At 34.0% G+C, this 121,896-nt stretch overlaps 1 protein-coding gene across 3 annotated transcripts; it reads right to left on the reverse strand.

Moving 5' to 3' along the window:
• Positions 1-18,707: 18,707 nt before the first annotated feature.
• On the reverse strand, positions 18,708-121,170 carry LOC118200299 (zinc transporter ZIP3-like). 3 transcript variants are annotated; one of them, XM_035372247.2, is made up of 4 exons: positions 121,039-121,170; positions 84,900-85,018; positions 57,785-59,188; positions 18,708-19,160 (listed from the first exon to the last, which is right to left on the reverse strand). In XM_035372247.2, the coding sequence occupies exons 3-4, from the start codon at positions 58,637-58,639 to the stop codon at positions 18,927-18,929; spliced, it is 1,089 nt and encodes a 362-aa protein (XP_035228138.1). In that variant the 5' UTR covers positions 58,640-59,188; positions 84,900-85,018; positions 121,039-121,170; the 3' UTR covers positions 18,708-18,926. The 3 variants fall into 3 exon arrangements, with proteins under 3 accessions (XP_035228138.1, XP_035228139.1, XP_035228140.1); XM_035372248.2 differs by having other exon boundaries at positions 84,900-85,014; positions 121,039-121,149; XM_035372249.2 differs by lacking the exon at positions 84,900-85,018 and having other exon boundaries at positions 121,039-121,141.
• Between the last annotated feature and the right edge of the window lie 726 nt (positions 121,171-121,896).

Here is a 121,896-nt window from a genome sequence, read left to right on the forward strand (position 1 = left end):
AAGCCGGATATTAAATTTTCAGAATTTCTTAAAAAAATAAGAATGGATACCAAATTAAAGGAAATTATTATTCATTGAAGGTAATAATTAAAGGATATTATTAATTAACCATCATGGGAGAATTTCTTAAAAGCTTCCCCAAAACGGAAGATGATCAGAGAGGGATTACGAATTATTTAGATGCATGAAAAATAGATCATTAATCTGATATTGAAAAAATATGAAAAACCAGTGAAAGTTGTGCTTAGAGGCTTGCCTATAGACTGCCCAGTTGCTGACATAAAAGGTGAATTAAGTAATCTTGGTTTCAGTATTCGTAAAGTTGCACAAATGCATAGACTTAAATCAAAAGCTCCCAATGCCACTATTTAAAATCCAATTGGAGAATACTCCAGAGATAGGGAAAATATATGAAGTAAACTATTTTCTGTTATTTTATGTTGAGAGTGTTGAGTATAAAGTGAGTGGGGTTGTTGTGCAGTGTCACAACTGCCAACACTTCCACCACATTTCAGATATGTGCAACCTAAAATCACGATGTGTGTAATGGGCGGATCCGCACAAAACTGATTGCGTATCCAAGAAAAATTGATATAGACAAGTGCTGCAACTGTCTAGAAATCGGACATACCGCCAATTTTAGGAGGTGTCCGAAATTTCCTTAAATTAACTAAAAATAGGATGAATGCTGATGAAAACGTTAATTACAAAATGATGCCAAAAATGTTACTAAAACTTCACAGGTCACTCCAGGTATCTCCTGTGCTAGTGCTACCCAAAATAGAATCGTAACTACTAAAAATGAGCCAAATAGCAATTCTGAAGCAAAAAAACGAAGTACTAGTAATGGAAAATCTAATGACTTGGGAATAAGTGCCTTTGCATAAATTTTTAAATTGCTTAAGAAATTGAATAGCATGCTTAAAGGTCACTTTTTATCCAATAGCATCCAGAAAACTGCGGTTAAAATGTCGGAAATTCAAGCTACAGAGGAACTCTATCGATAAGCTATGTATACTATTTAACCTCTTCGAAGAAATATTTACGTGCCAAAATGTCAGCAGTCTATAATTCCTATAATTGTTCTGTAGTGTTTTTGCCATTAAGGCATAGTACTTACTAATATCTGCAAAAACGTAAATATATATATATAAATAACTAATTAAATACTATCTTACCTAAGTAATTAATTATTATGCACCTCATTGTATGTATCCAACTCACAGCAACATTAGAATAATCGACCTGCTGATCCTTGTTATTATGATTTACCCACTACCTTGTAATCTAGCCTCATTCAGTCTTGTTCGAAGACATTATCAGTGCCACCACACCTGTTCTTTACTTTTTATTTTTTTCCCTATGATATGCAATTCTGAATATGTATACCTTGTAAACATGCATTATTATTCACTTAAATTCTTCTCACCGAAAGACTTGCACTTTTTCTTATAACCTTCATGTTTATGTACTCTATTTCCAACATTTACTGCCATCAACGCGAACGTCCCCCACACCAAATGCTTATCTCCGTCAAATTTGCTTCTGTTTCACATTAACTATTCAAAAATTTTTTAACTCATAATTAATTTAATAATCTCAATTGACAATTTAATTTGAATTTTCTTAAATCTGTTTCTAAATTTTTATGGAACATTTTTTCCTGCTAGTGAGCACATGATTATGAAAATCACAACTGTTCGATAAAGGGTAGGGCCTTGGCCCAAGTACACTGGTGTGTACACCATTCTCTCTTGAAACATTATGAGCTTCGATGTTTTGATGCGCGTTTTGTCTAACGTTCTTAGTATTTTCAAATGTAACCAAAGAATATGAATGGAAGAAGAAGGAAAGCTTTCAGCAAGTCTAATGTAAACCAGCTTGGCTTCCCTCAGGCGACTTTCGAATAGAAGCCAGTATGCGGTGAAGCAAACGCGCAGGGTGCTGGCGAAATTCATTCTACTTGAAGTGAAGTACAAAGCATAAATCTGTTATCTGAGAAACAGTTTTTCCTGTTATTTATACTTGAAATTTTTACTGTGCAGTATGCTTTTCATACGATTTTTTTTTATTTTACCGAAAAAATTTTCGTTTTACAATTAATCATTTTCGTACTTAAATATTTAATAAATAGTTACTATTCTATTAATATTTCTAATGTAATACTGTATTAAATTCTACTTTCATTTTAAATGTGTATGGTAAATCATTTCCATAAATAAATTCCTAGATGTAAAATTTATGTCATTAAAAAAAAAAAAATCACCTCGGAGGTAATGAGAAGAGAAGCGCTTAGTTAGCCTTTGTTATTTTTTACATTAAAGAAATAAGAATTAAAAGTTTTATGTGAAGGATTCATGTTTTTAAATCACTCAGCGCTCTGACTGGTTCTCAGATGTTGTTGGCGGTTTTGAATCGCATTCATAGATGAATTTCAAGGCCTGTCATTACGCCTGTAAAGTTTGTCGACAACTTACACATTTTCGACTCAATATTTCTCCGTAGCGTTGTCTGTATTTGAAACTTTACTTTTCTCCCAATTCAAACTCTTTGATGCAACTAGTGACTATGCTCTGTGATACTGTGAACAGTTGTACGAGTATTTGAACTCGTACAACTGTTCACAGTATTGTGGAAGATTCTAGAACAGTGAAGTTCCAGATTACAGAACAGTGAAGTTCTGGAATCTTTATTTTTATCAACATACAGCAAAACTTCTGAGAATTCAGCTAATATTTCTTCAATACACATCAAAATAGTACCGAAATTTGTTCATAAAAGATTATAGTTTAAGCATTTTTTTACAATGCCTAGGAATAGTGAAATAAATATGAATCTATCTGAGCTATGTACTCTTTATTCACTTTTATTTTGCCCACTCAGTTCTTTTTAACTTTAAAATAAATTCATGTAATTAAAAAAAATAATTTTAACTTTAAATTATATTCGATTAATTTTTTTTCTTAATTTCTTTCTTTCTTTCTTTTTAATTTTTTTCTTTTTTCTTTTTTAAATAAAAATGGGGGAGAGCCCCCCATTTTTATTTATTTATTACTTTTATTTTCAGAATTTTGATCAATAAACAGAACTTTTATCCAGTTTTGTGTCAGAAATTATCTTTTGGAATCAAATCGAAACATTTTAAAACTAATTTAAATTACCCAACTGGATAAGGTGATTATTCAGCATTTTGTATTGTACTGCAATTAATTACTTTGCTTTGCATTTTAGTTTTTATTAAACGGAAGGATGTGTTCCTACAGCACGGCAAATGCTGAATTCGCTTTCGCCTTTTGAAGTACAGCTTTTACTTCAAAATTACTAATTAGGCATTAATTTGTTCGACTTTAGTTTAATTAAAGCACTTAAGCACTTGAAGCAGCCCTTTTAAAAGAGAAAGAAGCCACAGATCGAAAACTCTTACAAGAAGTCAGCAAGATAATTAACTTTTGAATGCATTAAGAGACTAATTCTTTTGTTTTAATTCTATGTGAAAAAAAGACTTTAATAGACTGCAACTTTTTTTTGACTTTTTCACTAAAATATATGTTTGAAAAATTGCCTTAGTTCAAAATTTGCTCTTTACAATACTTATCCATTTCTGAGGCATATTTCCAGAGGAAAAAAACTTTTATTTCTTTAATTTGCTAAAGAAGTACTCATTGTTTGCTTCCTCTCGAAGTAGCATATTTCTTTTCTAAACAGCATTAATATGCAGCCGTATGGTCGATATCATTGGCTGTTTCAAACGGTTATAACCCGTCGATGTTATAATTTGCAGATATAAGAGCACTGTTTAGCATGTGAAAAGCATAATTTTCACTTCAAAGTCTAATAACAAATACTTGGTTGATTAAAATTCTGTAAAAATAAATATGTATTTGTTAGGCGGAGAAATTTAGTGTTACTGCTTGTTTTACTTCTAGATTCAAATTAGTTATACTATATCACATTGTGAATAGGAAATAAAATTGTATTTCAAACATTAACATGGCTCTGAAATCGAGATCTGGAATCTTTGTGAAAAATTTGCAAACATTCTACAGTGAACTTTTCTTTGCAACAGAAATAAAGCCAGAGAAGTTTCTCTTCTAAGGCCGATCAACTGACAAGTAGATAATGCCCCTGCCGATTTTGAATGAAGAAACTGTATTCAATTTATACTTGCGCTCTATACTTACAAACACAGGTTTTTGCTGTCTGTACCGATACGTAGAGTATCTATACTGAGAGGTAGAGTATTTGTACTGCAGATGGACAAATCTATATTTATAGACAGAACAATGTATTAATAGATTACTATGTCTGCGAATTGTTAAATGACTAATATGTTCGCTGCTAGTTTTAGGCTGTTCTTAGTTGCATCAACAAACACTCCTAAACAGGGCTTAATTCCTAAAATCAGAAGTGCCGAAGCCCTATGGAAGGCCGTCAAGAAAGAGGAAATAAATAAATAAATAAATTAAAACTAAAAAAAATTAAATAGATAAATAAGAGTTAATTAATTATTTTATAAATGATAACAATTTAATAGCTATATTAAATGGTGATCTCGTTTTATTTGTGGTTCTGGCTGGAATTATAGTTTCACTAAAAATTTGTAAAATAGCTCAGCCGGGCTCTGACTAAATTTAAACTCTCTCTATATACGCTTAAACTACTATTTCAAGGAATTGCGGAAACAAAGACTATTCTTTTTTCAGCACACCGATCAAAAGCGGTAAAATGGTTAAAAAGTCATTAATGAGGATAGAGAGAATACTAGAAACAGTAAGACAGTATGAAAGATGGCCGCCTCTCCATCCATTCTCTCATCTGTAGTACGAGATTTTAATGGAGATACGTGAATATGAAAACAAAGTAGGAAGAGTTCACACTTTCTGATCCTCTGCCAATATAATTCTAGCTCTCAAACAGAATGTGGAAGAGAAATACACTTCCCCAGATTCCAGTAATGATCTGTAAAATGATAATTTTTCTGCTCCCGTATTTGATTACATCGTTTCAAAAAGTCTGCATGTGCTCTTTTTCCGTGAGAAGTCACTCGCACTAGTCGTGTACGACTAGGGTGATCGCTTCGATTACTTTCGGAAACGAAAAACTTTATTGCTTTAACAATAGCTCACACATTTCCAGCAGAATAAGCCTTTAGCATATGGTTAGGGCTTTTCATATCTTAAAAGTCTAAGCCACTTCCAGGGAAATCGTTTTGACTCTAAGATAGGCATACATTCAGAAGTTAAAATGTATTTTTAAACCTTACTTAAAATTGAAATAAAATATTGTAAAATATTGAACACCCGAAGAATTTTCTTCTGAAATTGCGATTTACTTACGTAAAAGAAAGGCCGGCTTCTTTAGGGCTCTGTGCTCTCCGGCAAAAATTGCAATTAATGACAAAAACTGCGAAGCACACGAGCCGGGCTCCGTTGGGCTCCGGCCCAACTTAAGCTATGCTTCTAGAATAATTTAAGAAAAAAAGTGATGCTTCAGTGTTCCATGGTTTATTCGAAATATTAATCCATGGTATATTCGAAATAGTATAAATCCTGCGATATTAAATGCTGATAATATTATTCTGATCTCTGTTTCGAGATTTTAATAGAGATTATGAGAGCTAGAACGCTGTGCTCATTAATAATTTAAATAATTACGAACAATTTATTAGCCAGCTATTTAGAAGATCTTGTATCAAGTTCTATAATGAATGATGGTAATCGAATTTACAGCCAGCGCCCAGTAATTGCGTACGAACAAGATCTTTAGCAAAATAGACAGTAGAATTTAAGAACAGGCTATGACAATTGATTTTTGCTTCGAAGTACACTACTTCCGTAGGTAATATTTTCGAAATCCATCCGCGGATACGAGAAACTGCACATAACATTGTTGCGCGTTACGGGTTCGGGGATGCCTTCTCAAATAATCGCTTCATATGAACAAAACGATAGTGGCAGTAGTTCATTGGAAAAATAATGCTTAATAATAAAAAATATAATGACTTTAAATAACTCAAGTAGAACGCATGCAGATATTAGACAAACCATCCTTAAACGCGAGAAATGTCGTAAATTATCAACAAGTAAACAAACACAACTCGTCTAACTCTTTTTGAATTGCCGTTTTTCGAAAGTGACTAACAAATGACTGACTGGTGACTGTCGAAGCAGGTTTTATATGGTATGGCATAAAGTTCTGAAAACTTTGGAAAAAATCGCTCACAGAGCTTCCAAAATGTCTTTTCCCAAAACTTTAAAAAGTCACCAAGTCGGTGGGAAATCGCCAAATGTAGTCATCTTGTCGAGAAAAATTGCCATCAAACCCTTTTAGGACAGTTTCTGCTCGTATCCTATGTTCTAGTAAAGCTGTTATCACAATTTAAACGCTATTTGATTCAACATTTCTACACAACAATGAAGCGCTGATATACAAAATTATGTGGCCAGAAATTCAGCTACAGAAATGTACACCTTAAAATTACTATCGAAAATGCATAAATTAAATAAATAAAAAAATACATAATATTGCAACCATCAACAAAACAATCAAATACATGGTATAACAAAAAAGTTTAATGAGTGTATTCATAAACAAAAGATTTTCACCTATATCAGAGAAAAACATCTTACATGCCTTCGAAGTAATCTCCGTTGTTTGCAATATACTTTTGACAATTAACTGTGCATTTCCTGAAAACTATGAAAGTCTGCTGGAGCAAAATAAGATGAGTGCGGTGTATGATGAAAGGCTACAACTCCTCTACAGGTTATAAACTGTTTCATGAAAAACACCGAATGTGGTCGGATATTATTATAGACATGGAACAAAGAGTTACCCTCTGCGTATTCTGGACTTACACGACGGATTCTTCACAATATATTTGCCAAAGCATTTTTCTACATGCTAGCATTCATTGTTGCTGTGACTAAATCAGCTTCACGTTTCCAATATTTTTGTCACTATAAGAAATCGTAGGCCTACCAGCTCGAGCAGCGTCTTGGGTGGAATTCTTTCCATACCGAAAATATTTAAACCATTTACAAACATACTTTAGAGATATGATTTCATCTCCATAAACTTGTTTCAATACGTCACGACTTTCTTTAGCAGATTTACCAAGCTTCGGACAGAACTTTAAATTCTTTCGCTACTCACCTTTTATAGCACTGCAGGTTAAAGGTTTATTATCAGAAATCTGTAATACCTCTTCCTATGCCACTCTCAACTATAATCAAATACGTCACGGAATATCTTTTCTGCACTTCATCGTTTTCCCAGTACCGCAAGTGAATATCCCATAATGTCATTCACTGAACTTTATTGCCGTAACTTGTAGATTTGAATATTCAAAAAATCTGTAACATCGACCCTTCTTATGGACTGAGCATCACTAGTAGAGCGATTCTCAAGGCCAAAGAAAGCAACTATTTGGTAAGCGAATAATTTCTTTCATTTAGGAATTTTAGTTTTGTTCTACAGTATCATCGGCCATATGGCGTTGGAAATAAAGGCAGTAATAGGATTAAAAACCTAGTAACAACACTTCCGTCAGCAGCCAGCCATCACCTTCAATAGTTTAGTCACCAGTACAAGAACATTAGTCATTTTTAAAGGTGCGCAGAGAGAATGCTCCCTCTGTGCCAAATCGGTAATGATGTTTACATCTTGCTGGATGTAACAAAATAATTATGATTCTTCGTTCTTTGGGATGATGAAGTTCATCAGAAATTAAAGTTAAATCTCATGAAATTAAACTAAGATACCTTTACATACTTCTAAAGTTCTAAATAATAAAGTTTAGTTGTGCCGATCTGCTTAACCGGTCCAGTTGAAGTCTTCAGAGTGCTACTACTCGTCTTACCCTCTAGTCCTGTGTTAGTTCTTTGACCTTTTTAAGTTTCAACATATAGCCAGAAAACTTGTCTTCTTCCATTAACACATCACCAGTATTAAAGTCATATGCCGATAGGCATTACATAATTAGCACGTTTCGTTGCAGTAGATATGCTTTACGCAACTTCCGCAAAAATTTAAACAAACTTTGGCAGTTTACGCTGGCTACTTCAGTAAAGATTGAATTATCTCCAAACTATAAGAGAGAGAAACTGAGAGTGCAGTTTATACGAAAAATATCTTCTACTACTTAAATCACTTAAAACCAAAGATGCTGATCCAGTTAAAATAGAAGGTATTTTTATAATTGGTAATGCCGACAAAAGGCAATTAGATTAAACAATAGAAAAAATTGTTGAAATATTTCCAGGGCATGATGGTATTAATCGACTTGGAAGAGTGAAAATTGTTATCAATTAAGAACAAGATTTGATTCAGTTGTCTCGTTATTTGCGTCATTCGGTTATAGTGAAGCCTTTGAAGGCCATTTGCCTAAAAGGAGGGATGAATCGTGGAAGACCTTTTAAGGGAAGCTGGCTTGTATACACGTTACACATAACCACAAAAACGTTCATGCAGCCAGTCCGTTCGCGATATTTGAACGTAGGACCGTATTGCCAGTGTTCAGAGACTTTACTGTTCGGCCACAGGTGGACGACCAGTTGTCTCAACATTTTAAAAGAGGAAAAATTTCTGAAGCTGAATTGAGAAACAAGGGAATAAACATATATTTCAATAAGGGAATAAACAGGTTGGAGAACTGGCATCATCTGAACATGAAATTCTTAATTGCTGCTGAAACATGTATTAATGTGGTCGGCTACCTCATGCCAGCAATGTTTATTTCGCCTTGAAAGAGAGAAAATTACCACTCGTACCGCTATAGCAAGACAGCCCACATGCTCGAGCGCCTCACATTGCACAAACATTCGCCTGTTGCTAGTGTTTTTGAAAACAACGACATACGAGAGAATACGACAGTAGCGTCATTCGCGGTCATTTAACTCAACTACTGACAGCTGCATATAGCACGTAATTTGATTTATTTTTCGTGTACAAAATATGATGCCGCGGGACAGATTTAAAGCAAGCTGCTGGCCGTAGTTTGCTGACACCTGATTTAGCCCATGCAGTTCCCCAACGTGGGTATTATCGGTTACTGGTAGGCGCCCCCTGAAGAAATCTAGACAGCCTTTTTGGTCCGAGCATTTTGGAAAAATTTGTTACAGCAGACAGTTTTGTACAAATATTCAAACATTTACTTCAATATACAAATATATCTTTACAAGCATCATGGCAAATTAAGTCGGACGACCCTGAAGACAGGTTAAGTTGCATGTAGATTGATGTTTTTACCTGAACAGAACTTAGTAACGCTCATTTTAATATTCTAAAAACATGTCCATAAATCTATACTTATCCAGAACGCGTAAGTAGCATGTTCTTTCATTCTATATTACTACGAGCGTTCTGGCAAGAATCTGTGCAGGTTTTGTCAAATTTATTTCTACAAATGACTTTGTTTCCATTCTGTATCCGTGTTACGTGATGTGTTCTGGCAATCTAATGCGATGTAAGCACAATAATTGCCTAAACCTGCTTGTGCGTTTTCAACGAATGTAACTGCTCAATTCAAAAGACATCTAAGCCCACCAGCGGCCGAGCGGTAAAATCCCTGAACACTGGTAGTTCGGTTCGAAGTTCGAATCCCGTGAACGGGCTGGCTGCATGGGCGTTTTCGTGGTTTTCCCCCATGTGTAACGTGTATATCAGCCAGTTTCCCTTAGAAAGTTCTCCATGAAGGCATCCCCCTTTGGCAGGTAGTCCTCGAGGCTTTGCGGTAATTACAGAAACCAAAAGACATCTAACATATCACGGCTATAGAAATAGATAAATTTATAGATAAATTCTTGAAAATGAAACGTGAGCGTGTTATTTCACGAAATTTATACACTAGCATTATTTTTTTTATTTAAAAAGTCTATTCTTACAATAAATAAGTTAGCCACTGCTGATTAAGACTTTCAAGTTAGAAAATTTTAGAACCAAAATGAACACTGACGATGGAAATGGTACAAGTATAAAAAATTGTTGCAAATAACAACAAACTATTTATTACTGCTAATGAAGTAGATCTAATAGAAACCTCAAGCATAGATTTGAGCTTGAGGAATCCAAACATATCTACAGTCGTTTTCGATAAATTAATTTTCCCGACGTTTTGCAAAATTCGTTTTATTTTAATATGATTTTATTCCTTTTCCGAGTGGACATTATTAGTTAAACAGAAACTACTGATTTATCATATATAAAAAATGCTTCCTTTAAAAAGTGCGTCTATGAAGACTTTGACATAACAGATTATGCGACAGATATCATATATCATATTAGATCATACAAAAAAAATGTGCTATATTGATTCTTAGAATTTCCACTAGGCAAAAGGTAGCAACGCTGCTACGTATAAAAGAATAAAGTAGAAAGTTTCCGACGTCTTTCATTATTTTAATTAATTTAGATGTTTTTCTTGTATTAATCTAAAAGCTCGCTTCAGTTCTGTTATCCATAAAAGAAGAAAGTTTCCGGCTGTCTTTTGTATTTGAATTAATGTAAATCTCTTCTTGGATTAAAAGAAATTCGCCTCAGTATTTCTTCTCGAGTAAAGGAGCACTGTCCAATAAGCAAAACAAAAAATTAACGTGTCTTGAAATAACATCCCTCTTTTATATCAAGAAAAATTTCATTTTAGAGGGGAAAGGCTTGAGGAAGTAAAGTAAAAATTCCGGCGCCGACGTGGGGGAACCTAAAGGCCGTGGTCTGAAATGAAAATAGGCATCCTTACTGAGGGGTTGGGAAAAAAATAAAATAAAATAGAAGGGCATACAAAACTTTCTTTATTCTACCGTTCTTTTCCTTCATAAGAAGTAATAAAATCGAGTCTAGCCAACAAGAATGTAGTGAATTTTGTGCTTAACGGACTGTTAGAATCATGCTACATGACAACATCCGTGAACTATCGGCTAGTAACCAAATTAAATACAATGAATCTTAGATAATAATTTAAGAGAACTTCTTTATCACAATTTATAATTTACAGCAACTAATAGGAACAGCTCCTGAAAATCAAATTTGCATCTTAAACGTTCCAATTCAACAAAAATTTCTTTAATGTAAGTGAATTTAATGCTTATAATTTTCAGTCTTAATTCGAATCTTCAATTAAGGCATAATCAATTTAACCGGTATACAGGTACAACATAAAAGTTCTCCAGTAGCAAATCACTTATACACGCAATCAAGTGAACGAGTTACCAGTTACAATTAATGTACCGTACCTATATGAATTTCTAACGCATTTTTAGCATTATCTAATTTACCTTTTCCTCTGGAATAAGCTGTTGTGCATACGAAGTCATAAGAGACTGTAGTAAAAGTTAAAAATGACTGGTTAGGAGTCTAGGGTGAAGATTATAATGTAGATTTGAGGAATTTTTAATATAATAAATGTTTATTTAAACCGAATTGATAAGTACTGAAATTAATTTTTATGCTTTACGTGCTATTTACAGAAAATCATTCCTAAAGCAAAGCAAAATGTCTAATTTGCCCTGAGTAGCTAAATATAATTTATAGCGAGAAAAAGCGAATTTTTTGCTATTTATTTAGACTTAAAACAATTTCCCTAATAATATTACATACGCAGTGGCTCACATTTGTTTTCCAAAACTTGCGGCTTTTACCACTGGGCCACCAGTGGCCGAGCGGTAAAAGCGGCTAAATACTGGTAGTTCGGTCCGTGGTTCGAGCTCCGACGAATTGCTTAGCTGTATGCGCGTTTTCATGGTTTTCCGCATGTGTAACGTAGATAGCAGGCAATTTCTCTTAAAAAGACCTCCACAGGGCATCCCTTTCTTTCCGTGTAGTGCCTAAAGGTGGAGCACTTAATAAATAAATAAAAAAAAAACTTGTGTTTTTCAACTTTATTTGCATATATCAGTTATTAAATATTAGCAAAATGACTCTTTCTTTCACATTTACAATTTATCATCTTTTGTAAAACATACTTGTTTTGATAAAAGTTATTCAAGATGTTTCTGGTTAAAAAAAGAAAAAAAAAAAAAAAAAAAGTTTATTCAGAAAGTTCTGAAACTGAATTCACATATGTATTTGGACACTTTGAGCAAACAGTTTATATTCAGTAAAAAAATTAAAATAGCGCGACAATGAATATTGCATTGGATATTATTTAGCTGAATACTACATTTTTCTTTAGCTCATGCATAGCCTTAACTAATTTTTTTTTTTTTTTGTGAAAAAAATGTTCCGTTTTGTTCCATTTCTCCGTGATTATTGCTTTTAGGAGAGTTTTCTAAGAAATGTCACTCTTCTTTGTTCTTTTCAGTAGGCAATAGGATTCAGTTCTTAACAGTAGGCAATAGGATTTTCGGATTCAATTATTCATTCGGCTTTCCTCACATAGCGATTTGTGATATCGAAACAACATATTAAATACTGACTCGTCTGCAGATATATTGTTTCAGTATGATAAATTTTTGCTTACCACGCGCTTTCACGAACACTCGGCATATTTTCCTTGTTGACAAAGAATTTCCTTCTGCTGATCTTCCATTTTTAGCCATGTTCTCTAATGACTCTTTCAAAAGTTTCGCATTCAATATTTTTACAAACCTTTCTTCTAGATTTGCAAGTTTTACAGTGCAAATGGTTGATTTTTCATAAGAAAAGTCTTCGATTCTTTCGTCTTAGCTTCAATTATAGTCCAGACTTAAATGTTCCAGACAGTTCCGAGCAGTTTCAATACATTCTGAATACTTCCGAGCAGTTTCAATGCATCAACAATAGTTATGCTTTACATCAAGGTATTTTTAGATATTTCGAATCCACTTTTAAAATGATGAATAGTTAAATTTCTAACAATACTCCTAGTTAATTAGTAGCTCTTGCCCTGTTCACTTCAGATATGGAACTGTTAATATATTTTGCTAAACAAATGTAATTTCTAAACGCAGATGACGATTTTTGTGACGTAGTTTCCTTAAACAAAACAAAAAAGACCAGAAACTTCGCCTGCCAAAATAACTCAACAAAATTTTCAAGTGTCTGAATTTTATGTGAATTATTGATTAACACATTTTGAATAAATATTTTATTACAAGAATTATTTTGATATTTATTTTGTAATAAGCAAGGCCTAAAACAGGAAAAAATATATTACGAAATACACAAAATTTGGTGTCAGTGTTTCAGTATTTAATACAAGTCCTCTGAAAATAAATATCAAGCATACAAGTGTCCGAAAAGAAATGTAAGCCTCCCTCTCTCTCTCTCTCTCTCTCTCTCTCTCTCTCTCTCTCTCTCTCTCTCTCTCTGTGTGTGTGTGTGTGTGTGTGTGTGTGTGTGTGTGTGTGTGTGTGTGTGTGTGTGTGTGTGTGTGTGTGTGTGTGTGTGTGTGTGTGTGTGTGTGTGTGTGTGTGTGTGTGTGTGTGTGTGTGTGTGTGTGTGTGTGTGTGTGTGTGTGTGTGTGTGTGTGTGTGTGTGTGTGTGTGTGTGTGTGTGTGTGTGTGTGTGTGTGTGTGTGTGTGTGTGTGTGTGTGTGTGTGTGTGTGTGTGTGTGTGTGTGTGTGTGTGTGTGTGTGTGTGTGTGTGTGTGTGTGTGTGTGTGTGTGTGTGTGTGTGTGTGTGTGTGTGTGTGTGTGTGTGTGTGTGTGTGTGTGTGTGTGTGTGTGTGTGTGTGTGTGTGTGTGTGTGTGTGTGTGTGTGTGTGTGTGTGTGTGTGTGTGTGTGTGTGTGTGTGTGTGTGTGTGTGTGTGTGTGTGTGTGTGTGTGTGTGTGTGTGTGTGTGTGTGTGTGTGTGTGTGTGTGTGTGTGTGTGTGTGTGTGTGTGTGTGTGTGTGTGTGTGTGTGTGTGTGTGTGTGTGTGTGTGTGTGTGTGTGTGTGTGTGTGTGTGTGTGTGTGTGTGTGTGTGTGTGTGTGTGTGTGTGTGTGTGTGTGTGTGTGTGTGTGTGTGTGTGTGTGTGTGTGTGTGTGTGTGTGTGTGTGTGTGTGTGTGTGTGTGTGTGTGTGTGTGTGTGTGTGTGTGTGTGTGTGTGTGTGTGTGTGTGTGTGTGTGTGTGTGTGTGTGTGTGTGTGTGTGTGTGTGTGTGTGTGTGTGTGTGTGTGTGTGTGTGTGTGTGTGTGTGTGTGTGTGTGTGTGTGTGTGTGTGTGTGTGTGTGTGTGTGTGTGTGTGTGTGTGTGTGTGTGTGTGTGTGTGTGTGTGTGTGTGTGTGTGTGTGTGTGTGTGTGTGTGTGTGTGTGTGTGTGTGTGTGTGTGTGTGTGTGTGTGTGTGTGTGTGTGTGTGTGTGTGTGTGTGTGTGTGTGTGTGTGTGTGTGTGTGTGTGTGTGTGTGTGTGTGTGTGTGTGTGTGTGTGTGTGTGTGTGTGTGTGTGTGTGTGTGTGTGTGTGTGTGTGTGTGTGTGTGTGTGTGTGTGTGTGTGTGTGTGTGTGTGTGTGTGTGTGTGTGTGTGTGTGTGTGTGTGTGTGTGTGTGTGTGTGTGTGTGTGTGTGTGTGTGTGTGTGTGTGTGTGTGTGTGTGTGTGTGTGTGTGTGTGTGTGTGTGTGTGTGTGTGTGTGTGTGTGTGTGTGTGTGTGTGTGTGTGTGTGTGTGTGTGTGTGTGTGTGTGTGTGTGTGTGTGTGTGTGTGTGTGTGTGTGTGTGTGTGTGTGTGTGTGTGTGTGTGTGTGTGTGTGTGTGTGTGTGTGTGTGTGTGTGTGTGTGTGTGTGTGTGTGTGTGTGTGTGTGTGTGTGTGTGTGTGTGTGTGTGTGTGTGTGTGTGTGTGTGTGTGTGTGTGTGTGTGTGTGTGTGTGTGTGTGTGTGTGTGTGTGTGTGTGTGTGTGTGTGTGTGTGTGTGTGTGTGTGTGTGTGTGTGTGTGTGTGTGTGTGTGTGTGTAACAGAGATTACTATACTTAAAATATTCTTCTTTAGAAACGGTCCCTTTTATGACATTTCATGACCGTTTCCGCATCGCTCCAAATCGAGTTGCATTCTGATAGGTGCAGGATGAAAATCTAATGGAAAACCTTGAAGGAAGGGCCATGAACGAGAACCCTCAATAATGTTAAATCGAAAAATTTAAAAAGCGCTTCCTTCCAGCAATTGTTTTAAGATACATTTTCTTTGCATAAGAGCGTTTCTTTCTTCTTTCCCCTTTCAAAGCTGCTCTAAAATTCGTTCTCAGTACAAATCAATTAAATTACAATGAAAACTGCTTTCTTCCGATTAACAGGAATTAAGAAAACATTAAAAGGAAAAACACAAAAGCTAATTACAGAATTAAAAATTTTTGAGTTTGACATTATGGAAATTTATTTCTTGCCTGATTACTTCAACTCGATCTTTTTCTTTTTCTTACGACACTCCTTGAATCCTGCATAATAACAGTATTATTTACCATTACTTTTTAAGTAAGGCCAATGCTTGCTCTCGTAAACGTTTATTAGAAAATATACAACACTGCACATTTAAAGAAAAATGGCAAAAGTTTCGTACATCAAGGACTAGTTTAAGCATTTTTTAAAAAGATTTCTAGGTTTAATTGATAGTTAGTGTTAATCTCTTGCAGGAGGATTTGGACTTATAATATAAAGTAGTTTTATTTATTTTCACTAAGCACATATATCCTTAAATATTTCATATATTAATTAATGCTTACATGACATTGGAGTGTAAAGTTTTATGTTAAGTACTTCAAGGAAAATGTGATTTGCAAAACTGTATAAAAATTCAAGCAAGAAAGATGTATAAATTAATCAATTAATTTACAGCTCACGATATTTGATCAAAATTTTGAATGCGCTTCCACTTAGCCAAACCTATCACAATGAATACAAAGCATGAACGAGATAGCTCCTCAAAGACGCGCACATATCGTTCGTCTACATTGGTTATCATTAATTAAAGAAAAATCTCAAAAATGATGATTACCCAAAAAGTTACATTTGGAATTTAATAAAACTGATCCACAGTATACAATACATAGTAAGGTATAAAATAGCATGAAAAGAAATTACCAGACAATTATGGTGTTAGAGAAATTAGCATATATATAAAATAGGCAAATCGGATGTGTCTGATTTTTATAGGAAAATTACCTTCAATATGAAATATGAAATATGATCTTCCCTAGAAGCAATAGAGCACATACAACGATGAGTAATGCTGCCAATTATGCGGTCTATCAGTTTTGTAGGAAACAAGAGCTACTGATTTTGAAAAGCAGTTACAAGTGTGGCAAGGGTCTAAAGAGGAGGACTGAGAGCAGTTTATAAGTCTTCTTAAAGCATTCCAATTATGCTCGACAGGATTAAGGCCGATGATTGACATGGCCACGCCATGCGCTAAACTGCTTGCTTATCAAGATAATCCTCCACGATGCGAGCCCTGAGAGGTCTAGAGTTGTCGTGTAGTGGCTGGAAATTATCACCTATTGACCCAGCAAAAGGGCGCACATAAGCATCAAGGATGTCGTTTCTATAGCCCTAAGCATTAATGGTTCCATGTGGAAAGACATGGAGGTCTGTGCTTCCACTCCAAAACATACCACCCCAAACACAGACACTGCCTCTCTATATGCATCTCTTTCACGGATGTTTAGTGGATAATAACAGGTTCCAGGTTCTCTCCAAATCAAATAACACCTACTATTGCTTTAGAGGCTAAGCCTAGACTCATCTGTAAAGAGAGCAGCCCTCCAGTGGGCATGTTGACGTGTCCAACTAAAACGTTCCCTTCTATGACATGACGTGTACGGCACGCAAATGGCTGATCACCTCTCGTACAGACCTCCTTCGTGAAGCCTTCTACGCACAGTTGACGTTGACACCGGTGGCTACAGCAAAGGAGTCGGAGTTGCAGTTCTATTCCTTCGTACGCATAACAAAATATCGGTCATCGGTGCTCGTCGTAGCGGTTGGCCGTCCTTGGTTGAACCTCCTTGGATGCAGAATCTGTGGTTAGAAATTATTGCCAAAGTCCATAGAACCACAGAAGGATTCACATTTAACCATCTGGACAATTCTGTCTGATTTTGCACAACGAAATTTGCAGGATTGCTTTCAAACATGCAATTTTATGCACCTCGTAGATGACGTATTCCAATTGCAGCGTTACTAATTTGTATGCGCAGTTTAACTAAGCAACTCTTATTTGACAACATATTCAAATTGTACACTGTTTGACTTATTTTTGAACGAGTTATCGCTATTTTTGTGATTTTTTCTTAATTTTTGGAAACCAGTGTATCACAGACGTTTGCATACCTTATCAGAAATCCCGCTGAATGCCAAATAAACAAGTTTCATGCCACTACGGAGCTACAAAAACTTGCATAGTCTTCTACTGAGACACAATACTCTTCCTACAGGCTTTCAGGAAAATCCAATGAAATCCACGTAGAATCCATTGAACTCAAGCTATTAGTGCCCAGTATCCAATTTGCCGAGCCCAGGCGAGTCACGTACCTCTGTGTCGTACATTTTTCAGGGTTACTTTGCTTGGCTGCGTCAGTTTTAAAGACTACATAACGAATGGAGCTCTTTACAGGCTTCATGTCGATGTTGACTAAGACCCCAATATCGAATTTCGTTGTCACTTGAGGTAAAATTCTACCCTTATCGGGTGAAATGGATCTTGTTAGTTTGTGCTGGTCATGTTCAGACTTCTCCTCACGTCTTTCCTGTTCTTGCAAGTTAAGTCTTGCCGTAATACTTGCAATTCCAGTACTCTCTTGAAAGAGTCTTATGTGAAAATCCATATTTATTTCTACCTCCAAAATGTCGCGATTCATTTCAAGATATCCAACTATTGAACGGCATTAAAAGTAGCTTAAATTGATTAAATTTGCCAATCTCAGCCAGCGCAGACAGTAGATGATTCCATAGAATTGCATCACTTTAGATACGCACTGGAGGTTGTAACCAGTGTAATATAACTATGCATTTTGCTTAGGTTCATATGTACCTTTATTGGGAAGGGTCATTTCAGTAGATATAAGGATACGTGATTTACCATGGAGGATATGCGATTCATCTAAATATCAATAAAAAGGTTATAAGGTATTTCTCCCATCTTCTTGGCATGCCTTCGTGGATTCTGCACACTGAGTCGGTATTCCAGACGTCCGTGGTTCGATTCCCGGCGAAGGCGGTTGCTAATTTTTCATCTTGCTTGCTTCCAAAAAAAATCCTAATGTCTCTACAAGGTAAAGTCACAAGTTTTATGTAATAACCACTTCAAGGAGAAGTTCTTGCGAATCATTTGCATAGCGTACTTAGTAGCTGGTCCGATCTGATGAAGATCCAAGACTAGAATGAAACTGCAAGATTTCGGTGGTTTTTCATCCATTCGCAGCTGCGCAAAGAGTTTTCTATTTGACAGGAGAACTGCGTGCCTTTTTGCATTACTTAAACTGATTTAAAAAAAAAAATTGAGTTTGCTTTTTGTTAAATGATAGTAAGGTTTCTACAGTGGCAGGAGATAAATTTATTCGAAGATTAGTGCATTTTGTTACTTTTAACACAACAAAATATTACAAAATTGTTTTTATCTTTAGCGACAAAATGCAAGTATTTTACAGTGTTATATACTGTGCTTCTTAATTCTTGCTGAGATATTTTTAAAGGGATTTAATTCAGAAGCAGAATTTTTAAATTTTTTCATTACCTCTAATCACATCTGAAATTGATTTTAAATGATACATAATACGATGTGCATGTTTGTGTACAAAATCATCGCCGATTAAAGATCATGAAACAGTTTAAGAATACAACATACCAAGTTTTATTCTGTAATAATATATTTTTAAATATCAACGATGGCAAATCACAAATATATATATACAAATATGAACTGAACTGAAATTTTCATTTATTTCCATAATCTTAATTGAATAATTCCTTTAAAAACACTAATACAGTTGATGAGCTAATATGAAAGATACAAGAAAATTTGGTCTCAGTAAACGAACAAATGGTCTCAGTGATGGTGATGTCCTACACCGTGTATCAAAACACTACAGAATAACAGTAACATGAAGCCAAATCCTAGGAAGAGTACTTTCAATAACCGTGGTCCAGTTTCATTAAATTCGGCAGGAATTACTTCCAGGAAAGTTACATGAATGAATGTTCCAGCTGCTAAACCTTGAAGAGTTGCACTGACTGCCAGAGCAGTAGTTGATTGGTAATGCCCGATTAGTAATCCCAGCAACTACAAAGAAAAAAAGAAATCCGTTATTCTTTTATCTATAATAAAAGATTATTTTTATATTTTCAAAACTGTCGCATAAGATAAAAATGCTGCATTTAAACTTCTAAACAGGCAAAATGGGACAGAAATTATGTTTACCAGATGCCCCGCTTTGACCGGGATTATCCCGGTTTGATGATGTGGTCCCTGCATCTCGGCCAATTGGTCATTTTGTCCTGGTTATTTGATAGGATTTTTAAAGAGCCGGAGATGCACAATCATATCAATACACTCATAAAAGAGGTTACAACCTTTTATAACAAGTCTTTCTCACATTGAGCTATGGGAAAACAGTTTTGGTGAAGAATCTTTTGTTTTGATAAACAACCTTGAATTAACATAGCCTGAAATAGAAGTTTCAGGTAAAATAATAAATGGAACTGTCGCAAATAATACAATAACCTTGAATCGCGTTTTCGGGATGAAATACTGATTGTAGAAGCGTTTTAGTTAGCTAATTATGAAATATAGAAAAATGAAAGTTGGGAAGGAAAATGGATACAATTTTTCAGCCATTTCGAAAAAAGGAGAATTTCATCGCGCAAGCTTGTTCAAATAATAGAATACCTTTTCAGCATGTCTGAAACATCGGCACTAGTTGAAAGCGTATTCTCAATTATGAATACCATATGTTCTAAAGAAAAAGGAAAAATGGCTGAATCAACCGTAAAAGCTTTACTAAGCTTAAAATTTATCAGTGAACTAAATTGCAGTAAATATTTCAATGCCATTAAAAATTTTAAAAAAAAAAGATTCGCACCAGTGATAAATACTAATATTTTTCTTAATAATGACGTATGCCCAGTTGAATTATTAAAAATTTCTTTTAAATCATTTTTTTTTTTTTTTTTTTTTTTGTAACAACTTATTTATTTAGCCGTTTCAACCCTAGGTTTTCTCAAAATTGTCCCAGTTTGAGCAAAAAGTATTATGGTAAGCCTAAATCATATACTTATCTTTGCTCAAAGGAAAGCAATTTTATTATAACGGATAACAATTTGTTTAATTTGCTTCTCTCACTGAAAGGAACTTCCTGAACGACTGCTGATTATAGAGTAGCGAGCGTTCTGTTACAATAACTAGTGCAGAAAGTATCAAAATCCTGAGATTGTATTACAGTCCAGTGCAGAGTTAAGAGAATTTACAAATTATGCCTATTTTTACGAAACCTATTGAACCAAAGGCACTAATTATGCGGCGGAAGAATTATGCAAACACTCAAAGTCGAATGCGTAAGCGTGTGTGTCTGCGGAGCTGTGATTATGGAGGAGATACTATATGCGCACGAGGGGTTTTCAGCTATTTGTATGCTTATACTCATTCACGACATTCGCCATACTTTTTGCAAGAGTTGGATAAATGTTATAAGGTATCAGGTAAAATGAGGTAGCCACGAATGTACAGATGACGGAATGATACGGAGAACTGCCAGAAGATTGAAGGCAGCCAATCACAAGCGTAGGTGGCTACACAGCTCAGTGTAACTTCCACTGTCGTCTTCAATTTGTGAAAACAATTTTATAACAGTGGATCCATACCAAGAAGACCTGGACAAGGACGGCTAGGATCCAAAATGACGTATAAGGATCATTATTTAGCACTTTCAGCGCGGCACACAAGACTGCTACAGCTTCAATGCTCCTTGAAATGTATACTGCCACTGGAACCCAAGTTTCACGGTCTACAGTTGTCCGACGACTTCTTAAGCTAGGGCTGTATTCTAGAAGGCTCGCTGTTTGAGTCTCGCTCGCTGTAGCATACAAGAGAGCGCATTTAGCATGGTGCAGACAACTCGCGCCTTTGCCTAGACTTCAATGGAGTACCTTGCTTTTCACAGATGATTTAACATTCAGCCAGAATTCTTGGTATACATATACCTGGATAAAGCCTAGAACACGATACCATCCCTCACTCGTCAGGAAAAAGGATCATTACGATGGTGGAGGTTTGGGCAGACATTATGTTGGACAGCCGCACACCCCTGTTTGTCAAGGGCTTTCTGACTGCTATGAGATATAGAGGAGATCTTAAAGCTGTATGTTTGACTTTTCAGCGACGCAGTTGGTTCCGAGTTCCTGTTAATGGACGACAAAGCCTGTCCACATAGAAGGGCAGTTGGTCAACGATTACTTATCGGAAGCGAGAATGTTCGCCGTATAAATCTCCTGGCTCTTACAGAGCATGTCTAGGACACTCTTAACGGGAACTTCATCTCACCATCCACCTCCGAGAATCATGCTGGAATTGAAACTGTCTTGCTGCAGGGGTGGGATTGACTGCCACAGGGACTCCTCAGCTGCTTCCTGTTTAGCATGCCGTCACACTGCGGGATCTCTCTGGCTGCGAAAGGGGGCCATATCCCATATTACTCATTTTCTGTTCGATATCACAACGTGGATTTTGGGCATCCCTGACCTATGAGCTTTACCGAAAATCATAAAATGACTTCTGAATGGAATATCTCTTTCTCTGTTTTAAATGTATAGTCATGCAAAATTTCAATAAAATCTAACTATCCATTAGTTTTTCAGCAATCCAACACAATGTGCGAATTCCCTTAATTTTCCACGCAAATGCAGATTTTCATTATAAGGACAATTCCTGATACAGTCCTTTTTCTTAGGATACATTGGGTTGTATGACGAGCGCCGGTTGCATTAAATTTCAGACTAAAATTTGGTCCTGTGAGTAGGCAATGCACTGAAAGGTGAAAATTTCAACAAAATACAAAGACCCCAAAAATCTCAAACGAAAAGAGAGAAATAAAATTTATTATAATTACTGTATTTTTAATTTATTAACTTTAAAATTCCTAATAATTTCTCTCATTTCTTTTGTTTTCCAGTATCATATAATTATAAAAATCATTTCCCTCCTTCTCAGCTATTTTTATGAGCTTCTCTTGTCCTCATTTTTCTTAGCCCAAAGGGGAAATTTGCTCAGAAGGGCTATTAATTTCGTTTTGGCATTTTGCATTGCTATAAATGTCAAATCACTTTTTAAAATGTTGCTACCAAATATTAGAGCTCTGTATTATATTTAAAGAAATTAGATAATGAAGAATCTACATAAATGTATGCATGTTTCTCGCACTGTGATAAAACAACGATACAAAAAGCCATCAAATTTTGAATAACGTACATCTCCACCCGAATATGAGCATCCGGAAGTCCGAATTTGGAATTTGTTTTATTATCTATTTCATATTTTGTAAAGGATTTAGCAGTTTTTTATTAAGAAACTCAATGATTTCAAAGCGAGCAATAGTAACACTGTACGGAAAACAAACACATTTTTATCTCCAGCACGCAAGACTCTATATCAGAAATTCAAAAGATATTTTAAACATTTTGCAATACTGCTGTTGAATTGAATTTTATGGTTTAAATCTGAAGAACATGATATTTAAAAAGTAAAGGTAACACACAAAACGTGAAAAACGCCCCTTTGGGCGTAATATAAAATCTCAGAGCTTTTAGATTTTTTGTATTGGCTCAAGGGCGTTAGCCAAGAAGGTCTCTTGATTTCGTTTTGGCATTTTGCAGGGGAAAACTTTAAATGTCCGTTTCATTTTCAAATTGTTGCCTCCAAATATTATCGCCCTGTGTTAAAGAATTTTCATAAATGTGTGTATGTTTCTCACGTTGTGATAAAAAAACGGTACCTAAAACCATCAAGTTTTGAATAACGTAATTCTGCACCGAATATGGGCATCTGGAAGCCCTCATTTGGAATTTGGAATTTATTACATGATATTTAATAAATAAAGGTAACACACAAAACGTTGCAGAAACGCCCCTTTGGGCGTAATATAAAATCTGAAGGCTTTCAGATTTTTATTTGATTTTTTTTTTTTTTTTTTTTTTTTTTTGAAATTTATCTACTTTTTTTAAGTCATGCATTACACAAAGATGTCTTAGACCACTTTTCCGGGATTTGGAACACTGCTCTAGAGTAGTTTATTTCTGGAACATATATACTAGAAATAAACGAAATGAACTTATAAGGTATTTCTCCCGCCTTCTTAGCATGTCTTCGTAGTGTAGTGGTCAGCACGTTCGACGCGTATTCGAGAGGTCCGTAGTTCGAGTTCCGGCGAGAGTTTGCTCATTTTTCATCTCTCCTGCTTCGGAATAACCTAATGTCTCTACAAACTGAGCAAAACTTTTAACAATAACCGTTTTGTTTTAATTTGTTCTATAAAAAAACTATCGAAATGTGGAAGTAAATGTGAGTTACTTTATGATAGAAAGATACATTTTTGCTAGAGCCTGCAAATAATTCCTAGATTTGCTGCACTTAAACTTCTGCTAGACTCCTAAAACTTTATGAGAAACGTATGAGAAAATCATATTTTTCGAAACGAAATATCTCAGATTTTTATGAAATATAAATTTTAAGATAAAATATTTGTAATAAAGGAAAATTACAGTCATAATCACTTTAAAAATTGCACAATTTTCACCTGGGGTTAGAATCTAAGTTCTTTTGCATAAAAATCGCAGTGTGTAATATTATAATTATTACAACATAAGATTCATTCGATAGGTAGGCAGTTTATTACAGCAAAGTTTTCGACGACCACTAGTCTTGAAATATACACTTTCATATGGAACATTTTAAAGGAAATTGTATGTAAACTAGTAACACAAGAAGAACATGTCAATCAAACTCTGCAAGCCTCAAAGTAAGCTACCACTCTTTAGTGGCGTTACCCACTGGCTTCAATAGACGTACCCTGTTCATACGTGTTTCCATAAAAATTCAAGAAGTACACATACTGAACTACATTTAATAAAGGTTACTAATAAGATAAATTTTTAATGAAAGAAAAGTTTTCGACAGTTACAGCTAAAAAAAAGTACTTTAATGCAAATAAGTTTGAAAATTATTACATATTTAAGCATTTTTATGAATAGAGTCTTCTAATAAGTAAGGTAATTTAATCATACAGATAAAGTTAGTTAAAATTTATATGCCATAACGCAAACTTTAAAAAAGTAGGAAATTACAAACAAAGAATAAAGCTAAATACAGATCGCACGGTATAAATCTCTAAAAACTAAGAGAGAGAGAGTATAAAGTTGAGTTCTCTGAGGAAGCATACATTATAGACTTTAAAAAGACTATTGAAAAATTATGTTTTAGCCAAACAAAGCAAAAGTCAGAAGAAGGGTGTATAAAACCCTTTCGTGCGAACACAAACTTAACAATTACCAAACCTGAGTTTACACAAGCTAAGCACTTCTGGCTTAACAGAAATCCGTAACGTTGAACTAATTCATAATGTGGTGCATTAGCTTAACGGCTCACAGGATAATTTAACGCGCATGCAAGGCTCTGGTTTGCGGAAAACCGACGAGACAAAGCCAGCTAGAGATGGCTAGAAGCACTCAACGCCACTAAATTAAGTAATAATCACGGCACAACGTGAACTGGAATAGGCAGACACGCTCTAAAAACTAACTTTCGAAACTCTTACTTAAATAGCACTTCTTTCTACCTTAATCTGAATAAACGCTATCTCATTTACATTCTGGTATGAAAAGCTCGGATGAAAAGAGAATAGTAGGAAAGTAGTAAAACTTAAAATGAACTATTAGTTAAAAATAGATAAACCTCAGAGATTAAATATTTACGTATTTTATATTTCACTTCTCTTGTCTCACCCAATTTCATGAATAATTTTATAGCACGAAAATTGAAAATGGGATGTTTTATTACTTATAGAATGGATTTATTCTGAAAAGTAAAAATAAGGAATTTCAAAATTTGCTGTTTGTTATTATTACGCAGTTAATATATTATTTACTTAAAATACACCACGATAAAAGATTTTTAAAGTACTTTTGATTAATCAGTTCCTGTTACATATTCAATTTTTACTTATACATTTTTGCAACTGAAACAATGAAGATATAACAATTCAAAAACTGTAAGCGAATTTGAACGTTAAATATTCGGTGAGTTAAACCTTTGTTTGAGGATAATAAAAACTGAAAATGCGGACTGTCCTCATTATTAAGAAACAATTCTGCTGGTATAAAAGTGAGAAGAGCCTGACACAAAAAATATTCTTCTTTCTTCAAATGAAAATAACTCTTCCCAGAACTACTTGCTTCTAATCAATAGCACTTTTCGCTTGCATTGATCTTCATTGAAAATAAAGTAGCCTAATTTAAATCAACTTAATATAAATACGGCAAGATAAAATACAGTCGTGCAAAGAAAAATATGTCTTGACGGGTGAAACGGCCCGACAGCGAAATGGCCACTGCGAATAGTCCCATTCCCGCCAGCATTGCAGTTCTTAACATTTTTTAGAAGGATAGCAGCAATTCATTAAAAATAAATTTAACTGAATTTTACCCATCCTTATCACTTCAGCTGGCTTAATTCTTACATCTACTTGCTGCTATCCAACTAAAGGTTGTTAAGAGCTGCATTGCTGACGGCTGATTACTTGAACATTTAAGGGTGCAAACGTATTTGTTTACGAAGAGATAGGTTGTTATTTTTTTCTCTCTCGGGGGGATTCTACGGAATCATTTTGACACTGACGCCAAAGTCGAAATATTATTAATACAACTGACATAAAGTATGATTAGTATTACTGTCACTTCATGCAGCGCGATGTTCATGACGTAGCTTAATTTAGTAAAAAAGCTAATTAAGCCATACCTTTTAAACTAAAAATTTTCGCATGAATTGAATGCTGTAAGAACGAAAGCTACACTTTAATAATAATTTTAAGAAGGAAGAAAAAATAATGTAAGTGTAAAATATGTAAGCTATTCCTTACAAATGTTTAAATTTCTCAGAGTGAGAAATTAAGCTTCAGTTGTTTAAAATCAGAAACATTCCATTCACTTACTCAGCATATCTGAAAACTGAAGAGGTGTCTCAATATTCTCGACTGTTTCATGGTAAGCATTTACTAGCTCGAAATAATTGAGCCAGTTTCATATCTGACAGTGAAGTTTAGTCTGCTCTTTAACATAATTTGCGAAACAAAATTTCTCTGATACATTTAGTCAGTAACGAAAAAAAATTCTTTGCTTACCTTTCGCAATAACTACGTTAACGGCCGGATCTCAGCAGCCGAGAATGGAATGCGGGGTGGGGGAGTTCCATCGAATTCTAGAAATGCAAAATACGGCTCTATTGGGAAGGACATATGTGACGTTCTCTTCAGATCCGAGATACTTTTGCACACTCGGTGTAGCTGTAAGAATGCTACAAACGAAAGATTCTGATCAAGCCCTACTGCCAGCAGTTTTTTCCCGCTACTGTTATTATTTTCAAATTATTTTCTTCTGAAAGAAAATTTATTCACAAAAAATAGTTTAAGGAAATAATGAGAAAATGCGAATAACATTTCATTAATATTCGTGTTCGTGTCATTCTTAGTTCTTTCACCATTTTCACAAAAATACAGAACTGCAGTTTGTTTCACAATTGAAAATCATGAAATCTTCTCGCGAGAAGATGCACTAAAAATTCATTCCTTGATACATCACTAAATGAGTACTCCATTTTTCGAACCAAAGTTGAAATTTGCATTGTTCTTACCATGATCAGTGAAGGATAAAGAAAGTGAAAAATATGCTTTGTCTTAAAATTAAAAAGGAAAAGTGTTCTCCCTTCCCCCCAAAAAAATATTTAACACGTTGAGCGCCAAGCGTATTTCTTAGGCAATCCCGTTCAGGCCACGCGCGCTGCTTAAAAGCGCTGGCATTGTAGGGCCAGCGATTCTTATCGCAGTAGATGATAGTTTACGTTTGGAACGTGATTCCTATAGGCTTTCATTAAACACGTTACGCTCCAAGTCTGTTTTGTAAATAGTTACATTCTATGCAAAGATATTACGAGGCAGAAAATTAGCATTACTGAAGTCCGGAAAGAATTAGCGCTATCCCTTACAAGTTGTGAAAAAGAAGATATTCTATCGAACAGAAATGCAAGAATATCTAAAAAACCGACAGCATAAACTTCAAAGAAAACCGGAAAAAGCCTCTGAAGTACGGAAATATTGTAAATTATGTTATGATAAAAATACAACTGAAGCTGGTAGAGTAATAGCCAGAAAAAAGACTAAGACAGTTGTCACAATTTGTAATAGCTGTAATGGAGAACCGTCTTTATGCTTACCGTGTTTCAATGAAATCCATTTGTCCTATAATGAATCAAAATTAAGTAAATTTTAAATAATTTTTCTGTAATTCCATAAAACTGTGTAAATTGTATAGTTATATATCATGTTACACGCTGTCAGCCAGCGGCGGTCGACGCGGCCTAAACGGAAAGTCTAGTGTCGGCCACAGATGGCTGACATGGCGCTCAACGTGTTAATTGTGGTAAAGCGCCCCATGCCAATATATTTTACGTTCCAAAGTATTTTATAAACTGTATACGTGTTAGAGAAAATATTCAATAAGTGAATAAAATGAAAGAAAAGTATATTTTGTAGAATTTTATATTACATCGTTGTCTACGTTATTCAGTTAAGAATATTCTCTACAAATTAATTTTCTTTCAAAACAGAATATTATTAAAATAATTAATAATAGCGGTGAATTTAGCACTGTTGTAAGCGTAAATCCCGCACTGCAGTAAATGGGATAAGCGAGTGTCTTTGAAAACTGGAAGTTTAAATCGGGTTCAAATAGTCCGCAACGTGTCGGCTGCATAAAAGTTTCGCAATTTTTCCGAAGTATACCGTAGAAACGAGCCAGTTTCCTTTAGATTGTCCTCTAGGAAGGCACTCTTCCCATTGGTCAAGTAATCTTTAGCCGATGAGAAATCTCTTCTCCAGGTTTGCCTTCATATCATGAAAGGTCTCAAGAGGAATAACTTCAACTCATACTGGTAGACTCAAACTGTAACAAAAAGCTCACGGCAAAAATAGCATTAACAAAAAGCTCACGGCAAAAATAGCATGTATACCTTTATAGAGCGATAAAATAAAAATTTAAAGTTTACAGTTTTATCTACTATTTGGAATGCACCACGTAAATAAGTAAGCAAATTGAAAAACTTGGTAGGGGATGACATTCTGACAAGTAATGAGAAGGGCGATGAAGCAATAAAGCAGGCGTCGGCAACATTTTTTTTGGCTGCGGGTCAAAATCAACCAAAATGTGTGCACTAACACGACGTTTCGAAGCGGACCAATGGCAATGGTATTTACGTTTTAAACCAGGCTTTTTTGGAGAATAATAAGATAAATTTTATTTAGAAAATAATTACAACAAGCCTTCAACTTTCAACATAAAAATTAAAATTACAGTTCTAATTATTATAGAAACAAATATAACTGAATGAACTTTATTTTTTCTCTTCGACATCAATAGTTCCCCAGATGCTGAGCTTTTGACACAAATTTAATCAAATCCGGCTTGCAGTTAAGTTGTCTTAAAACATCTGACAAGCATCTGAATTTTTGATAGTTAAGATGCTCCTTTATTTACTTAAAAATAAATTTCATGAGTGAAAATATTTTCTCGCATAAGTTGAACCGAATGCGGACAAAATGGCAAAGCTAATTTTTTCGCAACTGAATTTCTCTACTTTCAGTGCTCTTATAAAATGCTAGAACTGAGAGAATTTAAAGAACATCAGTTTTTCCAGATGTCTATCAAGGAATTATGGATCGGCATTGCCAAATTTACCTATTTCTCCTCGAAATTATGTTACAAAATAAAATAAAAATACATGTTCATTACTGCAGCTTCATAATCAAACCAAAGTGTTATTACTGTTTCTTATTTTCAGTTCATTTTTTTTACGCACGCTTCAAGTTTTCGTTTCATATTTAGCGTTTTAATTTATTTTTGTATATTATACTTTATTTTCGGAATTCAAGGGGGTCACTTGAAATTTTGAAATGGGTCATTCGGTGACCCGCGAGTCATAGGTTCCAGAGGCCTGCAATATATATTGAAAACCAGTATCTCAGGCAGATAATTCTCGTGCGCTTTGCTTTTAATCAACTTACGCGCTTGCTTTTAATCAATGTAATATCTATGCGGAATCGGCGCAAAATTGGTGAGTGTAGGACCTTCGTGCTAGCTACAAACTCGTTTATACCAATAATCGATGATCTTCAGAGTTAAAGACATGAAATAAAATATTTCCAATAGGCAAGAAAAATACTAGCTTACGTATAAAATATTAAAAAATATATATAAGGAAAATGGAACATCTTTATCAGATACGAGAAAATTGATCAAATATTATTCATCTTTATTTATCAAATATGAGACAATTAATCAAATATTATTCATTGACATTTAGTAAGAGTTAGTACGTAGTCAATGAATAATATCGAAACTAAGATAAATACAAGCCATTAAATATTTAAAAAAACATTAAACTCGGAGCATACAAACCACTAAAAAAACTCTTGATTGTGTTGCGACATAAAATAAAAAAATCAATAAATAAAACATTGCATATCAGTTCAACATTTCTGCAGATAATTAAATATATTATATTTAAAGGTACTCGGTAAGTTGAGAGTAAACGTTGCGCAGTATAGAACACACAAAACACAAGCCTTTTTACTAAAACAAACCTCTTGATTAATGACATCACAGAGACAGAATGAGCTCAATTATAAAAGTTTCTTAAAACATCGATTTTCAAGCATGAAAAAATTAAACTTTGAAAATTAACATGAAACACGCGGTTTATTAAGGAAAAAAGCGAAGGAAGTAAACGAAATGGAGGGCTGTATGTTTTTTAAAATAATAAGAAAAAAAAATACATAACTAAAAATAACAAACTGATGGAAAATTAAGCTTTCTGAAATTTATAATCATAATATTCATATTTTTTTATTTTAAAATTAAACATAAGATTACTATTATTTAAATTTTAAATTTCTTTACTGTAAGATCTGTTCATTTGTCAGTTCATCACATTTATAAATGAGTTTGTTGTTCTGATTAATTCCTTTTTTTTTTTTTTTTTTTTGTTAAAAATTTGAGTATATTTCGTTTTTTCTCCTCCGCTATTGCATTGCAGCGCTATCGAAAAATATACGACAACACACATTTTAGTAATACGAAACGCTCAGTTATCCATTTATTCGGAAAAACACACAAATTTTTTATCACTGATATACTTACACACAATGTGACTGCATCCAAAAATTTCAGTTTTTCACAACAAAACACTTTAGAGTTACCTCCTCAGAAGCAATAGGGACGTAACCACAACTATTTACTAGTTTATGGTCTTGATGGGCTAAAATACAATTTAGGAGTTTTGACATGCTCAAAAATAAAGATGCGGGATTTCAATTTTATTCATTTGATAAATGACGCCGAGTTATATAAACATACAACACTTAAAATTTAAATAAGTAGCAAATTTCTCTTTATTCACAATAAAACGATGTTTCTGTTTTAGAAAGCATTAATTTAGAAATGTTAAAATTAAATATTTTTCATTCAAGAAAATTTATTACACCACTCTTAAATCAGCTTTTCTTCAGAGGACTTTGGTTTTTAACATGTAGTTCATTTCAAGGCTAATTTTGCATATTATGGAATGAATTAATTCTAAAAGCTCTTCTTCAGTCTGCTAAAAATGTTTCAAATCATAACTTCCTTCATTAAAGACCATCATAAACATTTTACTTCCCTATATAATTAAAAAATTCTACGTACCCAAAATTATAGTCTTATAAAAGCAAACGTTATTTGATTCGTTATCTTAAAATGGAATTAAGGATCTATAAACAACATTTCAAGTGAGATTTAGCTACCCAACCTTCTAATTTCTGATATATCCCTATAACTACATTGTTGGTCATTATAAGTGTAATATAATGAAAGCAGACAACTATTAAAGCCGTAGTTATTAGACAGATAACTTACGGTTCATAAATGAAATGATTAAAATTGCTTAGATTGACATGCAAAGCGTAAAAAATTCAGGAAATAATTTAGCCACTATAGGCAATAATAACTGCGTAGCCTGGCACAGATAGAAAGCATATTATTTATATGACAGAGATAGTATGTGTAAGTTCATTTGCTCTAGTCGCTGTGCGGTCCCAGATAAGAAGTGTTCAATAAGTGAGAGATGCAATAAATATGTAGGCTAAGGAAGAAGTGGAACATAGTGGCCTTCAGAAATTGTTAGACATTTCGTGCTACATGCAACTGAGCATTATTCTGTTGATAATTGGCCTGAGGTAGGACCTTCAGTTAAAAAACAGCTACAGTCTCTAACACGCTAAGCATAAAACAGTGTTTATACCTTAAATGTATAACAGGCCTGAGAGCAACTGAAATCCAGTTACAACCTCTACCATAATGCCAGGTACCGGGCCATTACGGTGATGCCTAAACATGATACTTAGTGTGGCAATGCAGTATTATCAGACATAGACGCAGCCATCTTAGCTCTGTAGACAGAAATGGAATTTCGCTCAAAAGATGTCATGCCACTCCTCCCTCCATATGTGACACTATACGTGCCCCGTATCAGTACAGCCACAGATGTTGGTGGTGTGCCGTCAAAGACAGCCGAACATCCTTATGCTGCATACGACGTTGAACTGAACATGGGAAAACTAATTTCGAATAAAACGCTCCAGTTCTTGTACTAAGGTTTGTGACATGGGGGTAAGATCTGTAAAAAAACATGCACACCCCGGAGGTAAGAAGTATTTCTACCACCAACGATGCAAACAATATATCTGTCCTCTCATTTGGTGGTATAAGGTCGGTAGGATTTTTCACGTCAGTAAGACCATCAGTTCTATAGGCCACATTCTGTCGAATAAAAGCAGCATTTTCTTCAAATGGTTATACGCAATTTTGTTGGATGTGTTACAGTTCTCCCGCTATCGAGTTTAGAAACCTGACACAGTTTGAATGCTGTATTCGTCTACGAGCTATGACGCAAGTCATTTGTAAAGGGTGAACAAACATAATCCTAGTACTTAATAGCGACTTTATTCTGACTTCTAGCGGCGTTAGCAGCGCACGTGATTTGCATAGCTGCATTTCTAGATAACACATTCACATATCTCCCCTGATTTAAGCATCATGAAAATTTCGCATCAATTGGCTGCATGATTTCCATGTGATAAAATGTTTTTAGTCAGTATCATATTATGAAAAATAGTAAATATATTAAAATTCAGAATACACTTTTATAATTTTTCGCAATTATATCTGGCTTTTAGGTAATTCAAAGTTCGCATGCGTGAAACTGATTCTCATAAATGCAGAAAATGCTTCAAAACCTAGATTGAAAATTTCAATTATACAGACGTTGAAATCTGGGGAATTTCAAACTTAGATTGATGTTAATTTCCGAAAAATATTTTATCGTTTCGAAAAAATTCGAAGCAAGCTTTTCTTCTTCAAGGACTTCGCAGTACTTCATGCAGCACATGAAATCATTCATTCTTCAAAGGATTTAAATAGGCAGCTAGTCCTTACCGCAAAAAGTAATCGAAACCAAAACGAAAATACCATAATTCGATTTTGTCTCATTTTTCTTCGTGAATGATTTCATCTGGGTTTCCCTCTCCCTTTACAACAAGGAAAGGTTCAAAGAAGTTCTTTATATAATTACATTAATTGTTGATTTTAATTACCAGTAGGAATGCAAGGTAAACTTTTTCTGCTATTTTATGTACCAAAATATTAAGCTACTGCAGCAGTCACGTTAACAGTAAACTTCGCATACAGCTTCTATATGATAATTTATATTTTTGCAATTATACATTCGAACATTAAATTTGATCATCTAAATTAATGACCTAAGATGATAAGAAAATAATGTCGATAGCTTGCTTTATCTTTTAGGGAAGAGCAAAACCAGATTCCTGCATGGGATTAATTTTATCATTATAGTATCAGCTGTTGATTTTGCAGTTCCAGAGAGATTTTTAAAATATATTCAAATCAGAAGAATGCCCTTATGGTCGTTTGAATAGTACAGCACTTCGGATGATAAGAAAGCCTTACGTGGTATCCTTTTGTGTTTCTGATTTCCCAAATACAGAAGAAGCTGCATATCTGGAGATGGTTCCGCCTTTCTCTTGCTTTTCGTTTTCAAACTACCTACCAGCGGCTGCAAATGAAAGTACGATGATGCCTGTGGCGCGAGTGATTGAAGAGCCATGTTGATGGTTTTCCTTAAACGTTTGTTTACTGCAATCTTCTCTAAAGCAAAAGCGATCCGAATACACATTCTTTTAAGAATTTTCTGCACTTTGGTGATAAGTTACTTTACCAAGAAAAAGTACTTGAATGAGAAAATGGCTATAACATGGAGTTTGGAAGAACATATGACCCCTTTTTATTATAACTACTACTTTTGCCTGAGTAAGAAAAACAATTATTAGATTTATTTTTTAAAGTTATACGAAGAACGTCTACCCTTTTCTCAAGACCCCCCTTGAAAAAAAAAAACTATTGTGTCATTAAAATCGTCTCAGCAGTCAGATTTTATTAGACATTAGTAGATAGATATATGAAATTCTGGCTCTATTGCTATTGTTTTTCTATCATTCACAATTATTTAAGACAATTAGTTTTCTACAAATTCTTTTATTCGAGTCACTCGTTCGTGCCAGAAGTATGCGAACTAGCAACTTTTTAAAAGGAAAAAAAAAAAAAAAAAAAAGATTAGACTAACGGTTCATTTGCTTTTATTATCTTTGATTCAGCGATTACCTTGTAACGCTTCCGCTGTCGTCTGCGTCTTAATGGAAATGATTGCTGCTAATGATTTTTTTTTTTTTAAATCTTGAAGCAGATACCTTCTGTGTAAAAGGGACTTTATTTACTGCAGAGAAAATTTTAGATGAAAGTTTTCAATGATTCTCATTTCTGCCTAACGTTTAGACAGTAGAAGTTCTTTGTATTATGAATAACTATACAGGGTATTTCGAAAAGATTGCATGAAAAACGGCTCTTGAGAAATTGGTAGGAGGCCCATAGCTTAAGAATAGATTCAAATAAGGTAGATTGGAATTTTTGTTCAGTTTCAGTAATTTAGTAGTGAAACATGTCTTTTACCGATTAATTTTTCCAGGTAGTAGGTATAAACATTTAAATTACGCATATTTTCAAGGCGTCATGTGACAAAAATTATAAAGAAATTCGCCTCTTTACCTGGCTTTATCACGCTTTTCTGACTCGCGCCCCCTTCATTTAAACAAAGGTGCAATTAATCAGAAGTTATATATTCACGATAGATTTATAAGCTTTATTAAAAAATATTTTAAAAAATAAATTACGAAACAGATTTCCAGTAAAAACATTTTTTTAAAGATCCTTTTAAATATATATTCTAAGAAAAATACGACATTACCCGTACAGGTAAGAGCTGTTCTATAATAAAAATATTCTAAGACTATTTCTTGAATTCCCAATAATTCTGAACTCATATTACGTCCTCTAGAGACCCCTAATTTTAGAATACTTGTTCTATGCAAATATAATGATGTTCCAGATAATAGGTTTTTTCTTTTATCCCGGAGTCTAAACGTTCAGCAGAAACCTTAGTCCGACTCACGAAATCTTAAGAGATTCGATAAACATGCATGACACAGAAACTCACGATAAGCCTCTGAACCAGAAGTACAAAACAATCTTCCTATGTTTTGTTAGAAGCAGAGAGAAGAATCTATGCTGAGAAAATAAATTTTCGAAATAAAACTCCAAAACAAATTTAACCAGCTAAAGTACTGAAAAATTTTCTTGCATCTAACGGCTGTGTAATTAATGATAATAATTTTTACCATTGTAATAAAATCATGGGAGGAGAGCTCAGCCAGTTCTAGAGAACAAGGAACCTTTTCAATGAGCAACCTTAGTTACTGTAACTCGACTGTTTTTAAAATATTTTCTTATGTGTATATGCAATTTTTTCCTACTTTTGTTTTATATATTGTCAATCCTATTACTAAATGATCATTCCAAATGCTGCCTACTTTTCTAGCCATCTGTTTTTGTTACTGTCAAAGTTTACTTCATAGAACAAGCAGGTTGTCCGCTTTTAAGTATATCTCGCTCAATGAGGTGTCTTAATTGAAGTATATTTGCAAAATTTTGAAGTATTTTGCAGTGTTGTAAAAATGGAAAGTAATAATCAAGAAAAGAATACGTAGGACACACATACGGTTTACTTGATAGATCAGTTACTATATCGCTTAGACTTCTATTAGAATTCCGTTAGGAAAACCAAGAAAAGACTGCAACAGACAATATTCATAAAATTTACTCGAAATTATCAAATCTAAAGGTATGTGAAATGATTTCTGAAATTTTAAAACTGAGATTTCTCTTTATAGGAAGCTCACAGCTCCGATCTGTACATGAAATATAACTTCGACCTATAAATATGTGGAGATTTATTTAAATTTACTGACTTACTGAAATTATTGTAATTAAAGCAACTTTCCTTTCGGTCTCGATTTCACCCACGCTTTCCTGCCAGAATGCCAATAAGCTAGGGCGCATTTATTTAAACTGGGGAGTGCTTCTAGCCATTAGACTTGTTTTCCGCCGATTTATACGAGCCTGGGCGTTAAATTATCCTATGATCCGTTGAGCTAAATTTATAATATTCTATTTTAAGTTCATTGTTATCTGTTTTGAGTTAAGCCAGATGTGCTGGCTTTGTGAAAGCCCAAGTAGGGCCATCCGAGCAATTATATTGAACAAATAAAGTGTTCTTTACAACCTTCTGATTTTCTGTTATCATTAAGACCTGGGGATAATTTCTCGTATTCTTTTAGAGCTTGTTAGTTTATGCTACCAAAAAGAACGAAACTCTATAGCTGAAGGAAACCCACAGCAGATGATGGATGAAATTGAGGCAAAATAAGACTCAAAGGTAAATTTTTCGTCACGAGGATGTAAAAGAAACCAACAAGAAATTCTCATTCTCAGGTGCCAGCGGTTATCGGCATGCGTTACTTCTCACAAATGAGAAAAATTCTGATACGCATAGGTAAAATGTTTATTGCTCTTTTTTTGGGAACGAAAGTTGTAATTCATTATGAGTTCCACGAATTTGGAGAAAAAGTACAATCTGCAGCCTACTATGATCAATTAGCTCGTACGTATGCAAAGTTGCAATAAAGTGACCAGTTACACCCAAAAGAATTTCTACGATTTTCATTGTAACGCCTCATTCTTCACGAAACAAGCACTGAATAGTTGGACAATTCTGTTGGAAACACCTCTCTCTTACTACCTCATCTCTTTTAGCCTCTCATGTCCTGTGGTAAAGCGGGCAATTTCAGACATAGCTCACATGGATGCACCCTAACACAGGGCATGCATCTCTGAGAATTCTTTGGAAATAATCTTCAGATCTGGAAAACATGACTAGTGGTAAATGAAAACGGTGTACCCTAAGCTTGTAAGGTATTTTCTCCCTCCTTCTAGCATGCCTTCGTGGTGTAAAGGTAGCACACTTAGTGCGTATTCGAGAGGTCCAGGTTCGAGTCCCGGAAAGGGCCGGTGAGGAGGGCATTGCACGTTTTTCACGTCTACTATATAAAAAAATGTCTTAAAGCTTCCAGATTTCATATTACATCCAAGAGGACGTTTTTTAACGTTTTGTGTGCTACCTTTATTGATTAAATATCATGTTCTCACTTAAAACACATAAAATTCAGTTCAGCAGCAATATCACACAATATTAAAAAACATCAAAACAGCATATCTTTAGAATTTCCGATACACAGTCTCGCGCGCTGAAGATAAAAATGATTTTTTCCATACATCGTTACCGTTGCTCGCTTTGAAATCGTTGAGTTTGTTAATCAAAAATTCGTGAAAGTTTTACAAAATTTTAAATAGATAATAAAACAAATTCGAAACTCAAAATTCACAAGTACCCATGTTATTCAAAATTTGATGGCTGTAGGTACTGTTGTTTCTTCACAATGCGAGAAACATTCACGCACTCGTGTATATTCTTCGTTATTTAGTTTCTTTAAATACAATACATGGGGATAATATTTGGTGGCAACTGTTTGAAAAGTGAATCGATGCAAACTGCCGTTTTGAAATTAATAGCCTCTCTGGACTAACGCCCTTTGGGCTAAAAAAAATCCTAATGTAAATCCACTGTAAAGACAGTGGTGCTCGAACTAAAAGTCGGTGGAAAATAATTCATCACCACTAGGATTTGGCATTTGGGCCACCTAATCCCCAGTCGCCCTTTCTCCCTCCTTCAGCATGCATTCGTGGTGTAACGGTAGCACAGTCGGCGCGTATTTGAGATGTCCAGGTTTGAATCCCGGCGAGGGCATTGCACATTTTTCAAATTTCCTGCTTCAAAATAACCAAATGACTCTACAAGCTCTCAAGGTAACTGCATATATTAACGCTAATGGCGATAATATTTAGGCCTTTCGCACAGCACATTACTCATAACACATAGCTGTTTACTGCGAAGTGCATTACTCAGTCTCGTATAACATTTCAATAGTAACGCGAATATTTTCTTCACTTTGTCGAACCATTATTTCGTAAATAGTAAATGAATATTTCTGGGAATTAATATAATTTGATGCTTATATATATTCTGTAAAAAGTCCCTAAAATATCTAGCACAGCATGTGATTCAACGAAATTAATGTCAATAACCCTATAATTTACGCAGTGCACCTTTTAAGATTATGATATACTGTGCATAGGATTCCAATGTATTTCCTTCTCAAGGGCTTTCTATGACCATGTAGGTTAGGTTATTTAATTACGGCAAAGCCTCGAGGGCTGTCTGCCTAAGGGGAGGGATGCCTTCGTGGAGGATTTTCTAATGGAAACTGGCTCGTATACACGTTAAACTTTGGGAAAACCACGATAACACCCATGCAGCCAGCTCGTTCGCGGGATTCGAACCTCGGACCGAACTACCAGTGTTCAGCGACTTTATCGCTCGGCCGCTGGTGGGCGTATGACCATGTATCTGAACAACATTTGTTTAAATTATATCACTGTGCACAGATAGTAGAGTTCCTCCGCACTGGACATGCAATAACAGCTTAAGAACAATAGCAGGCCTGTTGTCCTCTTTTGAGTGCAGAGTGCCTCAGCAGGTTCGAATTTGTTTCAATCACTGAGACATTTCTTCATTGATAAAAAAAATTAGACATATTTGATAACATACAACATGGTATCTACAAGTATTTAGACTAATAAGAAATTCGACGTTTTCAAAAGTGGTGTCAATAATGTGGTTTCCAGATAAAAAGAGGTGACGAGCAATGATTTTTTGAGTAGAAAAGTAACAGATTTTGGAACGAACTTTTAATTTCATTTTCAATTTCGGGGTTATTCCATAAGATTTATATATAACACATTTGTATAACATAAGTGTCCCAAAACACTTTTTCGGTTTTATTCATAGTTACTTGTGACTTCAGAGCATTTAGCACAGTGATCGTTGAATTCCAAGACTTCAAATCATTCTTGTATGGCTTCTTTCAAATCATTACCGTCGTTGCGACGCAACTGCGTAAATGCTGCTTCAATTTTTGAAATAAAAAGACGTCACTTGGGGTCCAGGTATGGTACAGAAAGAAGAAGCTGAAATCCGCAATGCTGGAAAGCATTCTAGGAAGTACATTTTTTATGTGCTATAAAGTTGACATGCAAAACCAACATTTTACTGCTGAGTTTGCATGGTGTTTTACACTTTATGGCATTTCGAAGCTGAATCAACAAGTTAAGATAATAAATATACGTTATCATAATAATATGTGACATGCAATTAATGAACTATGGTTCTTTATCCCCCAAAATGGTGACCAAATTTTCCCAGCATATGTTTGGATACTGAATTTGTGAGACGCCGGAGATCAACTGTATGTCGGTACCATGCTCTCTTATTTCGCTTCTGAATCGCAGTAGTAAGGCCACGTTTCATCTTTTGCAGATTTTACTAGCGTTTATTATAGATTGCAGTTTTCGAGAACATTCGACTCAATATTTTTTTTATTCCTCGCGTGAATATTTTTGGGGTCCCATATAGAGCAAACAGTGGACTTCCACATATTTTGTTTCCATGCACGATTTTGTACACTGATTCAACAATGACGCTCGTTTTCGTTAACAATCTGAGAATCTATCACCGTCTAATTTCCAATTAAATAAAAATGGCTGCTATGTGCGCTTTCTTTTTATACTTAAAAACATACAAACATTTTACCACGTTTCGTTATCCTATAAGTATTACATCACACTTGAGTTTACAACTTATTGATGCCCCTGATATAAACTGATACTAATGTTTAGAAAGTTCTAATGTTCTAAATATTCACAAGCAATGCTAAAGGAATATATCAAATTAAAAAATGCATTAATGCATTCTTTCTTTCAACTGCTTTGAAATACCGCATCCTTAACTTTTCTACTCATTACACTAGGTGGTATGCCTCCTGGTACGATATGCAAATTAATAGATGCTAACTAATTCAAATACTCTCAGGCTCGACTTCGATTTTTGCTCTATATAGTCATATGATTTCGAACAAGTCATGGATATTTGTGACTGTAGAGCATTTTTGTAGCATGAAGAACTTAAAAATCTGTGGAAACAAAAGTCCTCTAAAGACATTCATGGTAGAAGTGAAATGGGCAAGAGAACCTCAGCTTTCAACCCCCGAATCGCTTTCGATCACAACTGGGATGAAGTTTAAATAACCGTCTTTCGGCCTGCTGAAATTAAATAACCAATCTGGCTTATGAATTATTTCTAAATTCGGAAATAAACTATGCAAATACTGTCAATGAAAACTTACTGAAACCTCAAGAAAATGGATCTTTTCACACATACTTGTTTCTTAAAATCGCATTCATATTTCATTTGTCATTTTCATAGCATTCAGCCCATCAATTAGGAAGCTTAATGGAGTGATATTTTTTGTTTCCTGATAGTAATTATGTCTGTGAGAGTATGCGCGTAAAAACTGTGTAGACCAACATTGTCATTAAAGGAAAGTCAAAAGATCCTTTATCCGAAGTTACTGTTGTTACAATGGAGCTATTGTTCAAGCATTTTTTAAATCCCGGTGATCAGTTTTTTTGAAGATAATATAGAAGGGGAAAGCCCTAATGACCATTTCGCAAAGAATGCTCTGCAGCGTGAGCAAAGCGAAAAGAATATTGCTTTTTGAGTAAAGGGTATCCAAACCTGTTTTCTAATTTATCTGCAAATGCAATTATACAGAATCAATGGAAAAGGGCAAAAAGAAACGATCTATTTGGTGACTCACTAGTTATGAAGCATGTGTAAAACCAGTTAATTCAATTTACAGTGATACATATACAAATGTTAAAGAAAAGGAGACTACAATAGCTACGAGATAAAATTCATATTTAATATCTAGCAGAGTAAATCTATTTTTTAATCAACTTAATCTTATTTATAGAGGCTAACGTATCATTTGACGAATAACAGATGACAGTGAAGTTAACACGACTACCTCATGGGTTCGAACGATTGGTCATCTGTGGAGGTGGTCGTCATAAAAAAGTCTGGCAGCTGATTTAATATGGCTAATAATAATGGCTGAATAATATAAATATGTGGATGATACTGAATTTAACCTATTCAAAATAAACAATCACACTATACTGATTTTTTCCCTCTTTCGTTGTTGTTCCATAAAATTAATTTTGCTGCTGCAATAATAATCGGAAGTGCAACTATGATTGTAATATATAAACCAAAGGAAATTTCGAATAAAAGGTAATGAAAAAGAACTGATAGATAAATTAGACATTTTCGTTCTCACCGTACTGTAAATCTGATTGTCTCTATTCTGTTAGAAAGCGGTCGTCTTAAGGTTAGGTTATTTGGAATATAGCAAAGTACACAATAGGCTACTTGTCTAAAGGTAGGGATGCCTTTATGGAGGTCTTTTCAAGGGAAACTGGCTCGTATTTAAAACCCACGAAACTCAAGGGCATCCAACTCGTCTCCGGGACTCGAATTTAACTTGAACCATCTCTATTCCGTACGCATTCGTGTTGGAGAGTGCATTAATAATTATCAAAACCGATGTTCTTAAGATACCAGCAATAATTATCAATATAATAATTATCAATATAATAATTATCAATATAATAATTATTAATACCGTTGTTCTGATAGTCATTTTCAGAGGAGGTTCGTTTGCTGATTATTCAGTGCATTATTACTTTGAAAATTGTTTGATGAAACGTGATTTTAAGAAGAAGAAGCATATTTCCATTCGCAGTTTCTTAAGGTGTGACCGAGAATTTTATGAAAGCAGTTTCGAACTGCTGGAAGGGTTCAGCAAACCCAAAATTTAAATTTGTAAGGCTACGATACAGTGGGACGTCCATTACAAGAGTGAAACAAGAATGAAAACAAGAGTGTGTCTTTTAGTGTGTTGAGATGAGAATTTTTTAACTGCTTGATTAATAATGTTGGGTGAACCAAACTATCCCTTGATGAAGACCTAAATTATTTAAAACCAATAGCTATTGACAGGGGCTTTTTACCCAACATTATTAATCAAGCAGTTAAAATTTTCTCATCTCAATACACTAAAAGGCTCACTGTTGTTTTAGGAGATTATAAAAATTCTGTTGTCATTCCCTTCTTTCCTTCAATTAGCTATAAAGTTGCACATATTTTGAAGAAATTTAACTTTCGGGTCGTTTATTCTCCCATCAATAAAATTCAGATTTCCATACTCAAGGACCCCCTTCCCGATATGAATTCCTGGGGTATTTATAGGATTCCTTGCCAGTGTGGTTTAATTTACATTGGCCAAAGTAAGAGAGCCTTAAAATTCCGCGTCAAGGAACATGAGGCATATGTTAGGAAAAAGGAAACACAGAAGTCTCCTGTTGGCCAACATTGTTGGTCCGAAAATCACACTTTCCAATATTTCTGCTGCCAAAATTATTCAAAAAAACATCTTCCATTGGAGAACTGGATTTTCTAGAGGCATTTCACATTCAAAAAAATCTTTCTGTTCTAGTTAACGATCATAATTCCAATCCATCTTTGCCATCGGCCTTTAGAGAAATTATATTTTAGTTCTGGTTTCATCAACAGATGGCGCCAGTAGCTTATTTTCTGTCCAAGCTTTCTTATCTTATCTGATCATTATATCCTATCTCGTTCATTTGCGCTTTTGCAACTGAGGATGGTGGTTCGGTAAAACCATCGAAAGTAATCCTGTGAAAATTTGAAAATATAACGCTGATTTTTGTTGTTTGACTTCTGAACTAGCATTTGTTCGGCGTGTTATTGTGTCTTAATCATTATGTTTCAATTTCTTAAATGTAAACAAACAGCATTTATCTTGAAGCTCAAAATTTCCGGAGATGTCACAGAATAAATGATTTAAATCATTTTTAACGCTTATTATATCTGGTTATCTGAAACATCATGGTGCATTTTTTCGATGTTCTTCAAAGTTCCTTTATTTATATAAAGAAAATATTCAGTGAACAGTACATACCCAGTTTTATTCCGTAACTTTTTGCTTTCTTTTGACAAACTTCATAATTCCTTATTCACAAAAGAACCTAGCTTTATCGGTGAAAAGCTGAACCAGGGGCTGATTTACGGCCTCGTCTGAATTGAATGTTATACAACGAAAGAAATTTTGAAGAGAGAAAAAGACGTGAAAATATGAGGGCACAGGATCAGGTTGTGGAGACATCAAGGTAATTTTTTGGAAGGAGTGATGAAAAATGAGCAACGTCTTCGCCGGGAATCGAACCACGGATCTCTGGAATACGTGGCCAGCGTGCAGATCACTACACCACGAAGGCAGGCTAAGAAGGCGGGTGAAATACCTTATAAGGTGAGTATGATATGCGAGGTATCATTTTTCATCCAAACACAAATAGTTGTCATTGATCAAACTTGTGTGTGGTCTTGTTTCCAATGAGGCCAACTAATCAGATTGAATGTGTTCTGTTGCCAACTGAATAGTTTCAATGAATCCATCTTCCAGAAACTTCCAGAGCTCATTAATCATATAGGAGCTGCATTCCATCCCGATAACGAGAGACTACACACGAGTTTCATGACCTGACAAAAATTATTGGAGTTTTCTTGAAAAGTGTTGGCACGCATATCATACTTGCTGATCTTGAGCCCCCAGACCTTCACTTGTTTAGCTTTCTTTAAAATTTCTTTTGTAATATGACAAGTAAGTTAAAATGAGGCCGTAAATCAACACCTTGTTCAGCTGTCTCTGATAAAGTTAGGTTCTTTTGTGAGTAATGAATTACGAAGCTCATTAAAAGAAAGCAAAAGTTATCGAACAAAACGAGCAATGTATTATAAACTGATAATTGTCCTATATGTAAATAAAGGACCTTTGAAGAACATGAAAAAAATGTGTAATGATTTTCGAAACAACCTAATATTAAGATTTCGATCAAATTTGGGGAAAACTAAAAAGCTTGCTGGTTTTGATGATTAATGGCCCTTATTGAGTAAATTTTACTTTCTATACAGTCTTCGTATAGCAGAGTATAGTTAGAAACATGAAAGTTATTCTTGAACAAATTAAATACAAAAAAAAAAAAATATTTCAAACATTTATGTTCAGAATTAGTAAACATAGTAATTTGTAGCCTTACTAGTAAGCCTCCGATTCTCTAATGAATCGAATAAGGGAACGCGTGAAACTCGTTACATAATGAATTGCATGGGAATGAGAATGGTAGAATTAATAATGCGGAGAAGAATCCATTTAAAGTTTTATTTTGAAACTTGGCGAGAAGATTATACGAAATTAAATAATTAATAAATTAAATGAATAATTGAAACTTTGCGTAACAAGGAGAAATAAAGTTAACAAAAAAATTAACTCATGAAACTGAACTTCACTATACACAGCATTTCGGGTAAAAACATTGTTAAACATTAATAATAATGCTTAAAACGTAATAACTAATTGCGCCAAATTGAATACTAAAGAAATGCACTTCCACCCGATGCGATAAGCGTACCGCAGGCAGCTAGGGAAATAGTTGGCCGTTATTTCACCTTGCGAGAGGACGGAAAGAGTTGAATTTATTTACAAGGAATAATTTGAGAAAATTTGTAACTAGTAATACATGTTTAAGATCGACATTTAGGAAACTATAACCCTTTTTGTAGCCATTTTTCGAACGCCTTACAAATTAAAAGAAAACGAAACAACTCCTGCGAACAATTAAGAAGAGAAAAAAAGGGAACAGAAAAACCGAATCAAAACCTGATCTCAAGACTGAGGGAAGGAAAGCATCAGAATTAAAATTCTTAACCAAACAGGGAAGATCTTTCAAGGATATAAAAAGTTAAAGGAAATCCAGTTCGCCAAGTAAAGAAGCTTTTTTCAATAATTTCGACAGAAGAAAATTTGATTACGCGTTCAAGAAAGCAATAATGCGCATCACTGATTGATTTATGAAGATACCCCCCTTCCCCAAGAACACGATATTTAATGTTCGGCAATATGAAAATTGGCATATCGCCTAAGTTCAATTATTATACAATGTTGTCCTTATCACCCTTATCATAAACATACACTATGATTCCTGTTGAAAACTACCTTGAAAAGTATTTCCTGTTTTCCAACTGAAGTCGAATTCCAGAGACAGAAGCACTGAAAGTTTCATTACGCAATTTCCGGCAATGCATTTTCTCAATGAAGGGGATGTGGATAGCTAGTTATACGGATGATACCTAATAAGTCATCAGGAATGAAAGATACGGCACGAGATGAAGATGTGAATCTGAAGGACATGATCTTAAAAAAAAAAAAAAAAAAAAAAAAAACTAGCTGCACGCCTGCGAGATATTGCAGATCTGTAGAAATATATTTAGTATCAAAAGCAGCTAAATTTATGATGCATTAATGCATTTGACTATGGTATCAGTAAAGACTGCATTGAATACTTAGCAGAATATTATGATATGCATCTTTTGCTGGTATTCAGGACAACTCAGAATAACCTAAAGTAAAGTCTGCGCAAATGCAGTGTCTTTACTCATAAAGTAGTAATTAATTTATTTTCAATTGCTAATGATTACCGTTTTCTGTTCTTCCACTGCTTATAGTTAAACATTTATCCAATTTTCCACTACTAAAATAATTCAAAAAATTCCAACCGCTGAATTAATTTTTTTGATCCTCCATTTTAATCAATGATTTTACTTCATGCCTCACTATCCAACGCTGGTTGCAAATTTTACACAGCAAATTTTTATTCTATATTTATTTATTATTTTTATTTTACTAAACTGATGACACTACATGGTAGTTGCGTTAAATTTATTTGCAAGGAATAATAAGGTAGAAAATTTTGTTTATAAATAATGGATGCCATATCTCTTGCTTTTTTAAAATATCAGTAATTTAATTTGAATTGTTAATTAAAACCAAGTTTCAGATGCACCAGTTTTTAACACTTAAGTAGGTATCTGTTACATTTATTGATTTAACGTACTTTTACACTATAGTTACTTCTTTACAATTTTCTAAACGTACTTCTTTACATTTTGTAAACGTTCTATTGCTATCCAGGTTGCTTTTATAAAAAGCATATATAGTTTTTAAGTGTTCACTAAACTTTGCTAAAAGTAACAAAAACAAACAAACAAAAAAAAATCTGTTTTAAACTTATCGAAATTTTTTTAAATCGTTTCCATACTTACGGAAAAAAGGGATTCATTGAAATTTCTAATAAGAACAGATTAAAAATCCTTAAGTAGTCATTAATACTCCTCCTCTTTTAAATGTTCAGATTTCTTTTCCTTTTTGACTTCCAAGTAAAAACTCATTGTTCGCTTTCGCATAAGAACGCAGGTGCAGCAACGAAAAAGTTATTGCACGACATTCTTTTAATTTTCAATAACGTGAAAAACCTCGTAAGTCCTGGAATATTGAAAACGTTTTGCATTTTTATAGCATTAATCCTACTGAAAGCCCTTGCCTTTACCAAACAACATCAGAGTTTGAGGCTCAAAACAAGTGAAAAGAATAAAGAAGCTCTTAATTTTTTTTAACTTCACTTTTTACTTTTTTTTAACTTCACTTTTTACTTTTTTTTAACTTCACTTTTTACTTTTTTTTTAAATCTAAAAATCGATCGTAAAGTTAAGGAAAAGTGCTTTCGGATTCACAGAATGTTTCTTTAAAGAAAAATGCTCTTTTGGAAAGCAATTTAATCACTGATCATTTCAATAGCAAAGTATTTAACTAAAAGAATTTACCGTTTAACGCATTGAAGAACCCGATCCAATAAATAGATTTTACTTAATATGAATATCGTTTCCGTAGTGATTATATTATTTTTAAAGTACTTCTGTCAAAGAATTAAGAACCATAATGAAATTAAATCACACAAATGAGCAATGCTCTCCTGTTAATAGCAATGTAAAAGTTTATCCCTCCCCAGTGAATTAATAAATTGATTAAAAGTTTTGGGCATTAAAATTTGGCTTAAGTTTGCTTCCTAAGACACAAGACATTGTCGGACTGCTTCAGTAAATACCTTTGCATCTCATTAATATTTCGACACGCTGCACATATTATTTATTATAAATTTGATAGTACGTATAAAAAATATTACATACCTCACATTTACATGAAGAGTTATGATAAAACTGTCAAACGGTAAAAGGACAAACCGTTCACATTTCATGGCTACCAGCGTAAATCCTCAATTAAATTTTCATGTCCCAAATTACTTTATTTCTTAAAAATGAGTTTTGTAACTTTTTTATTATATTTCTTTATGCATAAGAAACATCTCACATTAAACTTACAAAAATGTTACAAGTTTTCCCCTCGTTTTTAAAAAAAATTTTAAGTCCTGTTGGGACATAATTCAGAGATTTTACTGATGGGACATTAAAGTCCCGTAAGGAAAGAAATAATTTCCGTGGATTTACAAAAGCTTCAGCTAATAAATACTTATAACCAGCATTCGCCAGTTTAAATTAGGAACATCCTTCGTTTTGTATATTATATACATTAACTAATAAAACATTTAATTAAGTGTTTAGTGTATAAAATTTTAGAGAATAAACATTTACCATGTTATCCATGTAAGACACAAAGGAGCACCAAGTTCCTTCTGTCCCCTAGATTTTTTGCTTTAGAATAAGAAGGGATCAAATTCGAAAACAAGATATTCCCAATAAAATGGCATAGAAGTATGGGAAAAATTGTGAAGAATCCTAAATTCAAATTCCTGCTTTCCTATTTGCAACCTTTATACTTCACCCTTGCTACTTCTATACAGATTATCAACTGAATTCTAGAATACATTACACTAACTTACCGATATTCCAACATTAATATGCAGATACATTAGATTCACATTAGATTCATTCTAGACATTAGATTCAGATGGTCATCAGCAACGATCTATATTCATAACTAGACGAATCTCAAACTTTCGGTATCTTGTTAACCAATAAACCTAGTCACGTTGAAGGACAGCAGATCTCACCAAGTAACATCCAATACTATAAGAAAATATTACATTTGGCTTGGTGGAATGCAGAATAATTTTAATAAAAATACAAAATATTTTATTTATTTATTTCCTTTTAGAATTTAACAAAAAAAGAGACTCCTGTTAGAATTATTCATATTCTTTTCTAATATGTGTGTGTGTGTGTGAATTCATTTAAATCCTAGCATTTCATTTCCACTGTAAATCAGATTTGTCTCAATTAGTTCGCGTTAATTTTGTCGTTAGATGACAAATATATCGTTGCTTTATAAACTGAACTTTAAATAGTTATCTTAAGTAAATAAAATTTATTCTTGTACCAAAGGCAAGACAAAATATTGAAAAAGTATGAAATACTTAAAAAAAAAACTTTATTCATTCAAACTTTTAAATGCATAAAAAGATCCAAAATAAAGAAAGTATGAAACACAAAAGCATTAAAAACCAAAAGCGGTTATAAAATTTGAGTTTCTTACATAGTTATTAACAAATAAAAGTGACTCTAGAACTCAGGTGACTGACTGACTACCTTTAAAAAATGCCGAAGACTGCTTGAAATTTCCAAATGTAAAATCATAGTCAATAATTTTGAAAGTTTGTTTGCCAATAAAATTTATAACTGTTTTTATTTAAACTAGAAGTGTGCGCGTATTGGGGAAGGCAGAAAACCAACATTTCAATATTTCTAATACAGCCTTAGCCTTAATTCCTCTAGATTCTTTGCACTCTTTTCAACACAGTAAAAATTGCAGAAAAATGCAAAACCTTCAATAACATCAGAATAAAATAATCGAGTAAAAAAAATGAGTAATATGAAGCATGAAAAGGGAAAAATGAGTTTTGATGGAAAGATAAGGATTTCCGTTTTAGCGCTAGAGTCATAGAAGAAAGGTAAGCAAACTGGTTATACTCGCATAACGTGAACTTTCATAACAAGCAGGCGCTGAATGAGGTCTTTAAAACCAGCTGAGAGTTTTTACTTTTTTCGTCTTCCCTAAATTGAACTTTTTAAAAATACAGGTTCTGAGTACATGGCTTATTTGAAGAATACATAAATTCCATCCTCCCCTCTTAAAAAGGAGCCCCGAAAGATTATTTACAATAAGATTTTAAAATATCTAAGTGAGGGAAGCTTCAGACTTGGAATATACGCATGCCCGTAAGAGTATTACAAACTGTGTAAACAAAGGTCTACCGTCTTTATCTTATTTAAAGCAACAGAAGCCAATCAGTGCCTGAATGGATGAAACCGTTGAAAAATGATATCTAGGCAAACGGAATGGCTAAAAGGGGTTTTTGTATTTTTCGCCATATGTAACATAAATACGAGCTAGTTTCTCCTAAAAACATCCTCCACGAAGTTATTTCTGCCGTTCAGCAAATAACCTTAGCGTGCTTAGCCATAATCAAATAACAGAAATTACAGAAGCATGACGGATATTTTCACATGCTATACGATTGCAGTTTCACTCTCGTACGAATTTTGAATTCTCTCTCTTTATAGAAATAAGTCCATTTTGCATGTATGTAAGAAAAAGTAAAAGATTAAATTAGCAGCGTAAGTTAATTTCATTTCTCTATTCTAAAAATAGTAACTCCTCTCTGCACTGCGTCATTTCGAGAAAAATCTATGTCATATGACTCTTACGTAATTATGATGATGTAAACGGAACTGAAACTCTTATCAGAATGCTTTGAGAACTAAAACTAACTCATTCTGACTTAAGATTTCATCCTGAATATTACGCACTTGCTTTTCACGCTTTGGCCTAGCTACACTGCTGTCTGTCTGCTCTGCTTTCTTGCTACAAAATTATCGAAAATGTAAGCTTTTGGGAACAGGCACACTTTGATGATTTAAAACATTTTTTTCCCCCTAAACATTTAAGAGATGGCTGTACACTTTGTGCTTACTGGCATTAGCACTTTTGGACTTGCAGGTACTCGATATCCATTATGAATTTCCGTTACACTTGGAAGTTTGAAGAGATGGTTGGTTATTGCAGACATTGCGATGACATTTCCACTGGAATTTCAACGCACAGGACATGTGTCCTGTCGACTCAGTTGTAATAAATTCAGGAGCAGGAATTTGGATGGCGAAGGCGGATTGAATCTTCAGTTTTATTTTCAGCAACATGTTGCGACTACACACAAGTCGGCACATTAAATGTGCCTGTTCAAAAAAGCTTACATTTTCGATAATTTTGTAGTAAGAAAGCAGAGCAAAAAGATAGCAGTGTAGCTAGGCCAAAACGTGGAAAGCAAATGCGTAATGTTCAGGATGAAATCTTAAGTCAGACTGAGTTAGTTTTGGTTCTCAAAGCATTCTGATTGGATGGTTAATATTGCTGTAAAATTATTATTGGCTGTTAAGAGTTTTAGTTCCGTTTACATCATCATAATTACGTAAGAGTCCTATGACATAGATGTTTCTCGAAATGACGCAGTGCAGAGAGGGGTTACTATTTTTAGAATAGAGAAGAGAAATTAACTTACGCTGCTAATTTAATCTTTTACTTTTTCTTACATGTACTGACATCGAGTTCATTTTACATTATATACATACAAAATGGACACTTGATGTCAGTGATTATCAAGGGATATGCCCTCTAAAAATACACTAAGTTCACAAGGCAATCAAAATAAAAATAATGCTTATTTTCGTCAAAGTGCAAATTGATGAATATATGTTTAAAATAATGAAAACAAAAAAATAATGAAATTCCAAAATTTGCTCACTTTACTTTAATGTTTAGAAAAACGCGGAGATAATTTAAGTAAAAGCAGATTCACAAAAAATCAAACAAACGTGAAGTAAAAATTCCGATTATCTGATTGATAATTTAGAATTGCATGCTGTAGATAGCATAAAAAAGCGGAAAAGAACAAAACACAAGAATCAATAAGTGAAGAAGAAAAGTAATATAATTCTTTTCCATTTATAACTACATATTGAAATGAAGAAACTTTTATAGGCAGATAAAATTGTAGCATAGTTGCTTAGAAGAGTTATATGATTAAAAAATTAAGTGTTATCGATTTACATTTTTGTTATCACACTAAAAGTATTAAAAACTAACAACACAATGCACTATTAATGAATAATTTGACAAATGTATATTTTTTAAAGTACATCTGGTATGAAATGCAAGCTACAACTTAAACGGTGATCAAACTAAATATCCAACACTTTTTTTAAATATCCAGTTTCTTTGATTTTATTTCTTATTATATCGTTAGCTTACTCTAATAACTAAAATTTAGCGAGTTTACCATGATAAAAAAAAGCATCTTATTTTGAATTCTTTAAAAGCGACTCATTCATAAAATGACCAGTTAAGGTCATTTTATGAACCTTAACTGGCTATTTTATGAATGACCAGGCAGTCACTTTATGCAGGGTTTTAGAAAACTGTCATTAAAATTTGTTTTTCTTTAAATAATGATCGCAAACAAGTACTTTCGGCACAACATTTCCCAAAATAAAATACAGAATGTTGAACATTTCTGTGGGTAACTTTGGGGATTAGAAAGAGTTCTGTAAAAAAGAATAAAATTTTGCACAGGGTAATTTAAAAATAAGTAGCAAAAATATATAGGTAGAATGGAACGAAATAAGTAGAGGTTTGTTATGGTATATGCGTACGGAAATGGCATGTTAGGGCGGTACAGGGTATTGCCAAGCGCGAGGTTAAAGCGTTCTGCTGGCGAAAATCGGCATTTCCCATGAAAGTTCAGAGCAGTATGCATTACTATATGAATGCAGAACACGCCAGTATGCATTTTACCTATGAAGCTGCGGCTGAAGCGATAGCAGTTATTCTAAAGAAGTACAGAGAATAATTCCCGAATACCTACACTGAGCAGGTATTCCATTTTTGTCCGAAGCCTCATAGATAACCACTGCCGTTTAGAAATGAGAGTTTAATACAACATTCTCTCATAATCATCCTGTCGAAGAAAAGATCGTTTTGGTTTTTAAACAGAACTCAAGACCAAACAGCACTGGGTTTCCGTTCATAATCATTAATAAGATCATGGAAGATTCATATTCGAGTCTTGTCTGCCATTTTCATTATACTGCAAGCGATAAAAAAAATTGCTAATCTATGACTTATTTTCCTGCCATTTCACCAGCCCTGTTGCGGAATTTCTTTAACTGCAACTCGAAGACTCATTTTAGGGGTACCTTGTAGAGATAAGTAAGCCTTTCGCAGGACAAACGTGCTTCAGATGGTCCACAGTATTTCTTTCGGAAGCCACAGTAAATACTGTCAGGCTTTCGGAAACAAGAAGCATTGAAAATCAACTGTGCTCTCTTTAGACTTCGAACCACAGATCTTCCATCCACTAAATGGACGTACCAACCACTTACACCTAGAAAGAATGAAAGGAGAAATGTTATAATTCCATACAGCGTGACGGGTTTTCGAAATTTAGAATCTATGAATTCATTACTTCGAAATTTTAGAAAACCACTTCACGTCTCTATTTTTAGACACATTTTGTTAAAGATGCCTGCTGCAGTTTCGCGTTTTTTCTTTATAAATTCAAACAGCCTACGTATAATGACCATTATTCCCTTGATAGATCATTTACCATTTTTAAGACACTAATTATTACACTTCGAATTTGATTTAAATAATTAAAAGCCTTTTCTAAATTAGATGAATATATTGACAGTTGATTGATGACTTTAATTTACTTATTCTATGGTGAAATTTCTCAACGGCAAAAAATTACCAGAAAACAAAAAATCTTTTCGAATGTTCCTTTAATAGTAAATTATTAATTATGCTTTACATATTAAAACTTTTTAAACTGCATATTATTTACGAATTAAAACTGCATACCTTTTACCAGTAAAATTTAAAGGAGATACTCCAGAAAGAACTTACTGTCATTTTTAGGCCAATCTTGTTTTACAGCTAAGATTTCTGAGAATTGGTTTACACAGTATCAATAAAGTAAAAAGTTGCTGTTTGGGAGATTAATGACTTCGCCTTGAATATAGCAGCATTTATCAAATTTGTAGCTTTTCGCAGAGATATGCTTATCAAATACCCCCTTGAAAGTATTTCAGGTTATCTGTACCAATTTTATTCGTCATACTGAACATTTTGTTTTAACTCTTTACAGGATAATGAATATTTAACCTATTTTTTATCCCACGAGGATTTTAAGGCCCACGAGAGCTATTTTTGTAAGGTAAGGTAGATAAAAATCAAGGGTAAGAATGCGCTCATGAAGGCTTTTTTTAGAAGGGCTCTCATGGTCCTTCTAAAGAAACTAGCTTATATACACTCTTAAACAAAACAAAAAAAAAAAAAAAAAAAAAAAAAAAAAAAAGACGCACCGAGAAGATATGAAGCAAATTGGACACAAATTTATATGCATACAAGTTTCGAAGGAAAATGCAAAATTTTACATTTTGGCTGCCAATGAATGAACGGGCGCATCTGATCTGCGCAACTGGCAGGATATTTAAGAGGAGAAATTACGATTCAAGGTCATAAATTCTTCACGAATTTCATTCCGTGTACTCTGGTAGACTGCAACTATGTCTTGCATACAGGTGCGCGAACGATATGCGCAGATGTCAGAATTTGAGAGAGGTCGTGTAGTGGGCTTAAAGAAGTCGGTTGGTCTTATCGGCGAATAGCTCGACATTTGAGCAGGAGCGATGCCACTATTAGACGATGTTGGCAGGAATGGGTGAACCATGGCCGCACACAGCGTCAAGATGGAAGCGGTAAGCCTAGAGAAACGACAGAACGTGAAGAACGAGCAATCGTCAGAGCGGCACTCGCAGCCCTAGATGCACCATCATCGTCGATCGTACGTGCGACTAGTGCTTCAGTGACCGCAAGGACCATTCACAGACGGCTCACAGAAAGGGGGAAGAGGTCACGGCGCCCCTTGCGCCGACTACCATTGACCTCTGTACAACGTCAAGCCCGTTTGCAGTGGTGTCGGGCTCATTCGCACTGGAATGTCACTGACTGGAGTAGAATAGTCTTCAGTGGTGAGTCCCGCTTTGAACTGAGCCCCGATGACCAGCGAAGGCGAGTCTGGAGACGCCCCGGATAGCGGTGTGATACCAACCTGTCTTCCGGCAGACAGGCCGACAACCAGAAGTGATGGTCTGGGGGTGCCATTTTATTTCATAGTAGGACCCCTTTGGTTTTCATCTGTCGCAACCTTACAGCACAGCGGTACGTCGACGAAGTTCTAAGGCTCGTTGTGTTGCCCTTCATGTCACACCACCCTCGGCTTACATTTCAGCAAGATAATGCCCGCCACCCACACTTCACATGTTTCTACTGCTTGCCTTAGTGCTTGCTGAACATTACCTTGGCCAATAAGGTAATCTCTTTCCTATTGAGCACGTTTGGAGCATTATGGGCAGGGCCCTCCAACCAGCTCGGGATGTTGACGATCTAACGCGCCAATTGGACAGAATATCCCTCAGGAGGACATCCGCAACCTTCATCAATCGATGCCAAGCCGAATAACTGCTTGCATAAGGATCAGAGGTGGACAAACACGTTAATACTTTTTCGCTTTGTGAAGCTCTATCACTTCAATAAATCATCAAATTTTTCTCAAACTGTAATCATTTGTTTTTCTGTACATGTACATCACTTCTACCGATTTTCGTCCCATTCGGATAACTCCTTCTTGATGCGTCTTTTTTTTTTTTTTTTTTTTTTTTTTTGTCTAAGAGTGTATTTATGTCACACTCGGAGAAAACTATGAAAACCACGCCTCCAGCTAGTTCGTAAAAGGTAAACCCTCGGTATTTTACTGTTTTTTTTTTTTTTTTTACATTAATAGAATATTGAGATTTTTATTTATAGAACCTTTCCACTTGCCGTGTTTGAACCTCTTTTCAGAATATTTTTCATCTTATTTGAAGGAATTCTATAGTTAGAACTCTATATCAAGTATGAATATTGAAAGCAAAATAAAACTAGTAGCTTTTTGGGGAGTCTGGAAAAGCACATGCACAGGGAAATCAAATGCGTCTCATACAACACACCGAGAGAAATACAGAAAGCTCATAATTTGTTGACCCGGTTTTAAATGGAAAGAAATGAGCCATATGAGATATCATAATAAGGTTTACTGCATTTGAAAGAGCCATTCAAGCGTTAACAGTCTGTCGCGCGAATAGCTTTTTGTTTTTGTTTCTCCATTTCTACGAGCAATGTGCCGAGGAATAATCTAACGCTTTCACAACCATAAAATTATTTCACATTATTTCAACTAATCAATTAATTTGTTTTGCCCCTTTAGTATGCTTCAGTCAGGCATGCAGAAAATTGAAGTTTCAAAAATCTTCGCGGCATGTGCATAATGCTTGTCAAATGAATAAAGTGCAACATAACAAATACTGTTTTGTTTAATGAGTGAAGGATCACAAAGGGCTTGCCACAGCTTGTCCGTTGTATATATAAATATATGCTTGGCGTCATAGCAAGTAACAGGTTTCTGGGACAATATATGTACGAACATTTCAGAAAATTGCGGTTTATTAATTAATATTCGTTACGTGTCAATAAAGTGCATTTATCTTACATTTTGAAACCAGAGGAGTAAGCTTGCTGCCGCCTTAGTATTAGAAAACAATCTTTTCATTATTTACAGCAGTAAATTATCTATTGCATTTATTCATATACATGAAGTATAAAAAAATTAGGTTAGAATAAAGTAAAAAAAAAGCAATAAAACGGCAGTAAAACAAAGAATATTTATGATTTTTGGAGCAATTCTTGATGAAAATATCGAACCAACTGGGAACGAAACGAAATAAAAAGAAATCTCCTAAATTCGGAAATTTAAGCTTTCTCCCATATATGTATTTTAAAGCTATTTAATTTGTGAAATTTAGCTTGAACTTGACGCAAAAATCAAACGGACAGGAGACAGAGGATTCAACCACACAACTCAGCATTAGCGCTTAGCATTGTTCTCCAAAGAATGAAGTGTAGCAACAGCAAAACAACACTTTCCCGCTGAGATCTATGTCAAGATTGCGCTCATAGCGTTTTACTTGAATGTGAATTTCCAAATTGGAATTTTTTTCGCTTATGCACCTGTATTAAGTTAGTAATCAAACTTTCTTGGGGTATATGTAGGGGGGAGGAATGTTTAATTACTAATCGGGGAGGAAAAAGAAGACTAAGAAAGAAGAGAATCTTTTTTTGTTTAATATATCATGTCAATTTCGGTAATTTAAGTCAATAACCCCAACTATTGAAAACGTGATTCTCAGTGCAAAGATTTTCATGGTACTTAAGCATAACAAATTTTTTTCAGTGATCATAATAAAGACAAAATATTTTTTATAGGGCAAAAAAAGCCGTTGTTTTAAAACAGAATGCCAAATGTTATTCTGCGAAATACGATCACTTCACAGACCAGGAAAGAATTAAGAAAAGTCTAATAAGCAATATTACCGGGTAAGAGTTCTGAGGGAACTATTAAGATTATTATTATTCGGTTATTTGAGAAGAGCATACAAGTGAGGTAAACTCTAATCGAACTGGACAACTGACCGGGCACATTTAACGTCTCTTGCATTGTTAGCATAAAATGTATTAACATGCCTTTCCAAGTAAACAATTTCTAAGACAGTAAAGATTCCTTCCAGTTTTGCCCCTTATCGTTCAATGAAAGCATGTGCACAAGTGATATAATACAATTGGAAATCCATGCGCAAGAAATTATACCCATGTGCAATATTGGTAATAGTTGAGAAATATGTCTGATTATAAAAAACGAAAATTTAATTATGAAACCTTAATAAATAAAATGAATTTACAAATCTAATTATATCATCACCATTCACTAAATTTCATCTACACACACAATATTCAGAGTGCCCACAAAAACCCTCACCTAGCCTTTATTTTCGCAACCGGCCGGTAATAGACCCACTTCCAACTATCAAAGTTTCTTAAACGACGCAAATATGAATATTTTTAAGTTAAAAAATAATTTTGTGTAAAATACGAAATCTAACGTTATACTCATTCCTTCGGTTCCTATGCTTATATTTAGGAGAATACTGTACTCGTTATAAAAAAATAAAACAAAACGTTTGACTACCCGTACAACAAAAACTAACCGAGATATTTGATAGTAAAAACGAGAATCGTATTTAGATCCCGTACACAAACTGAAAAGCGGAATGTTTGTATTGTATCTAACTAAAAATAAAATATCGTTCAGAAAAAGTTTTCTGATGTTAAGAAAATAATGTGACAAGCAGTTGTATTCAGATTATTCTGAATAATAATGAACATTCTATTTTTTCCTTCAAAATTGAGACCTTATTCACATAATCGTATAGAATTCATGTTCTAGAATATACTAGCGGGCTTTGGTATTGGCACATAGAAGGAAAAAAAACTATTTTAATACCAAAAAAAAGTAGAGATTTAGTATAAAATTAGTCTTACTATTGTTTTCACTTGAAATCATTGTTAATGTAGAGTGTAGAGACATTATGTATTTTTTTTTTTTTTTTTGGAAGCAGGAGAAGTGAAAAATGAGCAACGCTTCGCTGGGAATCGAACCACGGACCTCTAGAATACGCGCTCAGCGTTCTGACCACTACACTACGAAGGCATGCTAAGAAGACGGGAGAAATACCTTATAAGACTAATTTAAAACACCTCTTTCAATAGATCTTGCAACCCGATGTTTAAAAGCTAATATTGAAAAGGCAAAGCTCACGTAGAAAATTAATATATATAATACAAAGTGTACAATTCCTTAAAATAAAGCATATTCTTTAAACCACTATACAGAATTCAAATCTTTGCATTTTTTAAACCATTATTATTTTAAGATAAATGACATTTATTATAAAATGAAGATTACAGTTTACTAAATTATAGTAATAAAACGAATATAACTAATTTTTCAGCTAATTAATTATCAATATATAAGCTGCATAACATACCAGTTTTAGATAACTATAACAAATATTAACCATAAAAATTTTACATTAAAGTCTCTAGAGAAATGGAAGAGTACTTCCATTTTCATAAATAAGAAGTTTGGACAACGTACCTGACCAACAGGAATAGAGGCTGAGAACAAGACGGCTAGCTTCAAGGCCGTAGAAGCAGGTAAATGTAATCGGGATACATTCACTCCCATAGCGAACGCAACAAGAAGCTCATGAACAGCTACTCCAACTACTAAATTCACTAGAGTTGGAACTGACGTCTGCAAGCCAACGGCTAGTCCCTCGAACAAAGAATGTACTCCTAAAGACACCAAAAGCATACCCAAACGGATTCCCGTTTCACCTTGCATAATTTCTCCTATGTCGTGGCTGTGACCATGATTACTGTGACTATGATTACTGTGACTATGAAATTTTTCTGGTGAACTCACTAAAGATTCACTGTCAGATCTGCTGCTTGACACTTTAACAGAAGCTGCTTTTTGAGCATTGTCACTATCGCAGTCCACAGCAGACACGTCGCACACGTCCTTCAAGGCACATGATGTCTGAGATGAATTTAGATCAATTTTGTTACTTCCATCGCTACTTCCTGATGGAAGAGAGGTATAAGTTGCATTTTTTTCTTTATATTCCAAGACGCATTGTTCAATACCCAGAGCTAAAAGAAAACCTATAAATATCACAAATTCAGAGATTGGGAAGTCTGATGTAATTTTATATGCTTCAAATACATCTACAAACATGCTTCTAACTTCAGGCATCAAACCGACAAAAAATGTTGCCATAAAAACTCCTCCAGATAAGCAGTTCGCCAAGCTGATTGCCATTTGGTAACGAGAACCTACAAAGGTCTCTGGTTTACGACCTAACCACCAATACGGCAACAGAAAGACGGTGACCATACTTAAAAATATACAAGTTAGACTCATTAATTGAGCACTGATGATATGCATTTTGAATTTTTTTATCACAGATAAAATAAATCTAGTTTTCTTTTCAACTATGTAGCTGTATTCTAAATGCAATTTCAAATGCAGGTCCTTAAGTTAGCCTACCGCAGATTATATTCGTTTATAAATATTTATTTAGGGAAGAAAATTAGAATCTCTTCATATTTTCAGAACACAGTATTCATAAAATTTTCGCTAAATCCAGTAAGCATAAAGTTCTTACTCTATTCTCACCAAAATCATCATTTGCCGCTCAAGCATAATATAAAAAAGCAGCTGCTGCCAGAAGTTTTATCTAGCGGCATACATTTACCAATCTCAGAATACAAGATATGAAAACACTCCTCGTTATGTGATAACAACTGTACGGGTAGTTGAAAGTAGCAGGTGTTCTTCTTGATGTATTGAGCATGGGTTAATTATTTTGCTAGATGAAAATGCATATGCTATGCAGATGAAAATTTCACTTCCAGTCTCTGGTGCATTTGTCATTACTGTTATATGCAATTTTCTATACGCCGAAATAATCAAACAGGACAATGCAGACGGTATCTGCAAAATAAATAAATATTTATTACATTAACGAATTTAATAATTAATAAATAATAAAATACAACATTAAAGTACAAGTTTGAAGTTATGAATCCAAATAGTCATTTAATTCAGTAAATAACAGTAATTTAACTGCTGCTTTGAAATGCCGATCGACGCAGTTTCATAAATGAATTCATTGTGCAAAGTTTGATTAGTGCAATGTTAGTATCATGATAAAAAGTTTACTTTTCTGACGTTCAGAATCTAAGAAATAAAAAATGAGTTAACTTCTAAACTATATTGTAACAAATAGGATATTAAAAAAAAAAAAAAGACTGTTAGTTCCTTACAGAATAATTGTTTTAGTAAAAATTACACGAAAAAAAACTATTTGTGAAACGAAAACTTCAGAAGAAGAAGGCATGGATGTTTGTAAGTGTATAGTATCTGTGCAGTATGGAGGCACGCAAAATACACAGCGAGATGAAAGTTCTCTTATGTAGTTTGGTGATAGGGAAAAGAAGTGGGAGACCGTCCACTAGATTGTTCATCTAAATTGGGTCGAAACTTAAGAGCTCCCGCAGAAGTACTACATTTGTATAACCAATGGTGAATTTGGTGTAAACAGCCACTTGCGTATTTGGGTAGAAAATATACAGCTTGCCTACGTAATAGTTTTCAATTCAATTTAATTTAAAAGTACAACCGTTGCCAAGAAAAAGCATATAACCTCATGAGAAAAATCTAACTTTCTCTTCAGTTTGTATGCTTAAGAACAAACCAGGCATGGCCGTCTTAACGTATGGGCCCACTGGTCACTTGCTCGAAGGTCCCTCAAGCAAAGGATTTCATGCTATCATCACTAATGCCTAAATAACGGTGGAAGTGGCCAAAATTATCGTAAAGTTGTTATGCAACATATGAAAGAAAATGCTATTTTTAATGAGAATAATATTTCGCTGTAATAAAAAATATGGTATGCATTTTATTTGAAAGAAGAATAAAACTAATTAGGCTTTCAGTAATGTTTCTTGCTTTGTATTCTGAACTAAAACATTGCACAGAATTATCCTCTGGATCCGAATTTAAATCATGTTAGTAAAAGTTGTTTCAGAATTTTAGTGATAATACTTCATACACTTTCTCTGCATTGCCTAAGATGAAATTTTGCTTTCTCTGCATTGCTTTTTCAACTGTTTCTGGCAAAATCAGACTATTTTCGGAAAAACATACTGCGCATTAATAGTAAATAAATAACTTTCTTTGTGATGAAACTCAATAAAAAAGTCTCAAAATATATTAGTTTGCCCTTAAAAAGTATATTACTTGTCATTTTGCTCACTTATATTTTTCCAAATGTTCCGGGCATTTGAATTAGCTATATTATAGTCATATTTTATATATAGACTTAAAGGGGCGTACTTTTTATATTAGTATTCTTTTACTTTTTATGCATAAACGGGAATTCGTTCTCAGTTTTCAAAACACAGTTAATTAAGAGAAATGTTTGTTTTCCAGTAACTTAGCTCGATCAAAAATTAATGGTTAGAAATTAGAATATGAATAATGCACTATCCCCCATCTTTCCTTTTTTAACTTTTTGAGATAAAAAAATTAAGAAAAGGAACGTATCTCTTTTATAATTTACAGAATTGTTACTTCCTCTAGATTTTTGAATCTGAAAAATATGTTACTTAGAAGAATGGCCACTCAATTACTTTAAAGTTCACAAATTACAAACTTTTTAATCTTTAGTTATGAGCTGAAATCTTTTGATATTCAATTTCGAAATTTCATAAATTATGCATCCTCCATTTTTTCATATCTTAAATTTTAATCCCAAATTGCTAAACAGGCTAATCTGATAGAAGATATGCACTTAGCCTAGTAAACAAAGTTTCTGGATCATATTCAAATAAACATTTAGATCAATATACCAATATTTGGATTTTAAAATAAAAGGTACCTAGATATAAAAAATACAAATTTTAATGCATTATATATAAACTGTGACCTCGTAATAAATAAAAATGCCTGGAACATTTGAAAAACTGTATAGGTGACAGAAATATTTTTCTTTATATGAAGTAAAAATTATGTTTACGATTATTGATTACACAGCACATTTCTCCGTAGTCTTCGAAACAAATGAATGGTGGAGAATTCGCAAGGTTTTAGATGAATTAATAAATAACAATTTTAAGTGAAGGACTCTAAAATGCAGCACAGAGAGAGAGACGGCGGCCCTGGTGCCCCGAACGACAAAGCTGGATACAGGGGTTGCACAAGACGAAACCCAGCTCTGTGTGCAGTATTCTGATGGCCGTATACGTGTCTGGAGGCTCCAAGGAGACCGTACGTCGCCCGCTTGCATTTCATATCGGCATAGGGACCCTACACCTGATGTGATAGTTTGGACAACCATTGGGTACGCAACACGCACATCTCTAGTTCGGATCGACGGTAATTTGAACGCAGGTCGGTACATTTCAGACATCTTATGTCCAGTGGTTGTGCCCTAACTTCGAGGCCTGCCAAACACCATTTTTTAGCAAGATAATGCAAGACCAGATGTTGAACGTCGTGTTCTGATCTTCCTCGATACACAGGGTATTCGACTGCTGCCCTGGCCTGCACGGTCTCCAGATCTGTCACCCATTGAAACCATCTAGCCATGGGTTGCTGAGAGACTGGCCCGCCACACCTTTTCAGCTAATAGGGTCAATCAAGTGTGCATGGTACTTAAAGCAGCATGGAATGAGTTGCCCGTTTCTGTCATCCACGCCCAGTTCGACTCCTTGCCTAACCAGGTAAGGGCGATTGAGCTGCTACAGTTGGCAGATATTTCTACTAATTTCTCACCCTTATAAACCCCCAGACTGCTTAATAATTTGATCATTTTGTTTTCATGCCATACTGTATACGCACAATAAATATCCTTTTTGTATTTGCTTTCCTTTATGGTGTTGCAATTTTAATGGCCAAAGTGTACTTTTATTAAAGGCCTATCTAAAAATCATAAAGTTAACACAAGTTAGACCTGTTTAACGGGGATTAAGCCTTAGCCACTCAATGAAGAGAAAGTTGCGCGTGTGTAAATGTGTAGGCTGACTCAGCGAAACCGTCGACCAATGTTTGCTTGGCTGTTATTGGACAGCTCTTATTTTTTTTTATTTTCAATGGCAAATTATGAACAGTTACAGCAAAAAACAAGAACAAGGAACACAGAATACAGCAACAAAATGTAAAAAAAGTTGTAATAGAGTCCATTAATCTAACATATCGCTTGCCTCCAAGTAACGCTCGGCGAGAAAAGTCTTGCTCAGAGCAGGATAGTAGAGAAGATGTGCGGCGTCCATCACCTCTCCAGAGCTGCACAGAGTATATATCGGAAAAGGAACAATTTTGAATCTATGAAGATGATATCTTAGGCAGTCATGTCCGGTGGCAAGGCGGAATTCAGCGACCGCTCTATGCCTTGGGCCATTACACAAATTCGGGACAGCATTCTTCCAAACTTATGAGAAACAAGATGATAGAAATCTTCCTGAGCACGTACTTTGAAAGATCTAATAAGATCACTAACAGTATGGAAAGGCATAGGACGAGAAATATTCTGCATGCTTAAAGCACCCTTTTTTGCCAGGAAATAGGCTTTCTCATTACTTGGAACCCCACAGTGGGAAGGAACGCACAGGAGGACTATAGTTTTCTCAAGTGATGACAGGTTTTTCTTAAATAATGTCGACAATCCAAAATGTCCTGCGATATGGGATTTTTTTATCTGAAACGGCAGTCAACAGAGCAGCTCGAAAGTCACTGAGGTCAGCTCTTGTGAATTTTTTCAGGTGGCATGTCAGCTGGTACAGAGCTCTGCGAATCGCAGCAATTTCGCCGTTAAACGCAGTACCTCGGCCCAAGGGGATGTAGAAAGAAAAAACTTCAGAGAAAATTCCGGCACCTGCATTAGGGCTATCAGACAGGAGGGATCCATCAGTAAAGATCCGAAGCCATTCTGGTTCGGGGTAAAAAAATTTTAATACTTCGAGAGCCAGGGCTCTCAAAATAGAGGGATCCGTATTACTTTTGGTTACTTTTTGAGCCAGTCCTTTCTGTATGATTTCCGGAAATGAAAACATGTTGATGATCATTTCCATGTTTTCTTCTAAACTACGGTGGCATTTTGAGAAAACCATTCTGAGATGGAAAAAAAATAAACTGTCTTTTTTTTTTTTTTAATCAGAAAATGCAATGAAAATTTGGCTTCACAGGAATCTATGACAGGACTTGTTTAAATCAATAATAAAAAAATACTGGAAGCTTCTAATCTAATAAATTACTTCGAACTAGTGAAGCTCACACCAGTGCAGAGACTCATTTCTTTGTCAAATAGCACCGTTGCCAGAAAAAACAACGATTCGGCTTCCAACATCTTTTCTCTATCGCTCTCTCGGAAACCACGATTCAAGACTGCAGTACGTGATGCACCTAAGTGGCACCAATCATGTTAATCAACCAGAAACGTGGAACTTTGTGTGATATTCTCAATTAAATTTCATCGGTTGGTCACGTTGCCTGATTGGCGTTTTTAATGGTCCATGTTTATTATGTTTACTCACATAGCTATTACGAATCTTCACATCAGCAAATGCCAAAATGTCTTCTTTATTAAAATTTATATATTGGTTGAAATTAAAGGAAAAGGAAGATCTTGATTGCTTAAGAAAATTTTCTTGACTGGAATAACATTAAGATGCAATAAAGACAAAAAATATTCATGCGCTTCTCGAAGTTTTGGCAGAAGAATTGTTTGAACATCATTTTCCGATAGTTCAAAAGAAGGTGTTTGGTGACTTTAAATGTGCACTGAAAGTTTTCAGCATGAACAAAACACCATCAGGCTTAAACTAAATGGAATCGGAAGCCCTCATAGATTTGGCATCTTACAGCAAAATAAAAAGCCGCGTTTCAAAATCAAAGTCTACAGAAGTCATAGCTGCATTTAAAATATGAATTCAAAAACTTGTGTGAGGAAGCTTTTTCTCAAATGCATATCTGTGGAAAGCGTGACTCCCCGCCTATACTGGTATCAAAACGAATTACCAAAAGTCGCTTAAATGAAGACCAGACATTTGTCCATCCTTTTCGTCAGTTGAACCTAAAATAAGAAAACTGCAAAAATATACAACCACAAGTGTTTTTATTTAACATCAGTTTACGCTGCGCCTTAACTCTCTCACTGCGTACTTTTTTTTATTAAAATAGGTTCAAAAATTGTGTATTTAGCATACTCGGCGGGTATTTGAGAGATCAAGGTTGGAGTCCCGGCAAGGGCACTGATCATTTTTCATGTACTCCTGCTTCAAAATAATCTAACGACTCTACATATCAAAAGAAATAAAATTCAGGTATTAAGGAGAAAACTTGTTATAGGTATTCAGTTACGGCAACGGTTATTCTTTTCACATACATGTACTGTGTAAATTATAGTGAAAAGGGTTTATTGATTATCGTTAATAATGTGAAGGTAATAGTTTTCTTTCATTAAAAAATTTTACACGAGTACACATCATTAAACTGACATAACCTTCGCCACATACTTCCTTTTATTCAGGAAATGACATTAAAGTCTTTTTTGAATTTGAGAGAAATGCTATTAAATTCCTTCAGCGCAAATTACCCGAAGTAATATTTAAACTAATTTAACCTGGCAACGGGAAGAAATGTTTCCTCAGAGCAGCAGATCTATGAATAATTTGACACGCAAGATGAAGATTAAATGTAAATCACTTTTTCCTGTCCCAGTCTAATTTAAGTGATGCTTCCTAATATCGATACTACCACGAGTCAGTTTTTACACTATGCTTAATGAAGTTTTGTATTCGATTAGGAAACAAACTCAAAACAAGACATAACTTTTTTTCAAATAAACTTATATACATTAACTTTTTCCCACCGTCTGAAAGTAAAATTCGTTACAATTAAAAACAATTTAAACAAACTTTTCATTTCCTTGCATGTTTAGATTGGAAAAGCCTGTTTGAATAATAAATAAGTTAAAACGCAATGTTTGTTTTCTTAACCAGTGTTATTGAGGATGACCTTTCCTACCATTCCTTTTAATTCGTACATTGAGTGTTCTCCAAAATAAGGCGCGCATATGTAAATTAATTAGTAATTAAAATTGCCTTGAGAGAAAGCATTGCATATAATTAAGATTTGATCATAAGTGGCTGTGCTTAACTTCAGAGAGTTCTCCCTTTCTGGTCATTGGGATAATATTTTGCTATACTGCAAGAGATTATATTTCGCGAAGGAATATTTCACGATTATAAATGTAAACATTTGGAAATTAAGCATGACTCGTCATAGTAGCATCTGCCCGATTAAAGCTTGGTTGTTAATGAGGTAATGAAATATTGTTGGATGACATCTACTAGTAACCGTTCGTCTCTCTAAGAATGACTTTTTCCCTTGTTTATGTGTGTGCTACTTTATAAATAATGAAGTAAAATTTGCAACAGTTTTATTATTCTTAGAAGCTACAGAGATTATTTTAGTCAAGTTTACAAGCGAAAAAAAGGGCTTAAAAAGAATTATTTATTTTGGCATACTTGTATTATCAATGAATTTAGTTTAAGTGCAATAACTTGCTCAAAGATACCGGTAAAACACTAAGAAAACGTTAGGAAGACACAGCACCGTTACCAAAATACGCACAGCTTAAGTTTAGCAAAATGTAACTAATTATTAAGTAATTTTATACCTCCTTAAGTATTTAATGATTTACATATAAAAATTATAAAAGCAAAGCAATAATTAGAAATCATGGTTTTATTTAACACTGAATTTCTTCTATATTTATGCAGCATGTTTGAAGAAATGTGCAGTTTAATTTTACATATTTATTAAAAATGTCGCTACTATATACGCGAACCTGAACAGACTACAATACAGCGCCTAAAAGCAAAATTTCCTTGATATCCTCACACCAGCGGCAAAGCGGATAAGTCGCTGAACACTGGCAGTTCAGTCCGGGGTTCGAATCACGACGAACGGCTGAAACAACTGGCTGCACACGAGCTAGTTTTTCTTAGAAAATCATCCATCTCCTTAGGCGGATAGTCCTTAGGTACTTTGCCAAAAGTAAACAAACCAAACCTTTGATACCGATAAACAAAGAAATAATATATGCATTACATTATTTTTTATCGCAGTAAATTATTCGTCTCCTTTCATTTATGTGGCAGCCAGCACTTTTCTTAAATTTTAAAAGAAGCCATGTAGTATGTACATTAATGAAACAGAAAAGAAACATATGCCTCGAAAACTATATACTTTTACAAAAGAAAAGGATATGCCAAAAATTCCTTTCTAGTGTAAAAGCGATAGTTAATAAGGAATATTTAAACTTGTACTTGAAAGTTATGAAATGCCTCCCACACTACTTAAAATTAGGACGAAATAACGAAGAACTAAGTCATTTCTTGTGATTTTAAATGACAACAATTAAAATAAAGCTATGCCATGCGTCTTTTAAACATACAACACGGCAGTATTTGTTTTAAAAAAAAAAGATTCTCAAGAATTCTGCATTACATAATACGTTATTTTATGGAAATGCCAGGTTTTCGCAACATGGACGATACATTTCAGCCATCAAGTAAACAGTGTTTATGTAAGATTAGTTAGCATTTTGTACTTTGCTGCAATGTGAAAAGTATCTTGCGAATATACGAATATTTTAATGCGAATATTTTAATCCACCTCTCCCGAACAATGAATATTCAGCATCATCAATTACGGATTTTATTTTATTTCCAGTGAATAAGCGTATGGTATATTAGTAGCAACATTTCTTAGATAGAACAGAAGATACCATACCGTGCCTCATTATGCATCAAAATTCAAAATCGATTGATAGGTGGTATATACTTTTTATTTCAATAAGCCCTTCATATTAATTTTAATTAAACCGAGGATAATGTCTAATAAAGAAGTAAAAAGTTATTTCCCGAAAAGAATAATTACAGAAGAAAATAAACGTAGGAACAAGCTGATACCAATGCGAACGAAATAGATATTAATGCAGAAGGTTCTACGATATGTAGTGTATTTTTTCACTTAATTTGAAAGGAAATTATTATAAAAATCATTCGAGTTGAATCGAAGATTTATATTTAGTATGCAGTGTTAAAATAACGACTATAAAGGCGTTCAAGATTTTCCAACGAAAGGTATTAAATCATAACAGATATATATAAACATATATATATATATATACTTCTTCAATTTTAAGCTAAAAAATAGCAATTTTTTTCACAAAAAACTGTTTTGTACGGTACAATTCAAACACCCTTCTTACGATCAACTAAAAATACCTAACATTTTCAAAAAATATCAACACTTGCTTCCCGAACAACAACTCCAAATTAAGCCCTGCTTTAAATTTGAAAAGAACTTAGGTCAACTAGTTATCAACCACCACGAGATTCAAGAAAATTGCATGTGTCATTGCCAACAGGCTCTTTAGCAAAAATACGTCGATCCTTTCCACCAACATGTGATAACAGGAGATCTTAACATCATTGAAGACTTAGAATTACGAGACCTTTTACAACTTGGCACCAAATTTCGTCCTACGTTTAGAATCAATAAACATCTTTGCCTCAGACAATTCAATCAAGATCTTGATAAATTTATCATGTTAGCTAGTAATAAATCCAATTTACCTACTACCACATTTCTTGAATGGAAAGCTGCACTGATTACAGAATTTCAAAATTCACTCTTCAAGGCACCTTCTTTCAACTCTCTACACAATAAGAAACGACTCTTTGATCTAATCAACAAACTACAAGATAATTTTATCATTACCAAAATTGACAAAGCTAGCAACAATTTTAGTGTTCTCTGAAAAAAGTTTTATTTCGACCTTCTGCACAAAGAACTAAATAGTAATGGCACTTACCAAAAAATTACCACCAACACCAAAATTCTTATCAATAAATTTAACGCACTACATAAAAGACTCAAGATACATCCACGGAAATATTATAACAGATTCGCAAATCTCTATGCCCTTCCAAAATTTCATAATTCAGGTTCATTGCCAATAGTACCGAAAGTTATCTTAAAGAAATAGATTATCTTTTTGCAAAAAAACTTCGTTTAATACGTGACTTGATTAATAACTATGATTTTCAAGATCTGCATTGCAACTGGATGATTTCAAGTAACGAACTCGTAATTAAGACAATTAATTCAATTAAAATCGACCATATACAATACTACGATTTCGAAAACCTTTATACTACCTTACCGCTTGAAGAAATTCATACCAACCTACTTGCTCTACCAGATATAATTCCTCAGATTTCTACAACAATTGATAACGAAAAATGGCAACTTTTTCTTACAAGCATGCTTTTCAATAATTATATTCTCTTTAACAATTGTATCTTTAAACAAATACAAGGGATCCCAATGGGTGGAAATTTTTCGAGCTCCGGCTGCGAATTATTCCTTTTCACAAGAGAATTGACATTTGTCCGATCTCTGGACGTAGCAGAACAAAAATTTTTTCAACACGTTTATCGTTACATTGATGATATCATAGCCATTAACAACCATAACAAAATAGAAGCAGCTAATATCTACCCAACCAGCTTAAAGCTAAATAAAACAAATACGGTGCAAGATAATGTAGTATACCTTGACCTTAATATCACTGATTACAATTTTATTAAAGTCTACGACAAGAGGAGAGAATTCACTTTTTCTACACTAAAGTTAACAACCTGGAATTCTAATATTTCCAAAAGAATCATCATTAACACAATTTTCTCACAGCTTCTTAGAATAAAAAGGATCTGTGATACAACAGAACACTTACAAGAAGTACTCTACTTCGTCACAATTTTGAAAAATAACCAAATTCCTAAGAAAATAATTAAAAATACTTTAAAAAAAGCTGGCATTAGCCTTACCAATTTTTAGATAATTAGTTTTGGATAATGAAATTTTCTGCTTAAAGCATATTGGAGGGCAGATGATGGATGGCTAATTCAGATTATCTAATGTAAAAATTGTATAAATGTAAATGTACAGTTAATTCTTCTTCAAACATTTACTTTCCTCCAAATTTTTTGGCACTCTACTTTAATACTATTATGTAATAATTTTAAATTACTTAGAAGGCCAGACTCTGCTTTTATTAACAAAATCGGGCCTTTTCATTTTTCATAGTAGCTTGACAGCCCTCTAGCTTGAAGAATGACGACTTTATTAACAGATGATTATTTTCCAATTTACACTTTCTTTCTGTGGCCAAAAATAAGTAATTTTAGCTGAATTAGCCATTTTCACTTATTTTTAACAGTTTTGTTCTTCCTACAACTTGACTGACGCCATTTTGGGTTTTTCCGTGTTTTTTCTCGTTTGTGACCCCCTTCTGTAAAAAAGATGGGGACCGGCCAACTTTCTCTCTCAGCCCATTGGCCTCTTCAGTTTTTATAGCTTCGCACGATGACGTCATTATACGATAAGGAAGGTTAGTTTGAACAAGAAAGGATTTTTGCGCCCTTTTCCAAAATTTTTTCGGAAGCTGAGAACGGAACCTCTCAGGTCAGTTTTTTCGTTTTTTGTATAAGTTTTTTGGTCCTAATAAGACCCTGCTACGTTTTTACTTACTAAATTGAATACATTTTTTTACTTACAATGTCGATTACACTTTTTTTACTTACAATGTCGATTAAATTTTTATCTGTTTACAGCACCTTTCTTCTAATAAAAGTTACGAAGTCTTTAAGGTAAAGGACCAGCCCGTACGTTGATGTGTATTTTGACTAATAGCAAACCGCTATTTATTTCAATTTATTATTTTTATTTTATTATTTTTCTACTTTGATTTTGATTTTTATTTTACATCGCTCGGAATCATAATAGCCTTTGACACGTTAATGTGTTTTTCAGCGGACGCGTCGGGAAAAAGAGACAGAGCAGTGGAGCTACTAAAAAGGATTTATTCCAAAAGAATTTTTTCGGAAATACTAATATACTTTTGTATAAAGTTTTTTTTCGCATTAAACAAGAGCTTCAATGGTCTGTTTCGGCGAAACGCGTAATGGTATTTAGCCTATTTCGTAGATCAGTTTTTTTTCCCTTGAAAAGCCAACTGAGAGTGCGAGTGGGCTAATATACCATTTTTCCGCTATTTAATTATTGTTTTTGTAGCTTGTTTTTGATGCTTTTTGTGTCTTTTTATTATTTTTTTAATTTTGATTTTAATTTTTATGTATTGGCATATTATATATTGGCAATTTTAATTTTAATTTTTTATGTATAGGCAATTTATATATTGACATATATAATCCATGTTTTTGTAACTTCCTGATATATATATATATATATATATATATTCTGTCCATCTTTTTTTCATGTGAGTTAACTTTTCACATTACACAACTGTCAGATTAATTAATTTTTTTTCGTGCAATAGCAAGTCTTCCAGCACTAAAATTTGGCAATTTTATCGCGCTTATACAGTTTTTCCAGTTTACCAGGCAAATTTCTTATTGTCTATGTAGTACTATGTTACAACATTTCGTGGAGCTACAGCTCCTGGTAACTTTTTAGCAAGGTTGCTGCAATGTTCCTACCTACTACTATTCTTTCAAATCTTTTTGCAGCATTATGCGCAAAAGTTTTTGAGACCAGATAGGTCTTTCGTTTAATTACCAGTTCGCTTTACATTTTCTTTTTCAATTAATTAATTATATATATATATATAAAACACTAAAGAATGCAAATAAAAAATACAAGCTTAAAATTATAAGTTATTACAATGATTAACAGACAAGCTTCCTTAGTTCTTTAATTAAAACATCGCTTAATTTTCCCAGATCGTCAGAAGCATTCTTTTCACCCATTTCATTATTTTACCGAGTTTTGCAATAAAGCTTCTTACCACTAACACACTCTGATTTCTGGCAGAGGATTGCAGAAGTGGTTAAAAAAATCGATAACTGTACATCAGGAAATATTGAAAATCTATACTAATATATAAAATTCTTATGGGAGATGTGTGTAAGCATGTATGCATGCATGTGCGGATTTAATGCAAAAACTACTAGCGTATCGATTCAAAATTTTGCATGTATTTAAGAAATGGGTTGGATTAGGGGTCATGGCTTTCAAACATCACAAAATTGTGGTCTATTCCAGGGAGATCCGTTCATTCTACAAGATGCGCCCACGAATTTTCAATAAGTGTAAATGCCGCACGTGTTTTGTGTTTCTCATTTATAGCATCTGTTAAACATTTACATAGCCACAAAATTTACGGACTGCAACATGGTGAAATCACATGTTCTTCCCTCATTGACAAAGAATATTCAAAGATGAAGTTAACTACAGATGGCAATCGCAACGCCTTCTAAAAAATATTTTGATTTTGTTTGCAACTATCTAAGTGGATAAATGTAGTAATTCAGAAAGTTTTTTTTTTTTTTTTTTTTCATTTTTATTTTATATCATTTTGATACTATTTTGATCTACACTCACTTTAACATACGTGCTTTAGAGAATAAAGATAATGATTTCAACAAGTAATTCGATCAAGTGATTGTGATTTCAACTATTAATTGATTAAATTTAGCCATGGGAAAGCAGGCGATGATATGCCTCAGGCTTATTTGAATTACGGCAAAGCAGGCGAATGCTATCCCGTCTAAGCGTTTGGTTTTGGTTTGGTTTATTTAATTACGGCAAAGCAAGCGAGGGCTATCTGCCTGGGTTGCCTTCGTGGAGGACTTTAAGAGAAACTAGCTCGTATACACATTACACATGGGGAAAACCATGAAAATGCCAAGACAGCGAGCCCGTTAGCTTGGAATCGGACCCAAGTCAGAACTATCAGTGTTCAGCCACTTTACCGCTATCTAAGCGACATAAGATGGTGGCAAAAATGAGGAATCCCACACTGTTAGTGGAGTACTTATCAGAGATCCCAATGGAATTGTCAAAATAAATACAAGAGTTCTGACTTTAGCTCAGTTTTAAAAGTGAACTCGTTGCTATCGATGAAGGATTGAGCTACATAATGTCATTTTTAGACCCTAAAGCCATCTGGATTGTGACTGATAGTCGTAGTGTCATCCAACATTTGTCAAACTGGATTAACGTTGGTGACAAAATTTGAACTTAAATTCTCACTAAATTAAAACAAGTCTCGTCTTCTTGCGATGTGCAGGTTCAGTGTATCCTCTCACATGTGGACATTTGGGGAAACGAAGAGGCTGATGACCTGGCGAAGAAGGGTGCCGAGGAGGTTCTATCCACTTCCTAATTGTCTGACTACCTTGAGCTGGATTCTGCCAGAAAACATACTGATAAAATGACTTGGCTTGTCCCTCTGGCACATTCTTGGTACCGTGTTGAAACCCCAGGCGGATCCCTCGCTATGAACTGAGACAGATGCACCCAAACATCACTCTCCCGTTTTCTTATTGGCCATCTAAGAAGCCTTGCCTTCCAGGATGATCAAAAAACCCACCCGATTTGTTCGAAATGTAACAATGTGCAGACTTCTCTAGCACATATTCTTAGGTGTCTGGGTTTATCCTACGACGACCTATTAAAGTTTCCTATACTAGTCTATGACTTTTTGAAGGTGAATAAACTCATGGATCTCGTCTAGCAGTAGCTGGATTTGAGGATTAGCAACAACAACACCGCTATCTAAGCGAGGGGATGCCACCGTAGAGGTCATTTTGAACGAAATTGGTTCACATTCACGTTACACATGGGAAAAACTCTTAAAGCTAGGCTATTCGCAGGGACTCGAACTACCACAAATTTTACTGCTCCAATTCAGGTGGCATTCTTACTTTGAATTCAGTCTTTTTGACTTTTACTGAACGATTTACAAGCTAAAGTTTAATTGAATTAATTTATCGTTATTAAATGTCCCCCCCTACAGTTCTCTAGATTTCTGTATTAAATCCATTTTTATTGGGTTAGGATTATTTTAAATGTAGCTATTATCATTTTATCTTTAATCCGAATCTCTCTTTTTTTTTAATTATCTTTCGTGGATAGGTACACAGTCGCACCCCGTCATAACGAACTTCGAGAGACCAGAAGTTTGATTCCCTGTATTCGATTCAATAAGAAAAATAGATTATCTTACAGAATAAATTAATCAAAAAAAATAAATAAAAATTAAAGTAAAATTTAATTGCAATTATTATTACGCATATTCATTAAATTTACGGTTCATTCTTTATCCAGTTTCTACAAAATGTCTGGCAAAGCCACTGGGCTTTGAAGGATTTGCCCAGATATTTTCAGATAACGGCGTTTTTTGAATGGTGAACCATTTTATCAGTTTTTCAACATCTCTGTACTCCACCTTTCTCGACTTTTACCTTCTATTCAAATTTTTTCAATCAGTAGAAATTATACAAGTTCCACTTTTTTTATATGGTACCAGTTTTAGATTTGAATAAATTACATTTCTGAGAGATTTCGATTTGGCCGTATCCATTTTGTATTTTTCGAATAACGTTCACCTTAATTTCAGACAGAAGATTTACGTTTAAAACTCTCCATGCGGATGAATTTTTGAAACAGGAACAGAGTGCAGAGAATTTGGTCAAATGAATATATAAGAGTATATGTATGCTCTTTTGAAAAATATGGAAAAGAAAATCATTTTATCGTTTACAGGTCATATACAATGTCCAGTGTGAATCCAGTCATTTCTCTCAAGATATGTATGGCTGCAACTTAAAGAATCAATAACCTTTATAAACAATATTATGTCTTGCAGAAAACTTCATGCAAAACCCCTAATTGGAAGACAGAACTTGGAAATCATTTATGCTCAAATAAAACAAACCTGTAACGATTAAAAATTTTCGTTCCCTGAAATAAAAATCAACTGCAGACTCATAAGATTCACTGCTTCCTTTTTCCCTGAATGGCGAAAATTTCCATCATATCATCAGCTTTGAATATATTTCTGTCTCACAGTTCAATCAGAAAATGAAATCGGTGAACCCATTTATGATTTTTGGTCAAGTACACCAAACGGGCACCTAATCCAGTGGGCCAGCTGTTCTGTCGATGGCGAAAAGAAAGTACGCTCTGTGGTGTCCTAAGATATGCATACCGAGATCCTCCTTTTCCTAGAGTTGAGGCTCACATCTGTCTCGCACAACCTTTGTTTAGAAAACCGAAAACGCATGGATAAAGAAAGATACAATGAAAAATAGCGTTAAGTTCCTTTAAACATGAAATACGGATACTAATACATTAAGTGAATTAAACGGTGGATGAATTTAACGGCTAGTAATTTTTTTGTTAAATCTTGCAGAAATTCTGGAAAAACATGAAAAGTAAAAAATAAATTTCAATCGAAGATATCCATACAGCTTGTTACATCCGGGTTTCTTACTCTTGAAGGTTGCCTGCAGCAGTAAAAATGTTGAATTCATAAGAAAATGGACGGGGCCAAATGATTCGTATATTATATCTGGAGGCTTGGTATCAGCCGAATTTCTTATAGCTGGGTTCGACTGTATTATTATAAGGTATTTCTCCCGCCTTCTTAGCATGCTTTCGCGGTGTAATGGTCAGCACACCCGGCGCGTATTCGACAGGTTCCGGCATGGTTCGAGTCTCGGCGAGGGCATTGCTCAGTTTTCATGTCTCTTGCTTCGAATAACCTATGTCTCTCTACATTACAATCTATAAAAAAGTTAAGACTTTTTAAAGAAGCAAAATAATTTTTTTGAATCTTTATAAGTTCAATGCCCAAAATAATATGTTAATATTAACAAATTAAAAAATATGCCAAAGAATTTGTTAAACGTTATTATGTAAGAAATGTTCTGATTGTCAATATTATTATTATAACCGGATATGTTATGACGGAAAAATGCTGATATTTAGTAATTCGAATTTAAAATCAAACTCACAGTATATGTTAATCTACTTAGTGACGACTCACCCAGCTGTCTGAGTTTGAAGTGTAGTATACTTTAATCAAGATCATTCAGAACAGATTTTTGTTTTATTTACTTTTTTTTATTTATTTATTTTGTGTGTGTGTGTGTATTTTGTTTATAGATTTCAAAATATTTAGTCTCAATTTGAAAATTAAAAAAAAAATATTTTTTCAAAATTAAATTGTTTCTACTTTCTGAAACTTATTTTAATTTGCGATATATTTAATTTCAATGAAAAGAAAAATAATGCGTGCATTATAATTTTTAATAGTGGCTATTGCTCCTTTCACTACACTTTTTGTTTTTATTTCACATAATGCTCTCGGCTAAGAAAATGACGCTGTATTTAATCTGTCGACATAGTAAATAAAAATTTTTAGAAATGTCCCAGAGAAAAAAATTACTCTTTTCATGGAATTTTAGACTTAAACAAGTATTTTTGTCCTGCCTGAAAATCTGGTTTAAAGTCCACGTTAACTTTTCGGTATGAAAGGAAAATCAATACAGCTTATATTGAGAAACGCTGCTTAGCTATTATCTGATCGCATCTATTGCGACCATCAATGAAAGAACGCATATATGATAGGGACTGACGTATTTGAGAAATAAAGTAGCTGAAAGTAATTCATGTGAGAATGGCATTTTTTATGTTCGTTTTTCTGACTACATTGGCTCAAAATAGAAGTGGGACACATGCATTTTTACATTTTATAAAGCAGTTTTAACATAAGAAATAATTTAAATAAAATATAAAACAGCCTTTATAAATCATTCTTTTTCCAATGGCAGATTGTAAACAATAACAAATGTAACCCAGTCTATTAATCTATACAAGGCCGGATGTGGTGGTCTCTTTATTATGGAGGCAACTAATAGCTGGACCACCATCGCCTTTTCTATGGAGGGACGGAAAGTTACAAACATGCCTTCTCCGGGATTCGAACCCAGGCCCTCAGCATTGCAGTCAGCTTGCCTTTATAAATCAACGTTCAAATATAAAATAAATTATCATAAACAAGCAAAAACGTTGGTCACGACTAATTTAAAAAAATTAATTAAAAAAAAGGAAAACTAGTTTGAATGACAGTCGGATAGCTTTATAATTTTGTGATTTCTCTTATTTAACACTAGGTTTATGGATATTTTTGAATACCTACATTTATGGACACCCGCTGGAAACCACATATTTTCTTAAAAAACGATTAATTTAATTTAAAAACACACTCTTAACACTAGAACAACCAATAACCGTCATTTCGATGGATTTGTAATTGTTTTTATTGGTATTCTAATTCTATAATGATACTGCTAATACTTATAATAACCTAATACTTTCTTCTCGATCGTCTCCGCTCGCACTAACTGAAGATTTTCCTAAAACATCTTGACATGACTGGGACACAATGACTGCAGATTGTTTCTTAGCCTTAAGCCTAACGCTTTATGTTTATGCTTTAGGCACGTACGATTGGCAGTTAATCACGATCAGTACGATTCAGTTACGATCAATCAGTACGATTGAATCAGTGTCAATCAGTACGAGTGACAGTTAATGATATATCCCTTGCTCTGGCCAACCGCGGTGCGTTGATGTTGGGTTCGAAGTTAACGAAAGATAGTATTTCAGTTGAATTATGATTTTTATTTAGCATCTACGTCCTAACTACTTTCATAAAATAGCAGGTTTATTACGATTAACTATGAAACTAGCGCTGGGTATGCATTATACAGAACTCTGAAATTAAAGGACTGAAGGGGAAATAAATATCGATAATTGTCAGCATAAATTAGAAAACTATGAAGTTTTTATAATTTTGCTCATGAAGCCAGAGATCCATCAAAATGACGGTTGCCATAAATCTAGAGTTAAAGCTTTCAAAAATTTTCAGTAGTTTCCTGTTTTCAATGTACAGAGAGATAGTAGTTTGTTTTTTGCTTGCCAAGTTTCGTTTTGATGATTAATAATAGGAAAGTAATCTGGACAAATGTCTTTGGAAATTCGTGAGCTTATAATAAAGTACCTTAAAAATGTGTTTTCAGTAAAAAAAAAAAAAAAAAAAAAAAAAAAAAAAAAAAAAACACGTTAGAAAAATAAGCTGGAGTTGTTACAAATTACATGAAGCAATCAAGTGATTTAAAACAAGAACACCATCGAAAGTAAATCAAAACCAAGCAAATGAAATTTTTTTGCAGATTTTGAGTAATGTTGGATGGTATAGGAAATAAAGAAAACCCAAAATTAAGTGCTCCCAAATTGGCTGCCGGACAGCAAGAATTATTCCGAGAGAAAATAATTTCGATAAAAGAATTGCTAACGAAAAAATTCTTTCAGGTACAAGGAATCGTTTGAAGAGATTGACATTTGTTAAATTTCATTAAAAAAAAAAAAAGAAGACTTTTCGTTTTGATGGACAGTTTTATTTATGGATGAATGCAAATATACCTTTTGCTCGGATGAGAAAACGTATGTTTGGAGAAGGCAAAGTGAAGACTATTAAAAAAATTTTAACCTATTCTTAAACATGGTGATGGATCGATAATGATAGGGATATCATGTCAGATTCATCTCATTTATGGAATAATGAATCAAATGTTTACGAATACTCAAAGATAATGCTAAAAGAATGCTAAAACATTGGGTACAGACCATTATTTTCATTTTTATTAGAACTACTATTCGAGGTATAAAGCCTTAAATGTTACACTGTGGCTGCTTTATAATATCCAAACGTAAATACAATTGAAAATTTATGGGCCCATTTGAAAGAAATATTAGTAAATCATGTCATGTGCAGTTCAAAAGGCTTTAAAAGAATGGTCAAAAATTACTTTTAATTACTGCAAAAAAGTAGTCCATTCAATACAGAAGAAATTAAAAATTATTAAAATAAAGGCTTGCAAACCGAATACTAAATTTCATTTCAATAATTCCAATTAATTACAACACAAATTATGTCAGAGTTTGATTTTCAGATTACTCATCGTTTGTTGAACTTTTACGGTTTTCAGATTTAATGGAAAAAGATTTTGCTTCATTATTTTTGAATTTATATACTATCAAAGGGTGCGTAAAAATAATTTATAATCATGTTTAAATTCTTCTCCTTTTACTATAAATCAGTTCCTAAAAATATTAAAAAGGTAGGTGTCCGAGTTTTACTTTGAGCCACTTTACATTCAAGAAATCAGTTATCAGACTGCAGTCATGGCGTGAGTTTAACATGAAAAACAAAGGCGAAAACTGCGAGAATGTCGTTCTAATAATGCTTTCTGCTTTTCTGTTTTCTGCTAATTTTGTTTCTGAAAACTTGTTTATACATGCAAATTTAAACATCCAAAAATCCAAAATCCAAAAATAATAATGCCTAACATAAATAATTTTTTTCAAAACTTTTGTTCATATTCGTACCCTAATAAATAGCTTTAAGATATTTATGTGCAATTATTTATTTTATGTTATGTTGCATACTGTATATTATACAGAAAAATGTAAAGGGTCAGTGAAGAAAACCATTCTTTTAAAAGAAGTCCATGGCAAGAAAAGGATATGGAATCCCTAATGTTGATTTAATAAATTATACCGCCAGTTCTCGATTATTCATTAAATTAGGATCAACTGTATTTTGATAACCGTATTCGTTTATTCAGTTACATTCTTTAATGAGTTACATCTTATTGTGCATAATTTTATAGTTAGGATTTTAGTCTTAAATTTTAATATACGCATTCTGAAACAATCGTGAGTGACCATACGAGTTCAGATGCCGATAACTCAATTCTAATGCATGACTACAAAGACCAAAAAGGCCTAATAAAGGGTTAATCGAAACTCTAAATTAAACTCTGAGAAAGATAACATCTGCAATTAAAATAATACTAGCACTGGCCATTAATACCATCAAAATGAAATGTTCGACATTTTAATAATAATTACTCATTTCTAAATAAAGCTCACAAGTGTCTGATTAGCTAAAACCTCTAAACACCAGTTATTCGTCCCGAGTTCGGATACTGAAAAGGAATATGCTAGACGTATTAAGGGTTTTGCGGTTTTCCCTGTGAATGCAGATAGATCCAAAAGTTTTCGCCTTGATTATACTTTTGAAAAAAAGAGAGAAAATTTTAGTACTTTATTTTTCAATATTATCTCTTTGTAACTCGATACACTTTTAACATCGTTTAATGAGCAACTCTGTGCTCCCGAAAAAGTAATCTGAGTGCTTGTCCTTAAAATATTCTATAACTGTTGGTTTCATGCCATCATCATCATCATTAAATCACTATCCACGAAGATCAGATTTTAGTTTGAAGAAAAGATAATCACTTCGAGCTAAATCTAGGTTTAACGGGGGCGCAAGTTCATTAAAGCTACACTGCTGCTTTTTAATTAGATTGACAAGCATTTTTAACTGCTTTCGAGCTGCTGAAAGAAATGGGGATACTCATCTTGCAGAGACTTAGTTCTTGTGAAGTTCATATTATATTATTCATGTTTTCATGAAGAAATGCAAAACAGTTGTTTCAGATATATCCAATGTTGTTGCTATATCATTAACTTAAATCTTCTGTTACTTAGTATTTTCTCTTAGACACGCGTGAGCGATATTTTCTGATCTCATTACCTTAATAATCGACCTTCACGACGTTTCAGAGAATCATCATCAACGGAATCTAGGCTCATAAGAAAATGTTTTACCCTAACGATGTCCCCAGCTAAACTATAAAATTTATTCATTTTGTACTTCCACTATTTTATTACCTAACAATGTTTTACATACGAGGTTGAAAAGGTTTGGATCTACCTATGCGTATAGGGAATAATTCCCAGTTTCCCTTACAGAATCCTTCATGGAGGCATTCCCCTTCCCCCAGGCAGACAGCCTACATGTGGTTTGCCTTAATTAGTTAACTTATATGTCCTACTATGGAAGACACTCCTCGCACATTTCGTCGTCATCAATTAACTGACCATTTGTAAGCAATCTGCAACAACCTATGCCCTGGCCAAGGAGCAAACTCAAGACCTGGTAGACAAAGCTCTACCAACTGAATTATTCTAAGTGCTGATTTCATAACTCATTTAACTTTATGAGTGGCTTAATTAGGCCTCGATTGAGGGATTTGACTGTGATGTAACAGATTCACACTTCTCACATGTTTGGGGCGTAACATATTTAGATTCTAACTACATCCTTTGGAGGTGTAGATTGCCTTTTCTAATCGTCTCCACTTTCAGGACTTTCAGGCGCAGAGCCCGTTTGGAATTATGACCTCCCTACCTAGAAAAGATAGTCTACCAAATTAGTTTATAGAGTCTCTAAGCCTAACTCAGATGATATACATTAACCATGACTTAATTTGACTTTGAGAAATTGAACTCGGATGATTTACGTAGAGAATGACATAATTTGACTTTGACCAATTGAACTCGAATGAGTTACGTTAACCCACGACGTAATTTGACTTTGATCAATTGAGCTGATCACGATATGACCAAATACATTCATCAACAACAATTTTTCATCATTAGATTTTACTTTTACTGACATCCACAGAGATAAAATGTTTCATACAATTTTCATTAATTTTCCTTTCCTCAACATTTTATGTAGTATAGTTCAGTATATTTCAACCATTCTCAAATTTCGGATAAATTTTTTGCTGCATAAGAAGTTCTTTAGCAATTTCATTAGCATTCGGAAAACTTAAATGTACTTTCAGAGAATTTGTGAACGTCAAATACGGCGTCAAAAGATGTGAGCGTAGTTACCTAGTCGTTATGTATGCACAGACTCATTCAATACCACTAATCACTCCACCTGTCTTACATCATTTCTTTAGTCTCCTTCCTGCCATCTTTCATGTGCATCCGCAAAACATTCTAGAACTCCTTTTATCTACTCCTTCTATCTCCTTTTATCCTCCTTCTATCTCATTTTAGAGTCGTATACTCAACTTCTAAGCATATTAACACGTGCAAGCTTTTATTATACACCACCAGTATTTCAAAATGCCCTTTACGGAAAAAAAATTCTTATTATACGTGGTTTTGTTTAATAACATTTTTTGAAATCATCTGATTTTTCAAATAGAAAGGAACGTTTCAAACAAGCATATCAAAATACATACTACAAATTATTTTATTCACAAAAATTCTTAATAATAGAATTTTGTTGAATGAAATAATATTATGTGTGTAAATATTCACAGTTTCTTGAATTTTATGCTTACTTTTTTCCAGTGAGGTAATCATCAGCGCCGGTTTTAGGGTATGTTGCAGATGCAGTGTTATAGGAAGAGTTAAATTAGGCTACATATAGGTCAAAGAATTTAAGTAAGCTGTTTTCCCAATGACTAGTACCTTCTCCATAGTAGTAAATTTACTCTCAATCCATGACTGTTGTAAGCATTAGGAGAAAAGCCTCGTTTGAGCTTAAAAGAAAACCAATTTAATAAATAAAATCTCCACTTAAAATATGAGTTACTAGGAAAACGGAGCACAAACATTGTAACAATCATCTAATTACATGACAGGAAACATTACTTCTCTCAAAGTAGGAGGCAATACATTAAAACGCCCAAGGTTTCGCACATAGTAATTGCTTCTTAGGTTTTCCTTTCGCAGCATCTAAATCGGCATTTCACCAGGCCACTCATTCACATAGATATGATAGTTTTCTCCAAAATGTTTGAAGTTTTTTGGTTAAGAGACTCCAAAGGATTTTTCCTCAAGCTTATAATTCCACATCTTTCTTGAGGACTCCATGGATATTTGATAGGACTGGGATTAGGAAAGTGACGGAACTGGTCCAAAACTTGACTTGGTTAACTAACTAGTCAAACTTGCCAATGTCCTTCTGAAAGATTTAATCTGCCAATGAACGAAGTAGAATAAATTGAAGAGGTAAACGCTGTTTCAAGATTCTTTGTTATTGTTATGTACTGATAGCCCCATCAAATGAAAGTATATTGCCTATTAAGAAATCGCAACTATGTAGTGGCTGAAATTCCCCCCCCCTCCAAAAAAAATGGGATGAATCCTTTATTTGGCCTGAATTTGTTTCTGTAAAGAACCGAGAAAAGCAAGATGTTAGAAAAAAATTGCTCTTTTCTGACGAGTTTCCTTGACCGTATAATATGATGCTGCGACTGAAGTGCAGTTACACAGACTTTTGCTTATTCATAGTATGTAGCCTATTATTAATGTTCGTCGAGTTACAGACTGCTGCGTGTATTCGCTCCAGATTCTGCAACTTCCACGAAAATACAAGCCGATATATCATAACTAAGAGATTATACTATCTGCCCTGGAAGTAGCCCTTTAAGAACTACCACTGCTATATCAAGACACAAGAGTATTATGTATGGTGTATTGAAAATACGGCAAAGCACACTAGGGCCATCTGCCTAAAGGGAGGGATGCCTTCGTGGAGGACTTTCTAAGGAAACCCGGCTCGTATACACGTTACACATGGGGAAAACCACGAAAACGCCCATGCTGCCAGCCTGTTCGCGGGATTCGAACCTCGGACCGAACTACCAGTGTTCAGCGATTTTACCGCCTGGCCGCTGGTGGGCCAAGACACAAGGGAAATGGTTGGTTTCTCTTTTAGTTTCTGAAAAACATTTTGATTTGTTTAAATCCAGTTTCTGAACAATATGTTGCATGATGATCCATTTAGTCGTTTCTATTGTATCTTCTCGCGTATCTATGGCCCTAGTCTATCTTCCCCCCTTTTCGAACTGTTAACAATGCAGATTAGACGATGCTACCTCCATTTGTGTATTCAAAGACTAAGCAATAAATATTTTTGTACGGAAACTGTCGAATGCTCGGTGTGCGGATATTTATTGTCTACGAGTTTTAGGATGAATAATGCATCCAGCCGTATTATGAGGCGCCTATTTTAATATTTTAATCGATTTTCGGAGCTAATCATAACTCAAGCATGACACTTCCTTCATCAATCAGATTTTTTTTTTTTTTTTTTTACAAACGCAAACAAACACGATTTTCCTAAGCATTTATAAGAATCACGCATGAAATTAACTTAAGTTTACTGTCACGAGTAAAGAATACTATATATTAAAAGGTGTTAGACGCAATTCCTGTCCGGGGAATGAAATTATTTTCGTTCGACATCAGAAATCAACCAATGCTTTATTAAAGAAACGAACAGATTTTCCTTTGTCAGAAATAAAACACTTACTTAGATAATTTAATTAACACGTGCAGAAAATCCAGAATTTACGAATAGCAAGTAAATTTTTAGAATATATTATTAACCTCTAACAATGCATAAAGCTTTGGGAAAAATTCCTTAATTGCCATAAACATAATTTTATAAAAATGATCCAGTTTCTTCCCAGTATTTAAAAATCAACAATTAATTTCTTTAAAAAGAATATAAAGTAGCGCCATTATATAAACGATACTAAAATTTAATAATAATAATGAAAACACTAAATATTTTCCCAAGTTCAACCACTTAATCTATTAGCTAAAATGAGTAATAAATCATCATTAGATTAAACAAGTCTTTAAACTTATGTTTCAGTCAAAAGATAATTTATTCAGAGTATAACGTATAACAGCAGCATGCATACGCTTGACACAATGATAAACAGACTCGGAACACTACAAAAATATCGCCAAAATTACGCAGAATAAAATAGCACACTTATTTCGAAACGAACATTATAAGCATTATCCGTAATGGTTCAACAAATATATTATTTAAGCAAAGTAATACTAATTTTAGATTTAGAGTAATGTAATACTACTGCACTCTAAAACTAAAATGGTATAATTCAGAACAAATACAGCTTTTAGTTTAATTTTTAATAACCTAGAAATGAAAAATCAACAAAAATGTAAACTTTATTAAAATACTGAAAGCAGTGTATACATTTAGATATAAATTTCGTTGGAATTCATCATTTCGTGTCACCGGATGGAGCGCAGCCGTTTATAGAGAGTAAATTCTAAGTTTGGATTAAGACTATTTAATTCAAGAAAAGCACATGTCTGCGAGAACTATCTAAGCTCCACCGTGAGGGAAAAATTAACGGTGAAGTCGATAACGAAGTTGATTACTGATAACTGATGCCTTTGCTGTGGCTGAGTGGTAAGACCACTGAATACTGGTAATTCAGCCCGCTTTCAAACCCGAGAACTGCTTGCTGCATGGGCATTTTCGAGGCTTTCTCCATTATTAAGTGAATAAAAAGGAATTCTCCTTTAAGAAGTTATCTACAAAGATGACCCCCTTCTAAGCACGTAGCCCTCTTCCGTAAAGAATTAGCCAGCCGACCCATGTTTCTTCACAAAATTTGACCTGGGGAACGGAATCCCAAAATCTCATATTCGGTCGTTTCCCTACCATCAGCTTTTTGAGAATTCTTGGATAAATTTTAAGTGCTCCATTCCACAAAAACAATATACGGCCACAGAGGCCCAAGCGTTATAAGAGAATCGCTTCCGATCCCGACAGTTCACTGACCACTAACGCGCTAACTTTTTCAAGTGCTCGAAGCCGGAAATTCTTGAGTTCGAACGTCTTTTTTTAAATCTGATGGCATTTACACTAAACATTTAAAGAGCTTAAATGGATAGAATTCACAGCATAGAAGAAGGAAAATTAGGTGTACAGGACAGAAAAAATAAAAACGGGATTATGGAGATATGAATACTAGAGAATGACTTAAATTATTACCTAAATATATTTTGCATCTTTACAGCTACTGCTACTCAAAACCAAGACTGGAACAAGGCTGTAGAAAACGAAGCAATTGCCTCGCCTCAGGTGTACAGCTAAGAAAGGAACCAACCTACCTAAGAAAAATAAGAAATTAAATTTAAAAAAAAAAAAAAAACAAGAATTATAGTCAACCGAAAATTGTTTAAATATGAATTAATATACGCAATTACCTGCTATATGGAATACAAACCAGCTAATTTAATACATAAAATTTTTATTTTATCATTGTGAAAGATACCCCCCCCAGAAAGAAGAAAGAACATCCAGTGAAATATCTTAGGACAACTCCATGTGTAATAACAGAGGAATTTTATGATGTTAATTTATACTGCAGCTCATTTTCACAGTATTTTCTAATACAACAATTTAGTTTTACATTTAGACTCTTTTACAGATTCGTGCAGCATCTGCTAGGCACAGAAACAAAGGATTTCTTTCATTTTTTTAAATGTCTGTTTTGTTTTGAAACTTTAGAAAAATTTCATCAGAAATAACTTTTAAAAAACCTCGTTGTTTCAGTAATTTTATATACTAAAAACTTTAGCCAGTTTAGACCTTTTAGAAATAACTCATGATTAGCTCAACCGTAGATTAGTTTGCAAACTACATTGAGAATATTTTTAGCGTTAGCAACTACCCCAGCTACAGCTGAAAGGAGTTCGAGTAAACTTAAAATAATAAATAATTATTTGGTGTATTTATTTCCTTGGATAAAATGGTCCAGCAACGCTTACCTGTCTGTCGAAAGCAAATTAATTATCATGAAAAGATTTTGAAAAATTGATTTTCCTTCATTAAAAGGAAAAAAAGTTCTAAATAATAACAGAAGATTTTAATTATTTTTTTATTAAGTATGCCATTTTTTATGCTTTACCCCCCCCCCGCGTTTTTTATTAGATTAATCAAGCTGTTTACCTGTTCCAAAAAAATAATTCGTTAGTTCAAAACTACTGTACCAATTATAGAAAATTACTGTGTTGCCTATAGCGGTGTTCATTTTTGTTGCATGACAAAAATCACGAAACTTCATGCATCCAGGAACAAGATCAGAATGAAATACCAAAGTTTCTCTGCTTTAACCATTAAACATTCAGCCAAGTCTAAGCCGTCTGGAAGATTATGCATTTTCCAATCACTTTAATTAAACCATTTAAGATATAGAAATCAAAGTATTGCATTAGCTAATTATGTGCCCATATTTTAACTAAACTGCATTATTACTCAAAAATTTTGGTGAATTTAGGTTCGATTTTTGCTGCAAATCGGCCAAAACGACATCTCAGTAATTTCGAAGTAGCTTCCGAAGAAATCCTGATGCCTTTTTCGAAAATTACCGTTTTTGACACATTAAAAAGGAAATATTCTTACAATAGTTTATTTAAGCGGTTTCTCTGGCTTTTCATTTCCCTGTCTAGAAACCAAATTAACACTTCGTTATTTTGTCAGAGTCCTGTAGGAAGTCAAGTCCACAGCTTAATGTTGACTGAAATAAACGATACAGAATGCAACAGAAACTTAAATTAAAGAGCAGATTTCTTAAACTGCATAAAATTTAGTACCGGGGGGAATTATTTAAAAATTATTACCTAGCACATTCCCTTTAATATCTCGAGACAAACAGCAAAATTCAGTCCTTTTCTTGAACATAACTGTTTGCAAGTTAATCATCATATAAAGAAGTTAAAATCATTTTGCATTTCTTCCTGCCTCGAAAATCAAGCGAAAATGAAAACTCATGTGGAATGAGAATGAAGGGACTACGTACGTAAAATGTTACATGACAGACATTAACCGCATGGATTTCATATGAAAGATACAAATACATTTGCAACAAAATACTCCTACTACTACTACTAATAATAATAATAAATAACTATTCTTATCAGTAAACCAAAATGGCTTATTGACCTTACAAGTGTTTGACAATGTGCTCGACAAAATTCCATTTTACCTTCAAATAGACAATGCTTTTACTTATATTCAGCAAATATCAGTGAAGTCTATATAATTTATCTATAGAGTTTTCATAACAAAATTAGCGGGAAAACTCGTAAATCAAGAGAAACGAAACTAATGGAGCGAGGGAAAATACGCAATCTCTTGAAAGGAATCCCCCTTCGTGACAACAGGAACCTAAGCAGCTGACAGGGCATCGAAGTATGCTTTATCCTAATTAAAAAAAAAAAAAAAAGAAAAAAGAAAGGAAGAGAAGGAAACAGCAAGAAAGGTAGACCTCCTCAGCTATTATGCGAAACATGAAGCAAAAGGGCATTGTTATTCATAGCAGGAGCGGTAACACTCGCCTTTGGCTAATCTTTCATTCCCTTTAGGCAGCTGAAAACAGTTGAGATATCTACTGAAATTTCTTTCTCCTCCTCAAAGGAATATAATGGCTTCTAGTAAGAAAAATTTCTAGTCTTGTATTTTAACATAATCATTTATTTTGATCAGAATTACCTATCAGCAAAGGAAGCAGCAAAATTAATATTATTTCCTTTATGTGATGACCAGGTTAAATAATATAATAAAGAACTCTAAATTACTAAATTCAGTACAAAGCAAGATCATTAGTTAATAAGAAAATATGAAGGAAAAACTGATAATGCGTTTTTGAAAAATAATTCCACCGATAGATAATATTCGATACAATATATTAATTTTTAAAAGAAAACGTGCGAGGTAACTTAAAAAGTTAATGATATATATATTTCGCTGTCATATAGATACAAAATAAAGTCACCATAGTTTAAATCAGTGAAGCAATTTTTTGACATCATATAAAAAATCTAGAAAATCATAATTTGTTGCTTGTCTTTTGTGACAAGTAAATGCAGCAGTAAAGAGCATTGATCCAGTTATGGTTTGTTTTATTTGGTTAAGGCAAAGAACTCAAGGGTTGTATCCCTGATCCAGTAGTGGACATTTTGAGAATAATTTTCAGAATATTTTCTAGCACTCCATCTTTTCTGATTATTTTCAGACGACTCTCTCTGGAGTGTTAGGTTTTCCGCATTCTGAAAAATCTTAGACATTTAACAAAAGAAACTCGAGGCTAAACTAGAGTTCTTTCCTTGGAAAGCTGGGATCCCGATTTATCGGAAAAAGAATTTTTACTTATTTAAAATTTATTTATTCATTAATTTATTCATTTCCCCGGAAATTAAGTTTGAAAAATGCCTGTGTTCAGATACTAACTTTTGGCGATTTTTTATTTGGCAAGACTACTGATGATTTATTTGATTTTTTTATGACGATTTGATATATGGTGTTGCTTATTATTTTGCACAGCGAAACTTTATAGGGTAGCTTACTATATTATAATCAGGGTTTCAGAAAGTAGTACTATTAAACCTTTTTTTTTTTTTTAGCAAAATTCTCTTTGGACCGTTTCTCAGCTTATGCCTTTTCATTTCACTGCAATTTTTTAAATTATTAATTCATATGAAACTCATATTTTGTAAAAGCGCAAATTGAAAAAGCTGTGTTTGATTCAAAATCTTTTGCTCGGTTGTATTCAAAAAACTCTGAAGGAAAAACAGCTAAATACTTTAAATGTTCCTTTTTTTCAATGATGCGATAGATGTGCAATACGTAGTTTGTTTCGACGTTTGAAACTGAGGCAATTAATACATAAGAAGACTACAGTGTGTAGAAAAGACGAAGTTATCAGCTCATTTATGCATAAAATAGGTGAAATTAATGAAGGATGCTTTACTACTGATAAAAGAAAGAGAACGTTAATATAATTTGGCAAGGGGAAATACTTAGATGTTATTAGCAAATTAATTACTGTTGGTGCTTTCACTGCAAATGCAGTTACAAAAATTTATAAGACAAGCATCACGAAACAATGGTTATACTCTTCCATATCCTGTCAAACCTAGTGCTTAGTAAGTTTTATATGTAAACAGCAAAAATCTGTTAAAAAAAATCTGTTTAAAATTAAAATCTAGGTTCTTGTAATTGCTCCCTTTATAAGATATTTTCTTCCTCCTTTCTGCATGCCTTCGTGGTATAACGGTTAGCACACTCGGCGCGTATTCGAGAGATCCAAGTTCCAGTCCCAGCTAAGGCATTGCTTATTTTTCACGTCTCCTGCTTCCAAAAAGTCCTAAATGTCTCTACACACTTATTAATTAAATGAATAATTATTAACTTTTAAACTAATCATCCTGAGATCTCATGAAATTTCCGGAAATCCTAAGAAGGAAAAAATTCTGTATTTGAGAAATCCTAGTCCAAATGCTGTCTTCCGCTTGGAATCCTTATATTTTTTAGGGCACAGATTCTGTCACAAATGCATCTGGCATGTCCACATAAATCACACACACCATATATCACGCAGAACTTGTCATCACGAGTGATGAACTATTCTATGAAAGTGAATATATTTCTACCGAAAGCACATTTATCAAAGTAAGACATTTTGAAACAAAAACGATTAATAAATAGTCATGCAGGACTCTTCCCTATTTTTTAATTATCATGGATTAACGCCTCTAAAATGGAGTATTACACGAAGGATAATGTTATAATAATTACCGTATATTCCGGCTCACCAGTGTATAAGGCGCATCTATAATTTCAAACTACATTTTAAAATTTTTAGGTATATTCGCCGTACAACGCGCACGCTTTTCTCTAAGAAGAAACACGAAAAATACATATACGATGCTCTTATCTAATGAATTCATTCATTCGAACATTTCTCCCTGGCTTTCTAACAACGGTATACTGAATTGTTAAAGTGATAAGAGGAACAATACTGTGTGGAGGAAATGCCTGAAGGAATAAATAATTCTGCAAAGAGGGTAGACTGTATTCAATGCAGATGTGCACAAGAATGTTATTCTAGGGTTTTCAGAAACGAAAAAGATAATTTGGGGTAAGAATACAATTCACCTGTACGAATTCACCGAATTAAGAGTCAGATGTTTTCTTTCTGTAAACATTTGAAGCCGTGATTTTAATGTGAATATCAAAGGCTTCAGTAAATCGCATTTGCTTTAATTGAAATCCAGTTGATATAGTGTTCCTTTTATTAGTAAATGTGGCTCCTGACAAGTGAAACAGAACGGGGGGGGTTCAAATGCAAAGTCACTCAATTTGCTAAAGAAACTGGAAATCATGCTGCAGCAAGCATGTCTGGTATTGGTGAAAGCTCCATAGTTTTGTGGAAGAAAAATGAAATCACAATAGTTAATGTGCCCAAAGAGTAGATGCGCGTCGAGTAAAGGAGTAACGAAATGGAAGAAGGTGTTGCGAATTGGGCCCTAGAAAATCGCCAGAATGGATTAATTGTAACAAGAAACAGCCTACGTTTATTTGCCGTAACTAAGCGAAAAAGAATGCACATAAAAGTGAAACGATCAAAGCAACTTTGAGTTGGTGTAGTTGATTTATGGCATGAAATAATTTAGTTCTATGTGAGAAAAAAAAATTTCGCAAATGCTTCCGAAAGATTTGACCAACAAACTAATAACTTTACAGAAGTATATTATTGACCTACAAAAGCAGAAAAAATATTTACTCTCACATATTGGAAATACGGATGAAACTCCAGTAATGTTTGATATGATAGGAAATAAGACAACTGATGTGATTAGGAACAAAAATTATTTACATAAAAACAGCAGATCACGAGAAACCTCACCACACCGCAGGGCTTTCCAGCTTAGGGCATGGTACAAAATTAAAACCCATGGCTATTTTTAAAGCAAAGTCGGTGCCGAAACGTAACTTCGAAATGGTGTTTTCATGCATGTTCACGGGAAAAGATGGATAGACGAAAAAGATGCGAAATTATGGATAAGAAATGTTTGGGAAAAGCATCGAAAACAAGGGTCTTCAAGGGTCCAGAAAGTCTTTTAGTTTGGAACATGTTCAGATCCCATCTAACGGATAATCCAAAGAAATTGCTAAAAAGAGTGTCATACAGACATGGCAGCTATTAGGCCGATTGACGCCATCAGTTCAGCTTTTATAATGCGTGTATCAATAAACCATTCAAAGAAAATTTAAAATGAAGCGGAATACGTGGACATTAGGGGAAAGGTAAAAGAAACATTTACAAAAAAGTCTGAAATATTTTTCAGATTTTATATTATACCCAAAGGATCTTTTCTTAACGTTTTGTGTGTTACCTTTATTTATTAAATATCATGTTCTGCGCACTCAAATTATAAAATTCAATTCAACAGCAATATCAAAAAATATTTAAAACAGCATGTCTTTAGAATTTCCGATACAGTGTCTCCCGCGCTGTCGATAAAAAGGTTTTTATTTTTTTGTACACTGTTGCCATTGCTTGCTTTGAAATCGTTGAACTTCTTAATAAAAAATCATAAATGCTTTACAAAATATGAAATAGATAATAAAACAAATTCCAATTCGGGCTTCCAAATGCCCATGTTCGGTTGGAGAAGTACATACTCAAATTTTGATGGCTCTAGGTATCGTTGCTTTATCACAATGCCAGAAACATACATTTATGCAGATTCTTCATTATTTAATTTCTTTAAATAATGTGGGTATAAAGGGCTCTACTACTTGGTGGCAAAAATTTAAAAGGTGATTCGCCGTTTATAGTGAATCAACGCAAAATGCTATAACGAAATTAAGAACCCTTGACCAGATCAACTAAAACGACCAAATGGACTAGCATGACGCATTTGGCCTTTAGACTATAACGGCCAAATGCGTCATGCTAGTCCAGAAATACTGTGCGAATGGGTAAAAGCACGAAATGAAATCAAATACGACCTAATTAAAAAAGAGAATTTTAAAAATGCAAATCTAACAATCTAGATGAAGCGGAAGATGAATTATTTTGTAGATCAGAATAACAGTGATGGTGAAGATGAAACAGAATTCGAGACATGATGAAGATATAATGGAAGACGAATATGACGACCTTCTCATGTTATCCAATAATGAGAATTTTTAAGTTCATAAGGTATGTCATTTCATTTAAATAAACAGCATTCAGGTACATGTAGAAACCTAATTTTTGTATGCTCAGCTTTTCCTTAATTTTTAATCTACCTATTTTTATATCGTTTATATATATATAATGCGCACCCGTAAATTTCGATCTCAATTTTTGTATTAAAAGTGCGCGTTATATGGCGGAATATACGGTATGGAAGCTAAAATTATGCTACATGTACGACTGGATTACATTAATAATACAGAATGTACTCACATTCGAATTCAATTTCTTTAAACACTAAACAAACTTAAAAAAATATCTAAAATTTCTCTTTGAATGAAATGTTACACAAAAACCTGATGTATTTTGTTCACATCAAAAGGCGTTAACTGCTTTGCTCTATTTGTCTGATGCATCCAAGAAAGAAATTGGTGGACTAGATTATTTAGCAACGGCACAGCATACTTGAGCTGACTGCTTGAAAAACGCCTTCACGGAATACCTTTCTAATGGAAACTAGCTCATATTTACTTTAAGCTTGTAGAAATATTGTGAAAAGCGCATGCAACTAATCCATTCTATCATATGAAAAAGAACTCGGCTGAAAGCAACTGTTTTGTTTCTTAGATTTAGTCATTCCATTATTGTTCAAAAGAAAAGTATTCAGCACATCTTTCTTATACCATTCAACATTTCAATCTCCTTTTGCGTTAACAATATTGATTTTAAGAAAACGAATCACTAATATTCCTGCTTATAGTCTTTATACACTTCATTTAAACATAGCCATATTTACCAAATATACCACTGATATTATGCCCTTTTAAATAGAAATAATGCATTTTCAATAGTGTTATCAAAGATATAAAGTTCTCTTTTGTATAACTATAGATCGTACATTTCACTGAAATAACAATACTTGTATCCCCATTAACTTTAGAACCTAATTTTGTCTTTTCACACTATTAACCTATTAACTGCATTTTCATTACACTCGTACCAAAAAGACCACAGTTACGTATGCAGTTAAATCAGTTCTCGATGTATGAAAGAAATACAACTAAAGCATGAATATCCAAGTAATGAATTTCGTACCAGCCAAGCATCTCGATGGGGGAAAAACAATTCAAACCCATATAAGTAGCCAAAAAACATCTCGAATGCTTCGTTTTTCAAAAAAACATCAACAAGTCTTCAAACTTTGGCAACCCACCAGCGGCCGAATGGATACTGATAAACACTAGTAGTTCGATTTGGCCTCAAATCCCCCAAAAATAAATAGGCCAGTTAACAGGAGCGTTTTCGTAGGCTTTCCTATATGTAACATAAGTGTGAGCAACTTGCTCTTAGAAAGCCCTCCACGTAAGTATCTCTTTCTTAGGCAGAAGTAACTTCCGAAAGTATCTCTTTCTTCTACTGTGCTTTACCGTAATCCAGTAACAGTTACAGCGTTCTTTAAATTTTAAAGCAAATGACGCTATTTTAATTCACATCCATACAAACCTCAACCAGTATAGCTAATGAACACCGGCAATCCTTTTATACAATACCATACATTCAAATAAGAGGTATTATCGTGGTACATTTGCAGCATGCTCAGATGCGCGGTTTTCTTTTTTTTCTTTTTTCTTTTTTTTTTTTTTTTTTTTTTTACAATCAATTTTTTCTTGTCAGGAAACACTGAACTTCCTTGTTGCTTTGAAAGGAGGTGCGTTCTCTCAAACATAATACTGTCATCTATGTTTGAGAGAACGCACCTCCTTTCAAATTTTAAATTTTATTAAACTTCATTCATTGATTTAACTTGATTTTTAATACAGTTCCATTTAGAAAGAAATCAGGGTTTGTTACTTCGTACTTGTACATGTATATTTAACTCCATTTGCTCAAAAATTGGAATTGCGTGTCTTGTGCTCTGAATCCTCCAACGTTCATGACATCTGAAAAGCAAGACCTTCAAACAGTTTTTCTCCAACCATTTTCTGAAAGAGGAAAAGATTTCGATATTGTTCTCCCCTCTCGAAGCAGATAATATATTTCATAAGGTTTTCATACTTATGAACGCACAGCTGGTTTCCATCTGCATGTTAACAAGATTTCCCCTCCTCTTCAGCAGCCCGATCAGTATTGTGATGAACTTCATTTCAATCTCGAATAAAGCTTATATGTTATTGTTGTACACGACAGAGAAAACTAAAATAACAATTATAAAATCTCATGCAACTTGAAGAGATTTTGCAGCTAAAAATATGAAAATTGCACAAGATCGTTGTTTTGTCATGCGTGACATACCCACAAAAAGCAGTATGGCCAATTTTTGCAATAAATAAATTTAAATAACACAAATGTGATATAAAGTGCGGTAGAGACATGTATTGTTATAGCTTTTTAAGAGATACGCAGAAAAATTAACAACGTGTGGTCACCCCTTATCGAAATGCAAAATTTACAGCAGTGTTTCATATTGTGTATTAGATTGTCCAGGAGTTCCACCAGTAACAGTATATATATAACTCGATAAATATCGCCTTGAAACTTCTAGAGATGCTATATGGGAGCTGCAGTGACGAAATTCACGGTGCTAGTGAATGTTCCAGCGGATTTTACTAAGGAGAATATGAGACGCAAGCCGTCCGGTGGATTCCTTCACCTCAAGATAATCTGTTATTAATGCAGGACGATGGGGACTTATCATCCAATCGAAGGAATTTATTACCGATTGCACCCGTACACAACTTGAAATAAGCATCAAGAACCTCATCTGTGTATACTCCGACATGCATTTACTTGCACTGGTAAAAATGTGTGGGTCAGTGTGGTCATTCAAAATCATGTCTGCCCATACCATTATTCCATCACTTTTGTACAGATGGCTTTCCCATGATGGTACATGATGTTTTCAGGTTTATTTCAGGGATGTTTCATGCATGTTTTGCTCTCCACAATATTGTAGTATTTTTAGAATCACTCTCCAAACAAAAACGAGACTCATCAGCAAAGAGAACTTAGCTCCAGTCCACGTTACTCCAATGACCACGATCTCTACAAATGGGGCACAAATCATGGGTTTCCTTTCACGCAGTCCTCTTTTATGTAACCTATCACTCATGGTACATTTGGATAGTCAATTTCCTGCAGCTAACTCCAATGCAATCAGGGTAACGTCACTTACCTATTTCTTTTAGCAATCGGTACTAAACAGCATAACTACTAATCGTTACTAAATCGTATACTAAATAGCGGTCCTAAGAATCTGTAGTTTCAAATTTTCGCCCTTGATCTGGTTGTCTGTATACGTTACCATTTCTTTTAAATCATTTCCAGATTCTTGGCATGACCTCTAGGCTACTTTTAGATCTTTACAGACCTGTCGCAGTGTCTCTTCTACTTCTATTAGTAAGTCATTTCTCACTTTCTGTTAAAGGCCTTTCAACGACCAGTTCAATCTTTTGCATGCGACACGTTTACCCAACTACTCGTATAATGTTTGAAATTAAAATTTAAATTATTTACCTGCACTCCTTTCCACCATATGCTAAAAGAATATACGTTATTTCTGTGAAGCGAAGGCGAATGCCGTTCCACTATATGATAGCAATGAGTATGAGCTACTAATCAACTACACTTTAGTAAACTTTATTCAACAGAGTTAACACAAAGCAGTTTTTTTATAATTGTTCCTTTATTTTCCCCAGCCAGTATATTTATACATGGTGGGAGCACGTAAAATTTATCAGGTTTGATTTGGTTTGGTTTATTTGATTAAGGTAAAGCACTCAAGGGCTATCTGCCTAACGGGAGGAATGCCTTCGTGAAAAACTCTCCAAGAGAAACTGGCTAGTATACATAGTACACGCAGTGAAAACCACGAAAACGCTCATGCAAATAGCCCGTTCGCGGGCATTTGAGCCCCGAACCGAACTACCAGTGTTCAACGACACGACTTTGCTCCTCGGCCGCTGGTAGGAGTAAAATCTGTCAGTCAAAGTCTTCTAGTGCGCATGGTGACAAAGGAAGAATGGATATGAGAACTTTGTGCACTATCCCGAAAGATCTCTCAGTCAAAACTGGATGGTGCTGAGTAACTACAGGCGATATAATAGTACAGTACAGTACAGTACAGTACAGCGATATAATGTGAACACGTTGTCCACGACTATTTTGATCATATTAAAACGATGAGAAAAAAAATGCTCTTCAAAACAGCAATGGAATTTAATTTAATATAAATACAACCAGAAACATTAAGAAGCGCTTTCATAGAGGCAAAAATTTGTTCATGTATCGTTATCTATGTCGTTAATGCAAAGTGTGTGGTGTATTTAATTATGGCAAAGCACACTAGGGCTATATGCCTAAGGGGAGGGATGCCTTTCGTGGAGGACTTTCTAAGGGAAACTGGCTCGTATACACGTTACACATGGGGAAAACCACGAAAACGCCCATGCAGCCAGCCCGTTCGCGGGATTCGAACCTCGGACCGAACTACCAGTGTTCAGCGTCTTTACCGCTCGGCCGCTGGTGGGCTCGTTAATGCAAAAGATCATTGGTAAACTATTCATAGCGTTTCTGGAAATTATTTGTCCCACGATGATCTTAATACTTGAAAGGCATCAATCATTAAAAGAGAACACGCCAATGTGTAAAATTAAAAAAAAGCAACCTTACATTTTCGTGGATTTTTTTGGGGGGGGGAACAGGGGAAAATGGGAGAAAGTCTTTTTTTTTTTTTTTTTTTTTTACTTACTAAGGGATGTAAGAGGAGGCTGTGTCTGACCGCCCTAAAATATCGATCGAATTGTTCAAAATTTAAGACAAACTAAGTTTTTTTTTTTTTTTGGCTTAACTTTAAATGATTAATTGAAATCGAGACGAAGATTTTGATGACATAATCTCATAATTGGCGACATTTTTCCATCGCTTGCCAATTCTCATTATGTATTTTGACATTATTTGATGACTTTATGCGAGTTTAAATAATTTATTGTATAATAAAGCGAAGCATTTTTCCATGTTTTCGTATACAAATGAACGGGACTTCGGTTATTCGACAACAATATCCGAATGCAAACATTAACCGCAATCACATTAAGCGGCGTTTACTGTATCTACACCTTTTAATCAAATGCACAGCTCGAAAATCTCCGCTCTGCTTTCTTTCCTTTTTATCTACTTCTCTCCAGCAAAATATAACTTTTAAACTAAAATCATTTATGTTTGACGTAATTGCTTTTAAACACATTAGCGTTCCCTTAAAAAAATTAAAGAAAAGAAAAAAAATCATGGTGTTTAGAAGAGGAAAAACCTGCTTATATTTCATTACAGTGACCTATAAAAGTTAAAAAAGATGCAAATAAAACTTAGGGTAAAAGCTTAAAAAATGCATTTTTCTAAACAATTCATTCCCATTATGTAAAACACTAAAGAAAATAGCATGCCTACTCTAAAATGAATTTAATGTAAAACTATTAATAATTTACTTATAAAGGATTAAAACATCTAAAAGATTTTGATATGTGTTTGAACAGGGAACGATGGAAGATGCTAAAACATTGAGGCAGCTTTTTCCCTCTTCGAAAATTTACTGCTGCATTTTTTTTAACCGTAACAGACATAAAATAGTTGCATACACCGGAACGAAAAAAAGTCTTGCTTACGTATCCAGATTTATTTAAAGAAAATAGCAGAAATAGTTTCGGATCTAAACGAATTTTATTTCCCGCTACGTAACTTGTCAATACACATTTAAAAAACATTGTATGTCTATGTCTAACTTTATTAAAGATATTATAAAGAAGCAAATTTGCCCAATCCTATCTTAATTAATCATTCAACATAAGAAAGAAATTTCAGCGACTCTGTACTAGACTTAAAAAAATAATACAATATTGAAAATTGAGATTTAACTTCAAATAATAAAAAGTTTAGAGATAGTTGTGCAAATGGAATATCCGAAGAAACATACAATGACATAATGATAACGACAGGATACATTCAGTCTGTCGATAAAAACTCGGATACAATCAGCAAAATCTTATAAACAACGGTGTCCAAAAAGCGAGAATTCAAAATCAGCCATTTACAGGCTTTTCTGAAAGCATTCAGATTTTACATTATTAATCATAAAATTCAATTCAACAGCAAAATCGCAAAATAATTTTTAAATGAGCATATCTTTAGAATTTTCGATACACAGTCTCTCACGCTGGGGATAAAAAGGTTTTTATTTTTCGGATTTCCGGAAAAGAATTACTCTAATCCAAATTGTAAAGTGACTCCCTAAAAAAATTAAATAAATAAATAAAAGCTGAAATTTTTCAAATTTTATATTACGCCCAAAGGGGAATTTTTTAACATATTATGTGTTTCCTTTATTAAATATCGTATTGTTTGTTCACTCTTAAACCATAACATTCAATTCAACAGCAACATCACAAAGAAATCAATATCCTACATTATTATCGTTGTGATTTTTGTAAAAATTAGTTATAGCAGTAAATCTTTTACAAATTAGTAATAGCTTTAGAATTTTCGATACACGGTCTCGTGTGCTGATGATAAAAATGTCCCCCCCATACAGTGTTGCCATTGCTCGATTTGAAATCGTTGAGTTTGTTAATCAAAAATTCGTTAAAGTGTTACAAAATATGAAATTGATAATAAAACAAATTTCAAATTAGGGCTTCCAGATGCCCATATTCGGTGGAAGGTTACGTAGCACAATGCGAGAAATATACATACGAGTACATTTCTGCAGATTTTTCATTATTGAATTTCTTTAAATATAACACAGGGCGATAACATTTGGTGGCAACAAATTGAACAGTGAACCGACATTTAACGTTTTCAACACAATATGCCAAAACGAAATTAATAGCCTTTCTGGGCTTTGGTCTAAAAAAATATCCTTAAAATAACATATCGTTAACGTTATGTGATGGTGATGTGTAAGGGGGACATTGCGCGAACCAGCCGGTTAAACTACTGAAATTCTACGTATAGCGTCCATAAGGAGCTCAGAAGAAAACTCCTTTAACAATGAACAATTATGCGATACAATCTGCCTCTTCTTTAAAAAAAAAAAAAGCTTAGAGGGGGCAAAAAAGCAGAAATTCTTAAACCGGAAATGAAAGCAACAGGTGCTTATCGGAAAACTTTTATAGCAAGATTAGACAGCTATTGTGCAAACTTTTTAACATTTTTTTTTTTTGGTATCCTAAAAAATAGCAGGATACAAGTAAATCCTTTTCTGAGCAATATTTTTTTTTTTGGGGGGGGGTCTAGCCCTTAGCTCTCTCTTCAAGCATAATAAAGTAAGTTAAAAGTGCCTAAAACGGTTTACTCGGAAGCACTGAATTAGTAATGATATTTCAATTCCGTAATTACATATCGTGAAACTTATATACACAATATTAACTTAGTGTGCGCAACTTAGTATTATATTGTACGAAATTAAAGAATTTTTCCAGTGTGTAATGTTGAAGTACAGTAGCCAGCATATTCAAATACCAGTTGGAAGCGCAGTATTTAGATTCGAGGTAATAGCATAGATATTTGGGACTTTTTCTGCTCAAAAGAAAGGGGGAAATCAATATCCTACATTATTATCGTTGTGACTTTTGTAAAAATTAGTTATAGCAATAAATCTTTTACAAATTAGTAATAGCTTTACTGATGGTCAGTATTAAATTTGACAACGCACGCAGCTTTTAAAAAACCTTTTATTCTCAAGTAGGATTATGTTTATGAGGAGCTGCATTATTTTTTAACCTCCCCTTGCAAACAAAAGCAGCAAATTAATAATTAAGTCGCTAACTTTACAGATATTCATTCTGAAAAACAAAATAATGCAACTGATTTAAGTCTTAAATGATAAAGGCTGATTTAAGTCTTAAAGGCAAATTTTCTAAAATTACCTGTAAAATATACAAAATGCGATACTCACGTACTTTAGTCGAAGTTGCCAAATTTTCAGATGTGCCAAACTCTGGCATCCATGCGAATAACTATTCTTTTGGCAGCCATACACATAACAATCGTTTCAGTCAAGCAACGCTGCCATTTTCGTAAGCGTTCTTTTTCGCCGTATTCCAAGTTCCAACGGTTTTTATAAATAAATCGTGATATTTTTTGCTTTAAACGTAGTTCTGAAATATCAGCTTGTGGAATTTTCCAGCAAGGGAAGAAACTGTGGTAAAATTTCTGCAGGAATACAGAATTTTGATGAAAATTTTCTAAATGGAACAACGAGAAATTGAATTTCGTAGAGAGTCGCTGTTGCTGAGGCTTACACGAAGCCGAGGTTCCGCAATACTTTCGATGCTTTTTTAAGTGAAAACAGATCGCTGTGTACTTCGAGAGAAGTACAGAAGAATGTAAGTGTTTCATTTTTTATTTTATCACGTAACCTTTGTTTAATAATTAAAATTTGTATTTTAAACTGCCAAAGTATTTTTTTTTTTCGCACGCTGATAATCTTTACAGACTTGATATAAACATCGACAGTTTGGAAATCTTTCTAAAAAAAGGTGCGAAAACCACCAACTTACACCCGATAAGTAAATTCTACCTTTTCATATTTAAAAAATTGCCAGCTTGCGACAATGTGATTGCGTTAATATATAAGTATCGATTAAAAGAGCATTTCGATATAGCTCATAGCTTACGTCGAGTTAAAAGTTAAGGATGCAATCGTACATGATATTGGTTTTAAAAGTTTATGCAAAAATTTGTAAAGCGATATAAAAAATGCGAGTTATCTTAAACTTTAACAATTTGTAAAACTTTATTTCTCGCTAATATTTTTTTTAAACATTATGCAAAATGCATTTCAATATGTAGCAGGTGCTTCTCTTCTTCAAGCAAACCATGCGAAGGTATTCCAACTGGGAAGACGGAATATTCCCAAATGTCTAACTTGCTTAATATGTTTAAAAAAAAAAAAAAAAAAAAAGTCTATTTTCCCTCTAAATATATCATCCGAAACCATTACCAAATAAATGTTTATTTTCCCCAGTCGTCAAAATCTAAGTATATTTGTAAGTTACGCTTTTAAAAGATGTTAAAAAAATAGTTGCTGTTTAATTTATGTTTTGACCTCTTTGTTTTATGAATGAACATGTTCTCTAAGCGATGCTAAAGTTCCGAAACCAAGCTGTTTGTCGAGAATTAAAAAGTTCTGAGGGTTTCAAAAAAATTTTTTTTTTTTTTTTAGTTTTATACATCGCTTTATTTTGCAAATAAAATTTTAAAACACGGAAACAACTCTTGTTATTAACATGCTTCAGAAGATCAATTAATGTAGTTTCTTGATGCACACTATCCAACACTTAAGAACTCAGCTTTTATCTTCAGGAGCATATTCATAAATATAAAAATACCGGAAACCAATCACCTTCCGTCAGCGTGCATAGAAACCACTTGTTATTGTGTGTTTACTGATCTACATAAAGAACAGCAACTGTAACCTTTGACTTTTTTTTCACATACTAAATAGCTTAGAAAATTATTCGCCCAAAACTGAATTCTCAGATTAGGAAATTTGGAGGAATCAGGCTGCTTATCTACAATGTTAACGAATTCCTAATTATTATAAGCCGCATTTTGAATTTAATTTCTTTCCTCATTAGAGGATAAAAACTTCTCCCTTTCCTTTACCAACAGCCGGAAGGAAATAAATTCTCATGAAGAACAGGATATACATTCTTAAACTTGAACCTCATTTGTTTAATATATTGAACCGTATAAGCTTAATAAAATCTGCTAAATTCTTAAATGCTTCTGAGATGACGATAGCAAATATAAAACTAAAAAAAAGTTGGGATGCCATTTTTTAAAAAATGTTTATATCTTACTCTAGAAAGGTAACAAAATATTTATTTTTACTAACTATACTTTCTTACTCATCCTGTAACAAATTTTTACAGAAATTTATCCAATTTTTAAATATATCTATTTATCTCAGATTATATCTATTTTAGATTTATCCCAGATTTTATCTGTTATAATACGATTTACCCAGTTTAGTTTTGAAACTGAATGCGATACTACCTTCCATTCCCCCACATTTTTTTCCAATGGCAGATTGTGAACAATTAGTTTTGCAACAGAGTCCTTTAATCTATACTAAAGCCAGATGTGGTGGTCTCTTTATTATGAAGGCATCTAATAAGTGGGCCACCATTACCTCCTATGAAGTGACGGACAGTTACAACCATGCCTTCTCCGGGATTCGAACCCAGGCCGTTGCAGTCCGGCTCCCCTAATCACTATACCGTCTGGGCGGTATAGTGGTTAGGGAGCCTTCCCTTCCTTGATATTCTCATAATTCGCAATGCAACTGATTATTTGTTGTTACTTATGCTCACTTATCTGACACTAACATCATCCCAAGCCCACGAAATTCCTCGGATAAGGAACGCAAGGCTAATCTTTGGAATATGGTAACAGGTAGTTTGGCGACATTTTGGTAAGGCGATAAAGGTTACTAGCTAGGACTTTAGCAGTGTACATGGATAAAGTCAAGAGTGTGCGCAATGCCTTTTTTGTGCAATTCTGGGATGTTTTTTTAAGTGAAAATAGGTCGACGTGTACATGGATACCGTGTATGTGATATTCTTAAAAACGCGGCAAGCAGTTTGAGATTCTGCACTTTCTCCCAATTTCGCACCTAATCGTCGTCATGATTTAAGCACTTTTGTTCCATAAAAGTTCTAGCATAAGCGTAATTCGGCTAGCAGATTGTTGGAAAAAAATGTTGAGTAAAAAAAAGCCTTTACTTCGTGAAAACAAAATGGCGTCCAAAAAAGAACTAGCAGGTTGCTGTAGCAGGGTTGGTCGTTAAATTTTCGCCAAAAAATCGCGAAGTTACCATAATCCAAAGATTAACCGAACGCAAATTTACGCCTGTCGTTGGCAAAGCCTTGAGCCCTTTAACATGTGAAAGCGTGATTTATCTCAGTCCGCCCTCACAAGACCACACGAAAGGTCTTTCGGCTCGCCGTATATTTAGAATGCAGCCATGTCGCACCGACACTATACATTTACAAACAGCCATGCCTTCTCCGGGATTCGAATCCAGGTCCTTCGGCACGGCAGTCAGCAACGCTAATAACTATACCGTTTGGGCGGCACATCTGATTTCAGCACTATTTACCGTAAACATTTGCTGTTTGTTTTCCTTCTCATGCTAATCATGTCACGTGCAGACGCAAAACAAATGGCTTCGTTTTGCTACCATGTATTTCGCCCTCTCATAGTTTGTTCCTCAGAGCATTTGCTTGCTAATGAACACAATTGTTTGAGATCAGTTGCCATTAACCGTGGATTTTCTCACGTGGTCATTGATAAAGCCTTTAAAAAATTTTCATCTTGCCATCAAAGAAGACATTCCGTTATTAATAATAACCAAACTCAATTCCATAACTCAATTCTTTTGACTTTAATTCTTGGGGAATTTATAGCATACCTTATCAATGTAGTTTGAAATGCCAAACTAAAAGAGCTTTAATTTTTCGTATCAAGGAATACGAATCTTATATCCGAAAAGGAGAAATTAACAAGTCTTCGATAGCCAATCACAGTCGGAAATGTAATCCCAATTTTGACTTGATTTTTTTGGATTTGCAAAAATTATCCAAAAAGCTTCTTCTAATAATGAATTGGATTTTCTTGAAGTTTTTCACATTTGCAAAGACTTATCTTATTTAGTTAAGGAATTTAATTTCAATTCAGTCTTTTTTAACGCTTTTAAAATTATATTAACTTAATTTTTCAACTTTCATTAACATTTCTACCTACCGATGGCGCTACCTTCTCATTCACTTTACTCTTTTTGGGTATAAATACAACCATGGCTTTCCGTTCGTTGCAGATTTCTTTCTCCTGATGAAGAGAGACATATACCAGTTTGTCCTGGAAATCGATAGAATCTTGACTAGAATTTACGCTTACACAATGTTGTTGCTTTACTCATTTTATGTTTTACTTTGGCGTGTTTGTCTTCTGTCTTGATATTTATTTAACATTTAACGGAATGAACCTTATTCATTTGTCAAGTTTACATTCAAGTGTTTGATCCAGACATTTTATCTGAAAATTTCTAGCAATTCAAAGTTCTCAAATTGCTCTGATCTTCCTAAAAATGCTTTGCCACCACGTTAATTTCGCTTCTTCTAACTATATACACCATTACACAAAAATGCACGACGCAAATTCTCTTCATAGATTTCATAGATGATTCATTTGTTCCGACAGTAATCCTTTTTCTTGGTTAAAACAAAGTTACAGCAGCGCAGATGCGCTTTACAGAGTACCATTTTTATGTGCAATAGAAATGAAATTCTACTGTTACTTAAATCCTTAGTTAAATTTTAGGTTCACCAGCGGCCGAGCGGTAAAGACGCTGAACACTGGTAGTTAGGTTCGAATCCCCGCGAACGGACTGGCTGCATGGGCGTTTTCGTGGTTTTTTTCCATGTGTAACGTGTATACGAGGCATTTTCCTTTAGAAAGTCCTCCACGAAGGCATCCCTCCCTTTAGGGTGATAGCCCTCGTGTGCTTTGCCATAACTGAATAATCCAATCCAATCCTTAGTTAAATTTTAATGTCCTGAATAAATCTATTTTAAAAATTTTTAAGCTCAGGAAAAAAATCTGTCAACTCGCAATAGCTTCCTTCTAATTTACAAGCCAAAAAGCTTTCGTTAAGCGCTTATATATATATGAACGTACTTCAGAATTTTCAATACAATTCAAATACGTTTTATTGAGATCTTTTATTTACAGTTTTTTTTTTTTTTTTAATTACTAAATCTTTCTTTTCCATCTGCGTTTGGCACCTGCCTTTATGCCCTTTTGCTTATAGACTTTTGATTTATAATTTTAAATTCCTTTTAAAGGCCTAGTTAATCCCTAATTTTGTTGCACTAAAAAACATGTAGTATCCTGGTTGATAAATTCGCTTTCTTGCTAATTAAAACATCTCCATGTTGAGAAACAGACCTTTTTATCTTACTAATCTTTATAATTAACATCTCGGCCATAGCATGACATATCAGACATCGAATCATCTACACTTACAGAAGCTTATATCCGAAATCGAATGAAAAATTATTTTTAACAAATGAAAAATTTTTAAATCAAAGTTGAAACTGCGCTCAGTAAGTTATCTCAAACTTAAAAATTATGCTTCAATAGATATTCAAGTTAAATTCTTTCTATACATGAGTTACATATGCTTCCGCAAGGAAAGAAACCATAGTGGCGTTTTCTGTAGACGTCATTATCAATCCTGACGTCACAACGAGGATGAAGGATGCGCCCTGACATATATACATCTTTATTCTAACGGACTTGTAAGTCTAACCTGGAAACAAACACTGGATTGCTAGACAAAATAAGCTCTGCGAATCTTGTCTTTTGACGGCATTCAAGAGAACCTGTTCTTCGAGTTGCGCATACCCGTTGACCGCCCGATGATTTCCTGCTTCTTCTATGTGTTTGCCAAACTGCATGATAAATTAATAACTTCTTTTTTGTCAATGTAAGGTGGAACTGTTAGCGCCGGCTTAGTGGTTGATGTGCATGGGCGACTGCCCGGGAAGCTAGCGTTATATGCAATTTTTGTGTAGCCCAAAGAAAATTAATTTAATTAATATGTTATCATAATAACACACGCTATTATCAAGATACGCTTAAACTTAAAGTAACGCTAAACAGTGATCATTAGTTGCTCGATCATTAACATAATTTTACATATTTTAAGAGCCTACGTTTAAACTAATAACCAACACTTTCGTTAAAAGCAAAATCTATCAGGCTTATAAAGGAAAAATTGAAGTGAATGCGTCAAAACCAATACAGAACCAAGTCTTATAATTTATGATACTCTGATTTTTCTAACACGCATGAAGTAGTCACACTACTGTATTGATGATTTTGCCCTGATACTACTAAAACTGCATAAATTTTGGCATTGATTATTAAATAGTACAAGATACTGTCAAATATATTCTCACACAGAATAACTGAATATCAACTAAATAAATTTTCAAATGCTTTAATATAAGCAAAAGGATTCGCTGAGCTTATATTCGAATGTAAGACGCAACTTCTATAAAATATATCCTTTAATGATGAATTCTAGGAAGAAACTTTGAAATCTTGAAGTCAATCAAATTTTGGATATAATTCTATCGTCAACTAAAGAATGGTCCAAGCCGACCGCTGGCCAACACTAGTAGTTCGATCGGGAAATCCCGGCGACTGGTCGCCGAAGTCTTTATGACTTTTCTTGTATGTGCTATGAATACGAACCAGTAAGTCCGCCAAAGGTATCCTTCCCTTTCGGCAGATAGCTTTTACGTATTTTGGCATAATCCATTAATCAAAGAATAATTTGACTAAATGCATAAACTTATTTGAGGATTTATTAATGGTTGGTCACTTTCTTCTCCAGTAATTGTTGCGAATGGCCGGAACCAATGGTCATTTAGCCATCTCATCACCAAAAACGGTGCTCTGGGTGCCCCACAGGGGTAGATATCCGTGAGAAGAAAGGAAGGAGATATAAAAACGAAGCCTTATGATAAAGTAGAACCCATGTTTTCGAATTCGGGCTAGCAATCAGCCTCCGCTAACCAATATACCGTCTAGGACGATATTTTTAATTTAAAACAAATGAACTGTCAAAATATAAATGAATTACATAAATATTGTACAAATATAATTAATTCTCCAAGCAAAATAAAAATCCGAAAGTTTATAGTAGAATTACTATTACATTATGAACATTTGATCAAATTCCTAAATATTTTGATTTCCAAGAAACAAAATAATCCTCTCGAAACTCTGAAATACAAAAGCAAATCATCTACAAAATACCATATTGTGGTTGCTCTAAGAATTTTACTTACTAGAGCTATGAAAAATTTTAGATATAAAGCTTGACACAGTAATACAAAAAAATGCTAAAGCTTATAAAAAATTAAATATCAGGCTTACAAGGGCTATCTGCCTAAGATTTCTTCCAGTTTTGAACGTAAGCTTCCTGAATGGAATTCGAAGATTGGTTACCGGTATTTATCATCAACCTCTCAGGAGCACTTTTGGATAGACAGATTTTAAGTAATCCATTTAACAAATACGCAATAGTCAGGTCATGCCTTGGCCGGAACTGGAGGACAGCTAAATTATATGTAACGTAAATAATATTAATTATCCACCATAACGTCTGAAACCAACTTTAATAGCTGGAATCAAAGAAGTCTAAGACAAATATCATAATTTTGCAGGTTTGAAAAGCGCAAATTCAGAAAACAAATTTTAATAAACGTTCCAAAAGATACGAGTGCGTATCAGTGTGTACAAAAACAATATACAAAATTGCGTATTCCGCTATTTCAATTATTATGCTTTGAACATAAACAATTGTTTGTTTTGAATGTACTAGTTGCAGTCAGGAATGAAGCAGCCATATGAAGTATTTTTAATTATACAACTGAACAAAGTATATACGATATTTACATTTGATGTGATATGAGAATTTTTTTTGATTAGCCACTATGTGATTTTTATTACAATGCTTCCTTTAATTTATTATTAGAAATGAAATTATTGCCTTTTGCTATAAGGTTAAAAATTGCCATTGATATATTCCGTTCAAAAAGCAAAAATATCTTGGAAGCTACTTGATTACAATTCAGGGTAATTGCATCATACGTTTAGTGGAATTTTATAACAATAAAGAAGTATAATTCCTGTAAATTTGATAATCTTTAAACACTGAATCATCATAGTCATATAACTCAGGATAATCAGAAAATCGGGCACATCAAACTTTCAAAATCTGTGCAGTTTGATAACCAATTTTTTGAATATCCGTTATTAGTTGAAGCAAAATCTTTCTCTCTTTATCCACGTAACGAATCTTCATTAAAAGTGGTATCAATGGAAAGATACTTTTAGTAGTCACTTATATTAATAACTTTACCCAAAATCATCGTGTGATTTAATTATTAGGGATTTAAAGTGAAATATGGGAATGTGCAAGAAAGGGTAATTGGATTACATTATAATAAAGAGCACTCGATATTTCTGTCTACGGAAGGGATGCTTTCGTGGTGGATTTCTACGAGACTGCCTGGCATTCATCTTACAGAGGGAACGGGAACCACAAAAATGCTCATACAGCCCAGGGAAGCTACCATGTTCACCAATCTTACCAGCTCGGCCTCAATTTTCAATTTTTCTTTACTTCGCACATATAGAAATCGATATGTTTAATTTAAGAAATAATAATATTTAATATCCTCAACTACAATTAAGTGTACATAAAAGTAACACCGATTTATTCCAGTTTTTCGAAGTAAATAACTTTTTTTAAATTACATAACAAAACATAATAAAATATATTAAATTTAAATATATTAAATCTACTAAAGTGAAATTATGCTCCTTCATCACGTCTACAACGGTACAAAAATGGAAAGAACGATAGAAAAGAAGGTTAAAAAAAAAGAGAATTGAAATGGAGAATCTTGTTTCAACAGTGTCTAGATCAGTTTGATCTTCCCGCAGTTACGGGTTAAACCGATATATCTCAATTATCTTCCGACAGAAAGGATTTTCCCTGTATAATGTCATCCATTTAAAGCCCTAGAACGAACGGTTAGTGGTTGTAGAGAATTTTTCTAGTACATAACCTAAACCCTCTACTGAACAGATCACATTTTCTGGAAATGTAACCTTAGGAAAACAGAAAATTAACATTTCCATTACAACTGGCATTGAGAATTTCGAATTTCTCTCATTTATACTGATGTAAGAGTGTCTGATGTAAGGAAATTAGTACTCTTTAACTGAATCTGCTTCTAATTTGATTCAGAGGTGAACACAGTTAAAGACTGAAATAATTACACAACAGAATTTTGGTTATTCTGCGAATGAAGTTTGGCAAATAGATCTCGTTTCTTTTTTGAATATTCTCATTTGCTACAGAAAGTATCTGAAATTAATACAATTTTTTAAAAACAGGTACGTAGTATTCGAAACACATGTAACAAAAATTTTAATTCGTGTAATGTTCATTATGCTGCAATAAGTTGAATACAAAATGCTGCATAACTTTACATGCAAAACTCATGCAGATATCAGTAGCTTATTCGCATGGAGAGCCTGGTGTAAAATTAAGAACAAGCGTTATTTCACACAATACAGAGTCATCAAGCAATATAAAACGCATCTTTAGTAGTTCCTGCCCAGATCTGACAGACATCTTAGTAGAATGTTCATTGAAAATTATCTAAGCTAGCAAATTCATTCTATAACCTGATCAGAAATTTTGTACGCAAAAATGTAGACATTTTTATAACTAACACATTAAATCATAATTATTTTATAAATGGAACATTTTTACTCTACTATGATATAGAAATGAACAAAAAACTGTATTTACAAAACCTTCCTACATAAGTACTAAAAGCATTTTCATAAAATTATCTACTACATTTTGGCAGCAATTGTAGTGCGTGTCTACGGCCAATATATAGAGAAATAAAGCCTGTAACCTCTTTTCCTAATTTGGTTTATTAGATTACGGCAAAGCACTCGAGGGCTATCTGCCTTAAGGGAGGGATGCCTTCGTGGAGGACTTTTTAAGGGAAACTGGCTCGTATACACGTTACACGTGAAGAAAACCACGTAAACACCCATGCAGCCAGCCCGTTCGCGGGATTCGAACCTCGGACCGAACTACCAGTATTCAGCGACATTACAGCTCGGCCGCTGGTGGACCCTCTTTTTCTAACACCTTGTATAATCTGTCATTGAAGTAATAGGCAACAATACATAGAATGTACTAAAGTGAAATGAATGCACCGCTACGGTCATGAAAATAGCAGAAATGGAAACAATAGGAACTCAGATGACACAACAACAAAATGACCAAAGGTATCATGACCTTAATATGGTCGTCTTAGTACACCGTTCAAGAAAATGAAAGCAAGTTCAGAAAATAGTGTGTTATACTGCAACACAAGGCCACACTGCACATTTTGTACCGTTTCGTGAAGAATATATAACAGCAATCATGAGCTTAACAAAGTGCATGCAAGATATTTGATTGGATCATGGCTAGGAGATATTGCTGATCATTACAAAACCATAACAAATTTGCTTCCTAGATATTCCTACGCTGAGAAAACATTACGGATGGCATTTTCCTGAAGGAACCGAAATATGTATTTCTTCGCAGGATCAATTCTAAATCGCGAATATGAAGGTATTGCTAGACGGTTATCTGATAGCGACACAACACTGATTGCACCACTAGAAAGTTTGTACAGATCGAGGTTCGTCCATTATACCAGTCTGCACTATCAAATTTCCACTTCCATATGTAACTCTTTCTTTTATGTGCGATGGATGGTAATGTATGCCAGTTTCGCGTCATGTATAGATTCGCCATGAATCGCTTTTGCAAGACGAAGCGCGATTCATTAATGAAAAGAATGGTCGTCCGCCGCTCTCGGGTGTAGTACGAAGGGGCTCTCAGGTGTAGTACGGAGGAGCTCTCAGGTGTAGTACGGAGGAGCCCATCACAACAGGCTTTTTTTATTTTCGAAAGCTCTAATGGAATGTACACTACTGGTCTTCTAGCATAAAGCCCACTCTCGTAAAACCATGCTGATATTGTTCAACAGCACCATGCTAGCCTAACTGCTTCAACACTTGGGCCACTCCCCCCTCCCGGGGTGTCCCTCTTCAAAACTGGAACGGAACTGTACAGTTAGTGAGACGGGACTTTACTTATACAACCTGTGGTAAATTTCTGATGAACTGCCAGCTTCTACCTGTAAGCACTCCAGCCAAATAATGGGCTCACTAGCGGTTACGACGCTAAACACTGGCAGTTCGGTCAGAGGTTCAAATCCCGCGAACAAACTGGCTGCATGGGCGTTTTCGTAGTTTTCTCTATGTGTAACGTATATAAGAGCCAGTTTTCATTAGAAAGTCTTCCGTGAAGGCATCCCTCCCCTTAGACAGATAGCCCTAGTGTGCTTTGCCGTTATCTTAATAAACTAAACCAGCCTCATAATGAAAAGCAATGTTTTATTGCCCCGAGCGGGTTAGATTCAAATAGCTCTTATATGAAACTACCCTGAAGCAGCTGATACTGGACATCTACTAAACTTTCTTGCCATTTGGTATGTTTCTATCATTTGTTTACCTTCATCTGCAACAAACTGAAGCACATTTAAACAAACTTTACTTGATCGACTCCCTATGTTATACCAACGAACATAATCGCTTAAAGATTGTTTTGATATTTTACACCCGCAAAAGCTGTTCCCCACAGTCTGTTCATGATCACAGTTTTATTAAGTTCTGTCCCTATTGGATACTAAGTTCCACGTTCATCAGATCGCATCCAATATCGTCATCGTGCCATTAACACATACTCAATTAACAGTTTATTCTGCTACTTTTAAACCGCAAGACCCAAGTTTCACGCCGTATTCCGACAATTCAACAGTGATTTGTAGCTTCTACCCGATAGTGCAACAATCAGCTTTCACCGCTCTACCCTGCAATAAGGTAATTGAAAGTCTCATTCGAAAATTTTCATCTCTTGAATAAAATATAGAAATGTTAACTACGTATTGCCTCTCTAGTATAAAACAAACTTGTTTGATGGAACGGAAGTCACATACAAAGCATAACAAATCTATCTAACAATGCATCGTTATTTTACTAAAAACCTACTCTTTCTTGAACTGAAAACTTAAAATATTGCTTTCTGTACATATCAAAAATTTGTTTTGGCTCGGTATTATCTGGCAAGCTACATCCGTTTTGATTTTGCTACAAAGCCGACATTTCGCAAAAATAAAGCCTGTCACTACAAAGAAAAGAATTCTTGTTATAAGCCAAAACGGAGGCTTTCAAATAAAATTATAGCTAACTGCTCCCTACTCCACGAAGATTTTGCGGATGAAGGTAATGGAGACACTGAAAAATATGATAATTTGATGGATGATATTTGCCAACATTTGATAGATTCATACGATTCGGTGAAGCAGTATTCTCCGAATGCACCAGCGCAATTAAATTATAAAATCCTGTATGAGTAAAATATTTTTTCCCCACAGAGTTTTGAAAACTATTTTTGAAGTGTTGGCACAGCATCAAGAAAGAGTATAAAGAATTACGTGAAGCAGCAGTCAAGATGTACTTTCTTCCTTTATTTCCTTTATCCAAATATAAACTGTTATTGTGTACTTTCTTTGCAAGCTTTTATCAGTGTAAAATACCGCAACAGGTTAAGTTCAGAATGATGTGTTTCAGAATGGTATGGTTTGGTTTATTTGATTACGGCAAAGCACATGAGAGTTATCTGCTTACACAATTATTGTATATTAACGCAGTCAGTTAAAAACTTGGCAAGCCTAAAAATACTTACTCTTCAAACATTCTTCTTACTATTTTATGAAAATTGTGTGCTTATGTTCTGCTATTTCTGAGATTCTAAATTTAAGTATTTTAAGCTTTAAGTCTCATGTCAACCAAAGATTGGCTATTGTTTTTTGCAAAAGCAACGTTTTTCGGCAGAACCTAACACCAATCATTCATTTTTAAGAAGCAAATTATTCCGACAATAATTATAATAATTCAAAGCCCATTTTTTATGTTCTCTTTTTTTTCCGTGTTTTTTTGGAAGACATTGTCCTGTCCTTCGGATTTCTTATATTTTTAGCAATAGAATATTTTGCAAAGAACAGAAAAATTTACGCTTTGAAGAAAGAAAACGTACCTAATTTTCTAGTAAAGTGTAATTTTCCCATAAAACCAGGCAAATATAATATCGAATATTAAATTCAAGCTTAGATTTGTATTACTTTATGGTTATGTAACATTATATAGTTTTGTGGCGCAATTTGTAAAACACCTAAATAGGCACTTATTAATAAATATAAGTGAAGCATACGATTGCATCTAAAAAAGAAAAATAAATTTGTGTTACTTTGAATTCTGTTATACAGCTAGTATAAGGCGATGAATGCTGTTTTAAGAGGCTTTCCAAACATTTACACAAGTAAAGTGAGGTTTTCAGATTATTCTGTTTTATTCCCAAACAATAATTATGTATACCAAGTAATTCAATAATCTATAATGAAACTCTCTTTGTTGCATGTAATTTTGAAACTACCTGAAAATTAAAATTTTTGCATTTTTTCCCACAGAAAGTGTTTACCTTCTTTAAATAATAAGAAAATAATTACGAAAGACATGATTACCAATCTACTTATGCCACATACCACAATACAAAATTCTTTTCCAATTTTAAATAAAATATCTTGGTACTTTTCCGTTTTGTCGGCGCAAACGATAAAGTCGCCAATAATGGTACAACTGATGCCAAACGGAATATCTTCGCTGGTAACCTTTTACACCTCATTTTCAAAACAAGTCGCAGCCATTTCTTACCAGATTGATTGTTTCTTTCAATACTGGCATAAAATTACATAGAATATTTACAAAGATAATTAAATTTTATGCCCTAAGACCATTCGCGGTAATTAAGTCAATTAGGATGCAATCACACCGCTCAGGTGAAAATATAGAAAAGGCAAAATCAAGGGTTAAATTTATCCATTCTAATGAGAATGCACTAGCGAAGTGAAGCACTACGGTTTTACATAGTTTCTCAGTAAGCTATTTGTACGAATTGAAATAATTCTTGCATTTAAACTTGTAATCAAAATTAAGATTTAACTTGAAATTAGTGTAGATAATTACTGAGAGAATTATATTTTTGTAGCGTAGTTTACGTGAGATGAGATCCCTTGGGGTCACGTGATACGAACCGGCGAATCAGGATGTTGAACCGCGATAGCATAGTAAATTCTTAAATTAATGTCTTTTTACAAATTTATTGGCTTTTTACAAAATTTTAAACCATACTAAACTGTTTATACCTTCAAAATTAAAAAATTCTTAAAACTAACATTTATTAACATTTTTTATGTGTATACTGTATGTTGTCGCCAGCAAAGACTGCTTGGCGAGATTTGCGCCGGCGAAACGGAAAAGTACCAATATCTTGCAGTTCCTAGTTTCAATCGACTCTAGAAAGACTCTGAAAATTTAAAAACGCATACGACTAAAAAATGAGAAAAATTCCAAAATTTCTCCACACTTTTAAGTATTTTTAACAGAAAAATAAGTGCCTTAAATAATATTTTTTTACTATTAAACAGTGAATGGTACTTACGTATAAACGCAACCACTTTAGTAGAATTTTGCCAGATTTTCAAAATTGTGCCAAGCTCTAGCAATTCATGCGAATATAACCATTCTTTCGGCAGCCATGGCTTTATAAACAAATCATGATATTTATTTTCCTTAAGCTTAAGTTTTAAAATACGAGTATAAGCTTGTGGAACGTGCCAGCAATGGAAGAAACTGTGGTAGAATTTCTGCAGAAAGGCAGAATTTTGCTAAAAACGTAAGATAAGGGAATGTGTTTCCTAAGCAGCCGCTGTTGCCGAGAATTGCAAGAAGCCGAATCTCCGCACTTTTTTTAAAGCGAAAACAGATCACTGTGCACTTCGGAAGAACAACAACGCCCCCCAAAAAAACTTAAGAAAATTCTGTAGCAGATTGCTAAGTGTTTTATTTCTTGAATTTATCACATAATCCTAATTTAATAATTCAAATTTTTATTTTAAATTGCTAAAGTATATTTTCTTTTCCTATATCGATAATGCTTACCGACTTACGATAAATACCAATAGTTTAGAAATCTTTCTAAAAAAAAGGCGCAAAAACTACCAAACTTGCACCCGATAATCGTAAACTGCGCCCAGAATGCCATTATATGGCTAACGTGTTTATTTAGGTCATGATCATGAGATTTAACCCTTTAATTGGCTAATGGTGAAAACACATGTTGCTTCTGAGCATTCGTGATAAATGAAGGGTTAAATACTCCAAAATGGATAAAACGCATCTGTTAAGTAAAAGTTCACTTTACTAAAATATGGTGAATGGTTATGTAATAATTATTTGAAAATATCACTAAAAGAACCAATGTTGATGTGTTAATAAGTAAAAGAATTTTTAAATAGTTGTGTTAGAACTTTGCATTCACTTCTATCAATAGTCAGAATATAAATCAAGAAAATAACGATCCAGTTATCCAAAACGTAAGGTAACAATCAACTGAAAATGTGTCAGAGTCTGGTTTGGTTAATTCGATTATGGCAAAGCACTGGAGGGCTATCTGCTTGAAGGGATGGATGACTTCGTGGAGGACTTTCTAAGAAAGGAGGAAGAGAACAAGCTGAAGTGGCACTATAAATTAAAAAAAAAAAAAAAAAAAAAAGAGGCCGAACAATTATGTGTTGAAATGATCAATTTACAATATTACGTCTTCTTTTTAATGATAAAGTTAAATTCAAACTAAACCGTATTCCAGTGCACCTGAGTTTGGAAAGAATTAAATCCAAGCAGAGCGAGCTACAGCATCAAATGAGAGAGCGTAGTATTTCTTCATTACGCAGCTGAAACAGAATATTTGAAAAAAGATTTATTATTTGTATTCCATTTCTTTTGACAATTTAAAGTAAGACTTTTACTGACAGTTAACTGCTGAATTTAGACATCATTTTTTCTACGCAAATGGGGGTAAGCGCTTCCTAGGTCAGGCTGGGGGTAAGTACAAGAACCCACCCACAAGCTTTCTCTTCAAGAGCTGGAATACTTATGGGCTTGCCTGGAAACAGCTAAGCTCCGTATTCAGTTAAGTCTTCAGTTCATTTCAATAATTAGAGGTTAAACAAAGAGCGCAACTTTATCTAAATGAAAATACAAGCCCTAGTATTGCAGATTCGTATTCTTCGCCGTGAATGTGAAACTAATTTTGTAAATTTTAATTGCTCTGATCATGCACATTAGGTACACGCACGTCGCTGGATTAATACAAATTGTCTCAGCTTTTTTCCCCTGTTAAGCAAAAAAAAAGTAAATGAAGCATTTACAAATACTGCATATAAATTCCTTACAAAATATTTTAGCACTGCAAATCAAAGCACTGGTATAGAGTTCAACAAAATTACCTCTGCTAGAATAAAATCAGAAGACTATAAAGATAAGAAGCATTATCAGCAGAGCGAGCGACAACCTCAAAACTCTAAACTACTCTTTATCGCATTAAGTCGAGGAAGGGAAATGTCTGTTTCAAGTAACTGAACCAAACTTGTGAAGACGTGTAATTAAATTTAAAAATGCTTTAAAATTTTTTATTTAATAACACGAATGGATGAGGAGAAAGGCAGGAATATCAATGCATTATGACATTTAAAGCTATTTTAAACAAATTCATAATTACATATTTTTGAAAAGAAACGTACTCTTCATTTTCCTGTGCAAATTTCAGATTAATACGAATATGTTACAAAGAAGTCTAGACATCTGCCCCCGATGGTATGGTGGGTAGCTGTAGTTGACTGCCTAGCTTGACACTGAGTGTGTAAGCTAAAATCCCGATTAGGGTTTGACTTTTTGTGTCGCTTGCCCTTTCCTTCTGAGGTACAATATCGGTCTACATCCTGTGGTACCCCATGGATAACGTCTCGGTATGGCCCACCAGAGGCGAAGTCGATGAACACATAGTTGAGTCAGAGTCCTGGCGAACGTGCTGGTTGCCTGGGTGTTTTTGTGGTTTTTCCGCCGGTGTAACGAGTATACGAGCCAGTTCTCGTTAGAAAATCCTCCATGAAGGCATCTATCCCCTTAGGAAGATAGCTTTCAGTGTTCTGCCATAATCAAATAAATGAAACCAAACGCCTCAGTACATGAAATTTAAAAAAAAAAAAAAACTAAGTGGTTGAGGTCATCTATCGGAGAATATCCAAGTGCTGGCCGTTGGAAAAAATGTAGGAAAGTCTTAACATCAACAATCATTTAACTAAATAAACATTTTAAGAATTTATGCAATTCAAATAATCGAATACAATTTCAGTACAATCGTACGTATTTATAATCACAAGCGATTACGGAAAAAAGTTGTATAGATGAGTAATTTGGGAGTTTGAAAATTTAATGATGCGTCTAAAATGCAAAACTGGTGATGATTTTAGCAAGAATTTTTTCCGAGGGAGTTACTTACGAATTCTTGGTTGAATCATTTCTATAAATCTTTATTTGAATTTGAATCGCAAAATAATAATTACGCATACTTTTTTTATATAAAGCAACAATAATGTCATTAAAAATAGAAATCAAACACAGTAAATGAAGTCAAAATAAAGAAAATTCAAATTTAGGAAGGATTTTTGAATCAAATTACTGTTGATATTTAACGTGAAGTTAACTATCTAATGAATATTCTTATGTATTTTATAATAATATAAAGTGGAACTAATGTCTCCATATATACGGCAACTTAATCAGTAGTTACATGCAACAAAATTTTAAAAGCATTGTTTATGTGGGTCCAATCAGCGGCCGAGCGGTGAAGTCGCTGAACACTGGTAGTTCAATCCTCGGTTTGATTCCAGCTGAACAGGCAGGCTGCATGCGCTTTTTCGTGCCTTTCCATATGTGTAACGCGTATACGAGCCAGTTTCCCTTAGAAAGTCCTCCACAGAAGCGTCCAGCTCTCAAGTGCTTTGCCCTGATCAACTAAACCAACCATTGTTTATGTACGAAAACATTTTACGCCGCACTGCATTAGCAATTTTAGTTTTAGATTTTATTTTGGCAGTATATTTCATCACGATAAATCTTTCATTCATTTTTCGAGAAACATTTCGGTAAAAATCTTTCAGTCTTTTACTGAACTGCTCAACTATTTAAATTATTAAACTATGTACTTTAATTTTATTAATTTTCTGAAATTACATTTGCTTAATTTTATTAATTATTAAATTTTATTTAACTAGTATTTTAAATTTAATTTATGTGCTAATCATTTAGTTCCTATTTACTTTTACATTTTTATCGCTATTTATTGTTTTATTATTATTATTATTATTATTATTATTGTTTATTTTCACTGTTAGAGACCATTTCAATAGGAATTCTGCATTTTTTTATTTTAAAAATCTAATCCTAAACAGAAAGATAAAATTTTTTCAGTACTTATTAGTGTAAAAGCCGTACAAAGTACATTTTCTATTGATACGCTGCATTATTTATTACTGAACATACGTTTAGTATCCAAATGTGTTATGCAGTAGTTGGGTAATAATCGAGTTATGAAACTTCCCATGTGATTGAAACATGAATATTGTGAACATATTATGAGGCCAGAAAATGCTTATTAATTGCATGTTTAGATAGCGCGAAATAAATTTACATGTCATCTGATATAAATCAGAGAAAGACTAGCATTATAACTTTTTCGGGTGTACTTCCGGTTTATTTAAACTTCTGTGTGGCATTCAGGTACACTGTTTATAATGAAACTACAAATATTAATCTTTCAGGTGTCATCACTTGATATATAATGCTACCTATATTCAAAGTAATTCCATTTGAATTTCAGAGATAAACACGCTGTCTCTTAACCCTTTCCAGCATGCTACCTTTTAAAGTCGGAGTTCTGATTTAAAAAAAAAAAAAAAAGATAGGCAGTCTAAAGAGGCCTAGAGGAGTACACAAGTAAAATTTTATGAAGAAAGTACTTATCATTTAATTCTGTGGGTATGCCCAAAGTGGTACATTGGGTTAATCTTTGGATTATGGTAACTTGGCGATTTTTTTCACGAAAATTTGGCAACCAACCCTGCTGCAGCATCCTGCTAGTTTTGTTTTGGACGCCATTTTGTTTTCACGAAGTAAAGACATGTTTTCTTTTTCTTTACTCAACATTTTTTCCAACAATCTGCTAGCCGAATTACGCTTATACTAGAACTTTTATGGAACAAAAGTGCTTAATCATGACGAAGATTAGGTGCGAAATTGGGAGAAAGTGCAGAATCGCAAACTGCTTGCCGCGTTTTTAAGAATTGCACATACACGGTATCCATGTACACGTCGACCTATTTTCACTTAAAAAAAATCCCAGAATTGCACGAAATTGGCATTGCGCACACTCTTGACTTTATCCATGTACACTACTAAAGTCCTAGCTAGTAACTTTTATCGCCTTACCAAAATGTCGCCAAACTACCTGTTACCATATTCCAAAGATTAGCCGTACATTGATTGAATAGAGCTTCGAAAAGAGTTCTGAAACGAGCATTGTTGTCAATGGATTGACCGATGAGGTGCGGAGAAACAAAGAATACAGACTCTCAGTTGTCCTAGATTATCGGTGAGCCCGGTCTAGGCACACCTAGGGTTTGCCGTTTGATTTTAGGCACGATTTCAAGGTAAAAATTTAAAACTAATATAGAATAAGGAGATTAGCATACAGCCAAAAAATAACATAGAAATTTCTTTTCAAACAATTCCTTTTATACCCTAAAAAAAAATCTGGAAGATTTCTTTGAAAAATGAGGATCTTAAAAAAACTAAACATGGCTAAAATATATGGACTGGTTTGTGTTGAGCTGCTATCTACTATAAATAAAGAAGGTTCAGAGTAACCTATAAATCCTTTTTCATTCAATTTTTCTGTGTACAGAAGGAAATTTTTAGGTGTGTGCCGCAAAGGGTTAACACTTTTATTCCCTTTTTTTAGTCTTCGTCATAAATACAGAGTGCGGGATTAGGAGGCCGGCTATACGGGCGCTCCCTTTGGGCGCAAAATGTATCAAAAATGGTTTGTGTAAGATATTTACCTGGTGTTAATGAGCTATTTTTAATAGTTTCATAATCATAAGGCCAATACAAAGTATTCCATGCCAATACCTAATTAAATTTAACGAAAGAAAATGTACATCAATAGTATGAAAAGCCATCATTCATGTTCATGTATCGTTTAGGAAAAATCACACACCTAATAATTCGTTTCATCAGTAGGAATCGAACCCAAAACGAAATATTTAGCATTTTTAATTATATTATCTACTTTAACCCTCATATCTTCAAGAAGCAATTAATCCATTTGTTAAGGCAGCCGACTAGCGGCCGGGTGGTTACTGGTAATCCGACCTCAGTTCGATTCCAGGCAAACAGGCCAGGAGATTGGCCTTTTCACAGATTTAACCATGCGTAAGGTGAATACGAGTTAGTTCAAAGAAATCTTCCACCAATGTATCTTTCTCTTAGAAAGATAGTCCTTGCATGGTTTGTCGTAAATAAATAAACCTCTTTTATATATATATATATTTCTTAACATTATTTTTTAAAAAAAGGAGATTGTTTTAACATTATACTGATTTCATATTATAATTCTGTTTCAAAGAAAGCAAAGTATTTGTAATATATAACGACGACGTTACATATAAACAGAAAAGCTCTTTGTGTTATTTTTAATAATTTTAATATTTTAACGAAAAACCGAAGAACACAAAAATACATAAGAAGATAATCATAATGCACGTGAGGACTAAATTTTACTGTAGCCTGGTGAACAAATCTGAAAATTCCGCACGAATTTTTCGCTTAATTTAAATATTCAGTGCACAAAAAAGCGTGAAAGGGATGAAGATAAAATATGCTACGCGGAATTCGTAAGTAAAGAAATGATTTCTATGGTAATATTTACTTAAAATATAATTCTCTTCACATTCTCAATCAACATTTTCACCACAAAAACCAGATCTAAAAATAATTAATGAATGACGATTATATTTGTATATACAAGCTGATATAGTAATGCGTGTTATATACGCATTTACATAGTTTCTAGAGTATTAGAATTAAAAGATTTCAGTATTCAATTACTCATTTGTGCTATCTTTATATACCTTTGTTTCCGTGAAATCAACATAATTATATAAAGCTAAAATTTAATCAGAACATAACATCGTTTTAGAACGTATATATTCAAAACTTGTTCCTCGTAAAACGAAAAATAAGACAGAATACAATGACGAAATCTCAGTCTCATTACGAAACTATAAATTCTAATGTTGCCGTATTCAAATTTTAAATACTTACAACACTGCATAAGTATTAATTTACGAGCTGCAAAAGCTAATTATTGAAGCACGAGCAACGCGAATTCACTTCAGAAAATAAGCTGGTATCTTAGCAACAAATACTTACCAATAAAAACGCACGATTTGCTAACTTCCAGGTGACATTAACTCATGCGTCCACATTGTTTTCGAAGTCGATGACTGAGCTGTCTTCCTACTTGACGCCAAACCACGTTCTGAATCGTTAAGGTTGCCACGTGGATTTAAACACATTTGGCGACATATTCGCACAGAAAAACAAGCCAACGAAGCTGAAATTATTTCAAGTTTTTAGAGATCGGAAATTGTGGTAACCCAATATTTATCCGCGAATATTTGTAGCTGAATTTTCAGCCACCTTTTCCCACATACGCGCACGACAGAGAAATAAAATAAGTAAATAAATAATTATTAACTTTAGTATTCCCATTGGCAAAAAAATTCTCAAAATAATAATAATAAATCGATATTTAATGTATTGTTCTTAACAAAACTGTTTTTGTGCCGCTTTAGTTCATACTTGCCAGTAATGTTTTATTGTTTTTTTTTTTTTTTTTTTTTTTTTTTTTTTTTTTCTCGTTGATATTAGCTTCCTAAGAATGTAAATAAATGACATATTTATTTAAAATAAGTCTCGCTTTTATTAAGGAAAAAGATCTGAATATTTTTAAGACTTTCAAATTTATCACTCTTGGGGGAGAAAATTGTGAAAGGGAATTTTTCTCGGCATTCATTTGAAGGTACTTTCCAAAAGGTTTATATTTATTTATTTATTCATAGTTTGAATTAAGTATCCAAAGCTGTTCAGTATGCCTATGAAAATTTTTAAAAAAATATTATATTATTTTAAGGTCAACAGTCAGTAAAAGTAATTCTCCAGAGACAAGGTTGCCTAGCCACCATTGTACAATAGAATTAGTCAAACACCTTTATATGATTGGATCCA

Source organism: Stegodyphus dumicola, chromosome X2 (assembly GCF_044657685.1).
Source record: "Stegodyphus dumicola isolate Sdum_Otavi_A_Nest chromosome X2, ASM4465768v1".
In the NCBI taxonomy this organism is placed as follows: domain Eukaryota; kingdom Metazoa; phylum Arthropoda; class Arachnida; order Araneae; family Eresidae; genus Stegodyphus; species Stegodyphus dumicola.

Excerpts from the sequence above, each read along its gene's own strand:
- LOC118200299 (XM_035372247.2), bottom strand. The coding sequence starts at position 58,639 with ATGCATATCATCAGTGCTCAATTAATGAGTCTAACTTGTATATTTTTA. Across the intron at positions 19,161-57,784 it reads CCTCTATTCCTGTTGGTCAG|TTGCTGGGATTACTAATCGG; the intron begins GTACGTTGTCCA and ends TTTTCTTTGTAG.